This window comes from Parasteatoda tepidariorum, chromosome 5, assembly GCF_982258835.1.
Source record: "Parasteatoda tepidariorum strain Cologne lab strain chromosome 5, Ptep-v5.0, whole genome shotgun sequence".
NCBI lineage: Eukaryota > Metazoa > Arthropoda > Arachnida > Araneae > Theridiidae > Parasteatoda > Parasteatoda tepidariorum.
In genome coordinates, this window is record NC_141759.1 from 108,130,943 (window position 1) to 108,275,121 (window position 144,179).

The following is a 144,179-nucleotide window of genomic DNA, read 5'->3' on the forward strand; positions in this document are numbered from 1 at the left end:
TTTGTTGAAGTGTGGAACTATTCACAAATAATTCTACTAAATGATTGAAGTATCTCATACATTCCACCCGCTTTCTTATTTCAGAATTTTTAGGACTTTTAAATATTATAAAGACAAAAAACTTGATTGATTAATTCAATAACTGCAGAATTTTTAAAATGCTGAATTTAGGAGTTGTATTCAAATTAATATTTTTTAAATGACATTTAGTTGCATTTAAAATTAGCGATACTTCAATCAAAAATATTAAAATCTAATTTAAAAAAACTTTAATTTACAATTTTAAACTAAATTTTAAATTTTTTTAATGGGCTCATAGTATGAAATTAGTTCTATTGGGAGTTAATAGCTAATCTAATTTTGAAACTAATAAAATAATCTTTTTTATTATATTAAATTTTAATCCGTGATTTGAAAAACGTATTTTTGAAGTTTTTTATGTTACAGGGTGAGTAGCCAGATTTTTCAACAAAAAATAAGCACCTTTTAAGTACTTTTTAAGCACCCAAAAAATATTTCTAATTACTCTCCAAAAAAAAAATCGTAATTCGGATCTATGCAATAATAAAAAAAATTTCCTCTATCGTTTAAAGTTCTTAATTTATAAACATAAAATCAATAAAATTTAGAAACATTGTCAAAAACTTTAAATAATCATGATAAAATAACTAGTTTCTGATAAATATTACAGAGAAAATTGGGAAAATCATCCATTTTCTAAAATTTAGAATGACAATCGATAAGGCAAAGAAAAAATTTCTTTTTAAAAATTAGAAAATTAAGCACTTTTTACTAACCTCGAATACAAAAAGCACCTTTAAATGCTTTTAAAAAATGTAAATCAAAAACAAGCACCTTTAAGCTTTATTTAAAAATGCTATGCACCTTGTGTTACTATGCATAAAAAAATTTTTTTCCCCATAACTATTCCTTGATAAAAACAAAAATATTGAAAAAATGAGACTTGAATAAATGCATTGATATTATTTAACAGGAAATACTGTTTGGAAAGGAGGAAAAAATCTGAAATTATCAAACAAATAGTAAAAATATTATCAACAATTTCAAACACGTGATATAACTTGATATAAAGTCTGGAGTAAATGATATTTACGAGCACTTACGTTTAAAATGCATAAAATAAATATCAACAAAATGTGGTTCAACAAAGAGTACAATAAATATTAATTTTTGATCTCCACTGATCACCATAAGGACAAAACCTCAACCAACGTCGATCCCAAACTCTTGTGGCAGCTGATCGTACTACAGCTTTTAATATGGAGGAACTGTAACATCTGTAAGAAACAGCATATTCTGTAATAATTGTAATCAAAGAAATACAAATTACACAAAAGCCCTGCTAATCTGAATGAATTGGGAGATTGACTGCTCACATTGTTAAAATCCATAATTCAGATAGCAATTTTTGCTGTCATAATCAAAGCTGTGTCAGGTTTCCCACTCAAATTTAGAAACTAAATTCCCATACTTTTGCAGGGAAATTTTACAAAATTCCAGAATATATTTCTTCAATATGAGGCAAGATATGAGGTCAATATGAGGTCATCAGATAGATAATTTTTTATATAATAAATTACAATTACTTTTTGATCAAACATACATCACATATTATTCTTGTAAAAAATGACATTTCAGTTGATGGTTTACCATGTAGATTTTAAAATACACAAGTATATAAATTGCAGATCAAAGCACGATTTTAAGCACAAAATCTGAAAAAATTAAAACTCTAAGTAACATAGTTCATCAACAAACATATTATTAAAGATGTAAGTCATCTTACATCTGATTAAAAGCCAAATTTAATTTATGCAGAAAGCTTAAAAACATAGTATTAGAACTGAGAATATTGTTAGATTGAAGAAGAAATTTAAAACAAATGTTTAAACAAAAAGTAGTTTTTACAAATTAATGATATAATTTCAGTTATAATCCAAAAAAAGTTTAACCATGCAGCAACTAAGTGTTTACTAACTATGTATTTACTTTTTTGTGAAAGTTATTCACTTTGAAACTCATCGGCTAGTTATTATTATTTTTAAGATTTGTTTAAGGTTTTTGCCAAAACTTGAAAAAAGCTTCAGACAAACCTGAAAAATAATCAATTTTAAAATTGATTATAACAATAAGTAACCAATGAGGCTCAATGTCTAACATATATTTTTATTATTCTGCGTAAAAATTTTGCTATGATTAAATTTTTTTAGAAATATTAATATTGGAATACTAATTTGTGAAAAATATTTTTTGTTAAACAATTTCCTGTTTCAAATCAGTTCAAAATACTTTTATTTTTTACAAAACTTAATATTTTGCAAATCTTCTATCAAGAAATAAGTTTCATTGCTAATTGAACAAAAGTATATTTTATTTCTGACAAAATATTGCCTTTTATAACAAAAGTGTAATACAGAATTTAATTGAAATTTTAATGAAAATTCTGGAAAAGTCAGGAGATTTTATTACTAAAATTGAGTGGAAAATTAAATTTATATTATATTCATTTTTAGCTTGTGCAGACACCAAAACAAATTCAGACCTAGACTAGATGTCATTCCAAACCAGTAAATTGAACTGTCTGTAACACTTAATTTAAAGACTATTACTGATGAAACAAGGAAAAAATTTATTATGTTCATCATGCTAAATATTTTTTAAATAAGTAGTTTTTCATTGCATACCTGCCAACATTGAAGAAATAAAATAACAGTGAATTTACAAACCGTTTCAATTTTGGGTTTACGACTACTCGTGTTCAGCTCTGTCGCCTTGTTATTTTGAACCCAATCCAGAAGACAAGGGAACTCCTGGATCGAGTATCGGGAGAAATTTGCTTCAAGGAGAACTTTTTGGTGGAACTAACCTGCATTTAATTTACATGTAGAGGAAAACCACAAAAACCTCCCACGGTTAGCCAGGCGACATAATTATACAATATTAAAAAACTATACAATGAAAACTTGTTACGTATATAATTTTACAACAAACAAAAATTATGGTTGAATACTGAGAGCAATTAAAATAATTATTTTAATAATTCTTCTCACCTGGTACATTGTCTTACAAGTGATGGATTGCGTCTTAAGCTAACATGCCTTACAATATCAGTCTTGTGAAATTGAGGAATGGTTCCTTCAATGGTGCGAACTTTACTGTTGTACCGTAAAAACTCAGGTTGGGAGTTGTACTCAAACTGTAAAGGTAAAGAGTTCGTGAACAAGGTTAGTAGTGAAATCTTAAAACAAAAAAAAATAAGCATCTTTTAAGCACTCAAAAAATATTTTCAAGCACTATATACATTAACAAAATGCAAAATAATTTTTATAAACTTTACTTGATCATGATAAAATAACTAGTTAATGACAAAGAACTCTTTGATTAAGAGATTTTTCGGTTCAATATCAGGGGGTGGAAAATGAGGTCTGAATTTGAGAATATTTTGCAAAACGGAGCAGAGTTGTACATGATAGAGCAATAATCTCACCAAACTCAGCTCAGTAGACACTCATACGGACTCACGAGTATTTCTTGAAACATGGACACTAATGACCGACGGTTTGATTGTTGTTGATTGTTGAAATGGATTGTGGCTAAATGAATTGTGGAAACGTTGCATAGAACAATATGAAAATCACATATGAGAAAACCACATTTTGCATAATACGTGGAAAAAATCGATAGGGTAAAGAAAGAAATCTCCATTTCCAAAAGGGAAAATTAAGCACTTTTTAAACACCCTATGAAAAAAGCACCTTGAAGGGCTTTTAAATAACGAAAATAAGCACCTTTAAGCACTTTTTAAAAACGCTACGCACCATGATGAACAGGGCCTGGCTAGCAACACCTAAAATTAACATATATTAAAGCATCATGATAAGAAAACAAATAATATAGTATTATTGTTTTCCAGTAGATTCCAACAGACTTTGGAAAATATTGATCTTCAGGAAACAATACATCCAAATTTCCTTACACTAGAAGTGGGCTCCCTATTTTGAATGTGAAATCTCAAACTTTTTATTCATCCATTAATATGCACAGTCATAACTATTCTCTCTAATGATAGACAAAACAAAGAAATTTAGAACTTGAATAACCAAGACACTTGTAACAAAGCAATGATGTAATTTGATACTCAGATTTATTATAAATTGTCTCCATAAGTTATTAAGAAAAATATTTTATACATACAGTAGGACCTTGATATGATGTGAGGCTGTCAGATTGGACAAAAACATCAAAAATTACAAAATGTCATTATATCAAAGACATAAAAATTGCCATTATAACTGAAATTCCCATAAAAATGCATACAAATTTAATTGCATTTTTTTTATTTTTGTTTGTTTACTCTCATCTTACTAGAAGGCTACAACCCCTGCTCGCTCCGCTCACCAACCCCCACAATCCATTCTCGCTCATCATTGTTTACTTCTTCTTAAATGTCAATATTTTCCACAAACACGCAGAACATTTTGGTTTCTAAATAAACAATAATTTTAGCTTTATGCAAGAACACTTGCTAACATAACGAAATGGACGATCACTTGAATTTGTAAAATAATCCTTTCTTCTTCTTCTTGGGCACTACAGCCTATGACAGACTAAGGCCATCCCAATAAGTTTTTGCCATCTTGATCTATTCTGTGCCAAGGCCTTCCAGTTAGTTATTCCTATTATCTTTAGGTCCCTCTCAACTGCGTCCAGCCACCTAGTCGGTGGACGACCCCTTTTTCTTATGCCTACTGGTAAAAAAAAGGTTACTTTTTTTTAGGGGTTTTGGTCAACAGATGTCCCAGCCATCGAATGCGATTAGTGTTAATAACACAAACTAGGTCTGGTTGTTTACACTTTTTTTTTTGAAAGAGAGAGAGAGGAGGATACTTAGAAGAATTTTTGGTGCAGTCTATGAGAATAACGAATGGCCCAACCTTTACAATCATGAGTTATATTATGTAAAATAACCCTTTGGACTAAAAAAAAAAGTTGATCCAAAAGAACAGACTATGTGTGACTCAATCAGAAGAGATAAATGAAAAGAAATTTTACTCATTTACAAAATTTATACCAATTCAAATAGAGAAAGGTTATCAGGGGTCTGCCCAGACATTTTGTGAAAGGTCTTGTTTTTGTAAAATTGTGAAAAAACTACTCACAATTTGTGAATATAAAACAAGAGGTAAGTCACACTCCTTTAAACAGGGTAGTACTTTTCTGAATTTGTGCAAATAGGGTCTAGTTATTGCAAAAATTGCTAAAAGCCTTTTCAAGAAGTTTTTAAATTGCAAATAGATACAAGATTCTGTTCAACAATTGCTGCTTCTAAATTAGAGATGCAACATACAAATATTTGGCATTTAGCCTATACTGCTCAACACAGAATATTCATCTCAGACGAATAATGGAAACAAAATCACTCACATATTTAATAATTTCATTTGACATATTTTAAATAACACAACTTAGTTATGTATCACTATTAATGTGTTACGCATTAAGTAAAATTACAATTCTTAAATTTATAATATTTTATACAGACCCCTGGTTATTAGCACTCCGTAAGTTTTATCTAATATTTTTAAAAACTTCACTGTAAATATTAAGATTTATATCTGACAACACATAATCTCTCTCTTTTTTGTAATGCTTGATTTATAACTACTCATACGTGAGTTAAAAAAAACTAATAAAGATTTCGTGGGGAAAAATAAATTTTCTACAACAATAGATAATATTTAAAGTAAAAACTCTGAAAAAAATCACAAAAAGGCACTTTTATTTGCAATTATTCTATCAAACGAATGGGAATTTCGAAAAGAACTCTCGTTAAAATTATAAATGCTCGCTATCAGCACATTAAATTTTAACTCTGTGTTGCATTTAAACAGCTATTTTTTTTACTACAAGTTTAACAGCTGTTGAAGGTGTAGTAAATTCTTGAAATAACAATAGAATCATACTTTTTTTCCTTGTACACATTTCTACACACTTTCTTGATTTCAAGTTTCTAAGTCTAATACTTTTTGAGCAGAAAAAGCAAAATGTAATGCAAAGCAATGAAAAATGAAAAAAGGTACAAAAAATTCACACAAAAAGCTTTTAAAATTGTAAAAATTTGTGAACAAATTGAAATTTAAAAAAAAAATCTTGTAAAGCAAACACATGGAAACCTTTTTGTCACGCTAAATTTTAACTCTGTAGTGGCATCCCTGTTGTCAGAAGCCAACAAGTTTAACAATTAATAACTTTCTAATGTTAATTTTTTATTTCATCATAATTCCTGAGCACTTTTCTACGTATCTTAGTAATTTCAAAGCGTCATAGTTCTCATGCAGCAAAACAAAATGTAACATTAAGATGAACACTCAAAAGAGCCGCAGTTCTTATGATTTTTTAATAAAGAGAGAGAGTACACGAAGAATTTTTCAACAATTCTAAAATACTTATTCTTTCTTGTAGAAAGATGACTCGAAATGTCAGTATTTCAGGGCAATAATATTAGAGGACCCTCTAATTACTGTGATTTTTTTTACATTATCAATATAGAAGATTAAATAGAACCAAGCTGAAAAGACGTTAAAAGTGAGAAATCGTTATTCACGGGTATATATATATTTCAAACTGCATATGCATTTAAAATCTGTTTATAATTTTGCGGACATAGATCTGCTGGCACGCTTATTTCCTTTATTTTTCTGAATTTGAGAATTACATGTTTAAGTGATGCACCATGATTACTTAATATTCCCATCCCAACTACAACTTTGGCCACAAATGACGGATTATAGTGAGTAAGCAGATGACAACTGTTATTTACGATAATGACTAGATTTTAAATTTCAAATGAAATCATAAAAAAACAAAAGAAAAGTGATAAATAATTACACCGTTATTGATCACAAATGCAAGTGCACACCTAAAGCTTGTGTTCCTAATTCAATTATCGGTACAAGCACTTGGTTCGGGAGAAGGCTACATTCATCTGCAATATAAATTTATATTAAGTATTAATTGCATAAATTATAATTTTTTTTGTTTAAATTTTAAAATAAAACATCTAATGAAGTACCCAAAACTTTGAATGAGAACTAATTGGGTGCACTATTTTTCTGATTAATAAAAAATAAAATAAAAGATCTTTAAAAAAAAATGCAGGTCCAATTTAAATAAAATAGGATATTTAAAATGAAATCAAAGAATAATGAGGGTAATATGAAACATAATGTAAAAACAGGGCAATTTCCATAATGATAAAAAAGAGTTCGTGTTCATTGTTTAGAAATGATCTAATTATTTATACCTGTTACAAACATATGTATGATACATAAAAAGAAAAATAAATAAACATTAAATAAGCTAATGTTCGAACAAGGAAAATAAATTTGTGTAATGCTTAACTTGCATAATTCTGATAGGATTTATATTTAAAAGAAATACTCAAAACATTAAATACTATTTATTCATAAGCAGATAAATAAAAACGGAATTGTTTTTAATATGAAAAAAAAAAGGACCATAAATTTTCTAGCCCATACAAAATAAATCCAAAATGAAATTAAAAGTTAAGATTTTTTGCTCATATTACCCTGCAATAAATTCTTAAAACTTTAAAAAATGCAGTAAGGAAAAAAGAAGTAAATTCAATCTAGCCTGCCTTTAAAATCATATTTAAAAATATTTTTCATTGCAATTTTTTTGATCGCAAAAATGGTATATTTTGATAATTACAATATTATTATAATTTAACTTTTAAAGTATTATAAAAAAAATGTTTTTTAAATGCAGTAAATAATTTATTTTTTTCACAGAATAAATATCATTTCATAGATTAGTGGGCATTTTCCTAATGTTTACTTTCTTTATTACTAATAAAACCTTCAAAAGGTTAAGATAAAATAAAAGAAAAAGTATATTTAGCAAACAAAACAAAGAAACAAACGTATATTTAAGACTGGCTTCCCAATTTTTTAAGTGCCGAAAATCAGTTACAAATTACTTCAGATTAGCCTCATTTATTAAGCTAATATGAAACATGATCTTATAAATTCTGCAAAATTATGCTTTTACATAAGTAAAACATGAACACAAACATTTTTATTTTGAACAGACTAAACAATTAAAAATATTAGCCGCAAATAACCTAATATTAAAAACTTTAGGAGCATATATATTTAATAAACTCCTGGTGGATTTTTTGACATTCCATTACAAAATTTACAAGGGATCCAAAAATTAATTGGTGGAACAATTTATTCTGCACTTTGTAACATAACACCCAGTTAATTTCAGCACTGATTTAATTAATTAATTTACTATTAAAGTATCACTAATATAATTAGTTCAAATAAAATAACAAATAAAAGGAACTAACATTCATACCTAATAAAGTATTCTCAGGTTCTGAACCATGTGCAATCAGAGTTTTTGTCAACAATTTAAACAAAAGTGATAGAACATCCAAATTATCTAAAATAATAATATAAAACATTTAAAATGCACATAGAATAAAATATATAAATTTTTAGTGTACTATAATGCAACAATTTCATAAATATGGTCAAATGAATTTTTTTTTTTTTAAAGTTAAGCTGCAAGCATTAGAGAAGCAATTACAAAAAGATTTTGTGTATTTTTGTTGACAACATAAAAAGGAAATTTTATAGTAGCTAGGGACTTATGTTCAGTAATTTTTGATTCAAATGGAGTTATATAAAATTTATAAGAAGTATATTGAAATATCAAATTTATTTTAATATCAATAATACTTGAAACTATGTTACAGCTTTCAGGGGTCTGTCTACGTTTTTCTGTTTTTATGTCTAAAATTTCACAATTTTGTGAAAATTTAGACATAATTTGTGAAAATTAAAAATAGTTAACAATCTCTGGACAAACATCTAAATGTTTTTTGTTTTGTTTTTTTAATTGCTAGTTTCAATTGCAATTGGAATTGGTGCGACAGATCACAATGTGGAAATATCCCCATTTTTAATTAAATTTATGTTGGGAAGAAAAGGATAAGATCTGATAGTGGGGTTACACCACATAGCACGATTGTGTTGAAATTAATTATACAATTTTTCTTCACGCCACAAGGAATGTCATATAGCCACAAAAACGTATAAGATGCGACACCAACAGAGAAGGGGTTAAATACAATTTTAGATTTCTAAAATTGATTTTAAGAAATGTTGCTACCTTTTTAAAAATAACGGGCTAAGAACCAGACATCCTGTTTAAATTTGCAATACTTATATAATAATTTAACCATTTCAGTTAGAGATATTAAATACTTTAGTTATAATATTGTTTTTAAATAATATTAAGCATTATTAATACATTACAAAGCTTTGATTAGTATATGTAAAAATAATAATAATGAAATAAAATAAATCTTATTTAAATGAAAATATTTGATTTTTATAAAATAATCATGCCCTATAGAGTAAAAAATTATGTTGCGATAAAAGAAAATGTTTCCTACATTGTAGCTAATGATTGTCCACTTTTGGGATCCCATAGTTTTATAGGTTGTTGAGAATCTTTGCTGCCAGATACTATGAGAGATTTCTGAGGATGCCAATCACAACCTTTAACATCAGCTCCATGACCTGTGCAACAAATCATTTCACTAAAATTAATTCCTCACAAAAACTATGTATTTTTGAAAAATGTTCATAAAAAGTAAGTTGCATAAAAAATTAGTACAGTAGAAGATCCACATAATGTAATTATGTAAACCGTCATTCTCTGTATAACTCTAACATTATTATCTTTAAAGCAAACAAAAATCAATACATTTGTTGGGTTTAATTTCTAATCCTCTTAATAATTTAAATTTTTCCTGGAAATAATAAAAACTTTAGATCTTATTTTTGTATTTTAAAGTACTTTTGTTAAAAAATTATTTTAAAGCATTAATATTGATCTGACATGTTTATTAAGTCAGTTTAATTATTTGGAAATGATCTATGCAACAAAAAATTTCATATAAAGCAAAGCTTCCTGTTTCATGGTTTGCATAGTTAAAATCTTCTACTGTATAACAAAAGTATGGAGTATGGAACGTTTTCTAATCTAAAAAATTTTACACATTTAACTGAATTAACAAATTAAAAATAGATTTGGAAAAAAAAATTAACTTATGATAAAATATTAACCCCTTCATAATAAAAAATAAGTTATAAAGTTAGGCCTGTAAACATAAAAAATTTTACCAACATTTTCTTGCATTAGTCCAAAACATGGACAGTGAAAAACTAAAACAAATAACAAAATATTTATCTGTTCATTACATGCAATAAGTAAAGAAAAAGCATATGATATGTAATTTGTTACATCCACATAAAATAAAATTACTAATAAGGATAAAGCATTTTAGTATTCTTGTAAAAAGAATAGCTAAATAATATTTTAGTAAATTTAATCAAGACATGCGAAATAATATTTTAGTAAGTTTAACAAAATTAGTTTTAGAATATACGGAAAACAGTTTAAAACCTCTCAGTCAGCACTTTTGCCAGCAAAAGAGTTTTTTTGCGTGATCACAGATGGCAAAAAATGAATAAGAACGAGCAAAAAATGCATAAAAGCATGAGATAAAACACAGTTGGCGATAATATTTTTGATTTGTTTTTGGAATAGTATCATTCACCAAGTTTAATACTGATGCAGTACTTCTTAATTTTAACAAAACAAATCTTCCACAGAATTTTACCAATATCATTACTGGAAATCTGGAAATGATGAATTAATAGTCTATACAATAAGATTTAAAAAAATAAAAATTTATTTTTATAACACTTCTTTCTTTCATACACAAAAAAAAATCCATCGATGAAAAGTGCAGGGTAATTGATAAATTAAACATTACCTGGAGGAGGTTGAAGTTAAAGCATTTGAATCAAAATTCCAAAAGGAAAAAGAAATCAAGTTGAAATTTGAATCAAGGTTTGAATCAAAAATTTGAATTAAGTTTTGCGTACTTTGTACTACTTGTCTTTTGAAAAGCAATTATTTTGAGACTTAAATAATGCAGTAAAAATTAAATCTTCTTTCTTCCACTTTTTTTTAAAATTCGAACTTTTTGCAACAATATTTACTTTTAAAACTTTTCTCCCTTTATAAATCTTTTAATAATTTGCCACAAAACAACATTTCCCACAGTTCTAATGTGTCATTAAAACGAAAACTAGTTTTTAGATACTTAAATATTTTGATGTATTCTACTGACAGAATTGATTAACTTACACAAACATGTTATTTAAATATTTTTTAATTCTGACCATAACTGATGGCCATTTCTACTTCATAAATATCAATTCCCAACATTTATAGAGCTATATGTTTGCTTATGAAATGTCTCAACTTAGTCTTTTTCTGAAACTATATCAAAATTTTAATACCTCATAAATTTATGAAAAAAATTGGCACATGAAAAATGATTCTAATCAGGAACAAGAAAATAATTGGAGTCAGGAAATTAATAGCCGAATATAATAAGCCTTCAATTAGATGAAGAAGAGATGGAGTTACCAGAGGCAGCAACCCTATGAGCGTCCACCAATTGGTAAGAAACTCACAACAAAAAAACAAAAAAGAAACTTTGCTGAAAATGTGTGTAAAAAATCAAGGAAACACAAAATTGCACTAGTAAATTAAATTATTTCCACTATATTTTATTGTTATATATATGCATATTTTTTGCATAACATTTAGTATTCTTTTAAGAAATTTTTTTAAGTTAAGAATTATTTTAATGATCAACTGGCAGTGATGCTATAGGTCACCTGTGAGGGTATCCTTGATCTTCTTCACAAAGTGCAACTACCTAATTAAAAGAAGAGCTAACATAAATATTAAAGCCCAGAACAAGGAAGAATATAATGAAATCAACTGAACTAAAAAAAAAATCTTTATCTTAAGACTCATGAAAAAGATGTACTAATTTATTGAGTAAAAATTTTTTGCATATGGAAAAAAGTCAGAAAAAGAAAAGAAAAACTCAAAACATAGGTGGTAAAAGTGATGCACCACTTCTGAAAAGAGAAAGCCACAATATGCTCCATAAAATAATAGTCTTTTAGTGATAAATAGTTGTATGTTTAAGTACAAATAATCTTCTTTTATTTGTTAAAGCAAAAAATTTTTAACGAAAGCAGATGTGATTTCACATCAAGCAAAACTTGCAAATGAGGAATCAGAATTGAAAATGGCAGACAATAAAAAATAAAACATTTTGTTCTTAATAATTAATTCATGATAATTAATTTATCTAACAACATAGGTGCCAACATAGATAAGTAAAAATCCAGTAGATTTTACAAAATACCACAAATTCCATGATAATTGTTGCAAAATGTACTAAACATTTTGCACGTCATATTTTCTGCATTTCATATTCATCACAACTGAAAAAACTGCAATGTTTTGCAGTTATGATTAACATTAAATTAACTTGAAATGTAATGTATTATATTCACTCATAATTTTGAAAAGAAATAGGCATTTACTTCATCAAAGACAGTTAAAAGATTTTTTTAATTAATTTAAAAAGGAAATTCTACAAAGACTCAAAATTTTAGAACAAAAACATTTTTCAGACAGTTTTTTATAAATGAGACTCGCTTATGTATTAGTAACACATATTTAAATATTCAAGCAAGCAATAATCTGTGCAAAAATTCTATTTCAATACGGATTTTTTTAGGGAACTTACTTTTAGGGAATTTTCAAAAATGATGAAAAACCAGGAGAATTTTAATTAAACCAGTAGACCCGGAGAAAATGCCAAAAACTAGTAGTCTACTGGAAAATCCAGTAGAGTTGGCAGCTATGAAAAAATAATTTTTTTAATAAATCAGCCATGATGAAAATTGAAAAACAAAAGTAGATTTTAAAAAAACCTAACATGTCAATACTTTCAAGTTCTAAACTAGAACAACCAACTGACAACAATCCAAAAAAATTACTTATATTTGTGATGAAATTGACAGAGAAAAAGCGGAGCAATAATTGATGAAAGAATGATAAAGGGGAAAAAAATTCAGCTTTTGAACATCTTATTAATATGTATCGAAAACATCAGGATCTTCAGAACCAATAAGTGTGCGAAGAAAAAAAAACAATAGAAAAATAAATTTAAGCATCATAATTATGTCATAAATAAAAATATTGAAACTTTTAAGACTTGGGAAATTTAAAGCATTTACCAAAAAGAAAAAAATAAGCCATCAAAAAACTACCTTAAATTACATCATCAAAAACTCAAAGGCATAATTAAAAGACATAATATTTTCCTTCGAAAAATTATAGTTTTCTTTTGCTTAGGTGCTGCGCGGGCCACGAGACTTTAGGAGCCACATGTGGCCCACAGATCTCAGGTTGAGCATCCCTCATTCAGCAGTTCAAATGTTGCTAATTTCTTGAATATGATTAATACAAGTCTTACATAATACCCTCAGTAGAATATATTTCGCTCTACAACCCTTGATATAAAAGTACTTCTTGTAGAGAAAATCAAAAAATTTGAAACATTTAATAAAATCACAAATATTTGGAAATTTTCTAGAATAAGGCAAGAGAAATTGAAATAAAAAATTAATTTTAAGAAAGGCAGAATAAGGCATCAAAGTTGAATATTGAAATAGAAATTTGTCAGAATGGTTTAGATTGTTTTCTAATTTAGAATGATAATATTGTTTCAGATTGTTTAAAAAAATGTCAAATTACCTCTAACCAAGAATTAAATATTTTTTTAAAAATTCCCATGTTTTAATAAGCTAGTTATTATTCTACACTATTTTAACTAATTTGTTTCTTCCTATCCTAATCTTCTTTAAAATTTCGAATACAAGTGTAAATTGGATCCTCCAAAAAAATCCATCCTCTAAAAGGAAATAAAAAAGGATTTTATTACGAAAGTGGTTTGTAATCACTACATTTAAAAAAAAATAGTTGCAATCCAAATTAATTACATTTGTAATAAGATAGTTGTAGTAACTACAAAAACCAATCAATCTTATTTATTACATAACCTTTTCTTTTAATTAGAGAGAAAGTGTTGGAAGCTACAGAACAGGAGGGCAATTTTTCTCACGCTTATTCAAAAATTCAAAATTTGTTGATAATACATCAAATCTGGTCGCTTGTCAATAGAATTTTGAATTTAAGTAGATTTTTGTGTCAACATTTCTTGCTATTTTCATATTGAGAAATAGCAAAGTATTTATATATTTTTGTTTATTCTAAGCTATAAATTTTGCAGCATTAATAACAACATAAAGAACATAACTAAAAATATTTTTTTTATTCAAATAATTGTTGATTTTAAATCATGAATTTGATAAATGTTTCCTCATGTTTTTAAAAAGTTTGAAAAACGAATTTTTGAGAGAAAACTGTATATTTATTAATCTATGATGAGGAAACTGGTTTTACCTAGATAATTAAAAAAATTGGAAAATATTTTTGTTTAACAAAATAAAAATTAGTAGTTTCTGACGTTTTATGGTGTGAAAAATTTGCAACTTTTACAGGTGAACTTCAACAGTTCCACACTTTGTTAACTTTATTTTAATTTTTTTGGCAAAAACAAATTCCAACTATGAAAATATTCATTTCCACTGAAAAATATGAAAGAAAAAAGAATGAAAATTCTGCACAACTTTTATAACATACCCTAAAATTGGAGCATTCCATTATAAAGTACCTTAAAATTGGAGTATTTTTAAAATATGAATTCCTTCATTTAGCTCATTCATAGTAAAAAATTAGGTTTTTCCTATTTGTGTTGGCATGTAACTGATTGTAATTTTGGATGAATGAAGTTTAAATTCGAAACTACTTTAGACAATTCTTACCTAGATAAAAGCAATTTTTATTAATTTCATATTGAAATAAATATTTATAAATTGTTTTGGAGAGAAAAGTGAACCTCTATTCTTGAAGGATGAGACATTCTAAGGCTTTTAAATAAAATAAACATACAGTAAACAGAAAAAAAATGAAATTGACATAATACCTCTCAGAATTTTTTCTTCAACACATTTTAAAAAATCCCAAATCCTTATAGTGCCATCATCAGAACAAGTGATGAATTTGGTATCAACAGGACAAAAACTAAAACACATATAATAAATAATTAGTGTATTATTTATAAACATTGTAAGCAAATGGTTTTTTAAACTTGAAAAATAATGCAGATAGAATATATACTTTAAATATTGCATAACAATTAAAAAAATATATAAAACTGAACCACGCAGAAAGTCTTAATTTTGAAACTGTTAGCAGCAAATTCATCGATAAATAATTAATACAGATAACTATTAATCCCACAATTACCTAAAGCAAAAATTTAATATTAAAAACTTTTTACTAAATATTCACAGATAGTACAAATATAGAAAGATATTAGTTAATTTTAATGTCTGAATAATTACCAGTAATAACCAATTATATAATAATCAATTAGCTGGAATCAGTGCTACAAAAAAAAATTATTAAGGAATAATTCCAGAAAAAGAGAATAGAAATTTTAAAATATAGGAGTGAATTCACATATATTTTAAAATTCATTTCTCGAGTCACACTATATAATTTATAATAAAAAGCGTAGATAGATAAGTTTTTTTAATTTCAAAAATAGAAAAGAAACAAGATTAATAAATAACATTGTACTCAGAATTAACTTTTCAAATGCTATAAGCAATATGCAGTGTTGGTTACTTGTTCAGATAAGAAATAATAAATGAAAGTGTTAAAATACGATGACTAAGGGATATTGGTGCTTTGCTTATTCTTACGATTCTTGAAAATACGAAACTGGCTATATAGAAAAAAAAGGATGCAAATGAATCAGGGTTGGCTAGGTTTAGGACAGAATGGATTAATCTACGGTTAAAACCGTCCTGTCCAAAATCCTTTTACTCAAATTATGTCACAATTTTATCGGAACAATATTTAAAAGGTAAAATAAACATAGAACTAATAACGTATCGATAATTAAATCTACTAGAGAATATTTGTTTTTAAAAGTGTAATGTCTTATTAATATTGGTTGAGTCTTCAATTTAAACAATAAACAAAAGAAGATTAATTGGTCGTCTCATTCAATAGTACATAACTGAACTTTGATCTTCCCATATAGGTTAAGCTATTAGGGACTAAGCACTTGGTTAGTCATAAACAGGTTTATTTATCTATAGTACTATTCAAGAATACTTTTATTTCATTCATGTTCGATTCTATTAGCATAGTGGTGATACATCACCAGTGTCAGTAACTGAAACTGATGTTATGCCCTTCAAAAGTGTTAATACATTTTTCAGTTATTTTGTATTTCCAATGTAAACTAATATATTTATGTTTAAAAACAATTTATTATTTTTTTTAAATAGATGTTTTTTTTCTCATCCTGTGATACAGAAATTATAATATTTTTTTTAAAAAATATTTTGAAAAATAAAAGGTTAATTTTTAAACAAATTTAGTATTTTAAAAAAAAAAAATTATAATCAATTTTTAATATTGCATTATTTATCCTTAGGCAAAAACATTATTTATCAGTATTAAAAGTATATTTATATTTAAAGAATTAGGTATTCACTTTTGTTGTTCAATGAATCATGGAGCTTCAAAAATTATAAACCTTTTCCTGTTACATTATATTATTTTCCTTTAATAAGTTAAAGTAAATTATATAAAAAATATCAAATATTTATTGATACAGGTAATTATTATGTGTACAATGGTTACACATATAGAATTTTTACCTTTTACCAAAGTTCAAGGTTTTGGACCTTTAAGACAGTTTTATCCAGTTTAAGACAGTAAAACCCACTTGTCCTGTTCAAAACCCCAACCCTGTAATGAATTGTTCGATGTTTGTAATCTATAACTGAATCGTCCAATTAAAAAATAGGTTTTGAACTCGACATTTTTGTTCAGTAACAGTAAATTATCTAGTTAGTTGGAATAAAAAGTGTTCTAGAATTTTAATCAGTAGCAAATATGTAAAAATTTTCCTTGCAATATACAGTAATGAATTCAAAAAGTTATATTAAAATAAATATTTAAAAATTGAAGAACCTGATTCCTCGTAAGGGTTCTTTATGTGCTTGGAATATGTTTACATTGTTCATATTGCTTTGCCAATATTTTACTTATCCTACATGATCACCAGTTACCATCCAAAGATCATTGCGATTCCAAACCATACATTGAACAGGAGAATCATGAGCCTAAACAGAATTACAAGAAATTAAAATACATTCAACTTATTAGAAAAAATATATAGCAACAAGTAGGGTTAGGATATTGATAGCCTAAAAATTCTTAAAAATTGCCTTTTAAAAAGAAACTTTTGAAAATAACATTAAAAAACAAAATAATGCCTTAAAATGTTCACTGACATATTTTATATTAGCATTTTTAATTATAACTTGTAACTTCAGGGTTCATACAGAGATCAGAAGAAGAAATCCAAGGAATCCAAAATTTTAAGAACTTATCAAAAATTTAAAAACTTTAAAAAAAACTGTCTAGTTATGTTTTACACAAAGTTGAAAAGCAGTTAGTATAAAGAACTTGCAAAAATGTATATTTTGCATAAGATATTTTTTTCCAGCCTTTTTGAAATAAATTTTGACTTTGTCAAACTTCATCAAGAAAAATAAATAAAGTTATCACTTTCACACGTAAATACATTTTCTAGTTTCAAATATTTTAATAAATCTTGTTAATATGCATAGTAGAGATGCTAAAGATTTAAATTTGAATACATAAGAAAATCTAAGGTATTTTCTACAAAAAAAAATCACAGTGAATCATTAATTAAGTTTGCTTGTATCATGTAAAATTAAAATTACTTGCTGTTATTTTTTTCTTCTAACTCTTGCAATTCAGTATTTTTTTTCTTTTAAAGTTTTTCTTAAACTATTAGATTTTGACAGCTAAGTCATATAATTTTGTTTCCTTGCTTGGACAGCAAATTCAACCGCGAACTTAGTAAGTTCATCCATTCAATGCAATAATCTAAGGAGTTTCTTAGGACTAATTTGGAAATCTAAGTAGTTCCAAGTACTCCGTGGAGACTTTTTTTATTTCCAAGGAGTTTCTAAGGAGTATAAGGAAAGACAAAATACAGCATCTGCCTTTTATTCCTTTTTCAGCAAAGAAACCAAACCAAATATTAGCCTGGGCTTTGAGGAATTTACTTTTCGTCAATAATTATTTCTACTTTATAGCCTCAATAAAAAAAATGTTAGTAACACCTGAAAAGATGTTATTACAAGCTATGAACTAAAACAGGCAGAAAAAGAATACTAATAGTATGAAAATTTTCTTGTCAAACAAAATATTGCTTGAATAATTCTTTGAAGAGAAAATTGTGAGTTTGGAAATACATTTTAAGTTTTAAAGAAAATGGTTCCAGATTAAAAAAAAATTATGCATGCTTTAAAGTTCAGGGTCAGCCCTAACCAGGTAAAAATCTTGAAATAACCAGGTCAGTGTATTTTTTTCTTCTCATAAAGTGTAAGTTGAGTACAAGAAAAGTGTCAATATTATAAGTATTTTATTTAAAATGTTATTATTTTAACATATAATGTTGAAAAAATAAGTAGACTAAATTTATTTTAACAATTTGGCAAGGTTTTGTTTTTTCTTTTTAATGTTTTGGTACAACATTAATTTTTAAAAATTTAAACATGTGGAGAAAATAATATGTTCAGTTTGTAAAATATGCTGTTTTTATTGAATGAATTTTTTTTAAAGGTGCTACGTTGAAAAGTTTTTGCTCAAAGCTTACCTACAAAATGGTAAAAACAGAATGACCAATAAAACCTTGGATAAGTACTGTTTAATATATTTTCATTAAGAAAAAGAAAACCATTTCAGATGATTATATATCAATAAATGTTTATCTTTACAGTGGCTCCCAAAAGTGTTCATTCACTTATAAATTCTGAAATACTCCTTTTAATTCTGAAATATTTCTTTTAATTCATTAATTAAAAGGAATATTTGAGATAAGGTATTTAATAATAAGATGTATAATCTATACTTTGCAAAACTGTATGAAATATAATAAAAACAAAGCAAAGGTTTATTTTTAAAAAATCAATAATCAAAAAGTAACAAAAATTTTACCCCACAAAAGTCATGGAAGTTTTTTGGATTTCAGAATTAAAATTATCGTCTGTTGCTTTAATTTGTTTATTTAATTATTTTTCATTAATTTTTTTTATTTATTTGCAACTTAGTATCAAACTTAAAAAATAAATTTTTTTAATTTGTACTAGTAAATTTCAATTCATTTTAATTTGTACTTGCTAACTCTATAATACTTTCTTTATCATTTAAAAATGGCTAGTAGTCATAATAAAACAATAAACAACATTAGAAATTAGATTATTTGTCATCATAAGACGTATAGTTCGTTCACCAGGAGTTGGCACTGAGCTCCGCCTCCATCATGTGGTATCTGACAATACTATTTCGCTACTTTTGGTAGAAGGATGGGAACAATCCTGAACACGGTTGTTATTTGGCGATCGCATGAAAAAATATTTATTTTGCAATCTTTACATGCACTTTTTTAACATTAAATATTTCATACATTTGATGATATTTCTCTCTTTTGATTGAACAGTTTGTCCTTTTTGAGACATTTTGCTGGGAAAACAGAAGCTTTTAAATTTAAAATATATTTAATTAGCTAGAGTAATGAAAGGTACAATAGCAAATGATAAAGTGAAAAGAATTCACTGTTTGCATCTGGCGCACATTAAGGGTTGCCTAATTTTGAAGAGCGGAGATAATACAATAAATGAGTGATTGGTGACATACAATAAATGAGTAATAATACAATAAATGAGTGATAAAACAATAAAGGAGTGATTGGCTAAAAGAAAACATTAAATAACATAAATACTAGTTCTGCAATCAACTTTATTTTTGGAATATCATCAATTTGCTTTCGTTTCCTTCCTCTTCTCCTCGTATTTGGTTTCTTTTTTCTTTCATCTTTATCTGATGATACCTATAACATAAAAAGAATAATTTGAAAAAATTTCATGTGATTATCACAGAATCTAAGTTCATTTAAAATCATATGCAACAAGCATACCTTGCTAGTCATCTCCTCTTCAAAGCTCATTGATTCAGATTGAATTTTTTAATTTCGCAACAAACATTTGTCGGACTTGTTACAAATTGGAAGAGACATTATCATAGCTGCCAACACGGATAGGAAAAAATCCAGTAGATTTTACGAAATAAAAATTTTACGATAATTGTTGCATAATGTATTAAATTTTTTACACACACGGAATTTTAGGGACTTTTATAGTCATCAAAAAAGTAAAACTGCAATATTTTCCAGTTATAATTGACATTAAACATACTTGAAATCTTATGTACTATGTTTACTCATAATTTTGAATATTATTAAGCATTTAATTCATCAAGGATAGTAAAGAGATTTTTTTAATTAATTTAAAAAGAGAGTTCTAAATAAAAATAAAATGAACATTTTTGAAGAAAAAAAAAGTTTTGAACTAATCCTTATAAATGAAGTTCGCATCATTATGCATCTTAAATATTTATTTAAATATTCAAGCAGGCTATAATATGTACAAAAATTCTATTTCAATAAGGATTTTTTTTTAGAAAATTTACTCAATTTTAGGGAATTTTCTAAAATGTACAAAGACCAGGAGAATTTTAATTAAACCAGTAGACCAGGAGAAACTAGCCTAATCCAGTAGTTTACTGGAAAATCCAGTAGAGTTGGCAGCTATGCATAATACATTACAGCAGTGGTTCCAAATATTTCCGGTTGGAGGAAACCCTTTGACATATTTTCCCCCCAATAGAACCCCAGTTTACTTGTAATTTTTACAGTTTAATTTTAAACGAACTTTAAGTTGCAATTCTTTTTACAATTACTTTAGTAATAAAACAGCTGTTATTGTACATTAAATACACCAAAAAATGAAAGTAGCATTTAATTAAAAAGGAAAAAAACTAGAAGATTTTTCTAGAAATATAAAATTTGTTAAATGAATTCATGTATGTTGAAACATATTTAAAAATTGTTTTAACGAATATGAATTCATTTAACCTTTTTTTTTGTTATTATTATTTAATATCAAACTCTAACTTAAATCTCTCTTTTCAGATTTGTCTTACTTATTTATAATGATACAATTCTTTCAGCTTATCTTCCTTGTTTATAAAAATAAATTTCAAAAATATATAAAATATTGAATACTGATAGCAGTTGATCACTATTGGACTGCATATAAAATTAATTTATATAGTACAAAAATGTCGAAAACTTAAAGTTGGTTTGACAATTCTTCAAATAAATAAATTGAGAATTGGAACATTTTACTTTTATTCAAAATACTGGATTGAATTAGAATACTGAACTTGAGAACATAGATTTTTCAAGAAACCCCTTTTTAGACATTTTTATGGAACCCTGGAAGTAGTGAAACTCATCATAATTGGGTTACTCTCGGGTGTAAAATGGCACAATCCAAATCTCTTAAAGATTTAAGTTTTTTACAATCAAGAAATTTTTGAAATAGTTTTGCTGCATTAACCACCATAACATTAAAAAAAAAATTTATGCTTTCTGTAAATTTACAGTTACTTATTACACACTGAAATATTATACAAATTTATACAATTCATCAAAATTTTAGGAAATAGTTTTCGTTACGGATTCTAGTTCAAAACTTTTTCTGATACTTTTTTCTTAGCGTTTTACTTAATTCCTATAAGATCCATTACCAGTAGAACTGAATTTCTTGAATTCTGTCAATTTTGAAGGTTTGTGTAGGTCTTTTACTTAGGTACCTTAAAGCCTCCTAAAAAAAGCACAATCTCTTCCATGTGCAGTACCCCCCTTGTTCACACTATTCTTTTCTTTCAGAATGTGTCACTCTCCTCATAGAGTATCATTCTAGGCAAAGGGCAGAATATATTAATGAAAGGACCTGCTTTCTTCCCCTTGCCTGTAGCCTCTCACACACATCCCCTCTTGCCTCTCTAGAATGCTTCACCCTCGATGCATGGTCTAATTCTAAGTGATAAAAGAACAAAATTTTCTTTTAAAGAATTGAACTGAAAAATTGTTCCCATCAACCATAGGAATGCTAAAAAATTAGGGACTTATAAAGACCTTGAACCAAAATTACGCACTTTTAAGGGTCCTTATTTTCCTAACAAGTTAAGCAGTTTTTATGGACCATGGGAGCCCTGTACTTCAGTGTTATCAGTAATAGTTTTAAAATTAAATTTCATGTTAGGCAGTAGAATTTTCAGTTCTGGAGCAGCATGAAGTCTAGCTAAAAATGAAAAAAAAAAATGGAAAAAAAAAAACTGAAATATGATTTTTGGTAAAATGAATATGAATTATGAACATTGTATGAACTAACACATATGTTGAGAATGGTAATTAAAGGATTTTGAATTTTGTTATTTTCTTTAAATTGAAAAAGGTTTGACCGGAAACACTGGTAAAATATTTTTTTCATAATATTTTCAATACATTGTTGTTAGAAAAAAATTATTTTTAAAATAACATCATATTTTTCACTGACATCTTGCCAAAATGATTTCATAAAAATGTACAAAATATTAAATATAAAATTAATTATTTTGCTTGGATATAAATAAAATAACGGGTTTCAGAAGTTTTACAAATGTTCAAAATCTGAATTTCGCATAACACCTTTTGGGAACCGATGCTCTAAACTATGAAACACATAACATTTCAAGATATAACCGTTTAAGAAATAACCATAAAACTTACCATTTGCATATAGTATGAAATCCTCTTCTTCAAGTTCAAAAGTCTTTCCAAAATAACATAAATCTTCTATCTCAGTTTCATCTACTTCCACTCTATCTTCTTCATTTATTTTTCCTTCATCCTAGAAGTTAAAAATGTCATTTATTATCTTTACTGGTGACAAAAACATTAAAACATATTTTGCGTTTTTTCTTGTTCAAGTTACATAGACTATAGTAAACATAAACAATTGATCAATGTGCAGGTTCCACCATCTGAGAATAATGTGAATAGTGAACATTTGAAAAAGATAAATTAAAATGGAATCCTCAGAACCAGCGGTTTGTTGGAAAATCAAAATCGTCAGATAATCAGAGGACTTTCTTAAGACAATTTTTTAAATTTATAAACATTAAACTATGAGGAAAATTATTAAAATAGTGACATTAATGAAACTTCAAAAAGAAAATATATTTGTTCTAACGCTGTCTAAAAAATTGTTTATTGTTCTAACATATGCAACTGTATAACAAAACAAAAAAATCAGTTGTGCATTTCTGTTTAACCGTCTTTTTTTTGTTTGTTCTTTTAGCAGCTAGATTTTGGAGTCACTTTATTAATAACGATTGGTTAACAACAGCTTCATCTTCATCTTGTTTTATAAACCACTTAACATATTTATTTAATGTTTAGTTAGAGCGCCAATAACATCACAGTAATAGCAGTTTTATATTAATATGATAATCTAATATGATAATTTTATACTGATATGATTTAAAAATATAACAAAAAATTATCTAAGACAGCTTATTCTGAACATATTTATGTTTCAATTTGAATAAATCAGTCAACTGAATAAATCATTTGAGAAAATACAACAGTGATGTGATGGAATATTTTTTTTTTAATTTTTTTAATAGGTGTTAGAATTATTTACTTAGAATCTCAAGCTATTTATTGCTAATAGTAAACTTCAAGGTTGGTTATTATCTAGATTTGTAGCAAGATTTTACCAGGTTTTGGCTAAGAAATGCAGTATTCTCATAACTTTTTTTCTGCCAAAATCAAATCCCCTTAATGTTTACTTTACTTTTTGCTTGTTTCATCATATCTCGAAAAATTTTAAGGAAATTGAAGAATTTTTACAAACAATTATAAAATTCATTTATCCAAAGATAATTTCACCCACAAAATAATTTTCAGTAAAGATTTATTATTTTATAAAATAATAGTCAACAAAAAAATTTGAAATGCAAAGTATAAAATTTTTCACACAATTTTCAAGTATGTAAATTTACATGGTAAAATACAAATTTGGAATGAAAATGGTTAAATAGTTACTGAAAAATAAAATTTTACAGATTTCTCAGAAACTATTTGACCGCTCCATTTCGTATTTTAGAATGTAAATTTACATATTTTATAATGGTGTAAAAAATTGTACAGCTTACAATTCAAAATTTTAGAACTATTATTTTATAAAATAATAAAAAGCAATAAATATTTACTAAAAGTTATATTTTGCGTGTAACATTTATTCCAATATTTATTGCTTTGGATAAACAAATTTCATAACTGTGTGCAAAAGTTTTTTAATTCACTTAAAAATTTCTCAAGATATGGCAAAATACACAAAAAATGAAATTACTATTTAGGAGCCCAAATTTTGTATTGCTCTCTCCCACCAGACTATGGGAACCCTATTTTTCAGATTGCGATTGGGGGGGGGGGGTCAGAAATCCGAATCCGTAGAAAAAAAATTATATTAGTTCAGAGAAAGTATTTTTTTGTGTCTGATTTTATAATTTAAAAAATTGTTTGCACTTATTAATTATCATAGTTGAGGTCACCTCCTCGAACCATTAAGATTGAATCCGAGGACATGAAGATAAGATCAGATCATTAGATAAAAAGTTATTCAGATTGGTCCACCTTTTCGGTGCACTGTACATCCCTACAATAGGCATTAGTGTTTTAAATAATATAGGTCGATAAATAATATCTCCAGGTGCTGTAAAAATAGGGATGTTACGATAGGAATATGCGACCCATTTGTCAAACCTTCGGTAGGTCATATGCTTGGCAAACTATTTTTTATATGTATTTTTCCACAATTTTTTTTAGGAATTTGAGGCAACTATGAAGAATGCTTATGGTGGGCCCTGCACCTGCAATTTACAATCAATATATAAACTGAAATGCAATGCAATAAAAAAACAATTGAAAAACAACCTTCGGCTGAAGACATTGTTCAACACAGCTTTCAATATATGTTTCAAATACATCAGCTTCATTCAAATTAATCAGCTTTTTATCCCAATGAGCAGCCAACCAGATACAAGCCAGGGGACCCTTTTTAGCTAATACAAAATGTGCATAAAACATAATTCAAGCCTGAAATAAAAAACATTAAAAGATAAAATCACTTTAATTATATCACCAGTTGAACTCAAATTATGTAAAACATACAGAAACAAGGACGCACAAGATAATTAAGAAATATCGATAGTAAAACCAGCAGTCTCCTTAAGCATTTTTAGGAGGGCTGTCCGCACAGCTCGCCCTTTGATCTCTATAAATACGCCCTGTTTGTAAAAATAAGCCACCCATCCCTTAAAAACACTACCTTTTTATTCATATTCCATTTTTTAAAAAAATTAATTCACTGTTTAAACTATAATCACGCACTGGTAAAATTATCTGTGTTTACAGGTTTAATTCTGATTACTATTACATATATTTACTTTGTTAGGGTTATTCTCAACTCGATTAATTTTTATAAGTACCTCTATTTTTTCGGGGGAGATCAATAAACTTTTTAATGGTTTCAATCTTATAAAAAAAATAAAAAAAATGCAGCTTTAAAAATTAATTTTCTTATAGTTTTCAGTTTATATTATATAAAAATCTTTCACATTGTTTATCAATTAAAAATATTTTTTTTTAGTTTACTCTTTTGGAAAAAAAAATGCATGCCCAAAGATTATCTATTAGCATGCCTTTAATTATTTTTATAAACGACAAATTTCTCTTATTCTGACAATGAGAGCTAATAATTTTTTGAAATATAGACAAAAAAAAAAATAGTATAAGAGGGTAACTTTTAATGATGTTAAATGAGTGCCTTTTTTGAGCACTCTTTTTAATTCCTAGGAAGAACTCAGCGTAGAACCCCAGTTACGCGAACGAACTTGGATGTGGGGAAGTGTTATCAGGGGCCAAAGCAAAATTAACAGTAATCTGAGACCACCATTAAATAATACTGGTCTCCCCGGACCAGAAAACAAAGTTATAATCTTTCGGGTTTGTTTTATGTTTCTAGTTTTGGTCTGTTACAAAATAGCATATTTGGTTATCTGACAAGTAGCATGTATCTGGCTGATCAGATCAATCTCCCAGACATTGGATAGCAGCCAGATACAGTAGAGAACCGATTATCCAGAACGATCGGGACCATCGCAATTCCGGATAACTGATTTTTCCAGTTTTCTGAATCTCTAAAAAACACCGTTTTTTTTTTCATTGTCAAACCCAACTAAAGAAATAATTATTTAGAAATAATTTTAAAAAGAAAGAAAAACGATAAAGTAATACACATAAGTTTAATAAAAGAAAAAGGAGAAAAAAAATAATGAAATAAAAATATATACAGGCTTAATATAAAATGAACAAAAAAGGTAAAATGGAAAAAAAAGGGTGGGTGGGCTCCATCTTCCTCGTCGCTTTCTTCTACCTCGTCGTTGTCTGCGTCAGGACTCAAAACGACACCCACTCCATTTTTTACTTCATTATTAACATATGAAAAAGGAAAAATAACGAGCATTTTTTTCCCTCCTATACACGAGAAAGACAACCTTTGAATATAATTCTAGATTGAAAAAAAATTCTGGAGAAAAGAAAAACAATTATTTTTTTTACTTCATTATTCTCAAATGAGAAGAGAAAAATCGCGAGCGTTTCTTTTCCCTCCTCCTATGTGATAGAAAAACATTGTTTGAATATAATTCTGGATGGAAAAAAAATCTTTGGAAAATTTCTGCAGAAAAGAAATGTAAAATTTTTAACTTCCCAAAGGAAAAATGTTTCTGGAAAAAACTCTCTAACGTTCTTCGACATTATCCCAGTGATTCTGGCACGCGATTGCTATCTAGAAAAGTTTAACTTGAGTTTCAGCATTTTGCTAAAACATTAATTGAAATCAGTAGGAAAAACACATGTATCACAATCATATTCGTCACTAAGCTGAGTGATTTTATTTCTCCATGACTCCAGTTAAACCTAAATTGGCAAGCAGACACAGAGGTTGACATAATAAAAAGAATTTATGCTCTGCCCCCTCCTCACACCCAATTCAAAATGAATGAACTGAAAAACAGGTGCAGTTGCAATACTTGACTTTGAGTCATTATTCTTGTTTCTTTGGCAGTCACTGTGTTCAAAAGGGGAATAACAGAAATGACAGATAATTTTTTAAAAAATAAGAAAAAGTAGGAAATAACAGGGAAAAAAGAAGGGGTACAGAGATAATAGGAGTTGTGAAGTCCCTTGTTTCAACTCTCCTGGACTAAGCAATCAACAACTCCTACTGTGAGAGAATGATGACTCCTACTGTGAGAAGCTGGTAGTAATGACTCCCCTTGCCAGATGATAAGAAAACAGGTGTTAAATGAGTCACTCTTTCCCACTGAGCTATGATTGATGATATTTAGTACAAGACTCTCACTTCTCTTGACAGAACTAATGATTATTATCCCTTTGTAACTCAACAACTCTGATTTAAGGAATATTTACAAGGATGTTAGAATACATCATATTAAGCATGTAAAAAATAATGAAAAAATTAAAACCTTAAAATTAAAAATTTACTGATAAAAAGCATTTGTTGAACAACTCCAATATCGTGAAAAATAGCACAAAAATTCCAATATATGTAAAACTTCATGTGAAAAATTTTGAAATTGTTGTTTTTATGGTAACAAAGTCTCACACCACATTTTTCAATCCCTCCTTAGCCAAATATACAATCAAGGGGATTGTTGTTAAAAAAAATTGTATATCCTGCAATTATATCGTGGAACAATTCTTGCTAAAAGCATTATAATATTGGTAGCTACACCAAGACTTGGTTCCCCCGAGTTTGCAATATTTTCTTTACCTGAATTTAGTTTGATTTTATAGGTAAATCCAGCTCATTATAGGATTGAATTTCCATGTATGTTGCAGATATGTAACGCGGTGATACAAAGGGTTATAGCAATATTATTTATAGTAAAATTTAAAGTTCAGCTATTTTAATTAAAAGTTTACTTAGAAGAAATAGATAAGAAATAAGAACAAAAAAAAATACTAGTTTAGTCTCATATACAATAAACTATTAATACTAAAGAACGAAAAACAAATATACTGAGGATATCTGACTCAAATTCAGGTGGGATATCTCATTTTCGGTCAATGTAAGATCTGCTGCATCTTACTTGTGGCATTAAACATACCTTGTATTATAATTTTTGCACAAATTTACTTTTTTTTTTTAAAAAAAAGGAGGGGTATCAAGGTGACATGTAAATGGACTAATTAACCATAATACAAAATAGCAATACTTTGAGTCACTAGATCTCCAAACTGACTTAATTTTCTTAAACTATACCTTTGATTATTATTAGTTTAGCATCCCAACTAGACAAACCAAACAGGAGCAGAGACATGCAAGATTATCAGGAATGAGGATTGTTTTATTATATTAGTTAAACCCTGAATAAAACAAATACAGTAAGACCTCGATTATCCGAGCTAATTGGGACTGCTAGTACCTCGGATATCGGAAATCTCGGTTAATAGGAAAAATGAATAAAAACCTTCCGTGCTTGCGAATTTAACTACTTTGAAAGTAAAAACAATAGAACGTTTTTCAAATGATAAAAATAAACATATATGAACTTATGTTTCACAGCTAAAAAGACTTAAAAAGGAAATCAACTCTAGTAGTAAATTTTGAAAAGTAAAATGGAATTTTTTTTAACTATACTTAGTTAAACATCAAAAGACGCATTTCCAAAAATAACACAAATCTCAAGAAAATATTGTATTTTTAAAATTTGCATGATTAAACTTATAAGTCACATGACTACTGTTAACAAAGCATTCATGGATGTTGTCTTCTCAGGGTGTAATATTTCATGGAAGTTGAGTGCTTTTGTGGAGAATAAGTGCCTGCAACAGGGACAACGAACTAATATGTGTATAATTTCTTCCAAGCTCATTTTGGAGAGGAGAAAAAAAATTTAGACTTTGTTATTGCCTCAGTCAACAGAAACCTCGGTTAATCGAAGCTCGGTTAATCGAGGTTCTACTGTAATTTGAAGTTGTAAAAGTATAATAATGCTTAATTTTAACATTGTCAAAAGAAGTATCAGATACAAATTAATTTTAAGATTCCCATTTCGTCATACTAGGAAAACTACCGGATCGTAATCCAGAGTTATAACTAGAAAAAATAGCGCATACGGATAATCTTAAATTAGAGCCCTACATGTATGTTATTTGGTTATTTTTATGAAATTTGGGTGCCCTAGAATACGGAAAAAACCACATCAAATTAAAGAATATAAGCAACACGTACATGCTCAGCTGAGATACGGGGTGACTACGAATTATGCATTTAGAATTGCCCCCCTTCTGTGATTTTTTATTTATTCATTATCTTTTTTTAACTTCACACAGGTGGCTGTTCAGAAGTTGCGAAGCCTTGGCAATTGTTCTGCAAACAGATCACAATACCGAAATTGTATCAAAACAAACTAATTAATACGGCAATAACAATCAAAAAACTATTAAAAAGTGGCACATAGTTAAGTATAATTTGCGTGTTCACTATAATACTATGGATACGTAAATGGGAAAAGAACTTGAAAAATTTTATTGCTTCGTGAAGAGTTTCCTAGAACACACACTTAAAAAAAAATTTAAAACCTAATTGACAAAATAGCATTTTTAAGATGATAGATTAAGCCATAAAACTGGCACAAGACTTCTTACAAATATGTAATTTCAAAGAAATACAGCCACTTTTTTATAAAAGAAGAAAGAAAATTACTTACTTTTGCTAAAAGCTTTCTATTGATATCTAATTTCAATTTACATAATTTTCAAGGAGCTCTGGAATGTTATTGTTTTTATTTCAAATTTCTTAGGAGAAATTTCATCAAGAACTTCAATTGCGCTTCATCCTTACTTTCTATGAATGGTTAATCATGTGAAACTAAGTACAGAGGTAACAAATACGTAAAGGAAAGTAAGGTGCCACATTAAGGAGAAAAGAAAAATAAAAGAGAAAATTTAATATTATTCTCTATATTATTCTCTTAGTATTATAAATTTAGTATTTAGAAAATTCAGAATTAAAAATAAAAATAGGAGAAGAATTCCGTAAAAGTAACACATATAAAAACAGCAAATATGTAAAATATAATAAATAACTGCATAATGCATAATAAAGATTAAAAGCGTAAATGTAACACATAAATTTAAATAACGCATAAAAATTAAGAGAAGGATGTTGTTATTGTTCATTTACGTCGTACTAGAGCCGCAAAGTGGGCTATTAGCGACGGTCTGGGGAACATCCCTGAGGATGATCCGAAGACATGCCATTACAATTTCGATCCTCTGCAGAGGGGATGGCACCCCCGCTTCGGTAGCCTGACGACCTGCACGTGAAGTCGAGCACTTTACGGTAGAACAGTTTAACCAGGACACACCCTCGGTGCGGTATTGGTCCTCGTGGTCACCCACCACTGACTGTTCTAAGTGGTCACCCACCACTGACTGTTCTAAGAGGTCACCCACCACTGACTGTTCTAAGTGGTCACCCACCCGCACATATTAAAGGGAGTTACGGAGTGAGTCGAGTGCGTAGCTCCGGAGTCGAAATTTATCCGTTTCTCTGCTATTAATCCCTCTTTCCCAACGAAAAATAATTATTTTTATAAATATAACACTTTAGTCACGTTGAAATACAGAAAAATAAATTTTAAAAAATAAAATAAAGAAAATAGAAAAAAAAATTAATCCGTGACCAGAACCGAACCCCTGACCACCGAGTCTACAAACTTCTTTCCCCATGGCGCTAACAACCACACCACGACTCACACGTTGCTTCTACGAATATATAGCTTAAAGAACTTCCTTCCGGATAATTAACAAAATCTATTTTGACCCATTATGTGCCCCCTAATTAGTGTATAAAAATTTCCTTTGGTACGATTGTTTGGTATATAAAACTCTAATTTCTGGCAGAGTTAGAAAATTATGAGTTAATATTAAAGGGAGTTACGGAGTGAGTCCTGTGCGTAGCTCCGGAGTCGAAATTTATCCGTTTTTCAGCTATTATTCCCTCTTTCCCAAAGAAAAATAATTATTTTTTTAAATATAACACTTTATTCAGGTTGAAATATAGAAAAATAAATTTTAAAAAAAATAAAGTTAATAAAAAAAAATTAAAAATTAATCCGTGACCAGGACCGAACACTTGACCACCGAGTCTACAAACTTCTTTACCCAAGGAGCTAACAGCCACTCCACGACTTACACGTTGCTTCCACGAATATATAGCTTAAAGAACTTCCTTCCGGTTAATTAACAAAATCTATTTTGGCCCATTATGTGCCCCCTAATTAGTGTATAAAAATTTCCTTTGCTACGATTGTTTGGTATATAAAACTCTAATTTCTGACAGAGTTTGAAAATTATATGTTAATATTAAAGGGAGTTACGGAGTGAGTCCTGTGCGTAGCTCCTGAGTCGAAATTTATCCGTTTTTCAGCTATTATTCCCTCTTTCCCAAAGAAAAATAATTATTTTTATAAATATAACACTTTATTCACGTTGAAATATAGAAAAATAAATTTTAAAAAATAAAATAAAGTGAATAGAAAAAAAAAATAAAAATTAATCCGTGACCAGGACCGAACCCCTGACCACCGAGTCTACAAGCTTCTTTACCCACGGCGCTAACAACCGCACCACGCCTCCCACGTTTCTTCCACGAATATATGCCTAAAAGAACTTCCTTCCGGTTAATTAACAAAATCTATTTTGGCCCATTATGTGCCCCCTAATTAGTGTATAAAAATTTCCTTCAGTACGATTGTTTGGTATATAAAACTCTAATTTCTGTCAGAGTTTCAAAATTATAAGTTAATATTAAAGGGAGTTACGGAGCGAGTCGTGTGCGTAGCTCCGGAGTCGAAATTTATCCGTTTTTCAGCTATTATTCCCTCTTTCCCAAAGAAAAATAAATATTTTTATAAATATAACACTTTATTCACGCTGAAATATAGAAAAATAAATTTTAAAAAAAATAAAGTTAATAGAAAAAAAATTAAAAATTAATCCGTGACCAGGACCGAAGCCCTGACCACCGAGTCTACAAACTTCTTTACCCACGGCGCAAACAACCGCACCACGCCTCACACGTTTCTTCCACGAATATATGCCTTAAAGAACTTCCTTCCGGTTAATTAACAAAATCTATTTTGGGCCATTATGTGCCCCCTAATTAGTGCATAAAAATTTCCTTCGGTACGATTGTTTGGTATATAAAACTCGAATTTCTGGCAGAGTTTGAAAATTATAAGTTAATATTAAAGGGAGTTACGGAGCGAGTCGTGTGCGTAGCTCCGGAGTCGAAATTTATAATCCGTTTTTCAGCTATTTTTCCCTCTTTCCCAAAGAAAAATAATTATTTTTATAAATATAACACTTTATTCACGTTGAAATATAGAAAAATAAATTTAAAAAAAAATAAAGTGAATAGAAAAAAAATTGAAAATTAATCCGTGACCAAGACCGAACCCCTGACCACCGAGTCCACAAACTTCTTACCCCACGGCGCAAACAACCGCACCACGCCTTACACGTTTCTTCCACGAATATATGCCTTAAAGAACTTCCTTCCGGTTAATTAACAAAATCTATTTTGTCCCATTATGTGTCCCCTAATTAGTGTATAAAAATTTCCTTCAGTACGATTGTTTGGTATATAAAACTCTAATTTCTGTCAGAGTTTCAAAATTATAAGTTAATATTAAAGGGAGTTACGGAGCGAGTCGTGTGCGTAGCTCCGGAGTCGAAATTTATCCGTTTTTCAGCTATTATTCCCTCTTTCCCAAAGAAAAATAAATATTTTTATAAATATAACACTTTATTCACGCTGAAATATAGAAAAATAAATTTTAAAAAAAATAAAGTTAATAGAAAAAAAATTAAAAATTAATCCGTGACCAGGACCGAAGCCCTGACCACCGAGTCTACAAACTTCTTTACCCACGGCGCAAACAACCGCACCACGCCTCACACGTTTCTTCCACGAATATATGCCTTAAAGAACTTCCTTCCGGTTAATTAACAAAATCTATTTTGGGCCATTATGTGCCCCCTAATTAGTGCATAAAAATTTCCTTCGGTACGATTGTTTGGTATATAAAACTCGAATTTCTGGCAGAGTTTGAAAATTATAAGTTAATATTAAAGGGAGTTACGGAGCGAGTCGTGTGCGTAGCTCCGGAGTCGAAATTTATCCGTTTTTCAGCTGTTTTTCCTCTTTCCCAAAGAAAAATAATTATTTTTATAAATATAATACTTTATTCATGTTGAAATATAGAAAAATAAATTTGAAAAAAAATAAAGTTAATAGAAAAAAAATTAAAAATCTATCCGTGACCAGGACCGAACCCCTGACCACCGAGACTACAAACTTCTTTACCCACGGCGCTAACAACCGCACCACGCCTCACGCGTTTCTTCCACGAATATATGCCTTAAAGAACTTCCTTCTGGTTAATTAACAAAATTTATTTTGGCCCATTATGTGCCCCCTAATTAGTGTATAAAAATTTCCTTCAGTACGATTGTTTGGTATATAAAACTCTAATTTCTGGCAGAGTTTGAAAATTATAAGTTAATATTAAAGGGAGTTACGGAGCGAGTCGTGTGCGTAGCTCCGGAGTCGAAATTTATCCGTTTTTCAGCTATTATTCCCTCTTTCCCAAAGAAAAATAATTATTTTTATAAATATAACACTTTATTCATGTTGAAATATAGAAAAATAAATTTACAAAAAAATAAATTTAATGGAAAAAAAATTAAAAATTATTCCGTCACCAGGACCGAACCCCTGCCCACCGAGTCTACAAACTTCTTTACCCACGGTGCAAACATTCGCTCCACGCCTCACACGTTTCTTCCACGAATATATGCCTTAAAGAACTTCCTTCCGGTTAATTAACAAAATCTATTTTGTCCCATTATGTGCCCCCTAATTAGTGTATAAAAATTTCCTTCAGTACGATTGTTTGGTATATAAAACTCTAATTTCTGTCAGAGTTTCAAAATTATAAGTTAATATTAAAGGGAGTTACGGAGCGAGTCGTGTGCGTAGCTCCGGAGTCGAAATTTATCCGTTTTTCAGCTATTATTCCCTCTTTCCCAAAGAAAAATAATTATTTTTATAAATATAATACTTTATTCATGTTGAAATATAGAAAAATAAATTTGAAAAAAAAATAAAGTTAACAGAAAAAAAATTAAAAATCTATCCGTGACCAGGACCGAACCCCTGACCACCGAGACTACAAACTTCTTTACCCACGGCGCTAACAACCGCACCACGCCTCACGCGTTTCTTCCACGAATATATGCCTTAAAGAACTTCCTTCCGGTTAATTAACAAAATTTATTTTGGCCCTTTATGTGCCCCCTAATTAGTGTATAAAAATTTCCTTCAGTACGATTGTTTGGTATATAAAACTCTAATTTCTGGCAGAGTTTGAAAATTATAAGTTAATATTAAAGGGAGTTACGGAGCGAGTCGTGTGCGTAGCTCCGGAGTCGAAATTTATCCGTTTTTCAGCTATTATTCCCTCTTTCCCAAAGAAAAATAATTATTTTTATAAATATAACACTTTATTCATGTTGAAATATAGAAAAATAAATTTAAAAAATAAATAAATTTAATGCAAAAAAAATTAAAAATTAATCCGTGACCAGGACCGAACCCCTGACCACCGAGTCAACAAATTTCTTTACCCACGGCGCTAACAACCGCACCACGCCTCACACGTTTCTTCCACGAATATATGCCTTAAGGAACTTCCTTCCGGTTAATTAACAAAATCTATTTTGGCCCATTATGTGCCCCCTAATTAGTGTATAAAAATTTCCTTCAGTACGATTGTTTGGTATATAAAACTCTAATTTCTGGCAGAGTTTGAAAATTATAAGTTAATATTAAAGGGAGTTACGGAGCGAGTCGTGTGCGTAGCTCCGGAGTCGAAATGTATCCGTTTTTCAGCTATTATTCCCTCTTTGCCAATGAAAAATAATTATTTTTATAAATATAACACTTTATTTACGTTGAAATATAGAAAAATAAATTTAAAAAAAAAAATAAAGTTAATAGAAAAAAAATTAAAAATTAATCCGTGACCAGGACCGAACCCCTGACCACCGAGTCTACAAACTTCTTTACCCACGGCGCTAACAACCGCACCACGCCTCACACGTTTCTTCCACGAATATATGCCTTAAAGAGCTTCCTTCCTGTTAATTAACAAAATCTATTTTGGCCCATTATGTGCCCCCAAATTAGTGTATAAAAATTTCCTTCAGTACGATTGTTTGGTATATAAAACTCTAATTTCTGGCAGAGTTTGAAAATTATAAGTTAATATTAAAGGGAATTACGGAGCGAGTCGTGTGCGTAGCTCCGGAGTCGAAATTTATCCGTTTTTCAGCTATTATTCCCTCTTTCCCAATGAAAAATAATTATTTTTATAAATATAACACTTTATTTACGTTGAAATATAGAAAAATAAATTTAAAAAAAAAATTAAGTTAATAGAAAAAAAATTAAAAATTAATCCGTGACCAGGACCGAACCCCTGACCACCGAGTCCACAAATTTCTTACCCCACGGCGCAAACAACCGCACCACGCCTTACACGTTTCTTCCACGAATATATGCCTTAAAGAACTTCCTTCCGGTTAATTAAAAAAATCTATTTTGTCCCATTATGTGCCCCCTAATTAGTGTATAAAAATTTCCTTCAGTACGATTGTTTGGTATATAAAACTCTAATTTCTGTCAGAGTTTCAAAGTTATAAGTTAATATTAAAGGGAGTTACGGAGCGAGTCGTGTGCGTAGCTCCGGAGTCGAAATTTATCCGTTTTTCAGCTATTATTCCCTCTTTCCCAAAGAAAAATAATTATTTTTATAAATATAACACTTTATTCACGTTGAAATATAGAAAAATAAATTTCAAAAAAAATAAAGTTAATAGAAAAAAAATTAAAAATTAATCCGTGACCAGGACCGAAACCCTGCCCACCGAGTCTACAAACTTCTTTACCCGCGGAGCTAACAACCGCACCACGCCTCACACGTTTCTTACACGAATATATGCCTTAAAGAACTTCCTTCCGGTTAATTAACAAAATCTATTTTGGCCCATTATGTGCCCCCTAATTAGTGTATAAAAATTTCCTTCTGTACGATTGTTTGGTATATAAAACTCTAATTTCTGGCAGAGTTTGAAAATTATAAGTTAATATTAAAGGGAGTTACGGAGCGAGTCGTGTGCGTAGCTCCGGAGTCGAAATTTATCCGTTTTTCAGCTATTTTTCCCTCTTTCCCAAAGAAAAATAATTATTTTTATAAATAAAACACTTTATTCACGTTGAAATATAGAAAAATAAATTTTAAAAAAAATAAAGTTAATAGAAAAAAAAATTAAAAATTAATCCTTGACCAGGACCGAACCCCTGACCACCGAGTCTACAAACTTCTTTACCCACGGCGCTAACAACCACACCACGCCTCACACGTTTCTTACACGAATATATGCCTTAAAGAACTTCCTTCCGGTTAATTAACAAAATCTATTTTGGCCCATTATGTGCCCCCTAATTAGTGCATAAAAATTTCCTTCGGTACGATTGTTTGGTATATAAAACTCGAATTTCTGGCAGAGTTTGAAAATTATAAGTTAATATTAAAGGGAGTTACGGAGCGAGTTGTGTGCGTAGCTCCGGAGTCGAAATTTATCCGTTTTTCAGCTATTTTTCCCTCTTTCCCAAAGAAAAATAATTATTTTTATAAATATAACCCTTTATTCACGTTGAAATATAGAAAAATAAATTTAAAAAAAAATAAAGTTAATAGAAAAAAAATTAAAAATTAATCCGTGACCAGGACCGAACCCCTGACCACCGAGTCTGCAAACTTCTTTACCCACGGTGCTAACATTCGCTCCACGCCTCACACGATTCATCCACGAATATATGCCTTAAAGAACTTCCTTCCGGTTAATTAACAAAATTTATTTTGGCCCATTATGTGCCCCCTAATTAGTGTATAAAAATTTCCTTCAGTACGATTGTTTGGTATATAAAACTCTAATTTCTGGCAGAGTTTGAAAATTATAAGTTAATATTAAAGGGAGTTACGGAGCGAGTCGTGTGCGTAGCTCCGGAGTCGAAATTTATCCGTTTTTCAGCTATTATTCCCTCTTTCCCAAAGAAAAATAATTATTTTTATAAATATAACACTTTATTCATGTTGAAATATAGAAAAATAAATTTTAAAAAAAATAAATTTAATGGAAAAAAAATTAAAAATTATTCCGTGACCAGGACCGAACCCCTGACCACCGAGTCTTCAAACTTCTTTACCCACGGTGCTAACATTCGCTCCACGCCTCACACGTTTCTTCCACGAATATATGCCTTAACGAACTTCCTTCCGGTTAATTAACAAAATCTATTTTGGCCCATTATGTGCCCCCTAATTAGTGTATAAAAATTTCCTTCAGTACGATTGTTTGGTATATAAAAGTCTAATTTCTGGCAGAGTTTGAAAATTATAAGTTAATATTAAAGGGAGTTACGGAGCGAGTCGTGTGCGTAGCTCCGGAGTCGAAATTTATCCGTTTTTCAGCTATTATTCCCTCTTTCCCAAAGAAAAATAATTATTTTTATAAATATAACACTTTATTCATGTTGAAATATGGAAAAATAAATTTAAAAAATAAATAAATTTAATGCAAAAAAAATTAAAAATTAATCCGTGACCAGGACCGAACCCCTGACCACCGAGTCAACAAATTTCTTTACCCACGGCGCTAACAACCGTACCACGCCTCACACGTTTCTTCCACGAATATATGCCTTAAGGAACTTCCTTCCGGTTAATTAACAAAATCTATTTTGGCCCATTATGTGCCCCCTAATTAGTGTATAAAAATTTCCTTCAGTACGATTGTTTGGTATATAAAACTCTAATTTCTGGCAGAGTTTGAAAATTATAAGTTAATATTAAAGGGAGTTACGGAGCGAGTCGTGTGCGTAGCTCCGGAGTCGAAATGTATCCGTTTTTCAGCTATTATTCCCTCTTTGCCAATGAAAAATAATTATTTTTATAAATATAACACTTTATTTACGTTGAAATATAGAAAAATAAATTTAAAAAAAAAAATAAAGTTAATAGAAAAAAAATTAAAAATTAATCCGTGACCAGGACCGAATCCCTGACCACCGAGTCTACAAACTTCTTTACCCACGGCGCTAACAACCGCACCACGCCTCACACGTTCCTTCCTCGAATATATGCCTTAAAGAACTTCTATTCGGTTAATTAACAAAATCTATTTTGGCCCATTATGTGCCCCCTAATTAGTGTATAAAAATTTCCTTCAGTACGATTGTTTGGTATATAAAACTCTAATTTCTGGTATAGTTTGAAAACTATAAGTTAATATTAAAGGGAGTTACGGAGCGAGTCGTGTGCATAGCTCCGGAGTCGAAATTTATCCGTTTTTCAGCTATTTTTCCCTCTTTCCCAAAGAAAAATAATTATTTTTATAAATATAACACTTTATTCACGTTGAAATATAGAAAAATAAATTTTAAAATAAATAAAGTTAATAGAAAAAAAATTAAAAATTAATCCGTGACCAGGACCGAACCCCTGACCACCGAGTCTACAAACTTATTTACCCACGGCGCTAACAACCGCACCACGCCTCACACGTTTCTTCCACGAATATATGCCTTAAAGAGCTTCCTTCCTGTTAATTAACAAAATCTATTTTGGCCCATTATGTGCCCCCTAATTAGTGTATAAAAATTTCCTTCAGTACGATTGTTTGGTATAAAAAACTCTAATTTCTGGCATAGTTTGAAAATTATAAGTTAATATTAAAGGGAGTTACGGAGCGAGTCGTGTGCGTAGCTCCGGAGTCGAAATTTATCCGTTTTTCAGCTATTATTCCCTCTTTCCCAAAGAAAAATAATTATTTTTATAAATATAACACTTTATTCATGTTGAAATATAGAAAAATAAATTTAAAAAAAAATAAATTTAATGGAAAAAAAATTAAAAATTATTCCGTGACCAGGACCGAACCCCTGACCACCGAGTCTTCAAACTTCTTTACCCACGGTGCTAACATTCGCTCCACGCCTCACACGTTTCTTCCACGAATATATGCCTTAACGAACTTCCTTCCGGTTAATTAACAAAATCTATTTTGGCCCATTATGTGCCCCCTAATTAGTGTATAAAAATTTCCTTCAGTACGATTGTTTGGTATATAAAAGTCTAATTTCTGGCAGAGTTTGAAAATTATAAGTTAATATTAAAGGGAGTTACGGAGCGAGTCGTGTGCGTAGCTCCGGAGTCGAAATTTATCCGTTTTTCAGCTGTTTTTCCTCTTTCCCAAAGAAAAATAATTATTTTTATAAATATAATACTTTATTCATGTTGAAATATAGAAAAATAAATTTGAAAAAAAAATAAAGTTAACAGAAAAAAAATTAAAAATCTATCCGTGACCAGGACCGAACCCCTGACCACCGAGACTACAAACTTCTTTACCCACGGCGCTAACAACCGCACCACGCCTCACGCGTTTCTTCCACGAATATATGCCTTAAAGAACTTCCTTCCGGTTAATTAACAAAATTTATTTTGGCCCTTTATGTGCCCCCTAATTAGTGTATAAAAATTTCCTTCAGTACGATTGTTTGGTATATAAAACTCTAATTTCTGGCAGAGTTTGAAAATTATAAGTTAATATTAAAGGGAGTTACGGAGCGAGTCGTGTGCGTAGCTCCGGAGTCGAAATTTATCCGTTTTTCAGCTATTATTCCCTCTTTCCCAAAGAAAAATAATTATTTTTATAAATATAACACTTTATTCATGTTGAAATATAGAAAAATAAATTTTAAAAAAAATAAATTTAATGGAAAAAAAATTAAAAATTATTCCGTGACCAGGACCGAACCCCTGACCACCGAGTCTTCAAACTTCTTTACCCACGGTGCTAACATTCGCTCCACGCCTCACACGTTTCTTCCACGAATATATGCCTTAACGAACTTCCTTCCGGTTAATTAACAAAATCTATTTTGGCCCATTATGTGCCCCCTAATTAGTGTATAAAAATTTCCTTCAGTACGATTGTTTGGTATATAAAAGTCTAATTTCTGGCAGAGTTTGAAAATTATAAGTTAATATTAAAGGGAGTTACGGAGCGAGTCGTGTGCGTAGCTCCGGAGTCGAAATTTATCCGTTTTTCAGCTATTATTCCCTCTTTCCCAAAGAAAAATAATTATTTTTATAAATATAACACTTTATTCATGTTGAAATATGGAAAAATAAATTTAAAAAATAAATAAATTTAATGCAAAAAAAATTAAAAATTAATCCGTGACCAGGACCGAACCCCTGACCACCGAGTCAACAAATTTCTTTACCCACGGCGCTAACAACCGTACCACGCCTCACACGTTTCTTCCACGAATATATGCCTTAAGGAACTTCCTTCCGGTTAATTAACAAAATCTATTTTGGCCCATTATGTGCCCCCTAATTAGTGTATAAAAATTTCCTTCAGTACGATTGTTTGGTATATAAAACTCTAATTTCTGGCAGAGTTTGAAAATTATAAGTTAATATTAAAGGGAGTTACGGAGCGAGTCGTGTGCGTAGCTCCGGAGTCGAAATGTATCCGTTTTTCAGCTATTATTCCCTCTTTGCCAATGAAAAATAATTATTTTTATAAATATAACACTTTATTTACGTTGAAATATAGAAAAATAAATTTAAAAAAAAAAATAAAGTTAATAGAAAAAAAATTAAAAATTAATCCGTGACCAGGACCGAATCCCTGACCACCGAGTCTACAAACTTCTTTACCCACGGCGCTAACAACCGCACCACGCCTCACACGTTCCTTCCTCGAATATATGCCTTAAAGAACTTCTATTCGGTTAATTAACAAAATCTATTTTGGCCCATTATGTGCCCCCTAATTAGTGTATAAAAATTTCCTTCAGTACGATTGTTTGGTATATAAAACTCTAATTTCTGGTATAGTTTGAAAACTATAAGTTAATATTAAAGGGAGTTACGGAGCGAGTCGTGTGCATAGCTCCGGAGTCGAAATTTATCCGTTTTTCAGCTATTTTTCCCTCTTTCCCAAAGAAAAATAATTATTTTTATAAATATAACACTTTATTCACGTTGAAATATAGAAAAATAAATTTTAAAATAAATAAAGTTAATAGAAAAAAAATTAAAAATTAATCCGTGACCAGGACCGAACCCCTGACCACCGAGTCTACAAACTTATTTACCCACGGCGCTAACAACCGCACCACGCCTCACACGTTTCTTCCACGAATATATGCCTTAAAGAGCTTCCTTCCTGTTAATTAACAAAATCTATTTTGGCCCATTATGTGCCCCCTAATTAGTGTATAAAAATTTCCTTCAGTACGATTGTTTGGTATAAAAAACTCTAATTTCTGGCATAGTTTGAAAATTATAAGTTAATATTAAAGGGAGTTACGGAGCGAGTCGTGTGCGTAGCTCCGGAGTCGAAATTTATCCGTTTTTCAGCTATTTTTCCCTCTTTCCCAAGGAAAAATAATTATTTTTATAAGTATAACACTTTATTCACGTTGAAATATAGAAAAATAAATTTAAAAAAAAATAAAGTTAATAGAAAAAAAATTAAAAATTAATCCGTGACCAGGACCGAACCCCTGACCACCGAGTCTACAAACTTCTTTACCCACGGCGCTAACAACCGCACCACGCCTCACACGTTTCTTCCACGAATATATGCCTTAAAGAACTTCCTTCCGGTTAATTAACAAAATCTATTTTGGGCCATTATGTGCCCCCTAATTAGTGCATAAAAATTTCCTTCGGTACGATTGTTTGGTATATAAAACTCGAATTTCTGGCAGAGTTTGAAAATTATAAGTTAATATTAAAGGGAGTTACGGAGCGAGTCGTGTGCGTAGCTCCGGAGTCGAAATTTATCCGTTTTTCAGCTATTATTCCCTCTTTCCCAAAGAAAAATAATTATTTTTATAAATATAACACTTTATTCATGTTGAAATATAGAAAAATAAATTTAAAAAAAAATAAATTTAATGGAAAAAAAATTAAAAATTATTCCGTGACCAGGACCGAACCCCTGACCACCGAGTCTTCAAACTTCTTTACCCACGGTGCTAACATTCGCTCCACGCCTCACACGTTTCTTCCACGAATATATGCCTTAACGAACTTCCTTCCGGTTAATTAACAAAATCTATTTTGGCCCATTATGTGCCCCCTAATTAGTGTATAAAAATTTCCTTCAGTACGATTGTTTGGTATATAAAAGTCTAATTTCTGGCAGAGTTTGAAAATTATAAGTTAATATTAAAGGGAGTTACGGAGCGAGTCGTGTGCGTAGCTCCGGAGTCGAAATTTATCCGTTTTTCAGCTGTTTTTCCTCTTTCCCAAAGAAAAATAATTATTTTTATAAATATAATACTTTATTCATGTTGAAATATAGAAAAATAAATTTGAAAAAAAAATAAAGTTAACAGAAAAAAAATTAAAAATCTATCCGTGACCAGGACCGAACCCCTGACCACCGAGACTACAAACTTCTTTACCCACGGCGCTAACAACCGCACCACGCCTCACGCGTTTCTTCCACGAATATATGCCTTAAAGAACTTCCTTCCGGTTAATTAACAAAATTTATTTTGGCCCTTTATGTGCCCCCTAATTAGTGTATAAAAATTTCCTTCAGTACGATTGTTTGGTATATAAAACTCTAATTTCTGGCAGAGTTTGAAAATTATAAGTTAATATTAAAGGGAGTTACGGAGCGAGTCGTGTGCGTAGCTCCGGAGTCGAAATTTATCCGTTTTTCAGCTATTATTCCCTCTTTCCCAAAGAAAAATAATTATTTTTATAAATATAACACTTTATTCATGTTGAAATATAGAAAAATAAATTTAAAAAATAAATAAATTTAATGCAAAAAAAATTAAAAATTAATCCGTGACCAGGACCGAACCCCTGACCACCGAGTCAACAAATTTCTTTACCCACGGCGCTAACAACCGCACCACGCCTCACACGTTTCTTCCACGAATATATGCCTTAAGGAACTTCCTTCCGGTTAATTAACAAAATCTATTTTGGCCCATTATGTGCCCCCTAATTAGTGTATAAAAATTTCCTTCAGTACGATTGTTTGGTATATAAAACTCTAATTTCTGGCAGAGTTTGAAAATTATAAGTTAATATTAAAGGGAGTTACGGAGCGAGTCGTGTGCGTAGCTCCGGAGTCGAAATGTATCCGTTTTTCAGCTATTATTCCCTCTTTGCCAATGAAAAATAATTATTTTTATAAATATAACACTTTATTTACGTTGAAATATAGAAAAATAAATTTAAAAAAAAAATAAAGTTAATAGAAAAAAAATTAAAAATTAATCCGTGACCAGGACCGAACCCCTGACCACCGAGTCTGCAAACTTCTTTACCCACGGTGCTAACATTCGCTCCACGCCTCACACGATTCATCCACGAATATATGCCTTAAAGAACTTCCTTCCGGTTAATTAACAAAATTTATTTTGGCCCATTATGTGCCCCCTAATTAGTGTATAAAAATTTCCTTCAGTACGATTGTTTGGTATATAAAACTCTAATTTCTGGCAGAGTTTGAAAATTATAAGTTAATATTAAAGGGAGTTACGGAGCGAGTCGTGTGCGTAGCTCCGGAGTCGAAATTTATCCGTTTTTCAGCTATTATTCCCTCTTTCCCAAAGAAAAATAATTATTTTTATAAATATAACACTTTATTCATGTTGAAATATAGAAAAATAAATTTTAAAAAAAATAAATTTAATGGAAAAAAAATTAAAAATTATTCCGTGACCAGGTCCGAACCCCTGACCACCGAGTCTTCAAACTTCTTTACCCACGGTGCTAACATTCGCTCCACGCCTCACACGTTTCTTCCACGAATATATGCCTTAACGAACTTCCTTCCGGTTAATTAACAAAATCTATTTTGGCCCATTATGTGCCCCCTAATTAGTGTATAAAAATTTCCTTCAGTACGATTGTTTGGTATATAAAAGTCTAATTTCTGGCAGAGTTTGAAAATTATAAGTTAATATTAAAGGGAGTTACGGAGCGAGTCGTGTGCGTAGCTCCGGAGTCGAAATTTATCCGTTTTTCAGCTATTATTCCCTCTTTCCCAAAGAAAAATAATTATTTTTATAAATATAACACTTTATTCATGTTGAAATATGGAAAAATAAATTTAAAAAATAAATAAATTTAATGCAAAAAAAATTAAAAATTAATCCGTGACCAGGACCGAACCCCTGACCACCGAGTCAACAAATTTCTTTACCCACGGCGCTAACAACCGCACCACGCCTCACACGTTTCTTCCACGAATATATGCCTTAAGGAACTTCCTTCCGGTTAATTAACAAAATCTATTTTGGCCCATTATGTGCCCCCTAATTAGTGTATAAAAATTTCCTTCAGTACGATTGTTTGGTATATAAAACTCTAATTTCTGGCAGAGTTTGAAAATTATAAGTTAATATTAAAGGGAGTTACGGAGCGAGTCGTGTGCGTAGCTCCGGAGTCGAAATGTATCCGTTTTTCAGCTATTATTCCCTCTTTGCCAATGAAAAATAATTATTTTTATAAATATAACACTTTATTTACGTTGAAATATAGAAAAATAAATTTAAAAAAAAAATAAAGTTAATAGAAAAAAAATTAAAAATTAATCCGTGACCAGGACCGAACCCCTGACCACCGAGTCTACAAACTTCTTTACCCACGGCGCTAACAACCGCACCACGCCTCACACGTTTCTTCCACGAATATATGCCTTAAAGAGCTTCCTTCCTGTTAATTAACAAAATCTATTTTGGCCCATTATGTGCCCCCAAATTAGTGTATAAAAATTTCCTTCAGTACGATTGTTTGGTATATAAAACTCTAATTTCTGGCAGAGTTTGAAAATTATAAGTTAATATTAAAGGGAATTACGGAGCGAGTCGTGTGCGTAGCTCCGGAGTCGAAATTTATCCGTTTTTCAGCTATTATTCCCTCTTTCCCAATGAAAAATAATTATTTTTATAAATATAACACTTTATTTACGTTGAAATATAGAAAAATAAATTTAAAAAAAAAATTAAGTTAATAGAAAAAAAATTAAAAATTAATCCGTGACCAGGACCGAACCCCTGACCACCGAGTCCACAAATTTCTTACCCCACGGCGCAAACAACCGCACCACGCCTTACACGTTTCTTCCACGAATATATGCCTTAAAGAACTTCCTTCCGGTTAATTAAAAAAATCTATTTTGTCCCATTATGTGCCCCCTAATTAGTGTATAAAAATTTCCTTCAGTACGATTGTTTGGTATATAAAACTCTAATTTCTGTCAGAGTTTCAAAGTTATAAGTTAATATTAAAGGGAGTTACGGAGCGAGTCGTGTGCGTAGCTCCGGAGTCGAAATTTATCCGTTTTTCAGCTATTATTCCCTCTTTCCCAAAGAAAAATAATTATTTTTATAAATATAACACTTTATTCACGTTGAAATATAGAAAGATAAATTTCAAAAAAAATAAAGTTAATAGAAAAAAAATTAAAAATTAATCCGTGACCAGGACCGAAACCCTGCCCACCGAGTCTACAAACTTCTTTACCCGCGGAGCTAACAACCGCACCACGCCTCACACGTTTCTTACACGAATATATGCCTTAAAGAACTTCCTTCCGGTTAATTAACAAAATCTATTTTGGCCCATTATGTGCCCCCTAATTAGTGTATAAAAATTTCCTTCTGTACGATTGTTTGGTATATAAAACTCTAATTTCTGGCAGAGTTTGAAAATTATAAGTTAATATTAAAGGGAGTTACGGAGCGAGTCGTGTGCGTAGCTCCGGAGTCGAAATTTATCCGTTTTTCAGCTATTTTTCCCTCTTTCCCAAAGAAAAATAATTATTTTTATAAATAAAACACTTTATTCACGTTGAAATATAGAAAAATAAATTTTAAAAAAAATAAAGTTAATAGAAAAAAAAATTAAAAATTAATCCTTGACCAGGACCGAACCCCTGACCACCGAGTCTACAAACTTCTTTACCCACGGCGCTAACAACCACACCACGCCTCACACGTTTCTTACACGAATATATGCCTTAAAGAACTTCCTTCCGGTTAATTAACAAAATCTATTTTGGCCCATTATGTGCCCCCTAATTAGTGCATAAAAATTTCCTTCGGTACGATTGTTTGGTATATAAAACTCGAATTTCTGGCAGAGTTTGAAAATTATAAGTTAATATTAAAGGGAGTTACGGAGCGAGTTGTGTGCGTAGCTCCGGAGTCGAAATTTATCCGTTTTTCAGCTATTTTTCCCTCTTTCCCAAAGAAAAATAATTATTTTTATAAATATAACCCTTTATTCACGTTGAAATATAGAAAAATAAATTTAAAAAAAAATAAAGTTAATAGAAAAAAAATTAAAAATTAATCCGTGACCAGGACCGAACCCCTGACCACCGAGTCTGCAAACTTCTTTACCCACGGTGCTAACATTCGCTCCACGCCTCACACGATTCATCCACGAATATATGCCTTAAAGAACTTCCTTCCGGTTAATTAACAAAATTTATTTTGGCCCATTATGTGCCCCCTAATTAGTGTATAAAAATTTCCTTCAGTACGATTGTTTGGTATATAAAACTCTAATTTCTGGCAGAGTTTGAAAATTATAAGTTAATATTAAAGGGAGTTACGGAGCGAGTCGTGTGCGTAGCTCCGGAGTCGAAATTTATCCGTTTTTCAGCTATTATTCCCTCTTTCCCAAAGAAAAATAATTATTTTTATAAATATAACACTTTATTCATGTTGAAATATAGAAAAATAAATTTTAAAAAAAATAAATTTAATGGAAAAAAAATTAAAAATTATTCCGTGACCAGGACCGAACCCCTGACCACCGAGTCTTCAAACTTCTTTACCCACGGTGCTAACATTCGCTCCACGCCTCACACGTTTCTTCCACGAATATATGCCTTAACGAACTTCCTTCCGGTTAATTAACAAAATCTATTTTGGCCCATTATGTGCCCCCTAATTAGTGTATAAAAATTTCCTTCAGTACGATTGTTTGGTATATAAAAGTCTAATTTCTGGCAGAGTTTGAAAATTATAAGTTAATATTAAAGGGAGTTACGGAGCGAGTCGTGTGCGTAGCTCCGGAGTCGAAATTTATCCGTTTTTCAGCTATTATTCCCTCTTTCCCAAAGAAAAATAATTATTTTTATAAATATAACACTTTATTCATGTTGAAATATGGAAAAATAAATTTAAAAAATAAATAAATTTAATGCAAAAAAAATTAAAAATTAATCCGTGACCAGGACCGAACCCCTGACCACCGAGTCAACAAATTTCTTTACCCACGGCGCTAACAACCGCACCACGCCTCACACGTTTCTTCCACGAATATATGCCTTAAGGAACTTCCTTCCGGTTAATTAACAAAATCTATTTTGGCCCATTATGTGCCCCCTAATTAGTGTATAAAAATTTCCTTCAGTACGATTGTTTGGTATATAAAACTCTAATTTCTGGCAGAGTTTGAAAATTATAAGTTAATATTAAAGGGAGTTACGGAGCGAGTCGTGTGCGTAGCTCCGGAGTCGAAATGTATCCGTTTTTCAGCTATTATTCCCTCTTTGCCAATGAAAAATAATTATTTTTATAAATATAACACTTTATTTACGTTGAAATATAGAAAAATAAATTTAAAAAAAAAAATAAAGTTAATAGAAAAAAAATTAAAAATTAATCCGTGACCAGGACCGAACCCCTGACCACCGAGTCTACAAACTTCTTTACCCACGGCGCTAACAACCGCACCACGCCTCACACGTTCCTTCCTCGAATATATGCCTTAAAGAACTTCTATTCGGTTAATTAACAAAATCTATTTTGGCCCATTATGTGCCCCCTAATTAGTGTATAAAAATTTCCTTCAGTACGATTGTTTGGTATATAAAACTCTAATTTCTGGTATAGTTTGAAAACTATAAGTTAATATTAAAGGGAGTTACGGAGCGAGTCGTGTGCATAGCTCCGGAGTCGAAATTTATCCGTTTTTCAGCTATTTTTCCCTCTTTCCCAAAGAAAAATAATTATTTTTATAAATATAACACTTTATTCACGTTGAAATATAGAAAAATAAATTTTAAAATAAATAAAGTTAATAGAAAAAAAATTAAAAATTAATCCGTGACCAGGACCGAACCCCTGACCACCGAGTCTACAAACTTATTTACCCACGGCGCTAACAACCGCACCACGCCTCACACGTTTCTTCCACGAATATATGCCTTAAAGAGCTTCCTTCCTGTTAATTAACAAAATCTATTTTGGCCCATTATGTGCCCCCTAATTAGTGTATAAAAATTTCCTTCAGTACGATTGTTTGGTATAAAAAACTCTAATTTCTGGCATAGTTTGAAAATTATAAGTTAATATTAAAGGGAGTTACGGAGCGAGTCGTGTGCGTAGCTCCGGAGTCGAAATTTATCCGTTTTTCAGCTATTTTTCCCTCTTTCCCAAGGAAAAATAATTATTTTTATAAGTATAACACTTTATTCACGTTGAAATATAGAAAAATAAATTTAAAAAAAAATAAAGTTAATAGAAAAAAAATTAAAAATTAATCCGTGACCAGGACCGAACCCCTGACCACCGAGTCTACAAACTTCTTTACCCACGGCGCTAACAACCGCACCACGCCTCACACGTTTCTTCCACGAATATATGCCTTAAAGAGCTTCCTTCCTGTTAATTAACAAAATCTATTTTGGCCCATTATGTGCCCCCAAATTAGTGTATAAAAATTTCCTTCAGTACGATTGTTTGGTATATAAAACTCTAATTTCTGGCAGAGTTTGAAAATTATAAGTTAATATTAAAGGGAATTACGGAGCGAGTCGTGTGCGTAGCTCCGGAGTCGAAATTTATCCGTTTTTCAGCTATTATTCCCTCTTTCCCAATGAAAAATAATTATTTTTATAAATATAACACTTTATTTACGTTGAAATATAGAAAAATAAATTTAAAAAAAAAATTAAGTTAATAGAAAAAAAATTAAAAATTAATCCGTGACCAGGACCGAACCCCTGACCACCGAGTCCACAAATTTCTTACCCCACGGCGCAAACAACCGCACCACGCCTTACACGTTTCTTCCACGAATATATGCCTTAAAGAACTTCCTTCCGGTTAATTAAAAAAATCTATTTTGTCCCATTATGTGCCCCCTAATTAGTGTATAAAAATTTCCTTCAGTACGATTGTTTGGTATATAAAACTCTAATTTCTGTCAGAGTTTCAAAGTTATAAGTTAATATTAAAGGGAGTTACGGAGCGAGTCGTGTGCGTAGCTCCGGAGTCGAAATTTATCCGTTTTTCAGCTATTATTCCCTCTTTCCCAAAGAAAAATAATTATTTTTATAAATATAACACTTTATTCACGTTGAAATATAGAAAGATAAATTTCAAAAAAAATAAAGTTAATAGAAAAAAAATTAAAAATTAATCCGTGACCAGGACCGAAACCCTGCCCACCGAGTCTACAAACTTCTTTACCCGCGGAGCTAACAACCGCACCACGCCTCACACGTTTCTTACACGAATATATGCCTTAAAGAACTTCCTTCCGGTTAATTAACAAAATCTATTTTGGCCCATTATGTGCCCCCTAATTAGTGTATAAAAATTTCCTTCTGTACGATTGTTTGGTATATAAAACTCTAATTTCTGGCAGAGTTTGAAAATTATAAGTTAATATTAAAGGGAGTTACGGAGCGAGTCGTGTGCGTAGCTCCGGAGTCGAAATTTATCCGTTTTTCAGCTATTTTTCCCTCTTTCCCAAAGAAAAATAATTATTTTTATAAATAAAACACTTTATTCACGTTGAAATATAGAAAAATAAATTTTAAAAAAAATAAAGTTAATAGAAAAAAAAATTAAAAATTAATCCTTGACCAGGACCGAACCCCTGACCACCGAGTCTACAAACTTCTTTACCCACGGCGCTAACAACCACACCACGCCTCACACGTTTCTTACACGAATATATGCCTTAAAGAACTTCCTTCCGGTTAATTAACAAAATCTATTTTGGCCCATTATGTGCCCCCTAATTAGTGCATAAAAATTTCCTTCGGTACGATTGTTTGGTATATAAAACTCGAATTTCTGGCAGAGTTTGAAAATTATAAGTTAATATTAAAGGGAGTTACGGAGCGAGTTGTGTGCGTAGCTCCGGAGTCGAAATTTATCCGTTTTTCAGCTATTTTTCCCTCTTTCCCAAAGAAAAATAATTATTTTTATAAATATAACCCTTTATTCACGTTGAAATATAGAAAAATAAATTTAAAAAAAAATAAAGTTAATAGAAAAAAAATTAAAAATTAATCCGTGACCAGGACCGAACCCCTGACCACCGAGTCTGCAAACTTCTTTACCCACGGTGCTAACATTCGCTCCACGCCTCACACGATTCATCCACGAATATATGCCTTAAAGAACTTCCTTCCGGTTAATTAACAAAATTTATTTTGGCCCATTATGTGCCCCCTAATTAGTGTATAAAAATTTCCTTCAGTACGATTGTTTGGTATATAAAACTCTAATTTCTGGCAGAGTTTGAAAATTATAAGTTAATATTAAAGGGAGTTACGGAGCGAGTCGTGTGCGTAGCTCCGGAGTCGAAATTTATCCGTTTTTCAGCTATTATTCCCTCTTTCCCAAAGAAAAATAATTATTTTTATAAATATAACACTTTATTCATGTTGAAATATAGAAAAATAAATTTTAAAAAAAATAAATTTAATGGAAAAAAAATTAAAAATTATTCCGTGACCAGGACCGAACCCCTGACCACCGAGTCTTCAAACTTCTTTACCCACGGTGCTAACATTCGCTCCACGCCTCACACGTTTCTTCCACGAATATATGCCTTAACGAACTTCCTTCCGGTTAATTAACAAAATCTATTTTGGCCCATTATGTGCCCCCTAATTAGTGTATAAAAATTTCCTTCAGTACGATTGTTTGGTATATAAAAGTCTAATTTCTGGCAGAGTTTGAAAATTATAAGTTAATATTAAAGGGAGTTACGGAGCGAGTCGTGTGCGTAGCTCCGGAGTCGAAATTTATCCGTTTTTCAGCTATTATTCCCTCTTTCCCAAAGAAAAATAATTATTTTTATAAATATAACACTTTATTCATGTTGAAATATGGAAAAATAAATTTAAAAAATAAATAAATTTAATGCAAAAAAAATTAAAAATTAATCCGTGACCAGGACCGAACCCCTGACCACCGAGTCAACAAATTTCTTTACCCACGGCGCTAACAACCGCACCACGCCTCACACGTTTCTTCCACGAATATATGCCTTAAGGAACTTCCTTCCGGTTAATTAACAAAATCTATTTTGGCCCATTATGTGCCCCCTAATTAGTGTATAAAAATTTCCTTCAGTACGATTGTTTGGTATATAAAACTCTAATTTCTGGCAGAGTTTGAAAATTATAAGTTAATATTAAAGGGAGTTACGGAGCGAGTCGTGTGCGTAGCTCCGGAGTCGAAATGTATCCGTTTTTCAGCTATTATTCCCTCTTTGCCAATGAAAAATAATTATTTTTATAAATATAACACTTTATTTACGTTGAAATATAGAAAAATAAATTTAAAAAAAAAAATAAAGTTAATAGAAAAAAAATTAAAAATTAATCCGTGACCAGGACCGAACCCCTGACCACCGAGTCTACAAACTTCTTTACCCACGGCGCTAACAACCGCACCACGCCTCACACGTTCCTTCCTCGAATATATGCCTTAAAGAACTTCTATTCGGTTAATTAACAAAATCTATTTTGGCCCATTATGTGCCCCCTAATTAGTGTATAAAAATTTCCTTCAGTACGATTGTTTGGTATATAAAACTCTAATTTCTGGTATAGTTTGAAAACTATAAGTTAATATTAAAGGGAGTTACGGAGCGAGTCGTGTGCATAGCTCCGGAGTCGAAATTTATCCGTTTTTCAGCTATTTTTCCCTCTTTCCCAAAGAAAAATAATTATTTTTATAAATATAACACTTTATTCACGTTGAAATATAGAAAAATAAATTTTAAAATAAATAAAGTTAATAGAAAAAAAATTAAAAATTAATCCGTGACCAGGACCGAACCCCTGACCACCGAGTCTACAAACTTATTTACCCACGGCGCTAACAACCGCACCACGCCTCACACGTTTCTTCCACGAATATATGCCTTAAAGAGCTTCCTTCCTGTTAATTAACAAAATCTATTTTGGCCCATTATGTGCCCCCTAATTAGTGTATAAAAATTTCCTTCAGTACGATTGTTTGGTATAAAAAACTCTAATTTCTGGCATAGTTTGAAAATTATAAGTTAATATTAAAGGGAGTTACGGAGCGAGTCGTGTGCGTAGCTCCGGAGTCGAAATTTATCCGTTTTTCAGCTATTTTTCCCTCTTTCCCAAGGAAAAATAATTATTTTTATAAGTATAACACTTTATTCACGTTGAAATATAGAAAAATAAATTTAAAAAAAAATAAAGTTAATAGAAAAAAAATTAAAAATTAATCCGTGACCAGGACCGAACCCCTGACCACCGAGTCTACAAACTTCTTTACCCACGGCGCTAACAACCGCACCACGCCTCACACGTTTCTTCCACGAATATATGCCTTAAAGAGCTTCCTTCCTGTTAATTAACAAAATCTATTTTGGCCCATTATGTGCCCCCTAATTAGTGTATAAAAATTTCCTTCAGTACGATTGTTTGGTATATAAAACTCTAATTTCTGGCAGAGTTTGAAAATTATAAGTTAATATTAAAGGGAGTTACGGAGCGAGTCGTGTGCGTAGCTCCGGAGTCGAAATTTATCCGTTTTTCAGCTATTATTCCCTCTTTCCCAATGAAAAATAATTATTTTTATAAATATAACACTTTATTTACGTTGAAATATAGAAAAATAAATTTAAAAAAAAATAAAGTTAATAGAAAAAATATTAAAAATTATTCCGTGACCAGGACCGAACCCCTGACCACCGAGTCTACAAACTTCTTTACCCACGGCGCTAACAACCGCACCACGCCTCACACGTTTCTTCCACGAATATATGCCTTAAAGAGCTTCCTTCCTGTTAATTAACAAAATCTATTTTGGCCCATTATGTGCCCCCTAATTAGTGTATAAAAATTTTCCTTCAGTACGATTGTTTGGTATATAAAACTCTAATTTCTGGCATAGTTTGAAAATTATAAGTTAATATTAAAGGGAGTTACGGAGCGAGTCGTGTGCGTAGCTCCGGAGTCGAAATTTATCCGTTTTTCAGCTATTTTTCCCTCTTTCCCAAAGAAAAGTAATTATTTTTATAAATATATCACTTTATTCACGTTGAAATATAGAAAAATAAATTATAAAAAATAAAATAATGCTAATGGAAAAAAAATTAAAAATTAATTCGTGATCAGGACCGATCCCCTGACCACCGAGTCTACAAACTTCTTTCCCCATGGCGCTAACAACCACACCACGACTCACACGTTGCTTCCACGAATATATAGCTTAAAGAACTTCCTTCCGGGTAATTAACAAAAACTGTTTTGACCCTTTATGTGACCCCTAAATAGTGTATAAAAATTCCCTTTGGTACGATTGTTTGGTATATTAAGATTGAGTTATAAAACGTGAAAATTCAATCATTAGATCAAAATCTATTCAGGGTGGTCTGTTTTTTATTTTGTACACTATACATCGAGTTCTGTGAACAAAATGTTCTTAAATTCACTCCAAAGATATGATGAAAAAAACTATGGGTCTAGGTTTTGAATCCACCCAGCTGTAGAGCGGGTACCAGCTTGTCAGGGAAATAAAGGCGGTAGGTGCACAATGCTGATTTTATTTTCACCATCACTCCTCGTTAGTCATAAATCGTAGAGTCTTAATATCGATGACCCTCTTGTGACAATGAAAATAAAGTTAAAACTCAAGGTTGTCGTAAGGTTACATGCTTTCTGGGGTGGAGGTAACGGTTTTGAATCCCACCGTTACCCTGGATGTATCTTGTGCTGTCCTTCTCTGTATTTTGGTCCTTCAATTTGACAAAGATTTATTTGCCTGAATTGATCACACACGCCTGCAAATGTATTCAATTTCAACAAACCAATAAGCTCTGTATAAGTGGACTTGAATCTCGCCGTAATTCTAGATATATATTTGTGATGATAAAATTTAATTTCTTTTCAATTTGAAAATGAGAGTCCTATTTTTCAGAGATTTAAATGAAAGCGTGATTGTCTTTGTTTACTATTTTTTAAAAATGTAATTTTGCCCCGCAGTGGATTGATCGTTAAGAAACGGTTTCCAGCAGATCACCGAAGTCAAGCATCACTGGTTACGATCAGTCTGCGGGTGGGTGACCACTTGGATCAGTCTGCGTAGGGAACGAGGGTGTGCGGTATGGGTCAGCGTTAAACTTTTCTACCGTAAAGTGCTGGACTTCACGCACAGGTCGTTTAACTACCTAAGCGGGGGAGCCATCCTCTCTGCATAGGATCAAAATTGTGATGGCATGTCTTCGGATTATCCTCAGGTATGTTTCCCAGACCATCGCCAATAGCCCATTGTGCAGCTTTAGTGCGACGTAAATCAACTGCAACAGAAATATAATTTTACACGAAACACGCAAAATAGACGTCAGTTGTGAAATGTTAATTTTTTGAGCCAACAAAAGTGTGTTTTTTCCAAATTAATTAGAGTAGAAGAGTGAAAATGACATGTCACTGTTGAGTTCTTCGGTACGAGTTTATAACAGTCGTCGAACAACCGATTCAATTTTGAGTTTACGACCACAAATGTTCGTTTCTGTATCTTATAATTTTGAACCCAATCCAGAAGACGAGGGAACTCCAGGATCAAGATATTGGGGGAAATTTAGCCCTCGTGAAGCACTTTTTAATGGAGCTAACCTGCATGCGCGTTACATGGAGAGGAAAACCATGAAAACCTCCAAACGTTAGCCTGACGGCAAGGGGACTCTAACCCATGATCTGTCTACCACTGAGGATATTTTATGTCAGCAATGTGGTTGGTGCGAGTCGGGTGCGGAGTTCGCACTGACCAGCCATAGCTGAGATTCAAACCCGGTTTACCTCACGTCTGTAAAAGGTATGCAAATGACTCGTGGTGTTCCTAGGTGGTCACCCTTCCAAGTACTGACAGCCCCGATGATGCTTGATCGGAAGAGTAGGGGCAAAACGGGATGCGTCGCCTAGGGACCAGACTATTGCAGCTATCTAGTGGACAACGACAGAAACGTGTTATTCGACCGTGATTATATCAATCTCGGTGCGTCCCGTCTCGAGATCACTATTTGATAGAAAATTGTAGGTCTCAGAACTTTTTTACTCTATTTTTTTGCCATTTTCTACATTTACGCGCGTTGTTTTTTACATTGTACTGTCTACATGTATGGGAATAAAATTCCGGTGAGTATTAAATTTAATTAACCATTTATTTACCAATATTTTTACGTGCAGTCTATCTAATTTTCTTTTCACATTTAGGCAGCAGCCATGTTTGTATCAAAAAGTGTCGGAGTCGGACAAAACGGGATAGAGTTTTTTATGTCCCGTTTTATCCATCTATTTATTTGTTGGATTATTACATTTTAAAATGGCCATATATTAATGTAGGCCTAGGCTTTTTAAACAACTTATTTATATTAGCTATATATATTTGCGAAAAATTTGGTCTATTTTATATAGTAATGCAAAATTTGTTTATTAACGTTCATTATTAAGCATTTTATTTTCGACTCTAGGATTTCACATCTTTCTTTAGAGCTAATTGTAATGTATTTCTCTGATGAAGACTTGAGCTTTTTTATATATAAACAATATTATTTATATATTTGCATTATTTATAATTTATATATATGCAAAAAATTAAACATTGCAAACCCTATCCCGTTTTATCCAACCCAGGTATGCTAAAACGGGATATGTAAGAGCTTGGAAATTAATTTTTTTTTCTATTTCACAGTCATTAAAATTAGTTTAAAATATGTTTTTTGTGTGCTTCAATAAATGTTGTAGCTACAAGAAAAATAATGTATGGTTTTCTTTAACAGATATTCCGTAGTAAATAAAAACAATAATGGTATCCCGTTTTATCCAACTCTCCCCTACCTGTATTTTCATCATGGTATGCAGTTATCAAAGCATATTTTTAATTTTTTTTAATGTTATGGATAAAAAAATGTCATTCACATTCACATATCCGGTCATTTAATGTAAAATTTAATTTTGAGTTCAAAATATTTTGTTTTCCTGAAACTTTTTTTATCTTAAAAGTGTGATTATTTTGAAAAAACAAAAACAATACAGAATTACTTGTTTTTTTCTCTTACTATGCAAATTAGATCAGTTTTTTAGATCATTGCATAAAGATACTAAAAAAAAAAAAAAAAACTTGAATAAAAAGTGCATCAGGATCTTGAAAACTGAGTACACCTAATATTATTGTTCCATACAGGCTAAAAGACAAATTATTATTATGCAAAAAAGTTTTAAAAAAAAATTTACACAATCTGTTTTTTTAAAAAAATAGTTTTATTGAAAATAATATCAGTATGAAAATTGATCTTCAGAAAGCACATTTTTATTGTTTGTCGAATTTGTTTTTCAAATTCTTAAGAAAAAAATAATTTTTTTTTCAAAGCAAATATTGAACTTTTTGAATCCAATATTGAATTTTATATTACATAATGATATAATTTGTTGCATGATAGCATAAAAAAACACCAGGCGTATAAAGTTATTGTTCCAAGATAAAAAAATTAATTTAAACCTCCAAAATAATTTGTATATTAAATAAATTAATATTTAAATCGGATAAATAATTATAATTTCTTTTTTTAATTTTGAGCAATTAAAATAACTTGAAATCTAAAAAGATAAAATCTTTAATTGTATTTTAACCGTTGCAATTAAAAAAACTAACAATAGCTTAAATAAAAATAGAATGCAGAATAATTTATTGAATTTTTTTTTTCTACTTTAGATTATTTTTTTAGATAGATTATTTTTACATATTATCTATCTTATAAATTGTCTGTCTTCGTAAACTTTGCTTTTCCAGCATATCTAAAAATTCTTATAAGAGACAACTGACTAAAACAGTTTTTGCAAACTTTTATCTCCAATAACAATTAAATAATGTAATAATTCATATTACATTATTAATAATATTACTTAATGATAATTAACAATATAATTATTAATGATTGTTAATGATAATTAATAATATAATAATTCATATTTCATTATTATATTACTTACTGGAATGTTAAAATTTTTTTTGAATAGGTTAAAAACAATTGAAATATGTTTTTTTTTCAGTCAATTTAGTATAATGTATATCTAAGGTATTGCAAGTTTAAATGTTATTCACATTGTTTTTTGCTTTCAACAATGCTTTCAGAGGTACAATGCTTTCAGAGCTGCGTCCCAAAATAATGTCCTTTTATTTATCTCAAGTTATTTCAGTCAAAACAGCATCAATAAAACAAAAATTTATAAATCTTGTATTTTTGTCAAAAGTGTCAAATTTAACGCATAATGAAAACAAATGCATTAGGATATGTTTAGCATGAAAATAGTCAAAAACACTTATTTGAACTTTCATACTAGTAGAAATATTTACCTTTAAACATTTCACTTCAATTAGTCCCACAGTAATGATTTTGCTAAATTTTTTGCATCACAGAATGTATGTATTACAATATTCTTTTAAAAAATGCTAGTATGAATCCTGGTGGTGATAAATATATATATAAAGAATTTTTTTTTACTATGTGAAACAATCTGTCAATTTTTGATATTGTTAAGCTTTTTTGCATATGCTGGTCTTCCAAATTTGTGCCAAAATTGTTAGACAATACAATGAAACAGTTATGAACACATTCTAATGGAATATGTTTAAAACTCAATTTTTATTTAAATTAAATACTAAAAAAATAATATTTTGTATGAAATAGATTTAATAATATTCTGTTCCAAAATTGTGCCATATCTGTTCTAAAAATTGTTAGACAATAAAATGAAATTGTTAAGAACACATTCTAATGAAATATGTCTAAAACTCAATCTTCATTTCAATTAAATACTTGAAAAATAATATTTTGTATAAAAAAGATTTAATAATTTTCTGTTCCAACTTTGTGCCTGCTGATGTTGCGTTAATAATTTTCTGTTCCAACTTTGTGCCAAATGTGTTTCAAATTTTCAAAATTCTTAGACAATAAAATGAATTTGTTAAGAACACACTCTAATGAAATATGTCAAAAACTCAATCTTCATTTAAATTAAATAGTAAAAAAATAATATTTTACATGAAATAGATTTAATAATTATTGAAATATTAAAAAAATCAGTAAATATTCATACTTATAACAAATCAGAAAACTTTGTGTTTAAAACAGTTTAAAGTTGCTTGATGCTACGATACAAAACTATTTTAATACTATTAAAAAAAATGTGAGAGTTGGTACCACCTCTGATTTGGTTTAGAAACTTAAAATTATGAAGTTGTTTGTTGAAAGTTGTACAAGGACTTCCATGGAATAAAAGAATTATTTCTGAGAATTATTAACTCCTAAACTAGTTGTAAAAAAACACTATGCTTGCAGACCACAGGAATACTGACATACCAGTAGGACCTCTTTTGATTACAAACTTAATACAAGTTTTCTTTTTTAAATTTCAATATTCAATTAAATTTCAATTGTTTTAAGTGCTTTTATTGTATTTTTATAAAAAAAAATTACGTTATGCTACATTTAGTTTTGCAGCGCAAAAACTATATGACTAAAAATTGAAAATACGAAGATGCATGAAAATATTCAAGAAGTTTAATGCAATAAAAATGAATTCGATTCAATAATTATCAACTGTTAAATTTGGATTTGTAGAATTAAACACAAGTAAGAAGTTTAAATTTCGAAGTGCTTAAAGGTTTATTTTCATTTATGATTTTAATGTGAAGTTCTAATTTGCTTGCAAATTGTAATTTTCAGTGCTTTTTTTCTTAAAAAAAACTTTAAACAATGAGTGTTTAAGCTGCACTGTTTAAGAAAACGATTCTGTAACTTTGTCAGTTTTAAAATCACTTCTCTGAAAAAAATTTTGCATTTTTGTTAGTTAAAAATATTTTTGAATAAAATCAAGTCATATTGAGATATATTTTTTATTTAAGAAACTCTAATTTAGAAGTTGTGAAAAGTTAACGATGATTTTAACATATTTTCAAATAGAAAATACAAATGTAAAAAAAAAATTTACAATTAATATTTTAAATGTAAATAGACTGGTTGACATTTTCACTTATTCAACTTCATCACTAAGTATTTTTCTTTAAAAAATAAATGATTTTTCATGAAAATAATCATAATTACTATAAAAGTATTAAAAAAGTTATATTATACATGTTTAATTTAAAAATTAAATAATAATAATAATAATAATAAAAAAAAAACTAAAAATTTGAATGAATATTGAATTAGTCACTATACTATTTAATTTTTTTCAAGTTAAGAAATGGGGAATTTCTCAAACGAATTTTTATCAGGAAAATAAATAATTATTCAAGAAAGGCAAGTTTATAAAAATTATTTGAATTAATAAAAAAATTATTATGTACTGCATAATATTACAAAATTAGCAAACTACAAATAATGAAAAGAATGATTGGAAAGCTTGTTTCAAGTAAAAGAGCATTAAATCACAACTATAATTGAATTTAAATAAATTGTACAAAACCTTTTTCAAACTCAGAGGATGCTTAAGCCTGTTAACCACATTACCAGAATAGCTACATTATTATTATATGGTATTGATAAATAAGTTTACTGAATTAAGAGATGTTTTATCCTAAATTAAATGTATAGCTGCATCACAGAAAAATTCAGCACTTTCATGAAATAATAGGAATTTTATGTGACGTAATACACAACATATTAAACATTTTTCATTTAGAAGAATTTCTATTTATAATCAATAAAGGAAAATAAGATATAATAAGCAGAAATATATAATTTTTGTAGTAGCTACTAATATCAATTGACTGCAGTATTTTCCATTTGAGGTACTTGAAAGTAAAAGTTTATATAAAGTTAAAAATATTCATTCATATTTTTTAATTCATAATTTTGAATTGCAAAATATATTTATTTTATACAGTAATAATATTTTTACATAACACAAATAAGAAAGGACACAATAAATAAATATTTTTGAACTAATTCAAAAATAATTAATAAAACAATTCCCAAATAAAAAAAAACTGGCATTTATTCAAAATAATTATTTTCAATTTGTGTTTTATTTAAATAGAGAATTCTTCAAAACATTAGAAAATCAAGATGCAAGAAAATCAAACTTCAACAGCTACAGTAAATTATTCTACTCAAATTTAAAAAAATAAATCACAAATCAGGAAAACATGAATAATAAATAAAATTAGAAATTAATAAACACAAAATAATTTAAACATTTGTGTTAACAAGACACTGACATTTTTTCAACATTAAATAAAAATTAATATATTAAAAGTTACAGTCAATGATTGCACTTTAATTCCTTTAAATGAAGCACTTTGATTATTTTCTTCCTCAACACAATCACGGTCACTCCACAATCTTTGACGGTGAAATCCAGCCACCAAACACTTTTTCTAATTCCACTGCAACAGCGAGCGATAATCTGTCATTGAAAGGCTTGACCACAATTTGTACACCAATGGGCAAGTTCTCACGTCCCAATCCTAGTGGACATTGCGTTACTGGAAATCCTAGGACATTAAACAAACCAGTGTAAGCGAAATTAAAGGGCTTGAATAAAGGTTCGTTGTGGTGTGGGGCACAGGTTGGGTGAGGAGGGAAAAGCAGGATGCCGTCGTCGCCGAGCAGTTCTGTCAGTTCTCTCCGAAGGTCCTTCAACATCCTCAAGTAATTGTCACTTTGTTCCAGAACTGTGTTTTCGAGCATGCCCAGTACGATGGCGGGGAATGTAAATCTTGACTGGCCAATCAGCCATTGCAAAAATTCCATTTTGAAGTGTATCAAACCTTTGCGCTCTGCAAGTTCGTCAGAAAAGGTGGGAGCTTTGCAGTTTGAGATGGCGGAAGCCCACATGAGATACATGTATTTCAAAATAGGCAGTTCCAACTTTTTTGGAACTATTTTGTAGGCGTTTCTGAAATGACTTGTAACCTATTGGATGATAAATATATTTGCAATATTAATTATAAAATAGTGGCAAAAAACGTTGAATACTGAAAAAAATTGCAAAATTACATCTTTTCTTTTGTTACCTATTTTAAACAAGAGGATTAATTTTTAATAATAGATGAACAGGTATTTAAACAATTAAAACTAATGGTATGCTAGCAACAAAGTTTTAAAAAATAAGACAAATACTAAATAAAACTAACCCATTTTCGGCCAAAATTACCCAAATGCACCATTTCAATAAATATTTTTCATGAACACTGTGACGTAATTTTTTCACTGATTTTATTTATCTGCTGTTGTCAAAGATTCTTAAAACACCCAAAAGTTAATAGTAATTCAATCGGACTAAATACTTTCTGTTGAGAAATTTTTAAACTATTAAAGTTTTTTTACACTTAAAACCGTTATTGACAAATGAAATTTTTTGAAAATGTATAATTATTCCTTTTGAGATTTATCATATGTTTTTAAGATCGATTAAACTTAAAAGTCAGTAAATAAAGAAAAAATAAAACAAATTTCATAAAAAAAAAACTAAATTGTTTGCTTATTAATTTGGTTAATGCATAATATTTGGTTGGCCTATACGCGACATTTTATTTCTTATATAAAATATAATTTTTTTGTTTTAATGAATGTGATGTAAGTATATTTCAATGAAAATAGTACCACATTTTATAAAATTTCTATGCTTGGCCTAAAATGGGTTAATATAAATATAAAAGATTCAGATAGCAATATTGAAATATATTTGCAATATTGTTTCTACAATAGTGGCAAAATAGTTTGAATACTTAAAAAAAAAAAAAAAAAAAAAAAAAATACATATCCAGAATATCCACAAACACTCAAGGGAAAAAAAATCCCTGATCTTATCAAATTTCTCTACATTTTTGTAACTTGTGATATAAATTTTGAAATTAATTTTTAAGTTATTCCTTTTAAATAAACCAGAGTTGGCAAGGTTTAGGACATATTGTATTAATCCACAGTTTAAACCGTCCAGTCCAAAACTGTCTTAAACTATCCAAATTGTAAACTATTAAATATAACAATAAACTATTCAAATTGTCCTAAACCCTTTGATTCAAATTACATCACAATTTTAAAAAAAAAAAAAGGTTAATTTTTGAAAAACGAAACAAAATGAAGAACGAAAAGAAGTTTTTGTTTTTAAAAAAAGTATTATTTTTAATATTATATTATTTATCCTTATGCAAAAACTTAATTTATCTGTATTAAAAGCATATTTAAAGGATAATGTATTCACTTTTGTTATTCAATGAATTGTGCAGCATCAAAGTTATTAATCTCTTCTTATTATATTATATTATTTTCCTTTCATAATTTAAAGTAAATTGCATAAAACGTATCAAATATTTATTAATATATGTAATTATTATGTGTACAATGATTACACATATAGGAATTTTACCTTTTACCAATTTACAGAAGGTTTTGGACAGTTTAAAACAGCAAAACCCACCTGTCCTGATCTGAAACCCCAACAATGAAAACACAAAATATACTACAAAACACTGATATGTGCTATCGAAAGTAAATTATTCCTTTTTATAATATTTATTGCACTGCAAATATTTATTCTTGGAAATAATAATGGACCTTTAGGTGCTCCAAACACAAATCATTTCAATAGGCTTTTTGAGAATTTTAGTTGAAATTTCCAGATAGATAAAATTCCCTAACTTTATCCTGTTCTCCCTAATTCCCTTGTTGTATGGATATCCTGAATATCTAATATTTTAACTAAGATTTGTTGATTTAAACAACTATACTATTCCATAGCTGCCAACATGGATAAGAAAAAATCCAGTAGGTTTTACGAAATAACATAAATTTCATGATAATTGTTGCATTATATACTAAATATTTTACGCTTAGGGAATTTTGGGAACTTTTATGGTCATCAAAATAGAAAAACAGCAGTATTTTTGAGTTATGATTGACATCAAACATACTTGAAATGTTACGTATTATGCTTACTTAATACATAACATTTTAATGTTAAGTGATATGTTTCGAATATTAATAGGCATTTAATTCATCAATGATAGTTAAAAGATTTTCTAATATATGTTACTAATTTAAAATAACAAAAGTGGTGTGTTAAAAAAAAACTATAATATATATATATTATCATTATTGAACATGCAATAATTTTTTATTCTAATATTATGGGTGATATTCTTGCATTTTGCTGGGTGGATCATGTACAAATTATTTCCTTCTTCACAAAATAAATAAATAATCATCACAATAAAAAATAATTAAAAACCATGAAATCTGCGGTAGTAGGTAATTGCAGAAAATAGATTGACGACGAAATCACGCGTATCGGACTCCTGAAATGCATGTTTCGTTTTGAGACTAGGTTTTTGTAATAAATATCGGATTTAAAAACTCTGGAAAAATCGATAGCAATAACTGCCAAAAATTTGATAGAATTATTGCCTTGAAAAGTAAATAATCAAATGCCCAATTCCAGCGCTTCATATTGTTTGAAATATTTGGGATAGTTAAGAACCACATGAAAATCAATATCTGTCGAAAATACTATCGAAACATTACGCTGATTTACGATACAATTGGCGTAAATTGTGCGCTTCAAAAAGTGATATTCTAAATGCATGATTGAAATATTAGGTGTAAATTTCTGAGGAAAAGAAAAGTAATGTTTTTTTTTCTTTACTTTGCAGAAAAAAAATCTTTCTGCAAGAACTCTGTAATGTTCTGTGACAATGTTGCTGCTGGGCTATAGAGTTTTCAAATTTTAGTTATAAAAGTATTCAATTCTCCTACATTCCAAGTAAGAAATAAATAAACATGTACTCCTGTTTTAATTAGCTTCCTACATTTATCTGTCCTTTTTGAAAAAATAAAGGAAGAAGAAAAGAAGGGGAGAAAAAATGTAAAATGTTACATTCATTTTTTAATTTTTAAATTCAGTATTTTGATGTTTATTAGCGAGAACTTGCAGTTTTTAAAGCAAGAAAAGAGAAAGGCTAAAGGCGGCAGTCAACATTTATTGAGAAGCAATAGATAGCAATTATCATCTAAAGAGGGGAATGGGTGTTAAGTCAAAAAAGATTGGGAACCACTGATTTAAATTCTGAATGAAATAAAATGATTAATTCTTAATCTTAATTCTAAATGATTAATTCTTAATAATGAATAAAATTCTTATTGAATTTCAAAGTTTTATGATGCATTAAATTCTATGTAAATAAATTAATTTTATTGTGTAAGAAATTACAGCAATTATTAAATGAAATTTAAAAATTAGTTTAGATTTTTCAGAATGTAAATTAAGAACTGTTTTTTTTATATGCATTTATCTATACACTAATTAAAATTCTTATTTACTTTTGAAGTTTTAAAATTTTATGATGTGTTAAATTCTATGCAAATAAAATTTATTTAGCAATAGTTACATTAGCACTTATTGGTGTAAGAAATTACAGCAATTAGTAGATGAAATTTAAAAATTAGTTTAGATTTTTCAGAATGTAAATTAAGAACAAATCAGAAATATTTTTATATGCATTTATTAATACACCAAGAGATTTTATTCAAGAATTGAAATTCTTGTATCTTGAAGTATATTAAAAAGATATAATAAAGCCTGAAAAAGCTGTTTGAAAAATAAACTCTATTTGGCATCTTTATAGTAATTATTGAGTTCTATACAAAAAGACTTCTTATAATAAAATATATATAAAATGAAAAGTATCTGATTTAAATAAATCAGATTTTTTTTAATTTTTTAAAAAAGAAAATTAAACAGATTAGAAATTTAGATTTTGAGTCATGTTTAAGTTTCAAAACTTCTTTCAAGTATATGCATTTTAAAGTTGGGGTTCTTATTTTTATTAATTTTATTGTAAGAATACTGACAGAATCTTTCATGTCATTCTCTATACACTTGATTCATTAAAATTCTGCTTTTTTTGATTTATTTTAAAACACTAAAGTTTTCCAATTAGAACTGAAAAGAACAGGTAAATCTTCATTAAAATTTTTTTTTAATTTGGAAAAATAAAAAAAAATCTGAGAAGGCTAGATCAGAAATGAATTGCAATATTTCTTAGAACACAAAAAAAAAAAGAGTCAATTTTTGAAGTAAATAGAGAAATTGTAAAATAGTAAGTAGTTTATGGCAAAAATATGCTTCTGACACTTTATAAAAGTGAACAAGGATTAAAAAAATAACAATGAATTTAAATCTATAGTATGTTTTATAAAACAATGTTTCAATTAGATAACTTAATTAACTACTAAAAATTGGAAAACACTAGCAAAAAAAAGGGTTGGCCTGGAAAAAACTTCTTGAGAAGGCAGAGGTCCACCCTGGGTTGTCGAGTCATTGATGATGATGATAACTTAATTAACTAGATTTTGTAAGTTATTCTTCAACCCCAAAACAACCAATGCTATCAGATTAATAATAATAAATTTTTTTAAACATAGCTACAAGAGTTCTATTCAGATATGTTTACACACAAATGAACTAACTTAAGGGCCCTGTAGTAGAATCTTTTTGAGCTATTTGCGACAAAACTCTTCAGCACTAACATCCTTCTGCAAGATACTTTTAATAATAACAAGCATATATGTTACTAATTTAAAATGACAAAAGCGCTGTATTTGATTGACAACAAAATCACACGAATCGGACTCCTCAAATGCGTGTTTCATTTCGAGATTAGGTTGTTGTAACAAATAATATTGTATCAAAAATATCAGATTTAAAAACCATAGAGAAATCAATAGCTACCAAAAATTCAATTGAGTTATTACCTTAAACTGTAAATACTCAAATGCTTGATTAGAATTTTCCATATTGTTGGAAATATATTGCGATGCTTAAACTCCACCTGAAAATCAATAACTGCTGAAAATACAACCAAAACATAACATTGATTCACGATACTATCGACGTAAATTGAGTGCGTCAAAAAGTGATTATTTAAAAGCATGGCTCAAATATTACATGTAAATTTCTGTAGGAAAACTTTTTTTACTTTTCAAAAGAAAAATCTTTCTGAAAGAGCTCTGTAACATTCTGCGACAATGTCGCCGTGCCACTGTGATTCTGCCACGGGGCTTAAGGTGTTATAAAATTGAGAGTCAGGTATTTAGATAACATAGTTTTTTAAATAACAATTTAAAATATTTCAGTAATATTTAAATGCAGTAACAAAATTCAGAGTCATGTGTACAGGAAGATAAATATTAGACTACATAAGATTTTTAACATATACGTACTTTATGTATAGCATTCACAATATCAGGTTCCACTTTAGTAAACATGAGATGATTTCTCACATCTTCAACATAATATACTTTAATTTCATTTAGTTTCACCTACAAATACAATATTAATTTTATTATTAAGAACTTCTTCCAACATGAGAGAAAGTCTTTTAGAAAGAACAACATTTTGAAAATGATTTACTGTCTAGAACATTAATGGCATTTCAGAATTAGACCTACTTTATGTATAATGGGGTGCGTAGCAGAGATTTTTCAACAAAAAATTAAGCACCTTTTAAGAATAAATATTTTCAATCTCTTCCCCCCCCCAAAAAAAATCATAATTAGGATCTGTGCAGTAATAAAAATTATTTTTTTCTATGGTTCTAAGTTTATAAACTTAAAATCAATAATATTCAAAAACTTTAAATCATGATAAAATAACTAGTTTCTGATAATTATTACAGAGAAAATCGTGAATATCATGCATTTTTTGTAATTTAAAACATGACAATCGTCACGGCAAAGAAAAGAAACTCTCTTTAAAAGATAGAAAATTACATCTTTTACAAACCACGAATAAAAAAAGCGGCTTTAAGGGCTTTTAAAAAACGTAAATAAAAAATAAGCACCTTTAACAAGGCTAAGCATTCTGTATGAGTAAATCTAACACATATTCTACATACAACTTCATACAGATTCATCTAAAAAGTATTATGTTACAAATATTAGATCCAGTTACCTTTTCTGCAATTGCACATTACTTTACGGTTTTTCAAATTCCAATATTTTTAATACAATGTTATTACGACAAGAGAATTTTAAATTTGAATTATACTTTTTTGATATTCTCAATTCTCTTTTCTTTCACTCTCTTACCAGATAATAAATGAAAAGTGAATAAAAATAGAGAGAAAAAGAATTCAGCAGTGAATCATGCTCAGTAAATAGAATTAGAGAAAAAGAAATCACTGCAGTGCTTCCCCCCCCCCCACTCCACCTAATAAAGATCACATATTCATATTTTACAATATTATATTTTACATTTTTTAATACTGTATTTTGAGTTTTTTAAACAATGCATAATATATGATATAAGTAATTAGTTTTTTTTTCCGGCTGAAATGTACATACATTTTTCACAAATATTTAAAAAAAATGATATTTATGAAAATTACTATTACAAGCCAGATATTTCAACAAAGAATAAACACCTCTTAAGTTCTTTTTAAACACTCAAAAAATATTTTTAATCTCCTTCCAAAAAATAAATAAATAATTAAGAAAAAAAAACATAATTAAGACCTGTGCAGTAATAAAAATTATGTTTTTCTATCGTTTTAAGTTCTTAATTTATGAGCATAAAATCTAGAAAATTCAAAAACATTTTCACAAACTTCACATAATCATTATAAAATAACCAGTTTTTGATAAATATTGCAGAGAAAATTGCATTTTTTTTTGTAATTTAGAATGACAATCGACACGGCACAGAAAAAATCTCTTTATAACATAAAAAATTACTCTTTTTACAAACCTCAAATAAAAAAAGCACCTTCAAGGGCTTTTAAAAAATTTAAATATAAAATAACCACCTTTTAAAAACTTTACGCATCCTGTATTAATTTATCATCGAACCATTTCTTGATATTTAAAAAAAAAATGGTGTTACTACAAGCAAAATATTACTTTACATTTCCCTATCATTAATAATTCGTAATATGATATTTTGATTTTTATATGATTTAACACACAGACAGATATATATATTTCAAAGTTTAGTGATTAATAACAATGGCTAAAAAAAAACTAAAACATATACAGCCCTTTGCTGGTGGTACAGTCACATTTAAGTTTTTCTTTCTTCAATTAGAGGACCATGTTAAAATTAATGGACTTAATGAAGAGAAAGCAGTTGCATCATTACCAAATTCTGTAGTTGGTACTTAAGTCTGTAGAAATTATAAAATGACTTTTTATATTTTAGAGAGAGAAATATATATATATATATTAAAAAAATAAAATAAAAATTTTAAAAACTTTGTTTTCCAATAAGATTAAAAGAGAAAATAATTATATTTTTCTCACATAGTAAAAGAAAAATAGAACTTTACTTTTGAGACTCAACTCTAAATTTCATCACAGTTTATTATACAAGTGATTGGCTTTATAATTTTATTTAAAATGTGAGAAAATAGAATAATATCTTGATTTTTCAACCCACTAGAAAAACCTAGTTTTAAAAAGCTTTGTTTCATTATTACGCTTGTTAATTTGATTTTAGACTATGACCAAAATTTCGATGATTAAAAAATTCCCCTTCCTTTGTTGATAAAATGGTCTTAAATTCTTGCAGGAAAAGAATTGAAATTTGTATTGTCATACAGCTCAGTTATAAATAAAATGTTCTAGCAAATGAAAAAGTGGTCAGAATTTTTATTTATTGCAAATTCTCATTGGTTATAATCAAGGGTGCCACTCTAAAAATATTTCAAGATTGAACTTATTTTTTTGATCAATTAACACAATCTAGAGTTGTTTATATAAATTTTCAGAAATGTATAGTTATCTGACTAAAAAAATGTACCTTTCTATGATTCTTAAATGAAATCAATTATCTAGTTATCCTTTTTCATTCTAATAGCTTATTTTTTTACAACAAACAAGATAAAAATAACAGCTAACCTAGTACATATTTTTGCATAATCACTGAATAATAAACCACTAATTTTTTCATGAAGCTCTACATTTCTCTACTTATTTTTCACTTCCTCATTATTTATTTTTTCTCCTTCTACTGTAAATTAAAAAAAAAAAAATAATAACATTATTAATCTCAATTTAACTTTGAACAGCATCCTCTCAAGACTGATTTCAGTCCCTAGAATTTAAAAGTGGCACACTTAGTTATAATATTACAAGAAATTCTACAAGCAGCTAATGGAAACAATTGAAAAATGCAGTGCCAGCAGCCACAGATGTCTAACTGAGATTTAAGGCAGGGGTCTGTCCAGACATTTCGTGAAAGTTTCTGTTCTTGTAAAATTGTGAAAAACTATTCATAATTTGTGAATATAAAATAAGCGTTAAGTAACATTCTTCCAACCAGGGTCCTGTTATTGCAAAAATTGCTAAAAACCTTTTAAAGAAGTTCTTAAATTGTAAATAGATACAAGATTCTGCTCAACAATTGCTGCTACTAAATTAGAGATGCAACATACAAATATTCTTCATTTAGCCTACGCTGCTCAACACAGAATATTCATTTCGGACAAATAATGGAAACAAAATCATTCACATTTTTAATAATTTCAATTGACATATTTTAAATGACACAACTTAATAATGTATCACTTTTAATGTGTTACCCATGAAGTAAACTTAAACAATTCTTAAATTTAAAACATTTTATTTAAAATACTGCCAGAAATAAATTTCTAATTACATAATATTCTATTAATTAATTTTATGAATAAATATAAATTGAATGAATATAATTGAATTGAATTTTATGAATACTTATAAAGAAAAAAAATTATGATTTAATATTAATAAGAATGCGCACATGATGTTTGTAAAAGTAAAAATATTTTCTTAGAATACTACATTTGGAATTTAAACTTAGGGAAACTTAGTTTGTCTCGAACTGTCTTTCGCCCCCCCCCCGGGGGAAGGGTTTATTCGATTAACAAAACAATAATGAAGATAAACAAATTTGTGAAGGGTCCGTTTTTATGAAAAGATATTTTGTGAAGGGTCTGTTAACGGACCCAAATTTCTTCTAAACAGACCCCCGTAAGGGTTTAAAATAGTTGAAAAGTAATCGGAGATTTCATTCATAAGCAATAAAGCAAATTAATAATAATAAAAAAAGTACTTACAGGTTTGTCTAGGTTCAAAAGAGGTGCACTTTTTCCAGTGAGAACTTTCATCAATGGAATGAGGTCAGTTGCATAACGACACAAGGGGCCCATACTTAAATATGGCACAAATTCTCTCTCACCGGACGGAGGATAGGTTCCATAATTCGATACAACTTCTGAAAAATAAATTTCATTCATTAATCAAATTTTTATGGGCGAATTCTCTAAAATTCTAACTATGATAATTTTAAATAGGACATTAGATAAAAAGTGTGCTACATGTGGCTCGCGACTCATATGCAACTCAGTAGAATCGAAGTTGTGGTAATATAGTTTAATTATATTGGAAAATTAGCTGCAATATTGACATTGCCAATCAAAATTTAATAATCTAGCACAGACTATCATGAACAATGATTTTCAGATATGAATGTTATCAAAAACAATTTAAGTAGTATGCTTAATGATGAAAGTTTTGAAATTAGCAGGAAGTTAAAAACTTTTGAATATTTTGCTAAATTAGGATTACTACTTCAAACCTGAATTTCAATCCAGCAATTTTAGAAAGAAAAAAAAAGCTGAACTTCGAACAATTACATAGACATTAACTACAAATTAAGCTATATAATAAAAATTAAAATTTAAAGGAATTACTATATTAAATAAACATTAAACTACATAGACATAAATTGAATAATATTTTTTAAAGACAAACTAGATCATTTCAATTAAGTTGTGATTCCATTGTAACTTGTTCTTTGTCCAAATGTATAAGATCTTTACAATGTTAGAGTAGTTAATTAAGTTTATTTTAATGAAAATTCCGTAGAAAAAAAACGAAATTCCATGTCAAGAAGCAAATTTGTCAATTTCAAAAAATGAACTAAGATTACAAGTTTGTCTTCTCATAACTTTTTATTTTTACTTAACAAAGCTGCATAAATTATCGAAATTAAGTTTTTACAATTCATTTTAATTAGTTTGTTAACCCATGATAGTAGGTCGCAATATCAGCATAACTTTAACAAATGAAATATATTCATTCATTTAGTAAGTAACAATGAAAAGAATTTTGCAATGGGGCCATTCTAAGATATACTCTTCAAGAACTCATGTTTGTGACTGAATAAATTAATATTACACATTTTTTTAATTGTTAACTTTGTTTCATTAAAGCATTTTGCTTTTAAAAACAAATGGAAATTTTTTCCCCCTCATTTATTCTTATTTCCACTCTTTTCTTATTTCAGTTATTTCTATATGTATTGAATTTTGTCCCAGTATATTCATTGTGTGATTCTGTTTGGCCAATCAAAATTTAGCTCTTTGTCTTTCTAAAATCGAAAGTAAAACGATAATTGGTTATCTGTGAAACTAGATATTATATAATTTGTATTTTAAAATGTTACTTTTTCTCGAAGGAATTATTTGGCATGAATATTGTTATTAATATATTATTTTGCCTGATAAACAATTGGAAGCGAGCTAATGAATAATATAATTAATGAATTAGTATAATTGCCTGATAAAATATCGGACATTAGTAAATGCTATTTGTCTAAACAAAGAATGAAACTAATTTACAAATTCAGTAAAAGACAAAATTAGTAAGTAACATTTAAAATAATAAATCAAAATTGAAAAGAGCAAATACAATTCTAGCAGAAAACAACAAAAACTTTAAGAAAGGTGTGTTAGCATTTCATCAGGGGACACACTGCCTGCAAACACACAGGAGCCTTTCTGTTGTCAGTGGTGAAATTAAAAACTGACAGTGCCTCTGAGGTTTCATAATGGAAAAACAAATTAAATAAAACAATTAGAAAAATTGAAATGTATATACATGAAAAGAAAAATTAATGAAAGAGAATAACAATTTAAAAGTACACAGACTAAGACTTAATAAAGAGATGCCCACATATAATAAAAATAAATAGATAAAGTCACAGTTAGAATAGCCACATCAAAATAAAATATAAATTGCTGGATTATTAAATGCCATTCGCAAAAGAACTATAATAAAATAACATTTGTTTTGAATAAGTAAGGGGTTCAACGTATAATATTCAATATACTATTTCAATAAAATTATATTTTGAGAACACTTAGTCTACATTTAATTATTAGTTTTGATAATATTCATATACTGATGAAGGAGAACTGAATTTATAATTATTTAACTATTAGATTTTTGTCAGTTTTGCTTTCTTATTTCTATTATAGCAAACTCTAAATTTATTTAAAGATTAAATCTTATTGTAAATTTTTTTTGTGTTAATTGCATGACTTCAATTTAAAAAATTTATTAAATGAACCTATTTAAATTTGTAACTATAAAAAAAATAAGTTTTATTATTTAATTTTTGGCTCATCATGCTTTCTTATTTTGTCCTAATAATGTCAATTTGGAATAGCCATCAAACTTTGCTCTAATTTAATAAGTTTTTTAAAATTATAATTTAATTTCCTAACTTATATTAAATAAACTTGATAAAAAGTAATAAACATTACAAATCGACGATCTTGTATTTTTTTTTATGATGTGAAGTTATTTCGTATTTGAAGGATGAGTGATTTATCCATTGTCTCCAATTGATATCTTGTACAAAACAAGAGAGAATAAAAGCATGAAACAAAAATGACAATGTCAGTAAACCAATATGCGGTATTTTTACCTGGAGAATTTTAAATTTAATTTTCCTAGTAATAATAATAATCCTATAATAATAATCCTAGTAGTAATGATATTCTGACATATACAGTAGCGTAGTTTTGGGGACAAAACCCCAGCTGAAATTATATATATTACTTGATTAATTAACTATTGCACTATATAGTAGGACTAATATTAACTATAGTAGGATGTAAATATAAGAAAGTTTTCATTATTCAGTTTCTTGTAGTTTAAACATTTAGAGTATATATATATTTATATATATATCAGGGGTCTGTCAAGGTTTTTTTTTGAGAGGTACCTTTTTTGTGAAACTTTAGACATTTGTGAAAAATAAAAATTATATTAAAAAGTCAACACAAAAATATGGTGAAAAAATGCATTTATCATTTCGTACGAGATACAAAAATAAAATTTTAAGAAAAAGTATTTCGTGAAACTACCGCTTTTTCTAAAGTTGAATTTGTGAAGGTACCGCTAAACGCTAGCAAATTTAGCCTGGACAGATCCCGGTATATAAATATATATAAGATACGGCAGCGATAGTCAAGTTGGCAGGACACAGGACTCTCTTTCTTGGGAAAGAGAGTTCGCATCTAGCAGACCAAAAATTCCCAGTGTAGTAAATGGTGACCGGCGTAGGTTAAATCTGTCGGGTCATAAAGTCCTCCATATTCCCATAACAAATTACACCTCTGAGGATACTGAATTGGAGATTGATCGTTCCCTGGTTCAGGTCAAAAATACGATCTGTGAATGCATGGACAGGTTTGCCCTATAAACATGTTATACTATGGGTGTGTCAAAAGTCGTATTCTTGGCTACAGATGGCGCCACTGGACAACAAGAACATTCGCACCCCATCTGCTTTGATGGCCAACGACAACAACAAAGACAGAAGATAATCAATAAACCCTCTCGAACATACATTGACACTACGCCACTGGATGTATAGAACTATTTCAAATACATACATATATACCTAACAAATTGTTTCTGAAAAAGTTTATTTACCAGGCGTAGGTTTATGGCCAAACACTCCATTGAAGAAAGCTGGAATTCTGATGCTGCCTCCAATATCTGATCCAATACCAGCAACGGATGCACCTGCACCAATAAGTGCTCCTTCCCCTCCTGTGAAAAAATAAAAATAATTATATCATGTTTGATCTGAAACTGTGGAAGTTCTAGTAAAATAAGGTAAGGAAGAATGAGGGGAAACTATAACAGCTACGACAAAAATATTAAATAAGTAAGTAAATTAAAAGCCATATAAAAAAAAGGAAAAAAACTGAGCTTGCAAAGGATCTTTCCTAAATAATCATTATCCAATATAGTGCTACAAAAGCAAGAGTATGTTCGGTCACATAATTTAGTGTAAACTAAATGTTGAGTCAGTTAAAATTAAATAAAAACAGGGTATCTGCTATATTTTAGATTTTCATATCCATGACTTTTCATGACTAATTCCAAGAATTTTTCATGACTTAACAAAGTTACTATTTTCTCCAACAAAAACACAACAATAAATTTAAGAAAGCATCATAATAACATTAATTAAAATTTTCTTCTTCTTTTTTTCTAACAGCAGGTACTGAACTGTTAGTTCTCCACCTCGGAAGATGCTGGAAGTGTTACTCATTTCACGTTACCCTGTGGGCACCTGTGAACCTAAGTTACGGAGGCGAGCAACATCACTCATGCCACACTGTCACAGATATCCGTTTTATAGGGTGGGTCACATTCACACACAACAGAGGACAACACTGAGAGAGAAACATCCATGCCCAGAGTGGAATTCGAACCAGCAGCAGTCAGGCACACTAACTACTCGGCCACCTGGCCGGCCCACATTAATTGAAATGATAGATAAAACCAAAACTGTTGTACTCTGCATCTTCATATTTATAGATTTTAAATTTAAAAAACAGAGTAAAGAAAGAATTGAAGCAATAAAATAGTTGAAAAAAGTATAAAAGCAAAACATTTTTCTTCTCTGCAGAATTATTTTTTAAAGATACTTTTCTTGTTCATCAGAAAGGAAAGAAATACTCCTAATTTGCTTTAGCAAGAATTTAAAATTGATTAAAAAAAATGAAAAATAATAAATAAGTAAAAAAAAATTGAAATCACAGAAGCTTAAAAGATAATTCACTCTAGAAATAATGTTCTTTCATTTTTTGAAAGAACATCATAGTTTTTAAAGAGCAGGATAAGAATATTTTATATTTTAATAAAATATGACTGCGAGTGGGGTTTTTGTTACAAATTCAGATATTCGGAACACAGTGAAATTGGGGAAGGGGACTAAATTTCATTTTAAATATTAGATTTTTTGGCGAACTAAATCCATGACTTTTTATGATTTTTTTTTTTTTAAATAGTTAAAATCATGACATTTTATGAAAATTTTTTCTCAATGCCGAAATCCATGACTTTCCAGGTGCGCAGATACCCTGTAAAAATCTTAATAGCTTTAAAAATATTTTAGTTTAAAAAAGCGTTGAAGCTTAATACAAAGAAAAATCACTCGATATTTAATATAATTCCTTATATTCATCTAATAAAAAGAAACTTAAATAATCTAATAGAAAGAAACTTCTGAGTTAAAATGACTTTAAAATTTTTTTTATATATTCACAAATCAAAGCACCATTAAATAACAATTGTTATAATTTTTTATTTATTCATTAGAATCCAATATTATGTTCTTCAAGTCTATCCTTTTCATAAATTATTATTTTTTGTTTATGATTTACTTAATGTGCTCAACTGCTCTTCTATAAACTAGAATGAAGAGATTCTGAAAATGGAATGTACCCAGTAAGCACACACCTCACGGCAAACGTAAGGCCGTAAGCTGGCATTCTAGGTAGGGTAACGGCAAAAGGCAAGTACAATAGGGTCCTTTATCGTTTGTTTTGAGGCATTTCAGGAAGAGGCGGAATAACTCTTCACCTATACAGGCCCGAAAAATAAAACCGTTGTTTGGCCTCTTACACTTAATTAGTTACTGGACCTTTATTGTATACCGTTGTTTGGCCTCTTACACTTAATTAGTTACAGGACCTTTATTGTATACCGTTAATTAAGTGTAATGTTACAATAGATTAATAATGAATAGATGCAGAGTTGGTAAAAAATGTGCTTTTAACTCAAAAATTTGAAAAAAATCAGGAGAGAATGGAAAAAATCCATAAAACGTTAACCGTATTTTTGAGAGGAAAAAAACAACTTTTATTATTCTTTGAAAACTGCTAATTTTTTACATAGAATATTAAAAACTTGAATTTTATTATTTTACTATAATCTAAATATACTTTATGTGGTATTACCTATTATATTTTTTAAAAAAATAATTTTATTAAAAAATAATCATTTTAAATTTTATTAAAATTTTTAAATAAATATATATAATTATTTATTTTTTCTTTTTGAAATCATTTTCTGAAGTATAATTTTTAACTCGAAATATAATATATTCTTTCTTTCTAGAAAAATTTAATACATATTCCCTTAAAAATAAGAATAAATATTAATACTTTTAACTAGAACAATTCCTTTGTTCATTGAGAAAAAGTTTTTATTTTTTCGATTGTTTATTATAAAATTTTGTTAAATTTATTGTATCAAACATGTACTTAAGAAAGACTTATTGAATTGAATACTTATTGAAGACTTTTTCTTATTGAAGACTTATTATTATTTTTTTATTGAATAAGCGATACATTTATTTTTAACGTTAAAGGATTCAATAAAAAATCCATCATTTTTGTAATTCATGGTAAAAAAAAAAAAATCTAGTATAATTTATATGATAGCAGTAAAAGGCTAAAGGTCCGTCATTGTCTATTTTTTGTCATTTTAGGAAGAAGCGATATGAAAACTTTTCCCATTGTTTATGTTTTGGTCGCTTGAAAATTATTACTGTAAGCCCCAAATGAAATTAACATAAATTTTTTCCAGACTATGACTCCTTTTTTAAACCTTCTCTAAAACAAAAATGAATAGGTAAGTTTAAAATTCATGTAAATAAAAAAATCCATTTTATAGAAAATAAATGAATAAAAAAATATTGTAAATTGCTTAAATCCTCCTAGAAATTATAAATATCTTGAATTTAGAGCAAGGATTTTTAATGAGATGGGCTATTTTATTACATTAATTTACTAACTTTTATTACAATTTAAGTGTTTTGTAATAATGAATGTATACCATTTATAATAGTAAACGTTTTATTTATATAAATTGTTTTTTATTTTATTTTTATTTTAATGTTCATTTCAAATTTAATATCTTAGTTTAATCACTTACTTCTTAAAAACTGGATTCAAAATAGTTTAAATGGTCTTAAGAATTTTGAATTTTAAAAAAATCGTGTTTAAATTTTCTGACTGTTTATAGCAAATGTCTAGTCTAATAAAGTAAATAACTTTTTTTCCCCTAAACTTTTAAGCAATACTTGAAAATAATAATTGTTTAGGAAATTTTATTCTTAAATATACGTTTTTAAGTAATAAAAATACATTTGGATATTTTTATTAATTAAACTTCAAAATATTAAGCAAATAATTTTTTTTAAAAACTTATAATACAGAATATAAATAAAAATTAAAATTATACTTTCAAAACGTTAATTATATTTATTTTTTATTTGCATTACAAAAATATTTTTTCATGCAGCATTAATTTATTTTTAAAATAGTTTATATACATTAAGGAAAAAAAACTGTTTTGAATGCAATACATAGATGGCGCTGTTTTTTATTTTTTACTCTAGACGTGTTTCTGAGTCCTGCGGATAGATGGCAGAAAATATAAAGTGTAGGGTCTTGTAGGGTTGCCTTTCTTTTAACTTTGATAGAATTTCGCCAATTTACACAGAATCACAGTCGGTACGGCTTTTGTCCAGGCATAACCAATTGAGGAGACTGCGGCGACAATATCCCCCCCCCTCTCCCTTCTGCTTACTATAGTCAAGCAAATTTATCATTCATGTGTGGCAAGGGTCTGCACTATTTATTCTAGCATAAAATGTGACATAAATAAAAAAATGTTCTACTGCATATTGCCTTAACCAATTAAATAGCGGAGTAGTTATTTAAAACCATAATTGCGTTATTGAGTTTTATTTTGAAACTAAATTCTTTAAATAGCAAATTAGACAAAATTAAACATTAAATTTCTCTGTTTCAATCTTTCTTTACACTACATTCGTCACATACTTCAATTCAAGTGTTAATAAAAATAGCATAGTATTTAAAGTTGGAAAAAATACAAAAGTTACAGCAGGATTGAAAAAAAGTCACCGATTTTTTCTTCTACGAAGTCGATATAAGATTTAAATAAAAATGCATTGTGTGAAAAATTACTCATTTTCCAGTAATGTTCCCTAGTTGTAGAAAAATGAAAGAAACATAACAATACAAAATAATAAACATACATTTAATCATTTTCAAATGTCATTTGCAAAATGTTTCCTATACATGAATTAAAAACATTGTTTTTTTCTCACAAGGGGTTTTGGGTTAACAAATTTTAAAATTGTGCTATGTTTTAAATCTTAGGAACTAATAACAGAAATATGGCTGAAATATTAAAATAACGGTAAGAGAACCGAAATTTTATCTGTTTGTCCCATTAAACTGTAGGTATAGTTTTAAATTTACGGTAAATTTGCAAATCAATATTTCAGAAAAGGCATAACTATTTAGACGAAATTGAATGATTATGTAATTAGAACTAAGTGGAGCTCTTTTAACCATAAACTGGTGAAAAATGAAATAGTATTTCATGCTGCCGAATCGACTTGGCAATTTTCATAGTACAAAACGAATCCAATGAATCATTTTCATACCTCCTTTTTAAAGAATGCAGTTCTTTTTGAACTAATTTATTGAAATCCGGTTAAAGTTTGACGTTAATTTAAAAAAAATTCAAAAACAGGTCATAATTCGTAAACATGCTAATATTTAAATATATTAAATGTTTTTCAGATAGTGATGATAATTTATACCTTGACTGCAGCAGATAAATTTTTATCAATTGATCAGCTTCTACAGTCCTTTTTTAGAGACAATTTTAAATATTAATCATACGCTTACTGATAATAGTTGTTCGACACAATTTATTTTTATGTATCCTTGTTTTCTACATGGAGGCACCGTCACCTGTTCGCTACGCTCGATAATCCCTGTAGTTGAATCTCATTCATCAAGTTTGAAATAATTGAAGATCAAGTACAAATTGTTTTCTTCCACTTTTTTAAGTAAAAATTACGATTGGATTGCCAGCAGTTGCATTTTAAGGATTCCTAAGTTTTGACAAATGAAGAAGAAGGAAAAACGGTCTCGCCGAGAGTTATTACGCATTGAAGATGTTCTATGGAAAAAGCAGTTTATGCCCGCGCGCAAATTCGTTTTTTTATTCTCTCAGAACTAGAGGCATTTGGCACAAACTGTTCTTAACAATGTTCTTAAAAGTTTTTTTTTTCCTGAAAAGTCGATTAAAAATTATTTGCTTAATGTAAAATTATTATACTTTTATTTAAGTTCATTATATTAACTTGTTAATTTTGACAAAATAAAAAGGATAGCTGGATTTGAATGATAAATAACTGCGCTTAAAAAAATTACATTTTAGAAAGGCAGAGTGTGCGACACAATGAAAAGAATTTATAAATTAGAAGTAATTTTTTCTTGTTAACCGATCATATAAGAAACAATTCTTATTTCTCTTTATTCTACACATATTTTCAAATGTCGGTATAAAATGTCGAAGTTTTATATTTGGCAACACCTAGCCTTTTTCTATATAATATTTTTTTCTTTATTTTCATTATTTTTAATATTAAGTCAAGAGGGATATTATGAAAATCGCGTAAATGAAAACTTTTTCCACAACAATCAATAAATAATTATTAGTTAAAGAAAAAATGAAAAAAAAACTTTTAAATTGTAATAACTTTCAAACAAATAAGAGTTTCTAAAAGGAAATAAAGACTCTATGTTACGGTTAAAAACAAATTTGGCTCTTTCAGCATACCAAATTTAACTTCCGCAGCTGAATTCTTGCGGTCACAGAGCGGCCCGCATGTTATTTTTCTAACAAGTATAAGAGTAAAAATAATCTTGACTTAATTTTAGAATTATTTTTTAATTCCATTGTAATCTCCGTTCAATTTCCTACATATTAACGTAATTTGAAGTTTCTAAATCAAACAGTGTTTGATAAAATGTAACGTTAAGTTGAAAACCCCAAAACAGTGGCGGTATCAGTGACCTTTTCAGTTTTCTGACAGAGAAGGAAATTTATTCAGTTTTCTGACAGAGAAGGAAATTTATTAATATCTGCTCGTTTCACGTTAATTTAACAATGCAGTTTATTTTTCCAACTTCATATAAAAAGAATTTTCAGGAATGGTCAGTGTTAATGCTATTATTCTAGGTTCTCATGCGTTCGCACTTTTCGATTAGACCAATTTAATCGATTAGATTAACTTCAACACTATTATCTTAAGTAAAGAATTCTAAGAGTCATGAAAAAAATCATGATAGCATCTCGAAAATCAAAAAGCATCTCGAAATGATATAATTAAAAATAAAGAAGATAATTTTTGAAATTCTTGGAATTCATTGTTTTACAGACTGACCTTTTTCTTTTTACTTTCACCAGAGGGTAATTTTAATAGTGTTACATTAAATTACCTTAAAGCAATTTTATATTCGTTTTATAATTAACTTATACACAACTATTGTTCTTCTTTTTGGCAGCAATTATTATATAAATATTAATACTGAAGAAAGAAAAGAATTTTCTGCGAAACGTATATTGGCTGGAATTAAAAATCAATTTAGCCCATTGACTGACAAAAGGACAAAAATTAATTTAGACACCTTCTGTAATTAATGACGACCTTAAAAAAAATCTATCCAAGAAAAAAAAAATGATTAATGGGTATCCAGTGATTGGAATAGTGCAATTACAATTCTCTCATGTTATTAAACAAATAGTATTCTGTAACTTCCATTAATCATTTTATTAACGAATAAAATTGTAATTGTATAGTATATTTCTTTCTCTTAATAACACATACTTTTTTTTAATTTTTTACTTTAATAATCTTTTTTTGAATTGATTCTGTTTTTAGAAAACAGTTCAAACCAATCTTTCAATAAAATTTTATATAAATAATATCTGATATCTAGTAACTTATTCTTAGTTTATTTACAGTTAAATATAATAAATTTCGCAATTATAGTAAGAATAAAGAAGTTTAACAAATACGACATAGTTAAGTTAAATTTTTACTCTTTATTTTGTAAAAAAAAAAAAATTTATTTGATATGCATATTTTTTGTAGAATATTTATTTTGAAGAACTTGTAATTCAACATAACGTTGAGTAATTTACGCTGCGTAATTCTTTTGCCGCATTAATTTATTTATTCTTTATTTGACTTAGCTCAAATAAATATCCCCATAAAATCAATTTAGAGCAGTTCAGTATACATATCTTAATAGAAAATTAAAGGAGTTTAGTTTCCTACTCAGAATTTTAACACTTTAATCTTTACGCTACTATGACAGATATTAAATGAAAATATTATTTTGAATTATTTTCGTAAAAACAAAGTTTACTCACTGTCCCTTCTTTACACGACCCATCATGATAATTAATTCCTCGAATTAGTGCTGTTTTAAATAGTTTTCGATAAAATTATAATAATTTGTATTATTGGTAATTATTGCACTAAAATTAGTAGTTTGTAATGCAAGCACTTTTGTACGTGGTAAGAACTAGCGATTTTTTACTGTATATATTAAATGTAAAGTCTATATCAAAAAGAGAATCATAAGAATTTTAATGGTCAATTAATTTTATGCAATAGAATTTCAGGAATAAAAAGGAGTTTGTAAGTGTATTTGTGTGCAAATACACTTACAAATACAGGATCTTATTTTGAGCTTTTCCTCTCTTTGTTAGTGTATGGTAAATTGAGAAGTTAACGACGTCCGGTTATGCGCTTCTCGCATCCCACCCTGTTGGGGGTCAGAGTTCTTGAGGAACTTTACACTTTTCCAATTTTTTTTTTTTTCTTCACTAAAATTTCAGTTTTTATTTATTTCCTTATATTGCTGATGATTATTATTATTTAACATTTTCATAAAACCAATTTTGTTTTCAATTGTTTGCAATAAGCTTTTAATTGAACTATTTATTTTTTCTAAAAAAATAAATAAGCAAATGTATAACAGAAAAACGGAAAATTCTCATATTTCATAGATTGCGAAAAGCAATACACAGTAAAAATCTTTTACAGATCAAAATTCTATTTCTTATGCATCTAACAAAAATCTTTCAACCGGATATGGGAAATTGTAAAAGTAAATAAAAAATAAATACATAAATAAACTCTAACTTTTTAAAAATATTTTTTGATTCAATATTAAAGTCTTATTTGATTAGTAATATAACTTGTTAAAAATGGAGAGAGTTTCGCTTTTTATGATTTATGGGTACAACTAAGCATCATAATTTTTTGCACTTTTTTGGATTTTTAAACCCCTTGTATCTGAACAGTCAAGAGTTTGTAAATGATTCAAATAAATCAAATTCATTCTCATTCATGTGTTTTAAAATTATAAGCAGATATATTTGTTTGTAGGAAAAAAAAAACATTATAAAGCGAGAAATCAGTTTCAACCTTCCTTAATTTTAACAATTGATATAATAAATCGGTAGCTTACTTAATTAGCTATATCTCGTGGTTCGTGCACTAATAAAGAAAGCTAAAATATAAAAAGAAAACTATAAACGAAAAATTAACGGTAACGAAATTGTTAAATCTTCTTATTTCATAAATTAGTAAAATCAAATTTTTCTCTCATCTGGACACAAATGCAATAAAAGTTAGATCTTTTGTAATTCATACATTTTAATTTTTTAATGTCCTAATTTTTATGAGTTAAGGTGGAAACTTCTAACCGTATTTCATTTATTAAATTGGCTAAAATGTTCAGACTACACAACATCATTTTTCGTTCTTTTCTTTATCTTCCATCTCTTTATCTAAGCAGTCGAAAGTTTGTAAATTATTTAAATCATGGTGAACGACTATTTGAGTCTTTCACAACTATTGAGATAATATAGTACGTTTATAGTACGCCATGATACAAATTAATCAAGTTTCTTTAAATGCTTCAAATATAAACACATATATATTTTTGTGCAGGTAAAAAAAGAACATTAAAAAACAAGAAATTAGATTCTTTGAACCCTCAAAAATTTGAGTAATTTATCTGATAAATTTGTAATAAGCTTCGTGTTCATGCATCACTGCGATATTTCTTGAATATCTTGATTTTTTTACAACGTAAGCACATTATATTTCTTAAACAAATGCGCAAACAGAAGTTTAACTGTTATGAAACTCTGAAGAAGCATCATAGTATTTTTTTCCCCATTATAGTAATAACTTTTAAGTAGGATTATTTTAAAATTTCTTGTTAGAATTTGTTTTACTAATTAAAGAAATGTTTAATATTTTTTTTCAAGCACAAGTTAGACACTGTTAATAAATTATTAAAAAAAGGAAGAAAATTAATGGTAATAAAATTGTTAAGTCTTCTTATTTCGCAACTTCAAAAATTAGTACTATTCAACTAGACACAAATGCGTAAAATGTTGGATCTTTTATAAATCATGCACTTAAATGTCTATTTTTTAGTATATTTACTTTGAGGAGTTAACTCAGATACTTCTAAACTGGATTTAATCTTTTTAATTAGAAAAATATTCTGCAAAAAATTATCAATATATTGTATTTTTATTTAATTTTTATATGAAAAAATTCATAAACAGTGGCAGGAAAACTACTAAATTATTGAGCCGAATCCTGAAAGAAATATTTACTATAATACGTTTCCCTCTGAATAAAAAAGTCCTAAGGAGCGAAGTCCCCTCCGCTATTTTTGGGTGTTTATTTTAACTTTACATTTTGCTTTGCTGTACAAAAAGTATAAGATTTAGAAGTTTCAAATTACGAAGGATAAGCGGTGGAGGCTCAGGGGAAGGAACGCTAGCCAACTAATGAGTTTTGAGGATTTGAATCTTAAGAATTGCTGGTTGATACGAATTTCGTACCCGGCTGACATAAAATATTCCAAGTGATAGACGCATCGTGGATTATTAGAGTCCCATCTTCGTCTTGCTAATCACGGGAGGTTTTCGTGGTTTATCTCACCATGAAAAAGTTCTCCACGAAGGCAATTCGTTCCCGATACTTTTGTACAGGAGTTCTCTTATTTCTTGGTTTAGATTCAAAATTACAAGGATATAAAGTTGAACACTGGTAACCATGAGATCAAATTCGGGTTGGCTGTTCAACAACAGTTATAAAATAAAATTACAAAGGATTACAGAAAAATGAACAGAGAGTGCGATGAAAATGAAAATGACTATTCTATAATTAGTTTGGAAATTGTTATCTGCAAAATCTGGTGTAAAAAAATACTGTACTGGCTGCTTTGTAGAACACAGAAATGCAAATACTAATTAGAAATTTTGCGCTCTGTAAAGGCTAATTTTGATCTTGAAATTAATACCGGTATTCAAATATGTTCGAAAATTAATTGCAATTTTATTATTGCCTTTTACGCACCTTTTTTCTTCTTTTTCTTTTCACGTGATTGTTCTTATGATGAGTTGTAGAGAAAATTTCGATTTCGATTGTTAACTTAAAAATCACTAATTGTTAATAAAAAAATACTGCGATTGGTTGATATGTTTGCTAGAAAAGAAAATTTAATCAAAACTACCAAAATATTGTAAAACTTACTTTATTTCCGGCTATAGGGAAAAACCAAAAAGCTCAGTATTTTTTAACGAAGTGGTTTAGTAATGTTTTCGGTAAAGTAATAAAAAATTTAGATTTTATAATATGAGTTGAAATGCGAAAAACGTGGTAAAATTTTATAATTTTACCATGATAGTTTAGAGCACTGTATAAAAACCATTTGTTCAGAAAAATTTACTATTCAGTTTTATATTTTTTACTAAATGTGAGGTTAAAAGAGCTATAATTTTGAAAGCTAGAGTATCCGGTTAACTGCTATCATTTTAACAAAAAAATTACCAAATAAATGGTTTAAATACTTGGTTTTATTAACAGAGCTATGGTTTTGTTTTGAAAAAATGTTATTATCATAGAATGCGGTAATTTAAGAAAAACTTTTTCTTCGCGTAGTTGGCTGAAAGGTAACTTGGTTAAAATTTAATTTGCTGAAAGGGCGGGTTTATGTGTAAACTTAACAAGAATTTTGTTTTGAAATTCCAATATGTTTGAAAGCAATTGAAAATTTAAATACTCATTCGTTATATCTTTCTTTAAGTTTTTTTGCTTTAAATATTGACCATTGACTATTTATCCATTGTCATAAAAAATTTATTTTATAAACATGCGCTCAAGTTGTTGTCAATAAAAAGTAGCGAAAGACAGCCAGAGAGAGAGAGAGAGAGATTTGTTTGTTGCCTAATATCACTCTTAATAATTATATTGACATTTTTAAAAACAATAAACTTAATAAATAACGCTAAAACCGTTCCCTGTTTAAACTTCAATAAGTCTTGTTAACGAGTAATATTACTTCTCTTTTTTTTTTTCCAGTTGAGTTACACAATCTAAATTCCTTAAGTTTTTTTTTCTTTCAAGTACAGATAATTATTTTTCAAATTTATTAAATCCTCTATTTCATTATGCTTAGCAAAATGTTCTTACATAAAGCTGCAATACTTGTATATTTTGAAAATAAAATGTTATGTGTTTTGCGAAAAGTGAAAAATATTGCAGCTTAAGGAAGTATATATAAAGAAAAAAAATCAATGATGAATGAACGATAAGCAATTACGGGAGTGAGCGGAGTAAGAAAAGGGTAAAGCCTGCTATTTTTTATTTTTGTATAAATGGAATGATTTTTAAACAAAAAATAGACAGGTAATTTTTAACTATGCATTTAATGAAATATTTAAAGTTTCAAATGATAAAATAAAAAATAACGTTTTTCATGTGTTATAGCTATGCAAATGATAGCAAAATAAAAACTGATGTTACTTCAAAAAATTTCGATGCATGTTTTGAAATATAAACTGCGTGTATATAAGTGTGTTTCAAAGTATAAATTTAAAATATAAACTAAATAAAACTGTTTGAAAACTAATAATGGATTTCTAAAATCAATGTTGTTGCTTAAACGTAAATAAAATAAAGTTTTAAAGTTAAAGTTACGATTTTTATGTTAAAGAATTTAAAAATCCTGAATTTTAATGCCATAGAAAGTATAAATATGCATAGCTAAATAGAATTTCATCGTATGAATATCGTCTGTAAGAAAGTTAAAAGAACATCATTATCCTTATAAAGATAGTTAAAAGAAGTAAGTATTTAGTAGAAAAATAAAGTAACCTCAAATTTTTGCTTTAAGTATCCAAGGTAATGAATTTGTTGCAGTTGGTTATTTAGGATTTTAAATCTTTCTGATCATTAGCTTTCAACCAAAAATATAATTATTTTTTAGTAATGTAATTGAATGATATAAAAAAAACCAGTCGTCATGCATTCATTCATAAACAAAAACAAAAAAATTCTTAACTCGGGGAGTGATTTATAAAGACTTTTAGACGAAAATATATATATATTTTTTTAAAAATTTATAATTTTGTAGTGCTAATATTATATTTTACTAAACCAGTTTGCTAATGTAAATAAATTTGCCCAATTAAAGTTATTTAATTATTTATAAAAAATAATTCATAAAAGTAGAACGTGTTTTTATGTACTAAAATTGTTAAAAAGCTGATGAAACCTAAAAAATGGTTTATTTACTTAAACGTCCTTAATTATGGAATCTTTACTGTTCATTATAAAGAAACGATATTCTAATTTACTACTTCGCAAATCAAAATATATATGTAAGCATTATTTCCCAGTTTATATGTATTAAAAATTTTTCTTACGAAAAGTACTCAAATGAATTTTGACTTCAATAATTTTTTAATTTAGTAAGCTTGCTTATTGCTAATAGTTAATAAAATATTTTAGTGCAGATTAATTTTTTATTATGAGGACCAGAAATTGTCTTTAAGAATTCAAAATAGATATTCATTACGGTTTGAAATCACCAGATAAGTATGTTTGAAGTCCTTGAACTAAAAAGAATGTGGGGAAGCACATTTTGTCCCCTACCCCCAATTCTAAGAAACATTCCTTTCAAGTACGGAAAAGCTGCTCAGTAGGAGGTCGTTGATTACTTCTATGTATAGAACAAGCTAAAAGATTCATTTGGCGAAAAAAGTGTAAAAAGAAGGAGATAAACGTAGCCCCTAGTTTTCTTCTTTCTTCGAAAAATAGAAATGGTGGCACTAAGTAACAAGTAAGTAACAAGTTTTTTCTCTTTAGTTCATGTAATTTAAAAAATTTTTTAACTTATTTATTAAATAGCTTTTTAAAATTAGTTTAATTCGCTTTGATTTTATTTGCTAAGTTTTTAGAAATTATGTTTTATAACTATAATACTTCAGTTGGCTATTTTATCTTATGCTTTCCTGTTGTTTAGTTTAAGCTGCTAGTTTAGTTTTAAAATGAATTAGACGATTTTTTTAATAAATAAAAGTTCAATTAACTCTATCTAATAAAAGAAAAATTTATGATTTCTTATGCTTTAATTAAAAATGCTTCTTTCATTTTTCGGAAGCATTGATTAATTTAATAATTTACTTCATTTCGGTAGCCATATTTTTTCTCTGAAGGATTGTTAAAAAACATTATTTGAATTATCTAAACCGCGGGTGTCACTTATTGTTTCAAATAATAATTTTGATTAGATATAAGAAGAAATATTTTTTTGAACCACCATAAAATAAATAAATAAATAGTAAGAGTTTAAATTTTCTCATCTCTAATTAGTTACTTTATATTTAAATTATACTTTAATTTTGATATTTTTCTGCTTTGACTTTTTTAAATTAAAAAAAATAATAATAACGTTGGTAAACATGTAAAAATTGTTCCACTAAACACTTCCACTTTTAAAGTTTTTTTGAGTATTTTCAGAATATATTTTTAAACAATTTAAATATTTGTTTTGATACTCAATATAATATATTCTTTGTTCTAAATAAATAAATAACAAAATGACATATTAAATAGAAGGACAGTATTTCTAATTTTTATTTTGTTGTTTTTATACTTCTTTTGCATTTAATGAATTGCTGTAGAGGTATAAGAACATTTCAAATCTTTATATTAAGTTTAATTTTACGATTAAATTTGTTTTAAAATGAATTAATTCGTTATAAAATTATTATGTTGTAAAACTGAATTTTTTATAAAGCAAATTTAATTTAAAATTACGTTCAATTTTTTTGAATAGAAATTAGAATATTATTTCATGGTTATTATTTTTAAAATTTATTCATAAGTATAATAATATTTTCTGTATAATAATTTTTTTCATGAAATAAAGCTTTTTGTATTAAATATTGTTGGTCCTCAATGCTATAAAGACGATTACTAATTCTTTTTTTCCAGTTATTGTGCAAAATCTATAATTTATCTCATGTAATTTATCTTCTTCTTAATTTACTATTTTGAGTTTTTAAATGGTTGTTAATTCTAAAATATACCTGTTCAGCCTTCACCTTTGACAATTTTGTGTTTAAGAAAGTGTATACATTTTCTACAAAAAAGAATTTTTATTAATTGTTTAATTAAAATTTATGATGATAACTGTGTAGTGGAAATATATAATCTAAAAATTGTTGGAAACTATTCCTCAAAAATTCAGGAAATTATATTTTTAAAATTGAGAGGGAGCCCTAACTAACAAAAGCTTTATTTAGAATTTGTCTATTTATTTTAATTCTAATTTATCTATTTATTTTAATTCTAATTGGCTAAAAGACTAGTTCTTTTTCTAAATTAGAATCAAAAAAATTTTAAGAGAAAATTTGGTAAGGTAAAATTTGGTAAACATTCAACTTATCGTCAGTTACCAAAAATATAAATATTCGCCGTAATTTTAATATATGATCCTTCTCTTTCCTTTAAATCAAAATTAATTTCATTTAAATCAAAAAATTGTTTTTAACAAAAATTATAAAATATAATTAGTTAGAAACAGTTTTGATTTTGTTGATTTTTAACTGTTTTTATGACGATCATACTCTAATTTATTCCTTTTCTTTTATGGAAAGACAGGGCGAAAGATCCAAGAAATGCTAATCCAGCGATCAACAGCCATCAACAGCTAAATAAGGTAAGAACATAGTGAAACATTAAATATTAATATTTTTTTCAATTAAATCACATATTTTTGATTTGCAAAAGAATTTTGATTTTTTTAATTAATAATTATTGTGCTTATCAAAATTAAGTTCACTTTATGTATTTCTCTAACACAGTCTTTATTAATAACAAGTGTTTTTATTACTCATATAAGCTTTTATATTTATATTTTTGCAATATTCTTATTTAATAATTTCTTAATAAGGTTTCGTAATAAATGAAAAATGCACTTTATAAATGTATAAATTAGGTGAAAAGATGTGCTGACAATTTTATATCATTACGATATTTTAGTATTTGTTTTCTCTGTTTTCATGCCTGTTATAACATTTTTTTATCATTCTATTTTTTTAATTAGTTAGAAAACAAAATTTTAAAAGAAATTATTTTTACTGTTAAAATAACTACGTAAAGTTATGAATGAATAACGAAATATTTTTCGTTATTTTATTTGAAATGATAATATTATATAACATTTCATTTTTCCATAAGTTTCACCAGCATATAATATTCGTATTAAAGCAATTATTTTAGCAAATATTTTTTACTTAAAAAAATACATGAAAAAAATTAAAAACTTTGTCCACATTAAATTTGGGCTGAAAGGCTAAAAGTATTCCCCTACAAGCTCGTGCTAAGTTTTATTGAATTTATCAATTCACATTTAGTTCCTCTAACACACCACATGCTTAGAGTATAAACAAGATAAATGATAAACAATGAACTTATTGTCATATTCCATAACTGAAATAAAAATATTTACATTAATCTTCATACATGATTTTAGAAACAGTTTTTTTTTTTAATGTTTCGATTTTGTTGTTTTTGTTTTAACTAATTTTACAACTATCATATTCTAATTATAGTTTTTTTTTTCTTTCATAGGGAGTCAGGATGGAAGATCAACTATGAAGATAAAACTCAAAATTTAAAAATCAACAAAAAGGATGGTAAGAAATAAATTTATATTTTACCTTAGGTTACCATATGGTTGAAAAGAAACCAGTTTTTTTTGTTTAAACTGGGGGTTTTGTGTTTTTTTAAAACAATTTGTGGAACATTATTTTAAGCCAATTGAAATTAACCGAGCCAATTCAAGGTCTTTCATAGCATTTAACTATTCCTTTAACTATTAATTAATATTTTCAATAAACAACTAAAAATATCCACTCTTTTCTTTAAATATATTAACAAAATATCTAATAAAAAAGGAAAGAACTAAATATTTAAGTATGCAGCTTTATTTAGCAAGCAAAATAAACATTCAGCATTTAAATTTGATTTTAGTGATACCATAAAGAATGATTTTCTACCTTGCTTGCCCGTAATATAGAAATGCTATATTTCAATATTGTTTAATTAATGTTATTATTTAGATGTGTATAATTTATGATATTAGTATGTAATTAAATTTCATGGAACATAATTATTTTTTAATCCATTAACATAATATAAATTTTTATATATTTAAGGCAATATATCATATATATTTTATATGAATGATAATTAAAAAGTGTTTTCTTATATGGTGCATTATAATTATTTGATAAAAAAGATACAAAATTGATAAGGAAAGATATAATAAAAGTAAGTTTTTATACTAATAGTTTAATAATAAAGTATAAATTTTCTCTCCATTTATTTTAGCATAATAGTTTATTTAATAAGTTAAATAATATCCGAGTTCATAGTCCTGAAATTTCTGAATTCCTGATAAAGAAAAAAAAACTTTATTCTCATGTTTTTTTAGCTTTTTGCTCTGATTTCTGACAATGTCTGTGTTCGATTTTGTTGTTTTTGTTATCACATATTCTACAAATACTAATGCAGTTCCTAAAACTATCAGTTTGAATAATCAAAAGATTTGTATTTCTGATGTAATATATATATATACATATATATATATATATATATATAAATGCCAAGACACATATATTTACTTTGCCTTCCTTTCAAAATAATTGAAACTCCACTTAAAAGTAATTTATTAAGGATGTCACGAATTTAATTGCAGATTTTAAATAAATATTGGTATGAAATAATATTAAATAATTGATACTGGTTACAGAAGTACTATTAACATTTCCTAATTATCAATCTCAAACTGTTACGAATCGCTCATTAATAGAATTAAAAAAATTATTCAAGCTTTGTTTCTGGAATTAAAAAATTTATATTTAGAGCAAATTATACTTTTTTGTTAATTTTTTTTTACAGTTAACTGATAAATGTATAATGTACCAGCAATTTGGTTATTAATATAATGTCGCATTAAATAAAATTAAATATAACATGAATATTGTTAATAAATTGTTGGGTTTAAGAAAATCATTTAAAAAAAAAATTTTTTTCTACGTTTACCATTCAAAACATTGAATGAATTGTTTTCATAACACTTAACATTACTTTAAAATATTATTATAGCTACAATAGTTAACATTTCTAACTAAGATGGTTAAAATTATTTAATTATTACAAAACTAATTGAATAAATAGAATTATAATTATGTTTTTCATTCTCAATTTGCTAATGAATGTTAAAGTTTGTGATACTATTTTTCAATTAGATATCTAAAGCAGATTAAATTAGTTTAGATCAGATTGCATTGCTGAAAAAACTTTTTTAAATTACTTTGGGTAGAATAAGTCTTGATATCTATGAGCTACATATATATGAACTGCATTTAAATAATTAAAAAATGAAATGTGAATAATTTTAATATGTTTGGCAGTTGATCTATTTTAAAAAATAATAATTTGCTTGCATATCCCTTTCACCATTTCTTAGTAAATAACCTTATTAATGGAAAAAAAAGAAGACTTGAATTAAACATACTATAAATAATGTTTTTATTAGTTACATAGTATAAAAAGTATTTATAATTATAATAGTTAAATGATAAGTTTATTTAAGTAATTGATTTTTTTCAAATCTATTTCTTTAAATCAATACTTTTCTTAAGTATAATCATTAAAGGGATGTATGACTATAATAATTTACATACATATCTCTTTTATTATTTCTTAGTGAAATACTATCATTATCTCTGAAATCAGATCTTAGTTGTTTTTTTTAAATGCAACCTAAAGAATGCATATTTATTAACTAAATTCAATATCATATTTTTATAATTAAATTAATAATTTTTTGTAAAAATAATCAGCTTGTCTTAATCCATGGCTTTTAATAAATCAGTTGATTTAAATCAATGATATTTTTTTTTCTGTGAACATTTAATATATCTATAGTAAAATAAATTGCTTTATTTTTTGCAGGAAAAAGGCTCATTGAAATAAAGCTTCTGGAATGGGATAAAGAAAATATATTTGTCCATATGTAAATAGTGTATACAGATGTATTGATTTGTTACAAGGAAATAAAACTCCTTCATGGTTTATTTTAAGCTTTATTGTTGTTAAAATTCCTGCTTTTATATATTTAAAATTACTAAAATGGTGTATTATTTACTAGTACAAAATATTTTTTTTTTGAAAAAACTATTTATGATATATACTGTTTATCTAATATTTAATAAAATTAATGACTTGATGAATATACACAAAATTATAGGATAAATAAACTTTTGTGTGTAAGTTTCTATCAATAAAAGCTAGATGTAGGTTTTAAATATATAAGCATTATTTTAAAAACTTAAATAACTTATTTATTGAGTTGCATTGTGTTTTATTTTAGAATAAAAATTTGTACTTAATTTCCTCTATCTCAAAATGCTTAAAAAATTTAAATACTCAATTCAAAAAGATTTTTTTTTATATGCTTCTACTTTAAATGATAGCGCTTATAATTGTTTAAAATGAAATAAAAAAAAGTCTATTTTATTGTACGAAGATTCATTGGACATTTGGTTATAAATTAAATAATTGTTTTACACCATTTTGTTTTTTATATTGTCATAAAACAGTATGCATGTAATGACAGTTGTTGTTATATTACAATATAAAAAGCTAAGAATCAATAAATTACTATCACTGATATCAGCCGAGTAGAACAAACACTCGTGACAATTTATGTTCCCTAAATAAGAATTGTAACAAAATGCAGCAAGAAGCCTTTGAAATTAAAAGCTAAGTTCTAATAATAAAAAATAAAAAAAATGCCGAGACACCTAAAATAAAGGTGTGATACCGGCAAGGACGCCATTAAAACTTTCTATTGAACCGAGTTTGAGGTGAGTTAAGGGTGGTGCATTGGTAAATAAGGCAAAGAAGTTCGCCTAAACACCTGAAATAAAGGTGCGATATAGGCGAAAACGGCATAGACGTTTTCTAATCAGCCTACAGTTAAGGTGCCTTAACGGCAAGCGAGGCAACGACGTATGCCAGTGAACGTATTCAGCTTTTGATAAAAAGGCAAAAAAGACATCATAAAGGTTCAATAAAAGCCTTTACGGCAATTTTCTCTTTATTCTGTGAAAAAAAAAAATTTCCCCGGTATTTAACAGGCAAAAATGGCAAAGCAATCCAGAGGCAACAAAATAGTCCCGGTCCTTCAACGATTGCCAGAAGTTTGCCTGAAATGCCATGCACTGGCCCTCATTCTGGCCCAGATTTCACTTTATTAACGGAACCGATACGGCAATGAAAAGCCCGCCGTAATGGCACTTTAGGTGAGCCGGCATTGTCCCTTCACTAGCCCAAAAGTTGTGTGCTTGTTGGGTAGGCTTTCAAGCAAATAAGATAATACACTTTTTCTAAATACAGCAGGGATTTTTGAAGATGCCCAAAAAATTTGAAAACTTTAATTGTATCAAAAATTAATATCAAAAGAGATCATTCAATAATAAGCTAATGAGAGTTAATGATTTAAAATTGTACTTATTTGAATTAAAAAAAACTATTAGTTATGGATGAGTGCTTTGTTTGATGGAAATCAGGCAGGGTAGAAGGGAATTTTAAAACATTCTATATAGCTTATTTTATAACATTTTAGAAAGAATGAAATATTATACATTATAAAAAAAAAAATCTATCTATTTGTGGCATTAACTACAAACAGAGAAAAAAACAATTTACCTTCGTCCACACATCTGTGTCAGATAAGGCAAACATTGAAAACCCTTGTAAAAAATTTAAAAGGTCGGATCTTCCAGAAAACAAGATATAACATGTTAATCTGACTCATGTTATGACAGGAATTATTTTTGAACATGAATTAAATTTTACATATAACAATGAAAAACCATTAAAGCTTCATATTTAATATAAAATAAAGATAAAAGTAAAATAAGTTTTAAACTTATTATTAAACTATACTATGAATTTACTATTAATTTATTAATTACTATTAATTTATATAATTAAACTACATTGGCATTTAAATTAGTATGATTATTTATTACTGAGATCATTTTAATTTGTCAGGTGGGTAATACCTTTATAATTTTGATACATGAACTATTTTGTATTTTCTTTATTATGAATATTTTTTATTGATTTTGTAATAATATCAGAATTTTTTTTTAAGAATTATGCATTGGTTACTAAAAGTAGGAGTAAGTTAGTATTGGGGTATTTCAAATTTTGATACATTACAGTATCACACAGGGAAACTCCAATATCAGTGAATCTAGCATATTTTTTTTAAATATTACATTTATTTTAGCTTCAACTGTAGGAGTAAGTTAGTATTGGGGTATTTCAAATTTTCATACATTACAGTATCACACAGGGAAACTCCAATATCAGTGAATCTAGAATATTTTTTCTTAAATATTACATTTATTTTAGCTTCAACTGATGGTGGATAATTTGAATACACGCTGAATTGCACTCTAAAACAACAATTATTCAAAAAAAATCATGAAAAAAACCACCCTAGAGGAAATTCTTTATCAAAATCAAAACTTATTTTAATCCCAATCTTGTTAAATAATACAGAGTGGATACAAGTTGTAGTAGTGGACAAGATAAAAGATTTTCTGAGTAATAAATTTTGTAAGAAGTTGTACTTTATATTCTCACCAGGACTCTTTTATCTTAGCCACTCTGTAGAATTAATTTTGAAGCAATTTAGTATATTATTTGATGTAAGCAAAAACTGAAAAGCAAGTTATATTTAATGAGTTTCGTAAGTTCTTCTGATAAAGAACTGATTTTTACAATAATTTAAGTAAATGAGTATAGTAAAACCTAATTTTATACTTATACAAAGAACTGTTAAAATAGCATAATTTAATTTTATTATTAATACAACTAAACTAACAAATCACATGCTTCTAAAAAACACATATTGAATTTATAATTACAAAGATCATACTAATTTTTTAATCAAATACTGTTATGAATACTCAAACTGGATCTGTAATAATATGATAAACAAATTTTAAATATTCTAATAAAAAATAAAAATAAGATTTTTTTAAACAGGGTTCATCAAAAAAACTTTGATTCTTTTATTTGTAATTTGAAATAATAGATTTTCTGTGTAAAAAAATATTATTAAACGAGGAAGGGAACATTTTAGTTTGATTAAAATGTGACATTTTTGCAACAAATAATTGTAATAGATGTTAGAATTAATTAACACGAATCTCAATAACTGATTACTGTTGCTGACAAATTTAAGACTGGTTATTTTTCAGGTATAATAAAGGAATATTCCAGGTTTTTGTTAAAAAAAATTGCAACTTTCCCTGATTTTTAGAGGTAAAATAAAATTCCAGGTTCTCTCTGACCTTGTGGAAACCCTGTTTTAATTTAAGCTATTCATATAAAACTTCTAAGCAATTGTATTGGTTTTATTTAGTTTCTTTCATTTTGTTTTTTTATAAATTTTTCTGGACAAGATGACAGCCTGAATTATCCACATAAAAAGTACCATGACTTACCGCTGCTACCACCACAGGTTCTGTTTGAGTCATAAGGATTATTAGTGCGTCCATAAACTTTGTTGTAGGATTCATACCACATGCCAAGCTCGCTAACATTTGTGGTAACGAAGGGAATGGCACCAGCTGATTTCATTAGTTGAACAGTTTGTGCATTAATGGGAGACATCACATTTTTACGAGATACCAATCCAGCACTCAAAGGCATACCTATTGAAAATATTTACAATCAATTAATATGTTACAGATAACCAGGGCTAAAGAGAATAGAAGGGCTGGTTCACTCCTTTGAAGTATCTTTCGCCGCGCCGATCCTCCGACGTCACTCTAGTGACGTCACTTTGGCGCAAAGCTCGCACTTTTACTTCAAGAACGGAGAGTTTGGCCTTACTAGTTCTAACTAATATTGGATCATTTCTTTTTGCGAGATATTCTAAGACATTTGTTATTTTCTATAATGACTTTCCTCAGTCTTTGCAGTGAATTTACAAGAATTTAAAACTATTATCGAAATGCCAGTTTGCGCAATTGCAACTTGCAAAAATTCTGATATAAAAACAAAAGGAAAAAGTATAATTTTTCGCGTGTTCCCTAAAGTAAATGAACAACTATGTAAAGAATGGATTCCGAAATGACACAGTTAATATAAAACAGCAATACGTTTATTCTGTCGTAAAGAACTTTTATAAAAATTCATTATCTAAATAGAAACCGCCTCGTTACTTCATAAAGAAAGGCAGGTGAAAAGAATTAAAAAATAGATAAAGTCAAAGAAAATTATAATGTAAGTAAAAAGTATAAATAAAATATATAGTATATAGTTGAAATTCTCCTAATTTCATAACATATTTTTTAATGTAGTTATTCTAAATATTTATGATTTTTTTAAAAAATTATATTCTCTTCAATTTAAATATCTATAAATTATATCATTTTAAATTTAAATGTCTATAAACAAATGTAAAATTTCTAATGTCATTATGAACCTAAATTATTATTTTGTTTCAGTAATTAGCGTTTAAGGTTGATGTTTCCTAATGATTAAGTTTGAACAAATTGCTATTAACGACATATTTTAAAATCAGGGATTCTAAATTTAACTTAACTTATCTTTATAAAAGAATATGTAGATAAAAAAAGTGTCGATATATGCCTTCATTTTTCTTAATAGTTAAAGTTAAAACTGAACTTTTTAAAATAAAGTATTTATCGTGTCATTTTCACCAACTAGCAAAACATTTTTATAAGTTTAAAATGGTATTTTTTTAATATAATAACCAAGAAAGTTTTTTTTTGAACTATGTTTATGAACGGAAATAATGTGTTAATTACGTAAAGTTTGAAGGCTAATAACCAGAAAAAGTCTAACTTATTTTTACAAAGAGAAAGATGCAAAGTTATCATATCTTTGCTTGCGATCTCCGAGATCTGTGGACACAGTGACGTCATGAGGAGGGAAATCGTAGCTTCAGCTCTAAGAGCGGAGTGAACTAGCCCTTGTATTCTCTTTAGCCCTGACAGATAACAGAGTGTGCAGCAAAATTTCTGAACAAAAAACAAGCATTTCTTAAGCACTTTTCAAGCACTCAAAAAATTCTTACACTCGTTATTTTAAAAAAATATATATAGGTGGATATTTTCAGTATTCTTATTTTGAGTATTTACTTTTTAAGGCAATAATTCTATTGCATCTTTGGCACTCTTTTTTTGGGCAATTAGTACTACGGATTTCTTGATTGTTAATAATTTTTTTTATTGTGATGAATATTTACAAAATGCAAAGGAAATAATTTGGGCACTCCCTCCCCTCCAGCAAATTACCAGAACATCACCCATAATATTGGAATAAAAAATTATTAAATGTTCAATTAAAAAAAAAATCATATGGTTATTTTTGTACAGGGTGCGTAGCCAAAATTTTTCAACACAAAATAAGCACCTTTTAAGTACTTTTCCAGCACTCAAAAAATATTTTTAAGCACTTTGAAAATTAGACAGAGTTGGCAAGTTTTTGACAATTGATGATATTATTTGCTTGCCAGTGACGATGGCGCTTCACCGACGATGGCATTAACAAGAGAAATAAAATTTTGTATCGCTAATAGAGAAAGAAAAAAAAATTATAATGTTTAGTTGGTCCCCATAATCAGCAAAAATTTGAGAGATTTTTCGATTCTATCACAGAGGGCGGAAAATGAAGCCTGAAATTGAGAATCTCTTGCAAACTGCAGCAGAGTTGCACATGAGAGACAAAAATCTTCTCCACTGAATCCAGCTCAGTATACGGAAGTGCGGTAAGTATTTCATTAAACATGAAAAACAAATGGTGTTTTCACACACTACAGACTGACGGTATGTCGGAATAGATAGGGTTGAATAAATTGTGAAAACATTGAACAGGACATTGTCTTTTTGCATAATTTGTGGTGAAAATCAACATGGTGTAAAGAAAAATATAACATTTCGGAAAAGGGAAAATTAAGCACTTTTTAAAAACACCCATGGAAAAAAGCACCTTTAAGGGCTTTTAAAAAACGAAAATCGAAAATAAGCATTTTTTAAAAATGTTACGCACCCTGTTGTAGACAGAGATTTTGTTATTTCAAATTAGTAATATGTTTGTCATTATTAAAATTATCTTGCAGAAATATATCAGCGCAAGAGAGTTTTGACGCAGATGGCTTAAAAAAATTCTGCCACAGGGGTGAAAAATGAATAATGTTTTGTTAATTAAAGTGGTAGAAATATTGTTTAGAATCAGCAAAGATCTTAATTTCACCTTACTAAGCACTTCTACACTTTAGCAGTACCGGATAAAACACACAGAAAAGTTTACCACTGAGACTTAAATTTTTTATTAGCAAATGAACGAAAAAGATGCTTCAGTGAACTGTACACTGTAAACTCAGAGAACAACAATTTAATAACCTACTTTTAACAAGATCAATTTTTAACAATAGATTAACAGGTTTTTAAACAATTGAAACTGATTACAACTAGGTTTTGAAAAATAAGATTGAAATACTAAATAAAATAATTAATATAAATATGAATGATTCAGATACCAAATTTGACCATAGAAAACTCAGTTTAAATATAAAATTTTGCAAAAAATCTAATTGTCAATAAAGTGAACAACAGCGAAATATTGGATAATATTTTTGTAGCCAAATTGTTAGTAGGCTAATATTCCTTACCCAGCCAAAATAACTATTATTTCCAGTACACATCTACTAAAATTAATTCAAAATTTTAGTTTTCATGATCTATCGTTAGAAATAATTTATTTTTTAGATAACCTGCTGAAAATAATACATCCCTCCAAAATATCTATTGTTTACCTTCAACAGCAATCAGTTCTTTAACAGAAATGGGAATTCCTAAAAATGGAGTTTCCCTTTCTAGTTCTTCTTCTGTTTTAAAGTTACTAGCTATGAGTTCATCCACTCTTTGAGCTTCTTCAAGGGCTCTCTCAAATCTATAATTTACAGCTGCATTCAGGTGAGGATTCACATCTTTCACACGGGAAATATAAACATTGAGCAGATCCACACTTTTTAACTGAAAAAGATATTTTACATAAGTGTATTTCAGAAAATAAATACAGTCAAAATTTAGAACAGATCCCCAATTTAATTTTATTCAAAAGCAATAGACATTTCTGCTATATACTTTTGAAAAAATACTAACATTATTTTACAATAAAACAGAAGAAAACCACTAAAACATAAAATTGAACCACTTTTTTAAAAAAAAATATAGTGCTTGCCAATAATTGAATAGATAGAGAATTATTCAGTATTAATTTAAACAATTATACAAAATATAGTCATTCTACAGGTTGCGTAGCGAAATCTTTCAACAAAAAATAAGCACATTTTAAGTACTTTTTAAGCACTCAAAAAATATTTTCAAGTTCAATACACTTAAACAAAATGCAAAATAATTTTCCGACTTTAAATGATCATGATAAAATAACTAGTTTCTGTCAAAAAACTCTTTTTCTTGATTATAATAGCCACCATGAAATGATCAAGGGACCTTTTGGTTCGATATCAGAGGGTGGAAAATGAAGTTTGAAATTGAGAATATCTTGCAAAATGCAGCAGAGTTGCAGGTGAGAGTGCAATAATATCACTGAACCCAGCTCAGTAGATGCACATGCAGATTCTTGAGGATTTCATCAAACATGTAAAGTGATTGGTGCTTTCATATGCAATGGACCGACTGTATGCTGAAATAGATTATGGTTCAATGAATTTTGAAAACCGCGAACAATGTGAAAAGCACGCTTTTGTGGTGAAAATTGATATGGAAAAGGGAAAAAAATCACATATTCGAAAAGGGAAAATTAAGCACTTTATAAAACCGCCGATGAAAAAAGCATTTTTAAGAGCTTTTAAAAAATGAAAATCAGAAATAAGCATCTTTAAAAACACTATGCATCATGTTCTAATGTTAAGGAAAACATTTAAATAATTTTTGATTATCAATATTGATTTCAAACTATGGCTCACAGAAAAGTAGTGATAAATACTAATAAGCCATCTTAATAATATTTGGTAAGACCAGTAAAAATTAGCTACAAAGCAATACACCTACCCTTAAGTTACATAATACAGATAAACTTTCTGTCTTTTTAATATGTACACAATGATTAATAAAATTAACTTTCAATAACCTCATTTCTATTTATGTTTAAAATACAAGAGATTTATACCTTAGATGGGTATCAGATGAAAGTAAAAGTGCACAAAAAACTGGCTGATGCCAGGATTGTGAAATTTGATGAATTGTATCAAACTTTGCCTTATAATCAGCTAACAAAATTTGAAACATACCTTAATTCAAAATACTGTCAGTTCTCTGAAGTGATACCAAGAGAGTCAGCAAATGTACTTATTTATTAATATTATGAGATAACCATACCTCCCAACATTGGAGAAATATAACAGTGATTTTACTACTAACATTTTTTAAGCTACGTGTAAAGTTTTCATAACATCATACATAATCATGTAAGTCAGAAAGAGAAATTCAAAATTGGAAATAACACAAGCACTTACATTTTGCAAAGTAAAAAATATGTATATAAATCTTAATCTAAAGAAGATTTTTTTAAAGCATTATTTATAATTACTTAAACAATTAATGCTCAACATACTGCAGTACTGGAAATTGCACATAAGAGAAGTATTTTTGCCGTCAGCGAATATTTTATGCCAAAATACTTTTTTAAAAAAATTTCTTCAAAAACAGAAACATTTGAGAATATATGGGTAAACAGAAGATAGTTGTAAAATACAGGAGTCTTAGTTAAAAAACCAGAGATTTGGCAGGTATGTAGTGATTTTCAGTATTTATTGTAGTTAGTAGAAAATTGACAATGATAAACTGTAGTAAAAAAATGTAAGAAAATAAACAAATTTGAGGCAAAAGAAAAAAAAAAAAAATTCAGGAAGAAATTATAAAAGACAGGATGCACATTGTTAATTTCAAATTAAACCTAAAATGTTAAGTACCATTCTCTGTAAGAAGGAAGAGTTATCTATTTCAGAAGGCTATAAGAAACCAAAGTACTTACATAAGTATATTATGTACTTAATATTGCAATATTAATAGTATTTATTAGCAGGGCTGAAGAATTTAAAAAATGTAGGCAATTAGCAAAAATTTCTGGTAGCAAAAATGGTTAACAGAATTTAAATTGTATCAATTGTTGCAAATTGGAAATATTTATAAATCTGATTGCATTTTGATTAACAATATTTGATGTTTAAATAATAACAAAAAAAGCGAATAAAATTATAGTAATTTTTTTAATCTTAACTTTTCATAAGCTGTGTGTAAAATAACTTGCGATTTAATACATCCATTTAACTTTATGCTTAGTTAATTTCTAAAATGTAGAAAAATCAGGATAATTTTTATTATACTAGACCAGGAGAAAGTGTTATAATCAAGTAGACTACTGGTCGCTATGTAATAGTTATTTTACGTAAAACTTACAATTTTAAGGAACAGCAAAATTTTAGAAGTTATGGATATTTTTAGGAGTTTTAGGGGGAATGCAACCACTGTATTACCTTCTTTTTCCTAATTTTAGAAGCAAGGCTTGTTGCTGATGAAAGAAGAAGAAGATTGTTTATGGGAGGCAGCGCATCTTTTCGACCAAAGTTGGCAATTTTGAAGCAAAAATGAAGTATAATATCAAAAAGTCTATGAAGAATGCCACACAACCTCCAAAATAACTTCATGGTAATGAATCAGAAGTTAAAAGTTCACAGTAGTTTCTTCATTTCTAATTTAAAAAAATTACAAAAATATAAGTAAATTAGTCAATTACTGACACAAATTATAAAATACATTCTATACATTTCTAAATAAAATATTTGCATAATTTTCCAATACTAAGTAAATAATTTTATGCAATTTAATACAGTAAAACTTTATGTTATGAATACTTCTACAAAACAGGCAGTTTATGACTACCAATGGCATTTACTCCATTAATGTTGCACCTTTAACAAAGTTGGTACATATTATAAGCTTGAATTAATTTAGATTTGCATTTAATAGCACAAATTAATTTACATTTATATTTAATAGTAAGATTTTGATCAATTTCTGAAAGAACCATTGTAACTTCTAATTTATTTAGTTTTCGAAAATTATTTAACTTTAATTTCATTGATTAATATAGTAAGATTTCTCTTATGTTGTCTAGTTATGTAGTTAAAATTCACATGATAATTGGCCCAAGAGACAACGTAAGAAACTGTAAGGGAATTACTTTTTTTCATCTCTTAATAATTTGAATTTAAATTTTAAAGATATTGTACTGTCAGTTCAGTTTTTTCATCAGGGTTGGGATTTATTTCAGAAAAAAGTATACTTTTTTCCAAGACACTGAAAAGAACTCACTCCAATCTATAATTGATCAGTATAATTGTTTAGCTATGAGTATTAGTTTAAATTTGAACACATAAAACTTAATATAGTACAAATAAATTGAAAGTTTTTCTTCATACTAACTATTAAAAGAAAAAACTTTTCGTATCTTACTTTAATACAAAATATTAAAATCTATTTAGCTTACTATAAACATCTATTTTTATATGGATTGTGTCCTATTTTCTTAAATAAATATGTACTCTTAAATACAGACAAATTATGTGTACTTATTACTTTTAGTTTACATATATATTTATTTTTTTAAAAATTTAATTAATTGATTAGAAAAATGATACACTGGTAAAAAGACAATTACAAATATTTACTTTGTTAAGATTAGTTTTAATTAGTTGAATTTTCATTAGTTTCTTTTTTTGGGGGGGGGGGTGCACATTAATGAATTTTTTAGTGAATTTAAATTTTACAATTATCTTTTTAAATATATACAATCTATTTAAAAATGCATCTTTAAATGTTCATTTTTTCATAATTTTCTGTTTAAAATATTAAAAACCTTTCAAGTTGTTTAACAATCAATAATTTTTTTTAGTTAACTTTTTTGGCTGAATATTTAAATACAGAGATTATTTTTCAAAAGCTAAAATTTTTCTACTATTTTGATAATTCAAACTACTTTTTATAATATAAGATTAGAAATAAAAATTATAAAATAGTATAAGAGGGTAATTTAAAAATTAAGGGTCAAATTCAGTTATTACACATTTTGATAAATTTTAACGTAAGTGAGTACCCTTTATCAAAATGTCCTTTTCTGTGTAAAAGCCACCTTCCTTTTTAATTCTTAGGGAGAACTCTCCATAAAACTTAATAACAAGCAAGGGGAGAAATCATTTTTTAACTTATTAATCATAACTTAAAATAATATTTAAATGTTAAGTGGCATTGTAAAGTAACATAAAACATATTTAAATCATATAGTTCTTTTTTTATTATTATTTTTTATCATTATTTATACTTAAGAAACAAAGTGGATGTTTCTGAATAGCAATTGAAAAGATAAATGGAATAGTTAAATACTATGACATATTTTATTAATTTCATTTAAAGGCTAAAAATAGCTAAAATATACTTTTTTCTTAAAAACATTTTTAAAAAAACCTGTTTTTTTAAAAAAGAAATTGGTGTCAACCAAACGCACAAGTTCTTTTATTTTTTAATTTAAGGGGGGTGGGTGGATTTTTTTCCAACCCTGATAACTGAGTTATCAGAGTCAACCAAATTTAACACATATTGTAAATAAGTAAAGTAGAAGATTGATATAACACAATTCTACAAATCATGATTTGTAAAAGAGATTTATATAACTGTATAACTTTTAGAACAGAATATATCAATTCGCAATTTAATAGCATATAACATTTCAAATTTGAATAATAAAAAGTAACCTTACAAAATAAACATTTTAAAATTACACCAAACAATTCCACATTATAAATTTTTTCAAAAAAAAGTTGTAACTAATTTTTCTATGAATTAAGTTGAATCATTGTGATTAATACTCCGTAATTGACAGGTTTAATAAAAGCCCTATAAAATTATAGCATTTGAAGCCGTAGTTAGAAAGAAATATAAGTTATTTTTCGTTTATACACTAAATAAAAAACGGGAAACAAAAGTACAAATTACTAGCACTTCTTTAAAAACATTGCGTACATTTATAAACACATCGCAGATTAATTTCACCGCCACAATCCCACTCAAGTCTTCAACTACAATACAAACAGATTTTAAAACCGGAATCCATTAGTGATTGTGAATTGTAGAAAAGTGCGACAAGTACTCTGCATTAGCTTATAGCTTTCTGTTTCTATTAATGAAGTTTATGGTTGAGGCTAGATAGCTAGCAGAAAAATGCAGTAAAAAGTTGTTGTTGTTGTTGTTCATTTACGTCACTCTAGAGCTGCACAATGGGCTATTGGCGGCTGTCTGAGAAAAATCCCTGAGTATGATCTGAAGACATGCCATCACAATTTTGATCCTCTGCTGAAGGGATGGCACCCGCTTCGCTAGCCCGACGACCAGTATGCGAAGTCGAGCACTTTACGGTAGAACAGTTTATCGAGGATCAATACCGCACACCCTCGGTCCCTACGCAGACTAATCTAAGTGACCACCCACCCGCACACTGACCGCAGCCAGTGCTGCTTGACTTCGTTGATCTGCTGGGAACCGTGTCTTAACGATCAGTCCACTGCTGGACACAGTAAAAAGTATTAAACGGTTTGTGACATCCGAGCCGTACATAAAAGCATTGGCGATCGAAATGGGCTGCAGGTGGCGTAGAGCAGAACTCTTTTCCTATGGCAACACTTCACATGCTTTCCCCATTAGCGTGTGGAAAGTCATAGAGGAAGGAAGTACGTTAGTTTCTCTCTTGATTTTCATATAGATTAAAATCTTTCAACTTGAAACACATAGATAGAACTGAAAACTGCATTAAACATAGTTCTAAAGAAGAGTATCATGGAAATTTTAAAAAATATTTTGATTAAATAAAAAGGAAAAATATTAAGAAAAGGGAAAATATCGTAGTATATTCCTATACAACTGAAAAAAGGAGGAGAGGGAAGGGAGAAGGGCTAAAGGCATGAAACCGGTCTCTCCCCAGATGGCGTATTCGAGTGTTGCGATCGCGAATTGCGCGTAATGAGTGTTAATCATTAAAAAGCAGATTAATTTAAATTCTAAAATTCTTTTACTTTTGAAAATTAATATATTATTTTGTTTATTGCTTAAAGATGTCTAGACATCGCTTGTAATTTATTTGTTTGGTTATTGAAGGTTTAAAAACCGATATCATTCAGATTACGGGCAATTAATAAAATATACTTAAGTTTCGATTTTGTTTCGTTTCGGTTTTTAGAACTTGAGTTAATTACGATTGAAAGATGGATATTTGAGTTACTAGTTTGAAGAGTGCATTTTACAGATTAGATTTCACAGAATGAATTCGAAACTAAAACTCTTTGAATTTTATTAGATTATTATTATTATTTCAAAATCGTTATAATTAAAATTGCTTTATATGACACATTTAAAAAAAAAAGGCTTTGATGTTCAATAACTCATCATATAGTAAATATAGATTAAAATTAATAACATAAATGGTTAGATAGACTTAAGAAGTTTCATGACCTTTGTCAATGAACTTCCACGTGTGCCCCCTTCGAACGGAGAATATCAAGCCGATAGTCAATTTCACACCAGGTCGCGGCAAGCATGTCGGCATCCACAGAGGTTATTTCGGTTGTAATTCTGACTTTTAGGGCATCAATGTTCGACACGTAAACATTGTCCTTTATAAATCCCCAAAGAAAAAAAATCCAGTGGCGTTATATCAGGAGATCTGGGTGGCCAAGGAATTGGACCTTCTCGCCCAATCCATCTTCCTTGAAAATGGTCATTCAAAGAACTACGAACGATGATACCCCAATGAGGTGGTGCACCATCTTGTAGCAAAAAGACATGTGGCTGAAGCTCTTCTAGCTGTGGAAATACGAAGTTTTCCAACATGTCTAAGTATACGACTGATGAGACCGTCTTTTCTGTAAGTTCTTTTAATGACCATTTTCCAGGAAGATGGATTGGGCGAGGAGTTCCAATTCTTTGGCCATCCAGATCACCTGATATAACGCCACTGGACTTTTTTCTTTGGGGATTTATAAAGGACAATGTTTACAGGAGGATCGTGTCGAACATTGATGACCTAAAAGCCAGAATTACAACCACAATAGCCTCTGTGGATGCCGACATGCTTGCCGCTACCTGGCGTGAAATTGACTATCGGCCTGATATTCTCCTTGCGACGAAGGGGACGCACGTGGAAGTTCATTGACAAGGGTCATGAAACTTTTTGATTCCATCTAACCATTTATGTTATTAATTTTAATCTATCTTTATTATTTTATGAGTTATTAAACATCAAAATGGGTCCGGGACTTTATAAACACCCTGTATATATATATATATATATATATATATATATATATATATATATATATATATATATATATATATATATATATATATATATATATATATATATATATATATATATATATATATATATATATATATATATATATATATATATATATGTAACCTACCAAATTGCAATCAATTAAATGCTCTTCTTTTATAGTTTCAACAAGGAAGAAAGATAAAATAACTCATAATTTATGTAAATATTGAAGCATTGCTATCTTTACAAATGCTTTTTTTTTCAAGAAAATAATCAAATTTTGCGTTTCACGTAAAGGGAAACCACGAAAATATCTTTCAGATTGCTTGACGTTCAAAGAATTCTAACTAAATGCTCAGTAATTTTTCATAATGAATCATTTTTTAGCATCTTTGTCAGACAGCCATCTTTGTGAATATAACGAGATGATATTCATAGATTAGTAATTTTTAACTCAACCCAAAAATCAAAGTAACTCGCAATTTAAGTATCGGAGTAATACCATATTTATGAAAGTTCCATATACAATTAATTTTAATCAAGATTAAATTGAATTAAAATGATCAAATTTCGGGTTACACGCTATGAAAAACCACGAAAATGTTTTTCATATTGCTATTATCGGTGATAGGATTTCTGTCAACTGTTCAATATCTAAAAGAAATGTTATTTTTTAATAATTAATCATTTTTTTTATCATCCTTGATAGATGACTTCTCATTTTTGCGAATATAACGAAACGCTCTTCTTATTTTTAATTCATCCCAGAAATCAAAGTAACTCGCAATTTAGATATCGGAGAACAGTCATATTCATGAAGGTTATAAGAATAACTTATTTTAACTAAGATTAAATTAGAATAATCAAATTTTGTGTTACATGCAAAGGAAAACCACGAAAAAGTATTTCAGCTTGCTCAACGATTATAAGATTCTAGCAAAATGTTCATTATCGCAATGAAATCATTTTTTTAAAATCAATAATTCTTTTTTATCATCCTTACCAGATAATCTGTCTTCTTAGAGAATGTTATGAACCACTCTTCTTATATTTATAATTTTTAACTCAACCCAGAAATCAAAGTAACTTGCTATTTAAATTGTATGGAGTAATCGAGTAAATTGTATTCATTCAAGCTATTGTAGTAACTTATTTTATGTAAAATTAAATTAAAACTATAAGAAATCAAATTTTGCGATACAAGCAAAGGAAAACTACAAAAATGTTTTTCAGATTTCTTCACGGTAATAGGATTCCATCGAAGTGGCCATTTTAACAATGAAATTTTTTTTAAATAATAAATCTTTTTTTATCATCCTTGATATAAAGCCTATCAATCTTAATAAATGTTCTGAAATGCTCTTCTTATTTTTGTACTTGTTTGTATTTTTGTACACAGTTCAGATATCAAAATAACTTGTAATTTAAATACAGAAGTAAAATCATATTCCGGCTTGACCGACCACAGTGCTGACGTGAAATATTCTCAGTGGTAGACGGATCACGGGTCAGAGTCCCCTTTCCGTCAGGCTAACCGTGGGAGGCTCTCGTGGTCTTCCTTACCATGTAACGCAAATGCGGGTTAGTTTCATCAAAATCCTCTACGAAGGCAAATTTCTCCCAATACTCGATCTAGGGGTTCCCTTGTCTTCTGGATTGGGTTCAAAATTACAACACTTAGTAGTCATAAACCCCAAAAAATTGGCTCGACTGCTCAACGACGGTTATATAATCTAATTATAAATTTAGAGTGTATCGCTCATCAAATATAATTTGAAATATAATTCTTTCTCGTCTACTTCTTTAACTTAACTTAGATTTATTATTTGCTTATGTATTTTATTGTAACTGTGATATACTTTTCTTTCGTGTACCTGGCAACTTCTATGCATTATTAGTTTGTTTATGTTCTACATGGCCTCCTGCCTGTATTTGTGTTAAGTCTCTGTTTAAAATTGTGAAAAAATTGAAATCTTTGAGAAAAAATCTTTGTGAAAGCATTAAGAATGTGTCACTTAAGAGAATTGATATTTGACGGGCTTGGCTTACTCGAAATATAATGGAAAGAACAGTTTCTAACGTAAACAAATGCCATGTTTCAACAACCAATCAGAATCGAGATACCATACTACGTCACTTGCAGGTATCCCATTCGCACATTACCTGAGTAAGCTGAATTTTTGCAATATGATCTCTGCCTGACTGCGCTGATGTTGCAGACAAGTTTAGATTTAGAAAATTCACTTCGCAAGTTCTCCCACAAGAGCGATTATTTTTAAATACGATATTATTCTGAATTGTAATGCAATTTTTTTAAGGGGGAGGGGTAAAGAAAAAATTATTTAAAGAATTAATTATATTTGAAAAACATCGCGATGTATTGCTAAATATCGATATTTTTTGACAATCGATCGCGATGATTAGGGAAGGGATAGTCTGGTTGGTAGGGCACTGGACTCTTGTCCAATAGTTCGTGGGTTCGATCCCCGCTGACCGAAGACTCTCCGTGTAGTAAATGGTGACTCATGCGAGTTAAATCGGTCGAGTCGCAAAGTCCTCCATATCCCCATAGCAAATCAATACCTCTGGGGGTACTAATCCAGGAGTTTCCTTGTTTTCTGGATTGGTTCAAAATTACAAAGCTACGGAGTTGAACATTGGTAGTCGTAACCGTATAAAATTGGATCCGCTGTTTAACGACGGATATAATAATATAATATAATAATCGATCGCGATAGAGCCTCGGATCGAGGTAGATGGTTCAGGGGATAGAGCGTTTGCCTTCCAATGAGGCAAACCGGGTTCGAATCCCAGTCGATACGAATTCCGCATCCGGCTTGTACCGACCACAGGGCTGACGTGAAATATCCTCAGTGGTAGACGGATCATCGGTTAGAGTCCCCTTGTCGTTAGGCTAACCGCGGGAGGTTCTCGTGATCTTCCTCTCCATGTAAAGAAAATGCGGATTAGCTCCATCAAAAATTCCTCCTCGAAGGCAAATTTCTCCCAGTACTCGATCCAGGATTCTGGATTGGGTTCAAAATTACAAGACTACGGAGTTGAACATTAGTAGTCGTAAACCCATAAAGTTAGATCGACTGTTCAACGACGATTATAAAATAAAATAAAATCGATCGCGATAATAAAATTTGAACTCTTATCGGATACGGGAACGAATGTTTTTGTTGGCCACAACTTGAAAAAACGTTTGCCAACTTATAGTCTCTCCGTCTAACCAAGTCACTCGAATTTTAGAACTATCGACTCATTGCTGATACAAACAATTAGGAGTGAGAATAATTTACCTTTAAAAGCATGAATTTCCGAAGAAGAGATGTAAAGAGAAACCAGCTGCGTAACGAGCGAAAACCACCTTTCTTTTTCTCTTTATTTTTAAGGTCAGTCATATGTGAACGTATTGGAATCCTGCTGTCATGGAAACTTAATCAGTTTTAATTGCTCGTTAATAAATGCACGCTATCTCTTTTCTTGATCAAGGTTTTCCTCTATTCTTGTCAAGGTTTAACTTCCTCTTTGTCGCTTTACTTTTTAAGTATCCATTGTAATAAGTTCCGTCAGTGGTTAAATTTGTTAGTCATTTTATAAATTTTTTGGTGTTCGAATTTTCCCTATAACTTGTTTCAAATATGAAATTTATGTTTCAAATTAATGCGGTTGAAATGCGGGTAATTTCTTATATATTTTTTTTTGGTTTTGAAACTAATTAATAAAATTTTTTAAAAGTATAAATTAAGTAGTATATTTAACAACTTTTGAATTAAAAAAAATAATTTGCTTTTAGGATTCATTTATATTTAGTCTCTCTCTCTTAAAGCGTTGGAATGAGATTAAAATAGAATGTTAATTTCTATTTTTTTATTATATATATATATATATATATATATATATATATATATATATATATATATATATATATATATATATATATATATATATATATATATATATATATATATATATATATATATATATATATATATATATATATATATATATATATATATATATATATATATATATATATATATATATATATATATATATATATATATATATATATATATATATATATATATATATATATATATATATATATATATATATATATGTACGCCTACCTGCTCTAGGCGCATATGTAACATTTGAACAGCCTTCAAAAATAACTACTAGACAGCGAACTTGGCGGAGCACGGTGGAATCTTCGCTACGTTTCAAGATCTGAGACTTGTAAGTGAACGCTATATCGAGGGAGAAATTATTCATGACAAATTCTGTTTGAACACGATCGTGATATATAAAAATTTAAAGTTTAAGTAAAAAGTTCATCTGAGTTTAGAGTAAACCATGAAGTTTCAGTAGCTGTGAAAATGTTTTGAAAATATTAAAATGCAAACAAATTATAGCATAATGCCATAATTTGTTTACCTTTTGATTTTTTTTTCCAGCAGTGGTAGTGACGTTGTGTGGGTATCTCAATTACGATTGGTTGTTGAAACGTGGCATTTGTTTACGTAGGCAATTGTTCTTTTCGAGTAAGCCAAGCCAGTCAAGTATCGATTCTAGTAAGAGATGCATTCTATATGCTTACACAAAGTTTCTTTAAAAAGATTTCAATTCTTTCGCAATAAATTTCTTCCTTAACACAGATACAGACAGGCATAAAGCCATATAGAACATAAACTAATTATGCATAGAAGTTGCCAGGTTCACAAAACAAAAATATCACTCGGTTACAATAAAATACATAAGCAAATAATAAATATAAGTTAAGTAAAAGATGTAGACGAGAAAGAATTATATTTCAACATATTTAATGTGTGATACGGCGTCTAACTTATGTAGAGAAAATTAGCTCAATTTTAACTCGCCATTTTGCTTATAAGCAATCAGCTGGAGCCGCGATGGCTCAGGGGATAGAGCGTTCGCCTTCCAATGAGGTAAACCTTGTTCGAATCCCCGTCGATACGAATTCCGCATCCGGCTCGCACTGTCCACAGTGCTGACGTGAAATATCTTCAGTGGTAGACGGATCATGGGTTCGAGTCCTCTTGCCGTCAGGCTAACCGTGGGAGGCTATCGTGATTTTCCTCTCCATGTCACGCAAATGCGGGTTAGTTCCATCAAAAAGTCCTTCACGGAGGCAAATTTCTCCCGATACTCGATCCAGGAGTTCCCTTGTCTTCTGGATTGGGTTCAAAATTACAAGGCTACTTAGTTGAACATTAGTAGTAGTAATTCCATAAAATTGGGTCGGCTGTTCAACGATCGTTATAATATATAAGAAAAGAAAGCGATCAGCTTGTAGTGACGTCATAACTCACATATACATGTGTGGGTATTGTGATCTTTTTCTTGAAGTGCAAGTACCCCAATTCTTAAGGAAAAACAGCGAAAAAAAATTATATGTAACATTTAGGGAACCCCAGAAATATGTTTGCTCTTCTTACGATAAATCAGACACTGTAGGTGAATAAGAAATTTGCCACGAAAGGTTTCTTTCGCGGTATAGCTGCATCTTATGGGGTTATAAACTTTGAAAAAAGAATTTTTTCTTTAAATTGCATAATCGAAAAAGTATATTTATTGAAGATTACTGTGTCAAAATTTCAAGTCGATTCGATGAAAATTGACCAAGTTATGCGGTAACAGGAGATTGTTTATTCATGATAGTGTGAGTCGAACTTTAAAAGACTTTATCTCAAAAAAGAAGGTGATAAAAATTCTCGGCTTCTTTATGTTCTCTTGTTTTTTTTATTGTTCAGTTTCTTTTTCCGATTTTTCACAGCTGAAAAAAGATTAAAATGTTTTGTGAGAGAATTCGGTACAGAGACTTCACGAGACCACCATTTTGTTTTAATCGATCGATTAAGTGCTAGTTTTTAATTATTTTGAATGGAATTTCGTTGGCTTTATTAATGCTACCAATATTCTTTTTGGTACTTAATCGCACCATTTTTTTAACGATTTAAATTCGATTTTTCACTGTTTGATTTTCTAAGACCAACTTTTAGAGTGGTTCCTAAATTTTGCAAGGTCGTGACTTTGTTGATCCTTTTCATCCTAATTGAATATTTAAGTTTCAGTTTTCATTCATATTAATGAAATTCTATGGATGATGAAAGATAATTGTTTTGGCGCCAAGAATCGCAATTTGTTACCGCGAATCGAAATTTTGAATAATGTTAATTCGGAAATGACCGCGTAAAATTGATTAAAAGAAATACGTTTAAAGACTACGTGATATTATAAATGTTGACTCGCTTATCGCCAAAGATTACCAAGCAATCCCTACAACAGAAGGGCTCGATCACTTTTTCGCAGAGACTGGTGCCGATTCGAGCTTCTGATTACCGTCAGTGACGTCACAGCGGAGCAGCATCAACTTCTCGCTTTAAAAATAAATTATTTCTCATGTAACTAGTATTTTTTTAAAAACTTATTTCAAAACATTTATTGTATTTCATAACTTTTTTTATTTAGAGGTAATTTTCTTTAATCATATGATTGCAAAAATTTATCAGTAGTTTATCAAATATCACTGGCAAGAGTTATTATAAACTACAAAATGAGAAAACGTAATTATCTATTGTTTTACTTCAGAAAATTCAAATTATAAAGGTGTGACATCAAATCTATATACACTGGTGTGCAAAACTTAAGCAACAAGTGCGTTTTTTGTCATAACTCTACAAGAAATCATTCGATTGACATGAAATTTGAATATGATGTACATTATTTTGTATTCAAACGATGGTAAAAGAATAATGGCGCAGAAATGAATATAAAGCTTAAAGTAGGGCATGGAACAAAAAAAAGGCTTTATTTGAAATATAGTGGCGTTACACATGATTGCCTGAAGAAGAGTAAGTACAACTGGGAGATGCTCCCTAGTATGGGATATGCCCTCCCCTTACTGTAATTGTTGCTTGGCGTCGTCTCTCCATGCTAAGCACAAGATTATACCGGAACTATTGGGGAAAACGTCTCCATTCCTCCTTTAACGCATCCTTCAGCTGATGGGTGTTACCAGGAGGATACTGTCGTGTCGCAAGACGTCTCCCTAATGCATCCCACACATGCTCTATGGGATTTAGATCTGGAGAGTAGGCTAGCCAATCCATTCGTGTGATATCTTCACTTTCCAGTAGCTCTTGAACATTAGCAGTACGGTGTGGCCGGGCATTGTCATCCATAAAAATGAAGTCTGATCCAATGGCCCCTCGGAACAGACGCACACGGGGTAGGATTACCTCATTGCAGTAGCGGTCTCCAGTTACAGAACCTCGGTCGAAGATCTGATGCTCAGTCCGCCCGTTCAACATAATGCCACCCCAGACGACAACTCCAGGACCACCGTAACGATCTCTTTCCGCGATGTTATTGGGATGAAATTGAGCTCCAACCTCTCTCCAGATCAACTGACGTTAAGAATCGCTTGTAGCACTAAAACGACTCTCATCTGTGATGAGGATGCGACTCCATTGATGAGGTGTCCAAGTTCTCTGCAGCACTCTAAACGGTGCCGCCGATGGCTAACTCTTAAAGGTATGCAGCGTTCAGGACGTCTAGCAAATAAGTCACCTTTGCGGAGGCGTCTGGCCACTGTAAATCTTGATACTTGTCGTCCTGTGGCTGTGCACAGTTGCTGAGATATGGCGCTCGCTGACTGAAAACGGTTTCTTTTCGCCTGGAGGACAATGTAACGGCCATCTCTTGGTGTTGTTTTCCTTGGACGGCCACCACCAACCTTTCGAACAGCTGTACCAGTAGTTTTGAAGGCATTCCAAGCACGAGAAACAACACTTTTGTTTATCCCGAACTCTTCGGCGACACTGGTCACACTACGCCCCTCCTCAAGCTTCCCAATCATTCTTCCTCGAGTAAAGTCGTCTAAATGATTTCTTGAAGACATGTTTCACAAAACAAATCACTTGCACTTGCAGCGAATGTCTTTAACTACGGTGCTCTTCATCCTTTTATCACAGCTTTGACCTGCGCGCGCCGACCCACAAGGTTTATGTACACTTACATTCTTTTATTCTTTTTTTTTATTCTTCCATTACGCTTTCTTTGCAGGACTTCACACACAGAGAACACCCCATGCATGCTAGAATATCCGAAATGTTACAATAGAAGTCGAAAAAGAGCAAATAAACTGATTCTCCTGGATTTTTCCAATTTTTTCCAATTTTCCCAAAAATAAATTTTTTTCCCTACATGCCGGAACCTCCAGAATATCGAAAAACACGTAAAAAAAATAATATAATTTAAAATAAACAAAAAAAAGAGAATTGCTTGAGACGTGCTTGAGAATTACGCCTGGAGCGAGAGGGGAGGGGTTCAAACCCTGCTGTGGTCAATTTTTAAAATTTCCTCTTTTTTTTCTTTTGTTTATTTTACGTTATATTATTTATTTAATCTGTTTTTCGATAAATTAAAGGATCTTATATAAAAATTTTTTTTTCTTTCATTCGGGAATCTTCAAATAACGCTTAAAAACTTACAAAATCGAGGAAAGTTTGTTTATTTGCATTATAGTATTTTTTTTAAACTCGTTTTACAGTATTTTCGCGATAGTTTAGCATACGAAAGGTGTTTTATGTGTACAATCAATTGCCTTTCTTTGCGAAAGAACACATAACGGAATAAAAAATAAAACAAAATGGCGGGAAAAATATGTGCTTCAGAATTGCGCCTGGAGCGAGAGAGGAAGGGTTCGAACCCCGCTGCGGTCAATTTTTAAAAATTTTTCTTTTGTTTATTTTACGTTATATTGTTTATTTAATGTGTTTTTAGATAAATTAAAGGATCCTACATATAAAAAATAATTTTCTTTTATTCGTGAAATTTCAAATAACGCTTAAAAACTGGAAAAATCCCGGAAAATTAGTTTACTTATATAATTTTATTTATTTACCCTTGTTTTAGAATATTTTCAAGATAATTTAGCATACCAAAGGTGTCCTATGTATATAATCAATTGTCTTTCGTTGCGAAAGAGCGCATAATGGAATAAAAAATAAAATAAAATAAAATGTCGGGAAAAAGTTTCAAATTTCAAGACCGCGTAACTCCCTTTAATATTAAGCTATAATTTTTAAATTCGGGCCGAAAGTTGGCCTCTATGATTTGAACCAAACTACCAAAGGTACTTTTGTATAGATTAATTAGGGGTTCCGCAGTGGCCCCTTAAATCTTTTGTTTAACTAACCGGGAGAGGGTACTACAAGCTATGTAGTAGCACGATCGCCGTATAAGCGTGGTCCAACGGCTAAGACCATGTGCTTGAGAATTACGCCTGGAGCGAGAGGGGAAGGGTTCAAACCCTGCTGTGGTCAATTTTTAAATTTTTTTCTTTTTCTTCTTCTCTTGTTTCTTTTACGTTATATTATTTACTTAATGTGTTTTTCGATAAATTAAAGGATCCTATATGTAAAAAATAATTTTCTTTTATTCGTAAATTTTCAAATAACGCTTAAAACTGGAAAAATCCTGGAAAATTAGTTTACTTATATTATATTATTTATTTAAACTTGTTTTAGAATATTTTCACGATAGTTTAGCACACCAAAGGTTTCCTATGTATACAATTAATGTGTTTTTCGATATTTAAAAGGGTTCTACACATAAAAAATGTTTTTTTTCCCAAAAGAAATAGCGAATAATGTGTAAAAAATAGAAAAATCCCGGATAATTTATTTATTTATTTTATTTTACGTATTTTTTTCCAATATATTCGATATTTTAGCGTGAATAAAATGTGTTCTACATATAAAAAGAGGCATCTTTCTTTGTTAAAGATGCGAATAATGTATATAATGGCCAGAAAAGTGACCCAAACGGACCTGGTTCACACGCAAAATTCAAGACCACGTAACTTCCTTTAATATCAAGCTATAATGTTCAAACTCGGGCGGAAAGTAGGGCTCCATGAGCTGAACAATAGTGCCTAAGTAAATTTTTATAGAGCATTTAGGGAGGCCGCAGTGAACACAAACCCTTTTGTTTGACCAAACGTGAGAGGGTTCTTGAAGCTAAATAGTGTGTATGCGTGGTTCACGTACAACGTGTATGCGTGGATTTTTGATTCAAAATCACAATTTGATAATGCGGTCCAACAATTTTGTTAATTTGAGCCACTTACCGAGAATTTTATTTTTTGCAGAATATATTTTCAAAGAATTAAAAAGTAGTTTTAGTTATTCAGTAAATTTAACATTAATTTAAACGTTTTTGTCTTGTAACATAAAAAAATTTTTATATTGAAATTTTCACCTTGCGTTTTACATTGCAAGATGATTCTTTCTTTGTTTAAAGTCTTTTTAAATAATTTCAGAAAAATATTTTTCTTATTTATCAATTACTTTTGAAATTTTAACCACACCCGAATGGGATTTTTTTTCATACCCTTGTGAGGAAAATGTAATTATTTCCTCATTTGCATTGCTTTAAACTACCGATAGTTCAAATATTAATAGTTTTTCAGTGTTTATTTTTTTAATTTAAAGCATTGTTTTTTATTATCTTTTAAATACATCATTCATTGAAATTCCTAAGATCGCTGGTGGCAGCGTTGTATTAAAAATAAAACAGTGGTAAAGTAGAGAGTTCCCGCAACACCGTAGTGGGTTATGGGGGATAAGACTGCACCATTTCGTGACCAATATGGCACGATTGTGGTTAGCACTATGCACAGGCCACCTTTACTTTACACATCAACTAATACCCATCGATCTGAGGCTGAGTAGGCTTCTTACTGCCTCTGGAAATCGAACTCCAGCTCTTCTCAATGACAGCTTATTTCGTTAACCACTGAGCCATCACGACTCAAAACAGTGTTAGGAGAATTTCGATAATTTTCACCGGTTTTAGCCGTTCTAAGTCAGCCCTCTTTAAGTTTAAAAATCAAAAAATCAGAAGACATTCCTGCCAGACCTAACTGTCAACTTTAAAACTACCTCCAAGCTCCGATCGGGGAGCTTTCCATAGTAATAGTAAATACATATAAAATAAGGCCGGGATAGTTTGGTATGTAGGGCGCTGGACTTACCTTTATGAAAAGGGGAGTTCGAATTCAGTAGGCCGTAGACTTCCGTGTGATAAATGGTGACTGATGCACGCTAAATCTGTCAGGCCACAAAGTCCTCGATGTTCCCATAAAAATCAGTACCTCTGGTGGTGCTGAATTGGAGATTTATCGTTCTCCAGTTCAGATCAAAATTACGATCTGTGGATGAATGTATGAATGAGTCTGCCTTATTAACGAGTATGGCAGATGTCAAATTCTTGGTCATAGATGGCACCACTGGAAAATCGCACCCTCTCTGCCTTAATATCTGACTACAACAACAATATATATTATATAAAATATTTATCTATTAATGCTAATAGATAAATATTTTATAATAGTTGCATTGATCTCGCCCAGATCGCACACCTTTCTCTTTCCATAGAAGTATTTTAAACAAAATTAATCTGAAAAGATCATGAATAATGGACTTTGTTGTTAATACACTTCGGCTGGCTGGATTCGAGCTCCCGTCCTCACGAACGTGGGTCCAGCTCCCTGCCAACCAGGCTCACTTATGGTTGCCGGTAATGTAAAAAAAAATGCATGAAAAGTTTCTGTAAAAATTATAGCAATTTTTTACAATGTGCTAATTGCAAAGACAAAAAACCTTTTGAAACATTTACTAAATACATTAAATAATTCGTTGAATTTCATAAACAATTAACACACTCTCATCAAGTTCGTAAAATCTTTCCAGTTTTAGGAGAAAATACACTCCTATAAAGCTATTAAAAACCGTGTATAGGTTTCATAACTTTAAAGAAGCTCCAAGGAATATATATTGAGTTCATTCACGCTTATAATTAAACTGAAGCACGTATGAATGTAATAAGTAAGCGGTAAGTATAAATTGAATGTTTTACATAAAAGGATTTTTTTTTACTCTTTAGTTTCATAATTTCAATTTTGAACCAATCAGGTTATACATTTTCTAAATCTTTGGTCTAACTGAGAGAGTTTTCGTGGTTTTCTTCTCCTTGTAACAAGGTACAACGTTTCACTGAAATAGCTTCTCATTGATGAGAAATTGCACCTCCGAAAGGGTCCTAATTTTCTGTATTGGGTTTAAATTTAAAAGGATACAGAATTTTCATTAAAATCGAAAATCCGCTATCTTCCTTTTAGTTTCCTATTCAATGGTGGTATAAGAAGAAGAAAAATTCAACACTGCTTTTTAATTTTTAGAACATCGCTTTAAGTGAAAATAAATTTTCCATCTTGTAAAATTTATGAAGACTTAAACTCCAGATCTTTTTAATTTATCTGGTGATAGTTTTAAAAAATTTTATTTTAAATGTTCGATTTTTTTTTTAAAAAAAAGAAGATAAAATTGATGAAACTCAAAAATATATATTTTTTATTACTTTTTGCTTTACCAGAATATTTTTTTCAGATGAATGAATTTTATTTTACACATTTCAAACTTAAGAGTGTTTAATATTTTTTTTAGCAATAAATTGATCTAAATTTATAGTTCCTCCGAAAACCAGGAGTAGAATTATATATAAAGTTCGACAACAAAATTTTTTATCATTGCAAATGTTCTACATGGATCATGCCATCGGGCGAACCATAAAGGATTTCTTGGATTTTCTTCATTGTTATGCCGATTACTGCCATTGCATGTCTTCCATAAAAGCAGGTTGTGACTGTAACTTTTATTCTTCTTCTTTGTGATCAAAATTAGAAAGTGTTAAGCATTGTTTGCCATGAATTTATGGTCTATTATCAACGCCGATGATAAAATAAATGAGACATAGCATTTTTACACACAGTTTCAGTTAAATTCTAATACATAATATGCATTGCAATGTTCTATATTTCAATCAAAAATGATAAAGAAAATTAAAAAACTTTCCTTTCTTTTTCATTAAAAGTGTAAGTTTAATTGAAAAAAGTGGGGAAATACACAGAAGTTCTATCACCGTTGTTACGACAAATTTACACTAAAATCTATGCATTATTTATTATTGTTTTAATATTAAGTAAGAGTAAAATTTGCTCAGGCGCTAATTTTTCTGGAATTGGCGTAATTTGTTTAGTTTTTGGTAACCCTTTAAGATGACGTTGAATCCCGTTCAAAACAAACTAATTCAAATTTGAATACGATAAAGTAAGTGTCCTTAATACTCAAAATAATTGTATCTAATATTTTATCCAATATATTTAATGGTTTTTAATATATATTTAGAATCCTGTATACTTACATATTTAAATTTCTTCCTTGATTTAACATTTTTTCACATATCAACAAAAATGATAATAGTCATCTAAAGTATTCAATTACTAAATATTACATATTAATTTAATTAACTAAATTGACACTACGATTTAAAGTGCAGTTGGCCTGCTGAAGTTAGTGCAAGTTGATATGGGAATTTTAATATCGTGATATATGCATTTATTTAGAGATCTAAGAGAAACAGTTCTTCATCATTGAAATTTCGTTAATTTACAAAATCAGTTATTGATCAAAATTTAAATATGAATGAAAAAACTTTAAACTGCTTATTTTGGATTTTATACTTTAATACAAATATAATTTTATATTATTTCTTTTTTAAATAATATAACATATCTATAGAAGGGGTATCCCATCTACTTCAAAAGGTTACACCCCCCATGACTATAAAATTTATCGACGTTCTTTCATAATCAAGAATAAATGTTAATTATTTTCTAATACTGTTAAAAAAAGGAAACAACCTTAATTTGCTTTTGATAGAATGATTGGATTTTCGCTTTACTGGAAGTCAATTTGAGAGTCTTACCTTAAATATATTAATTAGGGCAGATTTTATTTTACGCTACGAAGGAAGACACAAAAATTCATTTCAATGAATGTATTTTGTATAGACTTTTGGCCCTCAATATATGGAAGGATCTGGAAAATAAAATTCCACTAATTTAGGCAATAGAGTGTTAATTCTTAATGTTAAATTCACTTTTTGCGTTTTTTTACGAGATCATGTAACCGAAAAAAATTATTTGTTAATTTTTTTTAATAATTTGTTGTTATTTTGCATTTTATTAAATTATGGTCAAAAAGTTTTTCAATTGTAATGCATATTAAATTTTACACCTTTTAATACTTTGCAAGCAAAAATGACAAAGTTCCAAATTTGAGCATAATGAGTCGCTGCATAGAAAAATTTATAATTACTATATATATATATACTTGAAATTTTTCGATCGATTTCGTTCAAATTTTGCATTTTGTGTCTGGGTTTGATTATGCAGGTTTTCTAATTTTGCAACTAAAAATATAAACACCGAAAATCAATTTTTCCTTTGAGTACATGCTTTGGAATCATTAAGCTTGTGCTCGAGTAGATGAAACTCGGATTATCGATTTAAAAGTTATTCAAAGTGTGCATCTCGAAAGAACAATTTTGTTTTTTTTCTTCTTTCTTTTTCTCTTTTTGTGTGTTGAAAGTTACATTATTCAAAAACAAAAGTAAGACAATTACAATTAATAAAAAGCAGATAACAGATATTGCTTAAGAAAAGTATTATCAGAAACTGGAAAAAATTATTCATTGACAGACTCGTGCCAAGCAAAGGAAATCATAATTAAAAATTTTAAAAACAAACTTTTCCGAATAAAAGATGAAATGATTGATGTTTCTCTAAAAACTATGCAACAGCTGTACAACATATTACAATTGTATCCGCCTGTTATATTTTTTATGAACTAAGAGTAAAGTTTTAAATATATTTAATATGAACTGAAAAATATTGAATCAAAAACAAACTATTGTAAAGAATTTGTAAAGCATTGGGTTCTTAACAGTACACATTGATTAAAATTTGACGCTTTTTTTCATTCTTTCTTTCTTCTTTTTCATCTATTTAACCCACCGGCCTTAGTCAAAGCTGAAATTAAAAATTTCAACTTTTATGCAGAAAAAAAGATTACTACCGCCGTTTTTTATGCCATTGCCCAAGTACTGTATTGAGCCTTAAGGAAAGCAAATTTTTCCCAATATCTCATTCATTTTGATTAAATGAAACACAATGCTGGATCTCAGCATAATCAGAACATAATCAAAAGAAACTGGCCAAGCCATGATGGCTCAAGGGATTGAGCGTTTTAATGAAGTGAACCGGGTTCGAATCCCAGGGATGGCTTGTGACACGAATTCCGGCTTGCATCGGCCACAGTGCTGACAAAAAAATATCCTCAGTGATAGACGGGTCACCGGTTAGAGTCCCTTTTCCGTCAGACAAATCGTGGGAGGTTTTCGTGGTTTTCCTCTCCATGTAACACAAATGCGTGTTAGTTGCATCAAAAAGTCCTATAGGAAGGAAAATTTCTCCCAATCTTTGATCCAGGAGCTCCCCTGTTTTCTGGATTGGGTTCAAAATTGAAAGGCTACGCAGTTGAACATGGGTAGTTATAGACATATTTATTAAAGTGACCCTGGAAAACACATTGAACAACTTGCACAACTAAATCTTCTCCTCATTCCGCAACATCAACCGCCGTATTTAAATTGGCATTATTTTAGATATCTCTTTCGGGAGTAGCTTTTCTGCCACAGAATTCGTAAATCTCGTATTTGAATTTTTAAATTCGGAGTTTTCAATCTTAAATTTTTAGGATTGTACTGTTTAATAACTTTTATCTATGTTTTTCCTTTGTTTTTTTTTTATAACTTAAATTGTAATTGTTCTATGTATAATTCCAACTGTCAATTTTACATACTACAGTTTCAGCCGATCTTTTTTAAATTTGCTTTCTAGCCATTGTGACGCTCTTGTCAATTTTACCGTGCTTAATTCTTTCAACTATTATACATTTTGATATCTCTTAACTCTATAAAGGTCCTTTGACCTATAGTTTTAAATCCGTTGAATTTTTTTCATGGATTGTGTTAGTAATACATTTTTATATCCTTTGACCTTTGACCCTGTTGGCCCTGGGGTCAAAGAGATCCTTTGAGATCTCCTCCTCAACAGGTCCAACAGGGTCAAAGAGATCCTTTGACCCTGTTGGACCTGTTGAGTAACTTTTTAGCTGGCAATTAGTGAATATGTGAAACTGTTTTAATTGTTTTCTTATGCTGCCATATTCATGGGCTGTTGCCATGTATTTTATGATTTTTATGCATGTTAAGTATTTTATGTATTGTAATGATTTTTAGATTTTAATAAACCCGTATGCCCTAAACTAGGGCAGGTCGGTGTAAATTTTCATAGGTCCGGAATCGGGTCGGCTGTTCAACGAAAGTTATAAAATAAAAAAACATTTTAAAAGAAGAACAATTATTTAAAAACGTTGGAATGAACCAGTTAGGTATTCCTTTTTAGAAACACGTTTAATTTTAAACTGTATTAAATCAGTTAAGTTTTTCAATTCGGTATAAAAATAAGCATAAAATTTAAACGTATTTTATTTTACAAACGTCGTGTATTCGCAGGCCGGATAAAATCTTTCTCACAGTTGTCCCGCGGGCCGTAGTTTTGCCCATCTCTGATTTAAACCATTGAGAATAATTGTCTTTTTTTAAAAACTTTAGATGAAATTGTATGAAATAAACTTCTCAGCTCAGATAAGCTTAAATCAACACATTCCCATAATTCAGAAGAAGTTATAAATGACTATTATTGTGCTGCCACTAGCCGACGTTAGAGATAATCACCGTCGGGAAGATTTGAGACCCTAATCTTAAATATACAATAAGGGCAGACTATATTTTTACGTTACGAAGGAATACACAAAAATGCATTACTTTCTTTCAATAAACGAACTTTTTGCCCTCAATATTTGGGAAGTAGACACAATCTGGAAAATAAGATTCTACTATTTTTGGCAGGAAGCTAATTTTTTATGTTAAATTTACTTTTTGACGTTTTTGTATTCGAAGAAAATTCTTTGTTAAAAAACTTTTTAATAACAGGTTGTTATTATGTAGTTTATGCAATTATGGTCAAAAAGTTTTGAAACTGTAATGCATATTAATATTAATGACTTTTTACACTTTGCAAGTAAAAATGACAAAGTTCAAAGCTTCACATTGAATAAACAGGAATAATAATATTCATATTCTAAATATTATACTTGACAAAAATTACACAATGATTTAAATTGTTGTTCGTCTGCAGAAGTTGGTGCAGGTTGATATCGGAATTTTAATATCGTGATATATATTCAGAAAAATATCCCTATTTAACAATAAATTAAGTTATTTTACTAATTTAACTTCCTTATTTTATTTTGACTTGCATATATTTTTTTTCAAATTTAATATATTATGATCAATATACTAATTTAATCAATATATTAATTTAATAAATATATTGTATATTTTTAAATTTTCATTTCTGTAACCATTACTTTTATATAATTCATTTCCTATTAACTTCCGAAATATTAAATAACTTATGGATTATTAATTGAATTAAATTATAGCTGAATAAAAACAATTAACTTTATGACTGTCGAACATCTTTTAGATATTTCTGACCTACGAAATATTTCACCCAAATGAAGTGGTTTAGCAAGATCAGAAATTATCTATTTTATTAAACATATTTTTCATTATTTTGTGTTAATGTAGGTTAGAACAAGTGAAAAATATATTTGCCATGAAACTTTTTTTCTGAGTTAGAAGTAAAATCTTTCAAACAAGGCTTGTTTCCAAACAATATATTTTTCTAATTGGCACTTTTTTAGATCTAAGAGAAACAGTTATTCATCATTCAAATGACTGTGAAATTTTATGATGAAATTTATTGACATTTTTTTTTAATCAGGAGAAAACGTTAATTATTTTCTAACACAATTAGTGTCTTTAAAAAAAGAGAACAACCTGAATAACTTTTGATAAAATGATCGAATTTACTAGAAGTCAATCTTAAAGAGTTGAGATCCTAATCTTAAATATACAATTAAGGCAAACTTTATTTTACGTTACGAGGGAAGGCACAAAAATGCATTATTTCCCTTTAATAAACGTTCTTTTTATCGACGTATTCGGACTTTTGATCCTCAGTATATGGAAGGTAGACAAATTTTGTAAAATAAGGTTTCACTAATGAATTCACTTTTTTGCGTTTTTTTGCAAAATCATGTATCCGAAAAAAATTCTTTGTTACATTTTTTTTTAAATAATTGGTTATTATTTTGCATTTAATCAATTACGGTCAAAATGTTTTGCAATTGTAAGGCATATTAATTGAAACATCTTGAGGTTTTGTATTTCGGAGGGTGGATTCGTGCAATTGGAATTTCGATCAGCTGGATCTTTCATACTTGGTGCTTCCGTGTCCAATGACATTTCAAATTTTAATTATTCCTGAGTCATTTTGAGGTGTGATGTTATCTCTAAATACAGTTTAATCAGTAACCAAAATTTTGACCAGTTCCCAACTAACTAGCGTGCTCAAATCTCACCAACAGCTTTATGAATAGAGTTTTCAAGTTTTAAATGGATCTGATCTGTGTCTGATTACAACATTCGTTTTATGATGGTAAAATGCATCATTCATATAAAATAGAATTTATGATCAATCGGAAACATGATTTTATTTTCTCCAATTAACTGGAGTAGTGCTCTTGTTGACGATACAACCTTCAATCTTTCCCGAGTTCTTCAAATAGAATTCTTTTTTTCTTCTTTCAAGTAGTCGTCAATCGATATTTTGAACACTTACAAGGTAGCCAGAATTCGCACACTTCAACTGGCCTGATGACTTCACAAATTATATTTGTTTCCAATATCCTTTAGGCAAAGTTTATTGCCTATCGAGATTACTATCATTTCGTGACATAAAAAAGGTATTATCAAAAGTTTATTATTAAAAGTTATACGCAAAATTTAAGAGCAGAAAATAATAAAATAAGAGGTTATAAGACTATCCTTTGGAAGTTGGCTATGAGGGAGAAAACACTTACAAATTAGTCTGCGTAGCTTCATAAGGAATTTATATCACCACCGAAAATTCCTTTAGCTTAGGGGTGTACAACCTGAGGCCCGCCAACCCTCGATGTGCGGCCCACGGTTGCAATCTGAACAGGGACCGATCAAGACAAATTCAGGCCCAAGGCCCACCAAATTTTCTGGGCCCCTTACAAAATATTTAGAATATTCCTGTAAGATTTTTCTATAAAAAAATAAATTTTACATAATTTCTATACGTAATTTTACTTAACATACATTTTAAGTAAACAAATAATACAAAATTATCTAAGGGTTGCTCCGGAGAAAAATTTCTAAACTATTTATTTACTTTTAGAACATTCTAATTAGTATTTTCTATAAACAAATAATATTAAAGTTTTAAAAAATGCTTTTAATTAATTATAAGAAATGCTTTTCATTATTATATGGTTGCAGATAGTGTGGATTCATTAGTTATTTATATCATTTTTAAAAACTATTTCCTTATTATATAATTTGTATTTAATTGACATAAATTTTTAAAAGCAAAAAATTTTTAGAGCATACTTTTTTATCTCTCTTATCCATGCAAAATTTTTTACTTTCAAATTAGAGTAAGCTTATTCAATACAATGTGTGATTTTGACAAATTTAAACCTAATGTAAATTTTGGTTAAAAGGCGCCCTCAATTTATTCATTGTCTTTAACATTTGGACGACGAATATCTTTTTATGAAAGGCTAAAGAGAAATGAGTTTGTTTTACTGTTTTTAGTGCAATGTTTCGGTTTTTCATAATTCTTTCAATTCAAGTTTTGCATACAAAATAATAGAAGAAATATTTTTTAAATAAATTTTTTTTCAAAAATAACTGCAGAATTGTTAGTTATACTCTTCAAAGAGAAATCTATTCAATAAATAAAACTTTTGATCTTTTTAAAATATCGAAATTATTATATTTGGTGGTTCTACTTAGATTTAATATAAGTAATATTTACACAGTTTTTCTGACTATGAAATGTTCATAATGATTATTAATGTTCAGTGTCAATATCATGCAAAAATTCAATCGTACTTTCGGCATTGAAGAAAAAAAAAATTTTTTTTTTTCAATGCTGAAATTTTAATTGTTAGATTTTATTTTTTGTGTTATCATTTCTGAAAAATTGTATCGCTTGAAAAAATAATACTAAGTGAGACAATTTGACTAATAAAGATAAGAGAAAAGAAGTTTGACTCAAAATTTTATTTAGCATTCATAATAACATCGAAATTGAACTGTCTTCCCTGTGATTCCATCAGCTGCAAAATAATGCGTTCAACTTGTGTTTGTAGAAGGTCCCCATAAATTTTAAGATCTGATGAGTTGGCCTTTAATTTGGCGTAGCCAGTTGTTAGCTAATATCGATGTATTAAATGAATCAAAGTCTTATTAGAAAACAAAATCGTTCTCTTTAGTTAATTGTATAATATGCTAGACCGCCGTGATGGCTCAGGGGACAGAGCGTTCTACTTCCAAACAGAGGGGACCAGGTTTAAATCACAGCAACGTCTGGTCAACCTCGTCCGGCTTGCATTGACCACAGTGCTGACGTAAAAGATCCTCAGTGGGAGAGGGGTGTTTTAGAATCCTCTTGCGGTCAGGCTGAGCGTGGGAGGTTTTCATGGTTTTTCACTCCTTGTAACACAAATGCTCGTAAGTTCCATCAAAACGTCTACCACGAAGGCATACTTGATCTAGTAGTTCCTTTGTCTTCTGGATTAGACACAACCTCAACGAACATATTTTAGTATAATGCCAAATTAATACTTTTCGACAGCTCATATATAATTTGCCTAAGTAATTCTATGATTGTCACTTTTATGTGAGTGGTATCTTAAAAGCTATTTAATAAATTTTATTTAAAAAAATTGTTAAGATTGTTGAAATTGAAAAAAATTTTAATGATTTTTAGTGAAGATATCGCTGGTTGAAAGTTAAAACGACACTTCTGCACTCACTTCTCATGTTATTTGAATGAGAAGTGAGTGCAGAAGCGTCGTTTTAACTTTGAACCAGCGATATGTTTAATACTTTTTAAAGAAACTCTTTCGATCTGACGCTTTTTAAGTATTCTTTTCTTCTTTGTTTTATAGCAAAACAGCAATTTTTGAAATCGTGATCTACATTCTGATTTGTTAAAAGCATAAATTTTACGGTAAAATTTGATGGAAACCAGTTATGCTGAATATCATATTTTTTAACCAATATATTCCATTTTATGCAAAATGTCCTTTTTTACATTAATAATTATTATTAAATCCAGCGTTTATTATTATTAAATCCAAGATTTTTTTTAACCTGTTGCAGCATTCTAAACTGTTTCATTTAAGTTTTTTAAAAAAATTTCAAAATTAAGATCCGGACTTGGAAGATCGCAATAAACGCATAAAAATATTAAGAGGGACAGATCTTTACAAATTGGATTCTTTAAGATTTTAAAAGCATCTCAACGTTTGAGATTTGACGCTTTAATTATGCTATGTATTACGTTATATAAATGATACTTCAGAAGAAGCCTAAATTTGAAAGATAAAATTTAAGAAAGATCTTCGCAATTGTAATATTAAAGTTCTTTTTTGTCAATTTTCTATTAATAAAATAAATTCTTATTATGCTTAAATCCGTAGTATTTCTCGATAGCGAAAAATTAGTGGTTAAGTTTTCTACTTTAAAGATATTCTTCAGAATCAAATTTATTGAATTTTGCTAACATTCTTTTAAAAGCCTTTGGAACCAAATTGCAATTTCTTTGTTTTTTTACTATTCTATTATTGGTATAAAGATGAAGCCCTCTAAATGAGAAACTATCCACTGACTAAAAATACTGACATTGTAAGCCAAAATGAAGTATTTTAAGTGAAATGAAATTGAATCTTGGAAAAGTCTAATAAAACTGAAATCACATTTAAATGTGAAAACGACGATAACTATTATGGCTCCACTCGTATAAAAACTACTTATGTTACTCCTATGGATGTTACAGATAGGCTTTTAGTGATCTAGAAACGATTGAAAATCGATCCTCTGTTGAGATTTTAATACTCTTGCTAGTCAGAAAACAGTTAAGATTCCGATTACATTATTCCATCCTCAAAAACAGGAAAGCAATTTAATAGAAACGTGTTCAAAAAATCCAATTCTGAAGCAAACGTTCTTTATAAGCTGCCCATTTATTGCAATATTTAAAATAATTCTTGCGAACTTTTTAGAGCTATTCGTAAAAACTGTTTCCATTATTAAAAAGACCATTATCTTATTAAAAAGTTGCAGTGAGAATAAAATTTGAATTGATTGTTTTTCTTATTCTTCCTTTTCCAGAATAAAGTGAAATATGGCTGATATGGCTAGTAATAAGAGAATTATAATACTTTATAATTGCAGTTAATGATTATTTAGACTAATTTATGCCCAATGCAATTCTTTTTAATTATAATGATTCTTGTAAACATATGTTTAATACCTTTTAAAGGCGATCGCGATTTAATCGCGATCTAGATCATGATTTGTTAACAGCATAAATTTTACTGTAAAATTTGATGGAAGCATGTTGTGTTGAATATCATATTTTTTAATTAATTTATTCCATTTTATGCAAAATGTCATTTTTTACATTAACAATTCTTTTTAAATCCAGCGTAAGATTTCTTAAACCTGTTTCAGTATTCTAAACTGTTCATTTAATTCTTTCATGTTTCATTTAATTTTTAATTTTTTTAAAATTAAGATTCGGAATTGGGAGACCGCAATTAACGCATAAAAATAGATTTTCACAACAGATTTTTACAAATTCGGATTCTTTAAGATTTTAAAAGCAATTCAACGCTTAAGATTTGCCGCTTTAATTATGCTATGTATTACGTTATATAATAATGTTATGATGGATCTGATTTCTTTTTGGATATAAGTTAAAACGAAATGTATAAAAACCTTTTTTATGAATTCGGTACACTGAGCAAACTGATCATATCTCGAATTACAAGGCCAAAATTAATTTATTTTATTATTTTTTTCATTGTTAATGCATTTGTGACCAATATAATTGGATTAGATTTCTCCCTATTTTTCCACCCCAGGAATAATTCTAAAAGGTAAAATTAAATATAGTTTAACTAAAAATAATTTCTAATTATTTAAAATCGTGGAATTAAAATTATTTAAGGATAAAATAATTATAAATGATAATTCGGAAGAAACCTAAATTTGAAAGATAAAATTTTAAAAAAAAACTTTGCAATTGTAATTTTATAGTATTTTTTGTCAATTTTCTAATAATAAAATTAATTCTTATTATGCTTAAAATCATATTATTTCTCTATAGAGAAAAATTAGTGGTTAGGTTTAAGGACATTCTTAATCAAATTTACTGTATTTTGCGAACATTCTTTTAAAAGCTTTTGGAACCAAATTGCGATTTCTTTATTTGAAAACCGTTCTCTTTAGTTGAATTATTATTTTTAAAAAAATTCTGTTGTTATAAATTTGAGTCTTTCTAAATGAGGGACTATACACTGACTATAAATACTGACATCTTAAGCCAAAATGAAGTATTTTATGAAGTGAATGAAATGAAATTGAATTTCTGAAAAGTCTAATAAAACTGAAATTACATTTAAATGTGAAAACGTCGATAACTGTAATGGCTCACTTGTATAAAAACTACTTATGTTACTCCTATGGATGTTACAGATAGGCTTTTAGTGATCTAGAAACGATTGAAAATCGATCCTCTGTTGAGATTTTAATACTCTTGCTAGTCAGAAAACAGTTAAGATTCCGATTACATTATTCCATCCTCAAAAACAGGAAAGCAATTTAATAGAAACGCGTTAAAAAGTCAAATTATGAAGCAAACGCTCTTTATAAGTTGACCATTTATTGCAGCATTTAAAATAATATTGGAAACTTAAAAAGTATCCGTAAAAACTGTATCCATTTATGAGTTCAAAAATTGTATGACTATTTTAAAAAGGTGCAATGGGAATAAAATTTGAATTGAATGCTTTTCTTTTCCTTTTCCAGAATATAAAGATATGACCAGTGTTGGTGAAAAGCGTGAAAGAGTAAGTTTTGGAACTATTTCATCTTTGCTATAATAGTAAATTCTACGCTTTTTTTTCCTTCTTTCTAAAAACTGAATTTTATCAAATATTCAAATCGTTTATCTTTAGATTTTAGTTGCTTTTAGTGATTTTTGAAGTGCTGCAGAAAGATTGATACAACAAATGTGTCTCTGTTAGAATAAAAATAGTCTTTTTCTAATATAAATTATGAGATTTAAAAAGACATAATGAGCCTTATGGAAGAAATTGAATCCGTGTGCAAAATATTGCTTGAAAAACAGCTTAAAACTAGCATGAAAGGGATCTTTTTTTCCAGAACTCCTCTCCCTTATTTTGATGATCCCTTAACTTAATAGTTAACACAAAATCATTTGAGGTCAACTCTTTAAACCGTTTGCTTTTCAAAATTTGATCAAGTTGGTCATAATGAAATATTTCTTTCAGATTTTTTTCTTTGCATGAAACATTTATTTTAATGAAAGAATTTAGTAATTAGAGAATCTTTGCATCTCTGAAAGAACTGTCCATTTCCATGATTTTTTTGTTTCTTTTATGCAAAAAATCTTCAAATTTTAACCACTCCTAAAACCAGTTGACATCCCAGGAGTGCAGCTACCCAAATATATGAGGTCCTAAGTTTTATAGAAAATCTCTGACTATAAAATGTTTTTTTTCTAAATTATTCTAAAAATTAATTTATTTTTCATGCTTATGTTTATTTTTTTTTCTACTAACAGGATGACGAAGGGGAGGAAAGTTCTGGAGGGAGAGGCGGTTCCAAGTAAGTAAACTTTTTCTCGACTTAATTCACTGTCTCGACACTCAGTCTCTCATTTTATGTACAAAGATTATTGTTCCGCAATTTCATATGAAAAATTTTTCTACTTAGGTGAAATGCTGCATATAAACTTTATAGTCAAATATTATATTTGTAATTTTTTTTCGTGAACTAATATCATAGTTTAAATAGTATTTATTTCTTCTTGCTGCTTTAAATATATTTGGGCTTTCGTCCTTTAGAGTAATTCGAAAGTTTGGGCTTCTTAATGTTGATTTAACTTCGAAGTATTTCACCATATTTCCAAACTTTTTGAAGTAAATCAAATCAGTTGTGCACACAGTAATAAAATTCATTATTTCAAGTATACTCCATGTAAAAAATTACTCATTAAATTTTTTATTTAATTTTTTTGTAATGGTTGAAATTTTTTTGAACTTAGAGGCATAGAAACCATCTCAAACTGTGTGATGTAAATTTAAAACGAATAGTTTTGAGAAATGAACATTTAAAAACATTATTTTTCATATTTCATCACTTAGAAACTATTCGAACAATTGTGTTCAAAGTTCGTCATTTAAAATCACAATGTTTAAAACTACTTTTATCATTCTGATTTTCCTAAATTCCTATCACTTTAATACCTACCTTCATTTGGTTTTTAAATCGATCTCTACCTACTAGTATTAAGAGTTTTAATTGTATTTTAACATGTTTGGTCTAGAGATGTTTCGGTATTTTAACATGTTCAGTCTTTGCAAGCAATTTCTATGCATATAAATAAGTGTGCATACCTGAGTGCAAATAACTATGCGTTTATTTTATAAAAAATTAGTTACTGAAATCTTGTGAGTTTTGTAAAATCATGGGTATTGACACCTCTTAAGCTTTGTTACTGAATGGCATGCACGATTCTTATGTTAATATTTTTATTGTTTCAGTGACCGTCCTGTTGGAAAAGCATCCCGCGTGCTTCGTTCTTCGAGCGAGGAAGAAACTCCCTCCGAAACCGTGAGTTCATTTTTCTAAATCATAATCTTTCTGTTTTGTCAACCATCATCTTTTTTAATATTTTTGTACTCGTAATCTCTCGAACAGAGTGGTTTTTAAAATAGCAATATCAAATGCTTCATAAAAGCAAAATTAACTTTTCGTGTAAAAACACTCAGTACGAGGGTTGTACTTACGTTGTTTTGACAGTTGAGATATTTTTAATGCTCAGTTTAAATCATTTTATTTCTGCAACATAAAGCAAAATAATTATGGACATTTTTATTAGTTTTTGGATATTTTAACTGAAAGAGTTGTAGCAGAACCTCCTGTGTTTACGAGATAAATTAATAGTCTAAATTAGAAGTTCTCAGATAACCCAGGATGCAATTTATTTATTTTTTTAAAATAAATAATACGGGGTTGATTACCACAAAGGATGACTAGGTTTGAAGCCGTTCAATTTAAGGAACCTTCAAGTATTTGCAATCGTGAAAAATTAAGGCACAACGATGAAAATATTTTTCAACACTTAATATTCTTAAATTGAATGAAGGAATGAAAGGATAAATTGTTAATAATTATAAGTTCACATGCTTTGTTTTTTATTTTTTACATTTTTCTGTACGTAATTTTTTAAAAGAATATTATCTATGATATTCTTGCAAATCCTAAACGCAAAAACTTAGTTTATTGGAAATTCTCATTTTTGGAATTTCTCATCATTCACAGTGCTGTCGAAAAAGATCATCAGTGGTTGACGGATCATGGGTTAAAGTCCCCTTGCCGTCAAGCAAACCGTGAGACGTTTTAGTGGTATTACTCTTCTTATCGTTTTCGTTCGGATTAGGTTCGAAATTTCAATGCTACGGAGTTAAACACTGGTAGCCGTAAACTCAAAATTGGGTTGGCTGTTCGACGACGGTTATGAAATGGAAAAAATAATGAAACTACAATTTGAAAAAAAAATTGTAGTTCTTAATTCTCATATTCACCAGTTTTGTTTCTCTTACAACTCAGGCACGTATTCTTTTACAGAAAGAGGGATGAAAGAAAACTTTTTATTATCCTATATGAAGTGGGAGGAATGGTGCCCATTGTCTTGCAAAAATAACGCGTTGAACGCCAATTGTTGCATTTCGAGGATTGCTAAATTTTAAATAAAGCTATAGCGAGGAAAATCGGTTCTCTTCGAGAGTTATTACTCCGATGATGGTCGTGTTAAGGTTTGGGTTATCTTTGAATCAACTTTCATGTACTCAACTCAAGAACAAATTTTGTATTTTGTCATATAAAATTGCACTTTTTAAAATTATGCAAAAAATTCTATACATAACTATTCAAACTTTTTTCGAATATTGTTTAAAATAGTAAAAAAAAAAAAACATTTAATAAAATTTATTTTTTAGATAAATGAATTTCATATAGAAATATTTCTAATTTCGCATGAAACTATGGGAAACATGTTACTCAGATTGCGGCTGCACCCAGTATTTTAAGAGTCAGAAATCCGAATTTATCGAAAGAAAGACATGTTTATTCAGAGGAATTTTGTTTTTGTGTCGGATTTCGTAACTTTAAATATCGTATAAGCTAATTAATTAGCATGTTTGAGATCACCCCTCGACTCATTAAGAATGAGTCCTAGAATGTGTGAAAATACAATCAATAGATCAAAAATTATTCTGAGTGGTTCGTTTTCCTTCCGCACTGAACAGTGAGCAGAAAAAAATGATATCACTCTGAATAACTTTCGATCTAATGTTCAGGCTTTCACGTAATTAAGAGTCAATCTTAATGGTTTCTGGTTGTTGCTTCAAATATGCTAATTGATTAGTGCTAACAATTAATTGATTATATTTTTGTGAAATCAGACACGAAAACGCCCTTTCTCTGAATAAACATGTATATTTCTTTTTTAGTCATTTGGATTCCTGATTCTCGAAATAAGGGGGGGGGGGCAATAAACAGATTTTTGGAAAAATTGGATCAAAGTTTAGGGTGCTAAGAAGTTTTATATATTTGGAGGAAGAGGCAAAGACTGATCGAAATATTAGAAATTTAATATAACTATCCTCTATCAGCGTAAATGACAGGAGAGAAATAATACGTTGCTAAGCAACCAAGCTGAGAGAATAAAAAAGAATGAAATGAAAACTGAAAACTACTCTTCGTTTGTGTGTTAACTCTGGTCAGAAAGACTTTTTTTAAAAAATTGTTTATATGAAATATCTTTTTATAATAAGTAATAATATTGTATATAAATATTATAAGTTTTTTGGCAGCAATTTTGTTTTTTGTTGCCCAAAATCCAAAGATTGCTTTCATTTTTATCTTTTTTAAAAATAAAATTTAAATCGATTTATAAATTATTTATAATTTTACAGATTTTAGTATATGAACAAAAACTTTTTATAAGACATTTTTATTTAAGTTTTTTTTAACTTCTTTAAAGATAAAGATCATATACCAAACAAAATTTGCATTATTTTAATTACACGAAATTATAACGCATATTCAGAAGGTTTTATATATATATATATATATATATATATATATATATATATTGCTCCTTTTGCTTCTTTTTTTCGATATTTCTTTTATTTCTTTACTGCGTTCTTTCTTTCTTTTTTATAATTAAAGAAATTAGTGAGTGTCAGGTGAAATTTTAAAAAGATTGAAAAATGTATGTTTAAGAATATTGTATTACTCATTTTTTAAAAATCGTTTCATTCTATCAAATATGGGTTGTACGTGACTTTCCTTAGATAAAGATAATTTGCAAATAGCATCCTGATCTTTTTATACATTCTGAAACGGATCTTCTTAAAATGTCGCTCAACATGTTGAACAGTTACGATCACCAAATATTGTTACTATAATTTAATTGCTTCATTTCTTTATTAACTTCAATTAAAAAAATAAGCCCTATTCAATAAAGCTCAATTCCCATATTAACTATTCAAAACTTATTTTACGATTCTTACCGTCATTACATACATTCATCTCCCTTTAAACTTTTCCTTGCGGCTGATACGACATGTGGACCACATGTGATGGTAGAATATAGTACACCGTAAGCAAAGGGTTTAACAGAATTCGTGAGTTCCTTAAGAAACTACAACTAGTGACATCAAAGCTAAGAACATAAATGTATTTCATTACCGTTACCACAGTATTTAATAGCCAATTAGAATATATAAAACTTCACATATCTGGTAACAAAATCTTTAGTTTTGAAATTTAAACTTTTAAGTTAAAAATAACATCTTTATTTCAATGTAGGCGTCGCAGTTTTTTTAAATGTTTTACGGACCGCAGGAACTCTGTTTAAATAAAAATTTACAAATCTTTGCTTTTTTCAGTATAAGATTCTGATCAAAATAATGATCAAGAAAGATCCGTTATAATAAAAACTTCACTTCCGGGAAATGCAAATCAGGGCAAAATGTATTTTTACGTTCCATGGATGGAGGGCGTGAGACTAATAGAGTTAACAAGAGAATCTACATTCATATGAAAAAAATAAGATTCCCGTGTATCAAGTTGAGCAGATGTGGCTGGGTTGATATTATCGAGATTAAATTTATTCTCAAGATGCAAAGAATTAGTGGCAATATAATTATAGTATTCTTGAAAATGGACTTATCTACAGTGTTCCTTTAGTCTAAATGACTCCTTTAGTCCTAGGTAGAACGCGATAAACATTTGCTTCAAACGTTGCCATTCTGAGGACTCGCTAGACAATAATGACTCGCCACATGAATATTTGAATGCTCAAAACATCTCGACTTTTATTTATATTTTCATATTTTTGAAGATAATGCAATTTTTATCTTCCCACTTTATTTTGGGGATTATTCATTTATGGGCACAAAATATAAAATTAAAATATTTAATGTGATATTAAAATTAGTTTTACGTAGGATAATGGATATGGCTCTTAGATGAAAAAAAAAACATAATATGTAATTTATCAAACTTTCTAAAAAATTCAAAGTGCATTTTTATTTATTTTATTTCACTTATTTATTTATTGATTGATTGCTGCTCTGAAAAACATTTTGTAGTATGTTAAACAATTCCATCTACAAGTAAATTTTAAACGTCAAGTGAATTATAGGAATGATCCCACTTCCCTGGAATCGAAGCTAAGTAGCTACAAATCAATTATTTCGAACAAGTTAACGCCTAATTCGAAGTTCTTGGAAAATATATTTTTCATTTATCGATCCAAAATCTATCTTGCATATGTTTTAATGTATACTTAAGGACATATTTCAATAGAATTTATATTTTACCCCTTATTTATTTATTTTTTTGTATAACCAACTCAAGTTAAATGATTAAATGTATGAATAGTACGTAAGTATGATGGCAAACGGGGTCCTCTTTTTTCCTACAGCTCACAACAAAATTATAAAATAAGTTTAATTTTTTTCTCTTTATTAAATAAGAAATAACTTAGACGACTACGAAGGAAACATCGTATTTTATAATTTAAGAAAAAGATGAACAATCTGTTATTATATTTCGGGAAAATCGGTCAAAATTGGTAATCGGAAGCTACAAGCGCGTTAGTTTCTCATAAGTTATCTTCATTTAAATATTAATTGCCCCATTTAAATATTTATTTATTGTCCCCAAATTATTTCTTAAAAATAATTAATTACAATTTTTCCCGGCTTCTACAAAATATAACTCTAGAAACTTTAGATTTTGCAATAGAAAAATACGTAGATTAATATTTTATAAAAAATGTATACCTCGCAGAATTCAAAATTTTTTTATCCACAATTAAATTATTTTATAAAAAAATAATTACTATAAATTATTTTTGCCTGACAATATCTTTGGGTAAACTGGTTTTGTGAGTGGTTGCAATTTTTTTTAAAAATTTAATTAATTAGTTTTAAAAATATGACTTAAAACACAGCAAAAGAAATTAACATTAAAATGTCCGAAACTTAGGATCACCCTCCTGACCAAACTAAGGCAACCATATTTCCCAGATTGCTGCTACGATTTCGTAAATTAACTAATAGGTAGCACTATATAATTAGCAAATTTAAAGTCACCCTCAGGAACCATTAAGATTGACAGTTAGTTCGTAGAAATTCCATCATTAGAACAAAAGTTATATTGGGTGATTTTTTTTTGTGTGTGCTTGCTGTCCATAAACCGTTCTTCTGTCCATAACCGTTCGTTCTTCTAATCATCAGGTACCTTTATAATTCCTATTTAAATTACTAATTCAAACAAAAGTAATTTTATAAGTTGTTGCAACAAGTGAATAAAATTTACTAAATTTCTCAAAAGATATGTTTAATTTTCTTTTTCAATATTCAGTAGTGAAAAATGATCCATTAAAAAATTTGCTTAATTATCTAATAATTTAAATTATATTTCAGGAGAGGCGAGTGAAACGTTTCAAGAAGAACGTTGCGTACGGGTAAGTAATCATCTGATTTATCGTTAATATTATGATGCTGGAATTATAATAAACTTCAAAAGTTATATTTTCTGAAAATTTTTATACTTTAATTTTAAGTTTTAATTTAATATATTTTAATTCAATTTAAAAGTAACCTTCATATTGGAAGATTTTTAAACTTTCGTATGAATAGTGGCACTCCTTAAAATTTTTAAAGCTACTGAGTGTTCATTCAAATTTACCAAGTTTATGATCCAGCATCATTACGCATGAGTTTTTTTAATGTTATTAATAATTGAATTGTCACAATACTGACCATGTATTTTAACAGAATATAATTTTTTTCAGGGGCCAACCCCCCAGCTCTGAATCCTCTTCTGATTCAGCAGTTGATGTTCAACTGATTGCAGCCCAGGTGGCATCAATTGACTATGCCTGCAGCCAGCGTGTAACAGCGGAGCGGAGACCGCAGGCCGTAAGTTTTTCTTAGAACTTTATCTCTAATGATGGTGTCGACACATCTGCTATTAAAAGAGAATTTTGTAAAAAAAAATTTAGATAACTTGCATAATATTGTTTTAAGCTTTTGGTGGTTTAAATAATAAGTAGTAAGATAACCAAGTGAAGGAGCAGTTCTTATCTGTTAATGAACACTAAATTTTCCAGTGAATGAATACTTAATTTAAAAAATGTTTGATGCTCGTTAGGAGTCCATAGGCCACACAAATGTCTAAAAACAAGTTTTTTCTTGGAATTACAATATATAACCACAGTTAACGTGGAAAATGTTACTTTTTTTCAGTCATGGAATGGAAAGTAAAATATGTTTGAATATATAATTAAAAAAAAATTTTTTTTAATTTTTTTTCTCACAGTTTAATAGTCCATTGTAAATTATGAATGTTTAGCATAGTGTAATCCGATGATGTTTTTATTATTATTATTATTCGATCACTTTTCTGTTTACTCTTTTCCCCGTATTTTTGAAGTTTTTTTTTTTTTTTTTTGTCTTTTCGAGTATTTTTTTTTCTCTTCGTCATGCTTTCTGCCTTAACTTTTCTTTCAGCTCTCTCAATCTCTTTAAATTTTCGTTCCTTTTCTGAAGTTAATGCAAAAAAGTAATTTGTTTCTTTTTCTTTTGATTTAACCTTCCTCTTTTCTCCAAATTTTCGACCAATGTAAATGTATCTTCGAAATATCTTTTGATTTTCCAGTACCATTTCTAGAATTCCTCACTGGATAATAAATGAGAAAAAGGAGTTTCAAAGTTTGAGTAAAATCCACCTCTCATTGACTTATATCTAGTGGGTCTTCAGCAGTACTGACCATTTACTTATGGAAACAATTGTTTCTGCAACTAACAATGCCTCAAGAGGACTTATCTTAAAATCAGTTTTCAAGATACTTTCATTATCAATGTTAGTTGTATCAGCTTCAGTGCCAAAATTTGATTAACTAAATGTTCTTTTTGAAATAAATTCTTCAATATTGAGAAAAGCACAGGCAACTGCACAATGGGCTATTGGCTACTGTCTGGGAAACATCCCTGAGGATGATCCGAAGACATGCCATCACAATTTTGATCCTCTGCAGAGGGGATGGCACCCCCGCTTTGGTAGCCCAACGACCTGCACGCGAAGTCGAGCACTTTACGGTAGCATAGTGTAACGAGGACCAATACCGCACACCCTCAGTCCATACGCAGACTGATCTAAGTGGGTCACCCACCCGCACACTGACCACAGCCATTGATGCTTGACTACGGTGATCTGCTGGGAACCGCGTCTTAACGATCAGTCCACTGCGGGACGACAAAAGGTACAAGAAAATTAAAAATTTGCTTTTATTTTCATTAACTTGAAAAAATCCCAGTGAAGGAACACTTGTTTATTCATTGGTGTTTCATTCTTTGGTAATCCAGTTAATAAACACCCCCTAATCTCAGTCCTTGATACTAACAAATTCAAAACTTTTTCCTGAGTAGACTCTAAGACCAGATAACTCAATGCATTGTTTGATGACTTCCTATTGTTAGCAAACATTTCTCCATTGTAACAAATATACTGTATCAAATATTTCTCTTATTAACTATTATGCATTTTTTTTGAAAAACATGGTTTCTTTTTCAGGCTGCTTTTTATGCTTCTGTAGCTGGCCCCTCGGGAGCTGGCCCGTCTGGAGCTGGTCCCTCGGGAGCTGGCCCGTCTGGAGCTTCATCGCGGGAGCACACGAGGGATAGGGATACGTCGCAGAGAAGCTCCATCACTCCCGCTCATGGCGGTGGACGAAGGGCACCCCTCTTGCGGACACCGCAGAGGTTGTCTCTGCCTCTTGCAGACAGGGGGAATCTTTGTGATGCCTGCAGAGTGGACCTTTCCGTCATACGGGAGCTTGATGAGAGTCTTTCTCCAGGACGACATGCATCTCTCGATGACCTGCGCGAGAGGCTAAACACCTCTCGTCGTAACGAGGCAGCTGCCCTAGAACGAGCTGAGAGGGCAGAGCGGGAAGTCCAGTACTTGAGAAACCAGCTGGCTCTGGGTGTGGGAGGAGTCGGGGTTGACGATGGTGCGGTAAGTGATGGACCTGGTGGGAGAAGTGGTCAAGATGAAGTGAGGCAGGTGAGCGAGCCAGATTCAGTTCGTGGCTCAAATCCCAGCCCTTCGTCTTCTCCATCTTTACCTGCCAGTAGTTCATCTTCTGGACCTGGTGGGAGAAGTGGTCAAGATGAAGTGAGGCAGGTGAGCGAGCCAGATTCAGTTCGTGGCTCAAATCCCAGCCCTTCGTCTTCTCCATCTTCACCTGCCAGCAGTTCCTCTTCTGCACCTGTCCCTCCTCGAACTCTAACACCACCTCGACGTAGGCGTCCTAGGAATCCTAGGAGCACCCAGTTAGCCATGCTGTTGTCTGATTTCTCGTACTCGGCACCCCCGTCTCAGGGTCAGTTAGATGATGCACGTCCAGTGTCTTCCAGACTGCGACCTCCAAATCCCTCGGTGACTTACCGACAGCCTAGGCTGCGTCCGCTCCGCCGCCGGCAGAGGTGAGTCATTTAATTTTTATTTATTTTTCTAAACTCCAAATAGCCCTTAATAAGTAATTTTTTTAAAAATTAAATTGCTAAATCAAGAAATTTATTTGATTTCGTAAATTACTTACATTTTAATTACTTAAATTAAATATTTCGATTAATATCTAGCTATTTTTTTCCTTCCATTTTAACCTTTTTAAAAATTTTATACCAACTTTGTAAGGAATTCTCCGAAAAGTTCAAAAGAGATGGAATTCGGGGCGGGGGAAAAAATTCACAACTGTATGAGAGCTGTATTGAACCAGATATTGTGAAATGCAATCAAATACTAAAGTTAAAGTGGGCCTTCTTCAGGATAGCAGATAACAGAAATGCCAAAAAAGTTTTCGTGGCCGACCATATGGCGTTCGAGGAGTGGAAGAGCAAAACTATGATTTTCTTGAACAGGTTCGTGAAATATTCAAAATTAAGTTTTTTTTTTCAACTCTTACTTTTATTTTCTTTTATAATTATTTTTTTATGGAGAGTGTGAGAATGAATGAATGGCGCCTCTGGCGCGGCCGAAAGGCCCGTAAGTCGACTGAATCTAGACCTCTGGCGTGGCCCTAAAAGGCCCGTAAGTCTGAATGAAAGGGCAACCTCTGGCGTGGTGTAATAACCCGTAAGTTTAATGCCGTATGTCTGATGTGTGAATGGTGGTGTCAGGGGATTAAACTCTTATTTTTTCTACTTTTTTTTTATTTCTATTTTTTTTTTAATTTTATAATTAATCGTAGTCCTTGAAGTGGCTGCAAGGCAAATGGGTTTAGTCATGAACGTAGAGAAAACAAAATATATGCTTTTCTCAATAAACAGAGTCCCAGGCCCATAGCTTGAAATAAATTCTTATAGATTTGAAACAGTAATTAGTTTTACTTACATAGGACCAATTATTACCATTGACAACAGAATAATGGAGAAATTTTCAGAGGAAGGCATTGGCTCACATTGGGCTGTCTGGCCAACTATGATGATGAATTAATCATGGCATTTATGTATCATATTTAATTAGCCTAAATAGTTTTCATTAATTAAATAATATTTATTTTTAAATCATTAATTCAAAATAGACTCAAATAAATGTAAAATTCGGCTCATTAATTTAGATTTTTTTTTCAAACTCTTTTAAAAAACATTCCTGTTAGTAATTTATTTAATTTGATTGCCTCATTATAAAAAATAATATTTTTACATCGAAATGATATTTTTTGAGTGATTAAAATGTAAGTAAATTTATTGAAATAAGCTTTCTTACTATTGAATCAAAATGATTCATAGTAAGCATGGTGCGTAGCTTTTTTTAAAAGTGCTTAACGGTGCTTATTTTCGTTTTTTTAAAAGTGATTAAAGGTGACTTTTTTATAGAGTGTGTTTAAAAGGTGCTTAATTTTCCCTTCTCGAAAATGTGATTTTTTTTTCTGTACCATGTTGATTTTCACCATAGATTATGCAAAAGAGTGATTTTCCAACTACAATCCTTTTTTGAATCCTACAATTCCAACGCGCATGAAAGCGCCAATAATTTAAAATGTTTGATGAAGTATATGAGAGTCCGCATGTGTATCTACTGACTTGAGTTTTCCATTCTTTGATCATTTGATAATGGCTAAGATAATCAAGAAAAGAATCTTCTATGTAAAATTTTTTTTTTTATCATAATTCAGGTAAGTCTTTTTGAAAATTATTTTGCCTTATGTTAAAATATTTTTTATTGCTTAAAAATATTTTTTGAGAGCTTATTTTTTGTTGAAAGAGTTTGCTACGCACCCTATAAAAATAAATTTGAGCCAATATTTGCTTTAACAAAATTTTAAAAACTTGGTGATTTTTTTTAAAAAATTTCTTGATTTAGCACCTTCAGCAGTTAACAAAGAAGCCTTTCGAAGATGTTGTTATTATTAAAGTAAAAAATATATTGTCTCCTATTGTCTTTATATAATTGTCTCCATCTACAATATGTCACAACATGCCGTAAGCTGCTGATTTTTCTAAAATCTCTCATTTATATTGAGCAAAAATGCTACAAGTGCGTTCTTTTTTTAAAAAAAATATTTGAACCTATTATTATTAATATTAGGTCACTCGATAGCCTAGTGATTGTGTGCTTCCTCCTAATATATTCTGCACAGGGCAAACACTTTGAATTTTTTTTTACAGATTTGAGTCCTGATAGACTGATTAAATACCCATGCTTAACAGTGTATTTAATTAATGGGTGTAAGAATTTTTTTCCACGAAATTAAAAA

The 144,179-nt window shown here is 29.2% G+C and overlaps 2 protein-coding genes and 1 long non-coding RNA gene across 16 annotated transcripts; 1 reads left to right on the plus strand and 2 right to left on the minus strand.

Moving 5' to 3' along the window:
- Positions 1-1,236: 1,236 nt before the first annotated feature.
- Positions 1,237-30,078, minus strand: LOC147809968 (pre-mRNA 3' end processing protein pfs-2-like). 10 transcript variants are annotated; one of them, XM_087164725.1, is made up of 11 exons: positions 29,929-30,078; positions 25,064-25,225; positions 22,853-22,973; positions 19,961-20,068; positions 17,116-17,267; positions 15,047-15,144; positions 9,509-9,635; positions 8,404-8,490; positions 6,941-7,006; positions 3,072-3,217; positions 1,237-1,289 (listed from the first exon to the last, which is right to left on the minus strand). In XM_087164725.1, the coding sequence occupies exons 5-8, from the start codon at positions 17,166-17,168 to the stop codon at positions 8,487-8,489; spliced, it is 282 nt and encodes a 93-aa protein (XP_087020851.1). In that variant the 5' UTR covers positions 17,169-17,267; positions 19,961-20,068; positions 22,853-22,973; positions 25,064-25,225; positions 29,929-30,078; the 3' UTR covers positions 1,237-1,289; positions 3,072-3,217; positions 6,941-7,006; positions 8,404-8,486. The 10 variants fall into 10 exon arrangements, with proteins under 10 accessions (XP_087020851.1, XP_087020850.1, XP_087020852.1 ...); XM_087164724.1 differs by having other exon boundaries at positions 1,237-1,298; XM_087164726.1 differs by having other exon boundaries at positions 1,237-1,298; positions 19,977-20,068; positions 29,929-30,062.
- A 30,481-nt stretch (positions 30,079-60,559) lies between these two features.
- LOC122273067 (fatty-acid amide hydrolase 2) lies at positions 60,560-111,024 on the minus strand. 5 transcript variants are annotated; one of them, XM_087164736.1, is made up of 8 exons: positions 110,887-111,024; positions 102,732-102,946; positions 99,987-100,206; positions 96,646-96,855; positions 74,470-74,589; positions 70,800-70,957; positions 66,931-67,029; positions 60,560-61,623 (listed from the first exon to the last, which is right to left on the minus strand). In XM_087164736.1, exons 2-8 carry the CDS (start codon positions 102,900-102,902, stop codon positions 61,039-61,041), a joined length of 1,563 nt encoding a protein of 520 aa, XP_087020862.1. In that variant the 5' UTR covers positions 102,903-102,946; positions 110,887-111,024; the 3' UTR covers positions 60,560-61,038. The 5 variants fall into 5 exon arrangements, with proteins under 5 accessions (XP_087020862.1, XP_087020859.1, XP_087020860.1 ...); XM_087164733.1 differs by lacking the exon at positions 110,887-111,024 and adding an exon at positions 105,274-105,508; XM_087164734.1 differs by lacking the exon at positions 110,887-111,024 and adding an exon at positions 105,247-105,383.
- Positions 87,501-93,195, plus strand: LOC147809969 (uncharacterized). The gene is made up of 4 exons (XR_015433970.1): positions 87,501-87,884; positions 89,707-89,768; positions 90,683-90,747; positions 93,074-93,195. It is a non-coding gene; the product is annotated as an uncharacterized LOC147809969 (long non-coding RNA).
- Positions 111,025-144,179: the final 33,155 nt, after the last annotated feature.

What these genes read in the sequence shown, in the direction of transcription:
- LOC147809968 (XM_087164723.1), bottom strand. Translation starts at nt 25,216, where the DNA reads ATGTTTTATGCACATTTTGTATTAGCTAAAAAGGGTCCCCTGGCTTGT. An exon ending in AACAATGTCTTCAGCCGAAG is followed by an intron (nt 22,974 to 25,063) that starts GTTGTTTTTCAA and finishes TTTAACTTCTAG; the next exon opens with GATGAAGGAAAAATAAATGA.
- LOC122273067 (XM_087164736.1), bottom strand. Translation starts at nt 102,902, where the DNA reads ATGAAGTTATTTTGGAGGTTGTGTGGCATTCTTCATAGACTTTTTGAT. An exon ending in TGGCCATAAACCTACGCCTG is followed by an intron (nt 70,958 to 74,469) that starts GTAAATAAACTT and finishes TTTATTTTTCAG; the next exon opens with AAGTTGTATCGAATTATGGA. An exon ending in TTTTGAACCTAGACAAACCT is followed by an intron (nt 67,030 to 70,799) that starts GTAAGTACTTTT and finishes TTGTATTTGTAG; the next exon opens with GTGAAACTAAATGAAATTAA.